Here is a 132,108-nt window from a genome sequence, read left to right on the forward strand (position 1 = left end):
ATACTGCAAACATCTTCACATAGTGAAAGGTGGTGCAAGGATGTCCTGCCAGGGAAGACCCAAGGCACTGTGCCCCTGCAGACTTCAAAGCTCTGGCCTTGATCCCATGAAGTCGTGGCACCTTTTTGGAGCCACTCACAAGGCAATAAGGGCAAGACTTGCTGCAGAGGCACACTGCTCAATGAGGGAGCAGGACTAGGACTGGAGCCAGGCCAGCTCCTGTCCCGTGAGCTCTGCTATGCCTGCATGCCCTGGCACAGATTTAGCAGCAGCAGAACCCTGTGCTCTGCACTGCACGGGTGTCAGGGCCACCAAGGTGGCAAACACAGGGCAGTGGCTGACCTGCCAGGTCATGAGGTGTTCCATAAGGGCAGCCTTGTTGCCAGGAGTCATCCCCATCACTGCAGAGGTGTATCCAACTGTGATTCCCAAGGACCTTCAGATCTGCCCCTGCTTTTGGCAACCCTACCTTGCTTCATAAGGATCACTGTGGTTATTGCTGTAGTTGGTAACTGTGAACCTGTAGAGAGCCCAAAGACAAATGAAAGTTATTGGAATGTTGGAAGTCTCCTCTTTGTAACTTCGTCCTGCAAGAATTCAAGGTTCTGTCAGAGCAGACGGTCAGATGTCAACTGTGAGGGCAGAGCCAGAGATGAGAAGATGTGAGGATTAACCTGGCAAAACCACTATCTGTGGTTCAAGACCTGTGCTTTCAAGTCCTGCCAGGCTACTAAGGCTGGAGGAGATGTCTGTCTGTGTACGTGGCTGGCACGAGACCTGGAGGCTGCTCTGCTCTGCACACAGGATCTGCCAGAGCTCTGGAGAGCCAGCCACGCTCTGCTCCTGCCCATGCCCACCCAGGCAAGCTCCTTCTCTTGTCCAGTGCTCAGAGCTGTGCATTGTGCCAGCCTGAGCTTGCCCAAAGCACCTGGGCAGTCACTCAGATGGTCTGGATAGAGCTCCTGCTCGGTCTGGAGCAGGGAGTTCAGAACACAACAGCACAGAGCCTTTACTGCACCAGAGGGTTTTTTTCCAGCAACTGCAGTTGTTATTTGCCTGATACTTGGGCAGGAAAAAATGAACAAACACCAATTAGCAGGAAAACCATAGATATAACCTTTTTGGACTTCAGCATGGCTTTTGATAGTGCTTCTCACAGCCTCCTTTGGGACAAAGTGTCTGGCACAGAGATGGATAACTGTGTTACACAGTGGGTGAGCAACTGGCTCACAGGTCAGGCACAAAGTCACAGTGAATGGGGGGACATCAGGCTGGTCCATCCTGGGACCAGTGATCTTCAGTATTGTCATTAACAGCTCGGACACAGAACTGGCAGGAATATTGAGTAAATTCACTGACGAGACTCAATTGGCAGGAGCTGTTGACTCCCTCAGTGTATGCAGGGCCTGCAGAGAGACCTTGAGAAATTAAGAGATGAGTGATCACCAACTGCATGAAGATTTACAAGGGCAGTGCCAGACTGTGCACCTGGGACAGGACAGCCCTCGTTGTGTGCATAGCCTGGGGAATGAGGGGCTGGAGAGCAGTGCCATGGAAAGGGCCCTGGGGGTCCTGGTTGATGCTAAACCTGAGCCAGCAGTGCCCCGGCAGCCAGGAGGGACATCCCTGTCCTGGGGGCACCACCATCACCAGCTGGGCAAGGGAGGGGATTGTCCCAATCTGCTCTGGGCTGGGGCAGCCTCACCTCCAGCCCCGGGGCAGCTTTGAGTGCCACAATATAAAAAAGACATGAAGCCATTGGAGAGTGTCCAAAGGAGGCCATGGGGATGGTGAAGGGACTGGAGGGGAAGCCTTATGAGGAATGGCTGAGCTCACTTGGTCTGTTCAGCCTGGAGGAGGCTGAGGGGAGACCTCACTGTGGTGTTCAACACCCTCATGACAGAAGAGGAGGGGCAGGCACCGCTCTCTTTACTTTGACAGGACCCAAGGGAATGGCAGGAAGATGAATCAGGGGAGGTTTAGGTGGGATATGAGGAAAATGTTTTTCACCCTGGTGGTTGGGCACTGAACAGGGCAGTGGTCACAGCACCAGCCTGACAGAGGTCAAAAAGTGTTTGGACACTGCTCTCAGGCACGTGGTGTGACTCCTGGGGTGTCCTGTGCAGGACCAGGAGTTGGACTTGGTGATGCTATGAAGTTTCAATTCCCACACTGTCCCCACTCGTGGCACCCAGCCTCTGTGCCCTCTGACTCTGGGTCCTATCTGAATGCCCCATCTTTGCTGGGTTTCTTTGGACCAGCACACACAGGTACATCCCATTCCCCTGCATGACCCAGTCCCTGATCTGTCCTGCTGGCTTGCTGTGTGCCCTTGCTGTGTGCCCTTGAGCCTGCCCTGCAGCACTGGAGCTTCTTGGGGGCTTCTGTGTGAGATGTGGGGCTGGGAGAGGGCACGAGGGACCCTCCTGCAGCACAAAGCATTCACCCACAGGTGACTTTGGGGCACTCTGAGAGTGACTGGCTCTCAGGGGTCTCTGTGGTCAGGATGACCCTGAGATGTGTTAGAGAGTCTCTCTTCCCAGCCCAGCAACCGAAGGAGGAGTCAGGAATCTTCTGTTCTGGTTTCCAAGGTTGTTTATTTGCTGTTATCTCTAACATTCTTTTCCTGGCCTGCTGAGGTCTGTTCAGCAGGTCAGTCAGTGGCACACTGACCACCTTCAGGGTGGTGCTGTCTTTTTATACTAAAAACTACGTGTACTTTATTTACAATTGTTTTCCAATACCTGTCACCTATGTTAGACAGTGAGTTTCTACCCAAAACCAATCCAGAAGTGTCACCATCACCCAGAAGATGGAGGCTAGGAAGAAGTAGAAAGAAGGACAGGGCACACCCAAATCTCTCCATCTTGGGACCCCAAGCCCCCATTCTAAAAACCCCAAATTTCTACTTTTCACCCTGTGATGAATTCACTATCATTCTACTTAAACTTTTGTGGCTTGTAAATGCTCATATAAAGTTTGTAATTTTTATCATAGGTCAAAATCAAAGGCACAGCGGTCTTGGGCTCTGTGCCAGGGTCTCTGATCCCCCTGGCAGGGCTGGAGCCATCCAGAGCAGCCAGAGGGATGTCCTGGGTTCCAACAACTGGCTGAGCATTTGAGCATCTCTCAGTCTTCTCCAGGCTGAACAGATTGCTGCAAAAAGCAGTCTGTCTGTCTTCTCACCAGGTGTAATCGAGGTTCATCCACCTGAACCCAAGGAAAAATCTGTGTCCAGGCAGGGAGGCTGTGTCCCTGGAGATGAGGGCTGGGAGCAGGAGCAGGGTCAGCTCCAGCCCCAGCTCCACGGGCAGCGAGAGGGGTGTGTGTGTGTGTGTGTGTGTGTGTGTGCAGCTGCAGCGTTGGGCAAGAGATGCTAATGGGAACCAGAAACAATCCCAACTGCCTGGTGGTGGGAGAAACACCAACAGCCTTATGGCTCGGAGCTTGTAACAGTCCTGCTGCTGAAACAACTGCCGGTGAAATTACGGGGTTTTTCCTTTTCTTTTTTTCATTAGGACACAGAACTTTTCCAGCTCTTTATACCAGGGCCAGCAATATTCTTCAGTGTCAACAGGGGCTCGGGTGAGCCAACATTTTTTTCTGCTAAGGAAGAGGAGCAGAATGCTGTATCCACTTCATGTCTCCTCGGGCCATGGGCAGGCAGAGGTGCAGGGGTCCCCCAGGGCTGTGCTGTCCCCCCTTCCCAGCAGATGCCTGCAAGGCAAGCACATTGCAAATGTCACCCTTTGGAGAGAGAGGCTGTCTGTGAGGGCTGGGGCGAGTCCTTCTTTTCCTCTGGGAGGTGGCAGAGCACATTCTGGATAATCATTTCATGCTGCTTGGGAGTGGTGCATAGTCTGGTTTCTCTTTGGTTGTGTTAATTGTGTGGTAAGGTGCCTAGAGCCTTCTATTGGCATCTTTATTTATTTAAATACAAATGAAGAAGGCATTAAATCAATTGTTCTTTTTTCTTCCCTCTCTCTTGCCTTATCATTGTTTCTATCACGTACTCTTAGCTGTACTGGGCTTTTGCTTTCTCAGCTGAATCAGTGAGATCATTAAGTGAGAGTCCCGGGCTGAATTCTCTGCAGACTCAGAGAGGCTGCCCTGAGGAAGCACACCTTACACCCCTGGCTTTCCCCTACTGCTGTTTCACCCACATTACAGGGCACTTCCTAACTTTACTTGCTGGCCAAAGCTTCATTCTGTGACCCCTTGCACGCCCTAACCATCCTGCAATGCAAAAATAAGGAAAAAAAGCTGCACAATGTGGCAACAATTGAGACCAGAATACATTTCTCTTACTCCTTCAGCTACTCTGCCTTTCATCTGGACGGGCCAAATTACATGACTGGATCGACCCCTTTACTGTTTTAACCTCTAGCTCCTACAGCTAGGAGCTGGATTTGATCATTCTCCTGCTATTTAGCAAGTAGTTTGTAACCAAATGGTAAACTATGAGTTGAGGCCCTCTCTTCTCGCCAAACTCCATAAAATTTAATTACTCCTGGAGTTCAAGTGGTGGCATGTTTTGTGAGAGATCTGGAGGCCTAGTATGCAGCTTTCAGATAGACATTGAAATTGAGCTTCTGATGTTTTCCCCTCCTTTTTTGTTCCCAACAATTTATTAAATTCACACATTGCAATCTTGCTGGAAAACTATTGTGTATGTCAGCAATCTGCTCATGATGGTCTGCCAGAGATCAAAATACCTGTGTGCTGATTTCAGGGCATTTGCTATGAGCATAGACTGGTAAAATCAGAAGTGTGGGGTCCTGAGGTGCCTGCCTCTCCTGGCAGGAGCAGGATGAAGGCAGCCTTGGTCCCTCCCAAAAATCCAATTCAGCCTGCACCATGCATAGGTCAGAGCAAGGGAGGCTCTTCGTTAAGGACTGAGCTCCCTGTGCTTGGAGTCTTGTTTGCTTTTAAACTTTGACTCTTCTTTGTCTCTGGCCAAATCTACTGCAGAGGGATGCTGGCCTCATTGCTTGCCCTAAATTCTGTTGTACTTACCTCATTACTCTCCTAATGACAAGCTGACAAATGCCTTTGCTTGATTTACTGGCAGTGTTACAGGTGTGTGGAACACTTGTCAGTACCTTGCTACTACATGCCTAATTTCCAAACGGCTGGGTGTGCTAGCTTCCTCTGCAAGCTGTCTCTGCACACTTACCTGCTCTAATTCCCCTGCCATGGCTTTGTCACATCCCTGCACCCAAAGCTCACAGAGCTGTGCCCATGGCTCTATCACATCCATGCACCCAAAGCTCACAGAGCTGTGCCCATGGCTTTGTCACATCCCTGCACCCAAAGCTCACAGAGCTGTGCCCATGGTTCTATCACATCCCTGCACCCAAAGCTCACAGAGCTGTGCCCATGGCTCTATCACATCCCTGCTCCCAAAGCTTACAGAGCTATGCCCTAAGATTTCACTGAATGGTTTGGGTTGGAAGAGAACTTAAAGATCATCTGTTTCCAAACTCTCCTGCCATGGCTCCAAACCCTCCTTTCCACTAGACCAGATTGCTCAAAGCCCCATCCAACCTGGCCTTGGACACTTCCAGGGATGAGATATCCACAGCTGCTCTGGACAATTTGTTTCAGCACCTCGCCAGCCTCGCTTCACACATCCAGGAAAATAAATCAGAGCCTACCTGCAGGTTTTGATGTAAGAAGTGAACAGTGAATGGCTCAGTGCAGCAGCCCTCCAGCTGTTTGTGGGTATTTATGGGTCAAGGAGGGTCCAGCACCCACCTTGATCCATAAATACAGGCAGCAGGGCAGAGGTGTCCCTGCTCAAGCCCTTCCCAGGAGCTCTCAGGTTTGGACTTTTCCACCCTCATCTCCTGCTCGTTTTAAACCAGGCAAAGACATTTTCACTGATGAAAACCCAGGGAACCGAGCTGGCCATCACCTGCAGGAGACCAAACTGAGATTTTTGGAGCGAGGGAGAGCAGCAGGTGAGAGGGCTCACAGCGATGGAAGGAAGGGAAGAACACCAACATTTCGCACACGCATTTCTCCACCAGCTGGGCAGAGCTCTCCTGCTCTTCTCCTGGCTGTGTTGCTAGGAGAGGAGCGCTCTGCCCTCCTCATGGCTATGAATAGCTCCGGCTTGTTTATCCAGCCCAGCTCCGCCTGCTGGTTACAACCACAGCCGGCACCAGCTCACGGCATGACAGCACCGGGAAACAATGCACGGCCGGGGAACGGCCCCCTCCGGCCCGGGACGCCTCGGGATCCCTCCGGGACAGCCGCCCTCTCCTCCTCGGAGCATCCTCTGCCTCCAGCAGAACGGGATAAACCCACACAGGGTCACCCCTCCTGAGAGCAGGACCTGAAAATCAGAGCATTACCTCAGAAACCTCAGAAATCACACACACACACCATCACTTCAAGGTCCTTTTCTGCTATTCCACCATCAGAGCCTCTCATGAGATGCAAAAGTTACTTTTCCTTTTTTTTAGTGAGGCTGATCTTGCATAAGTCCATGAATTGAAGACCAGGGACTTCAAGCAAAGTAACAGATGGCTTGAAAATTGGCAATAATGGGATTCCTGAGATTTTCTTGAGGATGTTTTGTCTGAGGTGCGACCAGGAATGAAGCATCTCTAGCAGTGATATTAAATGGTCTGTATTGACAAGGGGAAATACTGATGGGGTTGGGCAAAACACTCTCTGGAATGCTGCAAAATGTCACTTCAGGACATTTACTCCAAGGGACAGAGGGACAGGCAGCAAATATGAGCAGTCCACACATTATGAGACAGGATGTGCGTGCACAGGGAACCACAGAAAGCTGTGCAAGTTCAGGGCAGCAGAGCAGACACAAAACTGCAGCTTTTGGGAACTCAGTGAGAAGAAAAGTGCTGGGCAAGGCAGAGCAGCACAGACCAGAAGAGATATGGATGGCTGCTGCACAGGTACAGGTGAACCAGCCCTTCTTTTTCAGCATTGTGAGCTTCCACATGTGCCTGTTTCCTTGGACATCTTGTCTTTCTCCACCTGGGAATTTGCTTGGGATGAAATACTGCATATGCTCATCCAGAATTTCCACATGCCCATCAGGCCTTTCAGATAGTTGGGCTGCTGAACATCCAGAAATTCAGGATAGGTTGACTGCACACTGGGGAGGTGAAGTGTGTAGCATTCACACACTATGTCTAATGAATCCAAAAATTGTCAGACCTGCTGTGCAGATGATCTGCATATGTACAATTTGCCCAGCGTGCTCTGAAGGTGTCTGCTCTGCCCTGTACTCACAGAACATCTATACAGTGCAGGTGTATGTATTCCTGCTTGGAAAACAGGACAAACAGAGGGGTTTTTACTCATCCTTGATGTATTTGTAGGGGAGGGAACAGCTTCAGTGTAGCAGGCAAGGAAACTTAGGTATATTCTCTGTGTATGGGGGTCAGACTCTCCTATGCCATGCTGCTTGTTTTACAGCAGCTGGGACTGGGTCCTGTTATTTAAGACATTGCACATGCACATAGTGAAAAGGGGTTATTTTTTTCCCCATTTCTACCACCAAGATCTAAACCTACAGATGTGCAAGAAAGGGACATCACAATTCTTACTTGAGAGATGAGCCAAATAAAGGGAAGCTCCTAGTCTCCTAAAGCAGGACCCAGGTGGGGTTTAGACAGCTCAGTGCAAAATGTGATCCTGTAAATCCTTGTTTAGTTCATGCCACGTTCTGGAGATGCCCAGTCCCATCACACCCACCAGATTTGACTATGAGGCCTCATGGCACCTACCTGGGAAAGGCTCCCACCTGACAAGGCTAAGCACACAGCAGCAGTAGGAAAAGGCCAGACATGAAATTCCTCCTTACCTAGGGGACCACAACTCCAGGATGGGCTCTCTGTGAGCCCCCAGAAAGGCTGACCCTTCTTTTTAAGGTGTTGAAGCCCCCACAGAGGATATCTGGAATTCCCAGCCCTCTCTTCCTTCTGTCCTGCAGGGCTTTCCTGTCTGCATGTCCCACGGATGTGCTCCAGCTCCCAGGGTGCTGGCTGTTCTGGAGAAGGCATGCTCACCTCTTCTGCCACAGGCATTACGATTTTCTTGAAAGCACTGTGGCTTCCCTGGGCACACACACACAGCTGGGAGAGGAGGCACCCACAGGAATCAGCAGCCTGGCTGTTTGAGCTTTTGGCAGAGAGCAGGGGGAACCCCATGCTCCAGTCCACCACTTCTAACTTTCTACCTCATGTCTCTTTAACAAAAAGTTCATAAGCAGGAGCTGGGCAAAGGGACCCACGTTTTCCTTCATACATGGAGTGCCACAAGATCAATGAGATTAAACATGTGCTTACATGCTGTCCTGAACTGTGGCCATGAGGGGAGCAGTGGGAAAGTAAACACAAGGGAAACGTTATGGAAATGAAGGAAGAGGGAAAATCCACCCTGCCAAGAGCGCAGCAGCTCTCAGCAGTTGCTAGAAGATGTGGCCTCACCCAGAGCTGATTAGGCATTAGGAAGTCCAGGGACTGGAAAGGAAGACCAAGTCATCTTCATCAAGGTTGAAAAGCAACTCTAAAGAGTGAGATTTGGAGCAGAGGAGAAAAGCTATCCACTGGGTGAAAACACTCCCAGAGAAGGTAAACTTAGCTTGTTTCACCCCATTAGCAGAATGTGGACACTTGAAACCAACTGGCTTCAATCTGTGACAATACAGGGAGGCTTTTTTCTCTTTAAGGACTCCAAAACCTGGAGATGAACGTCAGGCTCTGCAGGACCCTGTGCACCAGCAGGCACAGCTGCTGCCCTGTGTCCTGCTGTGGAGACTGGAAAGTGAAGCTGGACATGATGACTGCTCTGTGCATGCCTTCTCTCCTGACTTTGCTCTTCCCCTTCTCCTTTCTCCTCAGTCAACCTTGGCTTTAGTCTTTCTTCACCACTTGACCTCTATTTCTCTTTCCTGGGAAGAACCTCTTCTGCATCTGCCCTAGCTACAGCATCTGCCCTATCCAAGCTACAAATTAGACCTGGTTAAAATTTCTTTCAGCAAAACTGAGACTTGAACAAAACTTTTTCTGAGTTTTGGGGGAATTGTAGGAGCTCTCTCTTTGGGAAGTGGCTTTCTGTTGAGCACTTGAGTTCAAAAATGTGCATTTTCCCTTCTGTTACAGGTTCAGATGACCTTGAGTAGGTCACTTCATCTGCCCAAATTTTTTACCACTTGTTAAATTTAGATAAAAATACTTGTCTGGGTTAGTAAAATGTCTTTGAGATCATTGGACAACAAAAACTATCCAACTGGTGATTATTATGATTATTATAATTACTTTTATTAAATGAAACCAGCTGATTCTTGTGCAACACTCTTATGGGCTCCACCAGACCTTTACTGGTGAGACTCGGAGAGGAAAAAAAAAAATCTTTTGTTATCCCTGGACAGGGATGTGTTTTTTGAGATTGAGTTTTGTGGTTTTGTTACGAAACTTATGACAGTCGGTCATGTGGTTTGCTTTCTGGTCTGACTGAACCCTGCTGAACCCGTACGCAAGGCAGCAGAGTTTAATGATTCACAGGGGCTATGTTTTGGGTTGGCTTCTGCTGGATGGGGGCCGTGCAAACCTGCACGGCCAGGGAACCCTCTTGGTGAAGAGGCTGAAAAAACTCAGCTCAAATCCCTGCAAGCCTGGACTCAATGTGGCCTCACTGTTGGGCCCGGCCTATTTTGGGTGTATTGAGTTCTAAGTGCTGGCCATGTCTTGTGACACCTAGACTTTCTTCCTGAACAACTGGGCTTTCCCTCTGTTTACAGTAATGGGCGCCTGTAAAAATTTTTGGGAGTGCACGAGGTCTTGTTTTTTGTGATTTCTCCCTCTTCTTTTCCCCTTGCCTCCCACACTGCCGCGGGATGAAACTGACCCCGAGGCGCTCGGCGCTGGGTCTCCGTGCCCGGTTATTTGCACGACCTTGGAAGGGGGAAGCGGGGCGAATTCCCGGCCGGCTCCTGGGCCGATCCTGGAGGAGCCGGAGCTCCGGAGCCATGGTTCGTGCCGAGGGCGGGACGCGGCGGACCCCCGCTCTTTACTCGGCGGCTTTGGTGCCGGAGGGAGCCGGGAATGCCCCGATCCCTCAGGGCCAGGGGGAAAAGCCCCTGCCATGTTCGCGGGGAGGCGGCGGGCGCCCTTCTCCCTGCCCCGCGCTGTCACCGGAGTTGGAGTTCGCATGGAGGAGGCCGGCGGAGGAGGAGGAGGGAGGCGGGAGGCGGGAGGCGGGAGGAGGAGGAGGGAGGGGGCCGCCTTGTTTGTGGCTTGTCAGCAGCCGCTGGAGACAAGCCTCCATGTGTGAAAGCCGCTTGGCATGAATGCCTGGGCCGTACCAAGCGCCGCGGCGCCCGCGGGGGGAGGCGGCCCCGCCGCCCCGCCGCCCCGCGCAGACAAAAGGCCCGGCACGGCTTCCCCGTGAGTTGCCCCGGTGCTGCCGTAGCGCCCGCCCGGCCCCGCTCCCCGCCGCCCCCGCCATGCCGCCCCGCGTCCTGGCCGCCTGAGACAGGTAAGCGCCGGCCGCGGGCGGGAGGGCGGACGGGCGGGGGTTCCGAGCCGGCGCCGCCGCCCCCGGGGCCGCTCCCCGCCCGCCGCCGCCGCTGCCCCGGCGGGGCCGCGTGTGCCGCAGTCAGCCCCGGGCAGCTCCGGCGGCCCCGGCTCGGCGCTGGAAAGTTTTGCGGCGGCCGCGGCGCCGTGCCTCAGTTTCCCCCCCGGGGAGGCACCGCGCCGGCCGGGGGGATCCCGGGACAAAAAGCGCCTTCCACCTGTTGGCTTCCGTCCCGGCGGCTTTCGAGGCGAGGAAGGGCCGGGGGGAGAGCCCGGGGCGGCCCGGAGAAGCCCCGCGGGGGAGGGTGGAATGCCGGGGTCTTTTGTCAACCCTCCATCCCGCTGCCTCCGGAGGCAGGCAGGGCGCCGCGGGGATGGGAGATGTTTTTTCCCCTCCTGGATGTCGGGAGATTAGATGAGATGTATTTACAGTTGCCGTTTATCAGCGAGTAAATATCGAGCTCGGCGTGAGAGCAGCAACGCGAAGCCTGCTTGCTTGCTCTCTTGCCGGAGGTTTTGTAGCTGTTATCCTACTGTTGGTGAGGTGATAATGTGCAAGAGCCAAAAAAAAAAAAAAAAAAAAAAAAAAAGCAAAGGGGAGACAATTCCTGCTCCTCACAATTCCTGCTCCTCACAATTCCTGCTCCTCACACCCGGGCTTACCACAGTATCGGTACTGGCTTTGGTTAAATTTGGAGGGATATTTTTTTCCTTGTGGCATGAGACACAGAAAGCCTCCAGAAATTCTAGGTGCATCTTCACGAGGTCTTTTAAGTTTGTCGTGTGCCATCATTCGGGTTTCATTGATTCTAGTTGTTTTGTTAAAAAATAACCTACAAGATTCTGAGCTGCACAAATGTTCGTCATCCTAATGTCCTGGCACAACCTATGCGAGGCAGGGGCTGGGAGAGGGGGAGAGAGTGAGGGATATGTGCTTTCCCAGTCAACGCTGGGAGGAGAGCATCATGTGTTGAAGAATATGAGCAGGAATGGGAGATGGGGGAGGGAGTCTAAATTGTCCTGAGACCCTATTCAATCCAGCAAGGAAGATGGAGGATCTTGCTGCTGCAAAAAAAATGTACGGCAGAAATCTCAGCCAGCTTCTCTCTGACTTGTTACCTCCCTTCAGAAAATAAATAAATAAGCAGGAAAAGAATCAAAGCAAAACCCTGTGATTTGCTGTAACGTTTTCCATGATACCTTTATCCCACATGCCTTACAGTCAGTCCAGTGATGGAGGTATGTGAGAAGCAGGGAGAGAGACTCTGAGGCTTATCGTCACAGGAGGGGGAGAAGTATCAGATCGTGTTTGAAAGGAGACTTGTCAGGCAATGAGGGAGGGAGGAAAAATGCCTGCTCCAGGCAGCTGGACCTGAGCAGAAGAAGGAGGAGGCTCCAGCACCTATGGTTCTAAAGCTGGGTGGAAAACCCGTGGAGAGGGGATGTAGACAGATGGGGGAGCGAGGAGGAAGGATGTCTAAGGAAGACCTTGGGCTGTCTCCTTGGAGGGCTTTAAAAAGGGGAAATTTTGAACTGAATCAGGGCATGGGCAAGGCTAAAGTGCAGCTAAGCTAAGTGTGATGTAGCAGGACTTTGCAGTATGGAAGAACACAGAGGTTGAGTTGTCTAACTTGGTGGAGTTTGGGGCATTTGGTGAGGGGAAGAGATTTTTGTAGCTGGAGTGATTGTGTCTTGGGCAAGAATTGCATTTGGGTGAATGAGGAGAGAGCATGTGGCTTGCTGCCTTTTCCATAGGTGGCTTCTCTGGTAGAGGGGCTTTCTGTTAAAATATCTTTGTAAATTTCTGTTTGTTTTGCTGGAAACTGAGAGTGGCAAGGAGAAAGTCACCTGTCCCTTGTGAAGCGTGGGGATGAAATAGACCTTTATTGCTTTATTGATGTTTCCACGCAGCCAGCGCCTCCACACACATGGAAACAGCAAGTTTGTGCAAACACACCTGCTTGAATCGCACATCCTTCCTCTTGAGGGGCAATGTGCACGTGTTGTGAGCGTGGCTCCTGCACAGACATGGCCCAACTCTCGTGTTTTCCTCAGTTTACAGGATAGTTGTTCCCTCAGCCTGGTAGCAGCAGTACATGGCAGCCAACTTTGTGATAGCACCAACTGCACGTGAGGTGGCTGAGACTTAAAGCCAGTATGTGACATGTTGAGCTTTTCCATTCATGGCAGCATTCCCATGATGGGGCAGGGACGTACCACAGGTGTCTGGCATGCCCAGATAAAATGTTACAGACGTGCAGAGGACAGATCTCAGGTCAGATTTACCCCAGGTCACTCTCTTTGAGAGGAAGCTGAAGCAGCCCCAGCTCCTTGCAGGCAGAGCTCACACGCTGCTCCCACACGCAGATCGCACGCGTGCACGCTCCACCTTTCCTCTCCAGGATCACCTGTTTGAATCCAGCTGGGCTGGCAGCACAGGGACGTTTTGCACCCTCCTGGATGGGGATTTGATGGCCTTTCTGTTCCAGCTTGGCGCTGGACGGGCTTGAGCCACAAAAGCTTAACAACAGGGAACACTAATGAGCCCCTGCTTGGCATGCTGAGAAGAAAGGCCGAGGGCTGAGTGGGCACAAAAACAGTGGCATGGAGCCCCTTGGCCAGAGTCTGAGCCTCGGCACGAAGGCTGGGGAGGGAGCAGAGGCTCTGGAGCCGGGAACAAGACGGCAGCGCTGCAGCAAAGGCAGGAGAGGAGACCATGTTGGGGGGAGGAGAGCAGGCTGCTGTTTCCACATCATCTGAAAACTCAACCTGCTGTCAGGACAGAAGGAAGGCTTGTGCATATTTTATGTCACTTTTCTCCTTCTAGGACAAGCTGCTGATCTGATCAGCTATGCACTTTAAAATCCTTGACGCGCCAATCAGCAAGTATGACTCGAGGCCAATAACCAGCCTTGGCCTCCTGCCTCGGCTCCTTTGTGGACATCCCATGCCGCCCTTCCCCGGAGAACGTGCGCACAATTAAACCCCGCACGGCGTTCCTCAACTGCGGCATGGGATGTGACGAGCTGCATGGAGACGGGGACAGAAAATGGCAACGTGTCAGGGCTGGGGGGGGTGGAGGCGGGGAGGGGAGTTGGCCATTTCTTGTGCTGTTTGCTGATGTCTGGAAGGAGACTAAATGGGTAAATCGGTTTTCCTTTGAACTGCTGGTGTGCTGTTCCAGTCAGCTGCTCTTGCTTCAGAGGTGTTCAGTGGCAGCTCAGGAGTTGGTGGGGCTGGTGGTAAACAAAATGTATTTCACTCCTTCAGCCTGAATTTTGTTGGGGGCTGTCAGATGAGGGATTTGTCCTCAGCAGTTAGTTATTCAGTGCTGCTTCTGCATAGCAGAGCCACTTGAGCCGCTGGAGATGGGAGTACCACTGGTGCCTAAGGGTGCAGGCGGCCCAAGCACCGTAGTTTTGACAACAGTGTCTCACACACAAAAGCGCAACTCCTGTGTCCCATGAGCCAACTCACTGCCCTAAACATCATCTTGGGATACATGAGGAAGCAAATATTTTTTCTGTGTGATGCAGAGTTGTGACCCTAACTGAGTTAACGTTGGCCCTGCTTTATCCTTCACTTGTCCCGTGTGAGAAATGGCCATCGTGTGTGGTGGTCTCACAGAACCTGAGGTTCTGGCACTGATCTGATGGGCAGCCTTAGGCAAATTGCCTTAAAGCTGGCGTGGAGCTTCCTGCTGCAGTCTGTGAGATGGGGTGGTGCTTGCCCAGCACCCCAAAGGGCTGTGTGTGTGTGTGTGTGTGCGCAGGGCTGGCACACCAGCCCATGGACAAAGCGTGTGGTTTTGCACTGAGCGTGACTCACGCGACAGCAACTTCTGCTCGAGGTATGCGCGCGCTCTGAGCTCTGTTGGACAGTGAATTCTGCTTTGTCCTCCCAGCAGAAAGCAGCACAACTTGCCAGTGACATGGACTGGACATGTATTCCCATAACAACAATATTATAAACATATGGTGAACCTGGTGGAACAACTGCTGTCCTTGTCTCCTCGCGAAACAAGGAGCCGGTTAACAGAATCTTGAGGCTGTCTGAGGCTGTATCTCCCCAGACTGTGATCTCATCAGCTTTCCCAAGCTAACCTCAACCTGGTCACTGCTTGGATTGTAAACTTGGGCTGGCTGGGAGGGGGTGGGAGCAGTTAGCAGGAATGGCTATTTGTGATTCAGTCCACTTCCCTGTGACTCAGAGCTGAACCATCCCTCGGTAGAGTATTTGGGGATAGTACTCTTCAGATGTTGAACATCAGTCTCGTTCTTAGAAGTTCTGCAGTACCCGGGCTTGCTTGCTTGCTTGCTTGCAACTGGGTTTTTCTCAGCATCTTTTGTGAAAACAAAACCCTAAAAACTACTTCTGACTATTAAAGACGCCATGGTAATTTTTGCCAAAAGAAGAAGGGGGAGTGGTCTTAGCCCTGGGCACTTTGCCAGATTCGAGCTCAGGAAATTGCAGTCTATCTAGGTAAAACTCCCTATAGTTTAAATGAAAAAAAGTATTCATCTCTTACTGTCTTAAAGGGTAAGCACTGTGTTCTCTGGAGCCTTAAACAGACAGTACATTCTGGTTGGAGAGGTGGTTACAGTTGCTTGCTGGGAGAAGAATTTTTTATGCAAAAACTGGGGCCTTTTTTGCATTTTTGGGATGCTTCTAATTGCAAAATGCTGTATGCATTTTAGGTTATTGCAAAGCTTGAATGAATATGTGGCTCAACATACAAATGCAGGGAAATATGCTGGTGTGCTGTTTGCACAGGGAGCAGGCACAGCCAGCACATACACATCTTTTCTGTGGCAGAAAAATAAGGACCAGTTTTGTAGTCCTGCGCGTGTGCATCTGGGGGCTGGATTTTTGTATGTTTAGCAGCAATTGCTTTTGTAAGCTGCTGCTAGGGCACGTAACTGGCTGTGTGCAATTGCAGTAATGGAATGTGAAAATGCAACTACACACAGACCTGTAATCTTGCATGCAAAATACTACTGGTCTAGTTCTCCAGGTACCAAAAAATGGTCTGAGATTGTACTTGCCTTTGCATTTAACTGTGTTCACCTGCATTTTTCAGGTGACAGCTGTGTGTATGGAGTGCTGAATGATGATCCTTTCTATTTTTGCTCCAAGAAGAAGGAAATTAAATCTTTTACTAGTGATGATGGCAGTGCACGTGTTGTGATAAGTCCAGGATGGAGGTGGCTGGGGAGTTGCAATGAAAATTCCATAACGCTTTGAAATCCTGGGGAAATGCATGGGTGAAGGAGAGCAGAGTGAGCTCCTGTTCCCCCTGCAGATGAGGAGTACTGAAATGATGTTTTTGTCAGTGCTGTCAGGATCTGACCTTACCTTCTGCCAAATCCAGTACTTTCAGGGCCCCCCAAGACAGAATGTGCAGTAGGGCACACATGCATGCAAGGCTAAATATCCATGCTGGGAAGGGTGTCCTTGGCTATTCCAGCCCAGGACTCCCAGAGTGCGAAGCAGATCTCCTCCTCCTCACGCAGTGATGTGCCTCAGCCCTGCCCCAGGGAGACACAGGAGAACAGCTCACTTTCTCTGCACTTCACTCTCCAGCTTCTCTGGTGACAGTGATAACAAAGGGCTGCTCTGCATTAGGTGATATGGATCTCTCTCAGCCCACTAAACTCGAGTCCTGCAGGCTTCTCACTAGTCCTCGGGGCTTGGGTGTCACTGTGGCCTCCCAGCCTGGGGTGGCCTGGGACAGTACCCGTGGGGACTGACAGCTGAACTTTCTCCACGAGTTCTGGAGGCATGGATTTCTCCTTACTGAAACCCGTGATTTTACTTTGAGGTTATTTCTTGCCATCCTGGGTCCTTGACTGCAATCACTTCCATTTTGCATGCTGCTCTTTGTAATTGAATCTATCGATGTATATTTAATCCACTTGGCACCGTGGTTGGTAACTAGGCACTGCTTCCCAGCCTTCTGTCACTTGTTTTCACAATTACTGTCTGAAGTTGGGGTGGGTGCCTGTCGCTCAGCTCCTTGCCCAATTGCTAGACTGCCTGGGAAGGCCTGTGCTTGACAGTCGTGTCCACAGCTGGTACAGCTCCTGTCCTTCCATCTGGACTTCAGCCAGGTGTGCAGGACTTGGGTCATGGAAGCTAAGCCTGTTGGGTTTAATTCTCTTTTCTGCCGCTGATTTGCTTTGTGTGATCATGGGCAAGTCCTTTAACCTCAGATGGCCTCCACTGGGTTATCTACTTCAGAAAGGTGTTGTAATGCTTAATTATTGCCAGCTCTTGAGAAACCCCTGGTGGGAAAAAAATGCATTTTATTCAGAAATATCGCTGACCTGCCTGGCCTTTCTAAGCCACCTTGGTGGTGCTAGGAGATATTATTTTTCCAACCTCAATAATGTTTCTTCAATTTTTCATCTGTACATTCACCCACTCTCTCAGCTGCATGTAAAAATGCCAAGCTGTCTGAAGCCATGGAAATATTTTTATAAACTTGACAGCCACGGCAAACATTCCTCCTTGGCAATAAACAAACAAGGTACACAACTTGCCATTAACATCAATTTATAGCAGAGAGACCTTCGTCACTCATTGATGAGGGAATCCTAGATAATTCTTCTGCTAGCAAGCCATAAAAAATAGTGTTGTCTGAGATAAGGAAAATGCTGGATCCTTTGGGTTCCTGTGTGCAGGGAGTAACTGGGAAGCTCTGTTTGCCCAAGTGCATGTGGGAGTTCAAGCAGGCACCAGGTATTTGGTTTATTCAAGGCTCTTACAAACTATGTTTGGCTCGGGTGTATGTGTGCTTGGGGGCTTGCTGTTTGTTTGTAGGCAAAAAAAGCCTGTTTTCCATAGTGGCACCTGAAACACAAAGGTGGTACAAATTAAACTGGATAAATTTTAGACACCTGAAAAAAAAAGCTGCAAACAAAAGACATCAGTCAGCATTGCAGGAGCAGAGCCCTTGTCGTGCAGCCTGCCGTGCACCCTCCTTCCATTTTCCTTGCAGCTGGCTATGGGCTGGGAGGGTTGGCAAGCACCTGAACCCACACTGCAACATCTCCCTGTGGGCAGCTCCCCACGTAAGCACTCAGACTGTGCTCATTTTGGTGTGTTCTAGGTTAATTTACCCTGAGTACATCTAAACACAGATCTTCAGAGACCTTGGTGGTGCTGGCAAAAAATAAAAAGCAGGTACCCCTCTTTTTCTCTCATTGCTTTGGGTTATCTCTTGCTTTTCCAGCAGGCTCTCTTCCTGCCATCTTTGAGTAGTGGATTCTCTGTGGTATGCTCAGGAGAAGAAAGTCTAGCCTGTTCTTCACCTGTGTCTTTGATGGAAGACTCAAAGTAGGGAGCCAAGCTTCTTTCCACCACCTCACTCATTCACTGCCTCTCTGTCTCTGTGCCGTAGTTCCTCCCTTCTTCAAATGGGGATGACAAGTCTTCTCTCTGCTTCCACAAAACCTTTGAAAACTAAGGAGAAAAACATGCAGGGCATTTGTCTTCCCTCTCCAGGAAATCATAAATCCCTCCCCTCTCCCCTCACCCCTCTCCCTTCTCCTCTCTACCTTTTTTCCTCTCTCCTCTCCTCTCTCCCCTTTTCCTCTCATTTTAAGAGTTGTTATTATTATATTCTGTCCCTTTAGGTCTCCTCTACTTCCACCGCTCTTGCAATCTGTCTCTCTCTGCTGTTTCCATATCCCCTTCTATTTGCAGCTCTCTTCCTTCTGTTCATGTCATTTTCTTCTCTCACCCTGTATCTCCTACCCTCCCCCACTATTCATGCGCCGCGCGCTCCTATCGCTTCCCTCTGGTTTATCCTCCAAATTCCTCCCTTATGTGTGTCTCCACCACGGACCCCTTTGTGTTGCTGCTGGCTGTGTGTCCCTGGGAGCTGCTGGCCAGGCCTGAGGGAGAAGGGCAGGGTGTGGGATCAGCTGGACAGCCCCTGCAGGGTGGGGGTTGCCCTCTGAGGAGCAAGGTGAGGCTCCCTCCTTGTGTGTGCTGCTGGCTCTGGATGGAGCTGCCTCGAGTCCCGTTCTGAGCTGCAGCACGGTTGTCACTTTAATGTCTGAGCACTTTGTTTCTGCCTGGAAGCTTGATGAGGTCTGTAGTCTCAAATGTTGTCTCGTGATGTCACTGTACCTCCTTGGACGTGACCTTGTGACTTTCTCTGGTCCCATTGTCCTATTCCCATTCCCCTTATGTCCCCCTGACTCCAGACACTCTGTTCTGAACACATGGGTTGTGTTGTGCCTGGCTGCCTGTTGACAGCTCTGGTTGTTGAGAGGATGACTGTCCCATGTGTCACTTGCAGCTGAGTTCAGGACCCTATGCTCTGCCAGGAAAAGCCATGATGGAGGAGGGAGAGGCTGGGCACCAGAGGTCTGGGAAGCCCTGTGCATCCTGTTGGAGAGTTGCACTGAGCACACAAGCCAGTGCCCAGCGGGTCAAGACAACTGTGCTGTGTTCCTGGGAGACCTGTGCTTAGTGTCCTGCTGTTGTGACAGGACAGGAGCCACAGGGTCACTGCCTTAGGGAGAACCCCTCTCCCATCTGCCTGAGAGAGCCACCTGATCCCAGGGGGAGGCTATCCCACTATCTCCTGTGGGATAGAGTTTCCTCCAAGTCAGCCAGGGTGGTTGTGGTGTATTTAGCCACCTCTCTTCAGGGACAGGATCTTGGCTGCAAGGATCAAGCCCAGTGGCAGCATGGTGGGTTCTTTATGTCCCTTCATGGACTCTGTTTTCTTCACACGTAGGGGACATATGACATGGAGAAGTCCCTTTCTCAGGGCAGGGAGAGGTGGCTGCATCTAGGCTGATGGGAGAGAAAGCCAAATCAGGGCTCATGAGATGTTCCTGACAGCAAGGCACAGAGAGGTCAAGGAGATGGCCACGTGCTGAACTTCATCCAGTGTCCTACAGAACAGGGCATGGTGACTTTTGGGCTCCAGTGGAGTTTAGCTCTACTCCTGGGTAGCACATTCCCCCTGCCAGGTGTCACTCAGTCCCAGACTGAATAATGTCATGAGCCTCAGTTCCCCTGACCAGACAGTTCCTGATTTCTGCCTTCTGTCTCTGTAACACTCAACCCTTCCTTAGCATGCTGGATGATCTCCCTTGTGCTGCATGTGAGTTGCTGTGCACCTTTTCCCGTTTTTCCCACAGCAGTTTTTCTCCCTCTCCGTACCTGCTTCACCTGTTTTACCTGCTTTCTCCCTCCTGCTCTGCCTCTGGGCTAGGTCTCTCTCCAGACTCTGTCTAAAACCCTCTGCCTCATTTGCCTTCCCATCTGGCTTCCTTGTCTCCCTGGTCATGCCCTGAGCTGTCAGAAGCCAGGGGAGGAGGACCATTGCAAGAGCAGGGCACAGACTGGAGGGTGTGAGGAAGAGCAGAGCAGGAAGGCAGATTCCTAAGGCAGGCTCCATTATTTGCTGGTCTCTGGCCTCTCCCAGGTATGTGCTCTTAGCCACACAGCAGAAGTCCCCTTTTCCCAGAAGTGTGATTTTCCCATTGCTTCTACTTCACTATTGGCAAGCTCCTGAAAGGTTAATGAAGTCATTCACTGCAAAAGGAAAAAGCACATCTTCCCATGTTTTGCATAAATTAATCTTGGAGATTATGGAGCACGGGGCACAGGATATGCAGCTATGTCCTTGAATCTTGTCACCCAAAGTGCAGCTCTGGGAGTATCACATAGGTGATACTGCGCTCTCCAGTCCTTGATATCAGCTGAGGCTAAAATGTAGGTAAAAAGCTGTGGCCTCCTCAGTCATCTTTATTCATGTTTCATTGTGTGTAACAGAGACTGGGGAGGAGGTACCCAGGAATGCCCACAAGCCCTTCCTCCCATTGCGGTGGATCCTTGTTTCCCACAGATCCTCTTTAGAAAATGCCCTGTATCAGGTTTCATTCCCCCTGGATTTTTTTTTTTTCTGCCTGAGAAGTATGCAGAAAATCATTCAATTGGTTTTGAACCACATGAGTGGGAGCAGGAACCAACCCCAGAAGATAAGTGTTCTGACCTTTACTGCACTCAGATAACTGAAAATAATAACAAATAAATGCATCTTGTTTCTAAACCTCAGACTTAGGTATGTGTCCCTGCCTTACTCAATGGGAGCCTGAGCTCCTGGGAGGGCTGAGGTTATGAACCTGGGAGCTGCCTGCAGTAAGCAGCAGCCCCTTTGCTTTCCTTTTGTAAAAGGAGCTGGAACCAGTCCAGATATTCAGGATGTGAGGGGACAGGGCCAAGATCCCCACACCCCTGCCATCTTGCTGCTGGGACCCTGCATGTTTTCCCATGGCTAGAGTGCTGGGAGAATGAGAATTTGTTTATTTCTTGCCTGTGTGTGTTTCTTTGTGCTTTTTGCCTCTTGTTTTCAAATATAGGGCTGACCATTTAGGGCCATGCCGGGCTGGCTACCAACTCTGCGTGTATGCAGACCCTGCATAAGATGATTTGCTCAGAAAAGGAAAGTGCTAAAACCTCCAAATCAGTGAGTGTTTGGGAAAAAAAAAAAAAAAAAAAAAAAGGGAACCTGTCTAGAAGGAGGACGTGCTGAACTGTTACTTGCAGCGAGCTCCCCAGGTCTGGGTCTTAGGTCACTGACTCAGACTTCCATCATCTCTGCAGATGCCCCTGGGGAGGTCCATCTGAGACAGCCTCTCTCTGCAGGCTGCTGGTGACAGTAAATATTTGTACACTGCATGCTGAAGTGCTGATATGGGGCTGGAGTCCCATTGTGCAGTGTGCTGTCCAGACCCTGGAAAGAGACAGTGCCTGTCCTGAAGGATTTACTGCAATCCCAAATGAGAGCTGGAAAACAGGCTTTTTGTGCCTACAGACAGGCACCAAGCACCAAATTCATGGTGCTCTCTGTCGTGGCTGTGGCTTGGTGTTCCTACACCTGGATGTTGCTTCCCTTCCCTCCTCTGTGTCCTGGGGAGATTGTTTGCTTGGTTTCTGCCATCCAAACCACCAGTGACTGTAGAGATGCCTGTATGCAGACCTTGGGGAGGATGTTGGGAGCTTTCTGGCACTCAGTCAGTGTAAAGCACCTTATTTATTAGAGTCTAATGCCCGTCTGGGATGTACTTCTGATCTAAAGCTCCTGATTCCTCCCTTTTAATGCTGAAGAAGCCGTTCAGAGGCCCCCTGGGCCCAATGTGTGCTTCTGCTGAAGGCTGCCCTGATCATATATCTACCACTGTCTTGCCCAGACTTCGGGTTCAGTGATTTTGTTTTCATTAGAAGATCTCCTCCAACTCACCTCTTCCTTCAGGGGTTCCAGCAGATACCCAAACAAATATGATATTCAGCTACTGCAGTGTATGGAAATGTGCATTTTCAGCGTGCAACCTGAGACGTGCCTGGATGTTTGCATTTGTGTTGTGTGGACGCTTGCATTCATGTCTGCCAGTGTGTTTGGGCTGGAGGAGGCAGCAGCAAAGCCTCTGGCAGCTGGGAAGAAAGGAATGACAGGCTTGCTAGGGGAGGGAGGAGAGAGTTTGGTAGCTGAGATGAGGATTGGGTAACAACTGGAGGGGGAGATCAGATTTAGGATCCATGTTGCTCACTTAAGAGAATAGGAGAAGAAGCAGTACATTGTTTATTGGGGATTGTGTTATTCCTGTGCATTATTTATTAGACTTCTGCTAATGGTGCTGCATAAAGAAGTGGCACTTCTACAGAAATTTCACAGACAGCTGGAGGATCAGTTCCAGGAGGTATTGTAACCAGGTCAGGTTGGTGTAGGGAATCCTGCTGGGCTCAGTTTTGACAGGCTTTGGAAAAGAGAAGATTGTTCAGGAGGCATTTGGAGGGGAGAAAGGGAGGGGGGATGTCTGTGACTCACCAGGGAACAATGATTGCTGTGAGGATAAAGGGGCAGGCTGGAAGAAGACCTGGAGACAATGGTGAATTCCTGGGTTCAGCAGCTTCAGGATTCCAGCCTGAGGTACAAGAAAGCGTGAGAAAATGATGTGTTTAGGAGGAAGCTTTAGGAGTAATAAAGGCAGCTGGTGAGAGAAAGCCAGAAGTGAAGAGGAAGCAATGCTGCACCTTGAAGTGGGTCCTTTAAGGCTTGATTTTGAGGCAGGAGTTGGAAGAATGGGTGTGCAGTGACTGTAACTGAGCCCTTCCTGAGTTACCTGTAGTGTCTGTGAGAACAGACCTGCTGGTTTGCAGCCTCTGCAGAGGTGTTGAGGTACCCAGGTGTAGTGAGAGTCCTATGGATTGCATAAGTGGGTCCCAGCTATTCTGAATGAGTCACAGCTGTGAAGTCCTTAGTTGGGCAGCAGCTGTAGCTCGTAAAGATAACTGGGATAAAAGGGGTGGGCTGAGAGCCCTGGAGGAGCCCCTGTGGAAGCCATGAGGAACTGTGTTACAGAGAAGAACTACATGGTAGAAGACCGGCTCGAGGGTGTGGACTTTAAGAATATAATAACAAGAGTATGGGACTCTAGAAATATGATAATAACAACAAGATAACGCCCAGGGACAGGAGACCAAGTAGGTTTGTGAAGTTCATAGTGCAGACAGATGGGTGCCAGGATGGGTGCCCCCAGCCAGTCCTTGGATACTGGTCTTTTCTTTCATTTGCAAGATGTCTGGTCACTTAGAGAGGTGGGACTGCTGTTCTGGTAGGTGGCATTCTTCTTTCCCTCAGCCATGAATCTGAAATCAGTCAATACTGGAGGAGGAAATCATGCCATTGGTGCAAACTGTCTTTGGGTGAGAAGCTAACTCATAGTCACCAAAATAACCAGAGAAAATGTAACGGTTTTATTTTTAAGGTTTGTTTTACCCCACCATGTTCAACCATTGGGCGGGGAACACCCTCCTTGCTGCTTGTGACTTGTTTCCATGAGCAGGTCTAAATGGAAGTTGCCTTGGTGACACTTCAACCTGAGAATCTTGGTGCTGAGCTGGTGCAGAATTTTGGGGCTGGAGGGGAGGAGGAGAAACTGCAACATAAACACAGCTTCATGGGATGTCCTTTATTTTTCTGACTGCAGTATGAAGCCTACTTTGGTGGATGGAGTCACACTGTGAACATGGGAAGTCCTGTAGCACAAACAGTAACTATTAGCCAGAGCCAGCCCCTGCCCTCAGCCATCAAGTACAGCACAGCTGAGCTACCATTACTGAGTGGTATTTTATTTATTTTTAACCAGGATTGATGCAAATCATTCAACAAGTACTTGTGACTGTTGGTGTGTTTAAGAGTTGTTTTGGGTTTTATTTTTCAGTTATTGTCTTAACACTGCACTACACCCTACAGCAAACCTCCTTGTTGTGTGCAGCTATCCTGGGAGTATGGGTAGTGCTAAGTGCACTGAGGACTGTAACAATAACTCTGTGAGAGTGGCCTGGAGGTTTGGAATTAACCAGGCCATGATGGGACATGATTCTGTTACTCCACTGTGTCGTTTGGAATAGAAGGTGGCTTGGGCCAACCAGCTGAAATGCCTTCAGAGTGTTTCTCCACCTTGGGAGAATGTGTGATCATCTGAGATCTGGGACTTGAGTTCTAGCAGGGATTATCCATTGGGAAAGGACAGTCCATTTTGAAAGTGAAGTGCTGATGGGTCCAGGAATGATAAGATCACCCTTGGACTTTTTTTTGTGCGTGTGTGAACTCCTAGAAGTCATCTATGTTGGTATAAATGAGATCATTTGGCCTAATTAGTTCCAAGCTTAATTAGCAGTAATTATCCCAACATGGGAGTAATACTCGAGTAGGAAGTACTGAGTCCTCGATTAGATAGATCTCTAATTGGTGTTACAATATTGTAATTAAAGCATGCTTGTACGCCTCTGCCTCTGCAAGTGATTTGTTTTATGTCTGATTAAGCAGGGAGTCCGGCAGCCTCAAGGAGGCCAGGACATCACCACTGATTGAAACACTGTATTATTCTTTGTTATAGGAAAGAAATGATGAATCACATGTACTAGGAAACACTGTGGGCCAAATTAGTCCTTTGAGTAATTGCTACTGGAGTTAGGGAAATTACAACAGGGGTAAATTTGGCCTCAAGTGTATCAGCTCTATCTGTGTATCACACAGTTAAACAAATACTCATTTGAATGTGCAGTCTGGCAATTACACCATCAGACAAATGCAAGTGAGTTAATCTGCATTTGCGATCGCTGGATTGCAGGGGTGAGTTTGGCTGCTGGGTGATGGTTATTAGGTTGCACATTCTGCTCAGGTTTTGTGGGAGGTGGTGCTGTATGTCCCAGGGTACAGCTGGCACAGCTTCAGATGGCCTCTGCTGGCTGCAGTGTGCTCTCCTTGGGGAGGTGGGACCTGGAAGGTACTGCTAGGGCCACCAGGAGCATCTGGCAACTGGAGGAGATGGACAGACAAAGTCTGGCTGGTCTGACCTTCCCTAGCAGAGGACCCTTCAGAAAATCAGGTAAACATGTTTTTTGAAGAAGTTTAAAATGAAGAGAGCGATAATGGGAACTTTCTGAAATTAGTCAGCATCAAAACACGAAAGCTTCCTATGTCTTTTTAAGAAACCACCTCCTTAGGAGTTGGCAAGTGTGCTGCTTTATTACTTATCTGTTCGCTACATGAGTGGGCGACTGTACTTCCTGATTTGGTTCTCCAACATAGAGAGATCATCAGCATAGGTCTGTAGAGGACAGTAACTCCTCGCCTACAGAAAGTAACAAATAGGAATGCGTGTATCCTCTGGCTGTCACAAAGGATTTCTAAGCACAGTAACACGTCATCTTGTTTCCATTCTACAGCTGCAGAAACTGAGGCACAGATCACTTACTTCTCTTGCTGCAGCTCATGGAGCTGCTGCATGTGGCAGTGCAGGTCTCATCACCTCCTGCTTCACCCACAAAAACATCTTTCTTTTCCAGGAGGGAGAGTCCTCCCAGAAGGAAGGAGATGACTTGAGCAAATAAAGTACACAGAATTCTGTTAAAGCGATATTAGGGATAAGAATTTAAACACCCCATGCACGGGAATTCAAAGCAAGGGTTTCCATAGCAGCGTTGCTTGGCCATATTGTATATACACTGTTTTGCATTGTGCTGGTGATGTCAAAGGCATATTCTAATATCTGTGTGTGCAATATGTCTGAATCAGAGTTGCTATGAAACTTAAGGGAGAATTACACCATGGAGGCATCTTCTTCTGTGGTGTTGGGAGGAAATAACAGAACTAGGTTTTGCTGGGATTTTTCTCCAGAGATAATTTTTCTTAGAAAATTGCTGATTTGCCAGAATTGTTGCTATTTTCAGGAAAAGTTGACTCCAGTTTTGTGTTTCATCTTGGAGAAAAAAATGGAGAAAAATTTTAAAGCTGTCAAAATGAAACATTTCAAGAAGGTAAAATGAAACCTTGCATTTAATTCATTTAGTCAGTTTCTAGGTAGAAATTGGGAAAACTATTTTTTCATGTTTTTTTTTCTTTAGCCTGATCAGATGTAGAACAGTTATTTGAAAATTCTGAAAATCTGGAAGGAATAAAAAGCTTGTTCTTTCTCACCACATAGTCCTGAACTGTCCTGGGAGCGGCAGGTGGCAAGGGAGTGACTGCATCACCCAGCACCATGTGTGCCTGCCCGGTTGTGTGTTGCAATGGGAGCTGTGGGAGAGTTTTCCCACTGAATACCTCTCTAACTACCTGGGAAAGGCACGTAGCAAAAAATGTCTGCTCCAAAAACCGCTCAAATCTTCCACAAAGCTCAGCTGCCTCTAAAAACCGCGGCATCACCTGGATATCATAAGGTTGAGCCTCTGGACCGGGAGTGTTTTGGGTGGGAGCCACTGTTTGTCACGTCGTTAAACCTGGATTCAGCAGATGCTGGGATCTCCGAGGGGGAGCTGCCTCCTCTCCCTGCCCCACACTGGGGATCGTGGGGCTTCTTCTCACCTCCCTATGCATGGACAAAGAGAGGGCCTCCCCAGTGTCACCGCAGCTCTTCCCTGTGCTCATCCCTCTGTGCCCTTCGCTTCCAGCACCTCATCCATGCTCTGAAGCTCTCCTGGGTAGCAGGAGGGAAGTTGCACCCTGGGCTGGGAAGGAGTGCTTGCACTCATGGAAAAGCCCTGTGAGTTATTTTGGCATCAGTCTTCCTGCTGGCAGCAATGTTTCCTCACTGCCAGCATTCCCAAATGTTGGTGTAGCCTGTATGCCAACGTCTCCTTTCTCCCTGCCCCCTCATGTTGCAATTGCTAATTTCTGTGCCTGTGCCTGAAGAGCTGTAGTTTAGACTTGCTTTCCCATGCATTGAAGCCTTTCTTGTTTAGGGAAGAAACTGTAAAAGGGGTGTGGGAGAGAGAAAAAAAGAAGAGAGCTGGGTTTTTTTTTCCCCTATGTGGCAGTGACGAATGCTGGGTATTAGAGAGACAAGCTGACAAACATCTGAATGAGTGGAAGAGACTTCTAACCCAAAGGGAGGAGTTGTGGTTTAGGTTAAAGCCACAAAGGAAGTGAAGGAGGTTACCACTTTCCTGTCTGTGGGCAGGAGGTTCTCCTTGTGCTCGTTTGAAGGCTTAGCTGTAGCTGGTTCTTCCCTAGGAACATGCTCATCTGTGTACTTCTTGAAAGGCATTCGAGCTGGCGTCTGATCTTGGGAGTGACAAACATCCCCTTTATACTCAGAAATCAGCAGGAGCTGGGAGCTAAAGATCTGGGAATCACAGTCTAATTTATGGAGCCAGATATTCTAAAGCATCTTGTTAGGCCATGTGTCTTGGTTGGTGCTAGTTCATGTAGTGTTTTTCTATGTGCTTCTTCCTCTTGCTGATTCCACTTGGATTTTTTGTTGTAAATATCTGTATGTAGCTCTGGGGCTTGTTGGCTCCCCACAGGCCTCACTTCTCTCATGTTCCTGAATGATTGGCAAATTGTGTCTCCATCCTGCCTGGATCCAGTAGTCTAGCATGCTGATACAGGACAGATTCTGAATGTCATTGGGTTCCTACCAGCGTGGCCTGTGATCAGGATTTTCCTTGATTTTCTGTGCTTGCTTTTCTTTTGACGGTGCAAAGGCTTTAGCTGTATGTGGTTGCAAAGTTTGTTGTCTCAGCTCTGCAGCTTCACTCTTCGTCTGAGAGAAGAGGGTGAGTGGTTAACCCTGGTGTGCTGCAGAAGGCATGCCAGGAGGGGGATGAAAGAATCCAGGATTGCTCTTACAAGAGCGTGAGCTTTCTCCTGAGTCAGAGGAGCATGGGCACGTGAGCTGGCTATCTTAATCCCAGCTATCAACTGGTGACTGCCCGCTTAGAGCCACTGTCAGTGACAGTGACTTCAGTGTGTGGTGCCACTGCCTTCTGATTACTGTGCACTGCTGTACATGAAAAGAGCATCTGAAAGGTGCTCCCTGAAGGGCCGTTTTGTGGGCTCTAACCTTCCATTAACAGCTCACCTTAGACCCTAACCCTGGCCTTGGGATGCAGCAGAGTTATTTCATTTACCAGGTGTGGAAATCATATTTTGCCTTGTGAGGATTTTTGCTCTCTCAGGTGTATTACAGCAACTGGGGTTTCTTTTATTTTTTTTTTTTTTGTTTGTTTGTTTGGGTTTTTAATGCTTTGTTAAAACTACAAGATAGCATTAAAGATTTATAAGTGGCAAATGTGTCCTTTTTTTGCAGAGTGTTTCCTTTTAGAGACCTTCACAGTATTGATTTCAAGTAGATTTTCCTCCTCCGTTTTAAAACGTTTCCTTTGCCTATGGATTTTCAGCATTACTCACTGGAGCTGTGTACAGTACATTCCCCAGACTGTCCTATCAAGCCAGAGTCCCTTACTGCTGCTCTTCAGGGACCACTTCTGAAGCTGGAAAGACCATTCATTTGCTGTGTTCACTCAGTCCTGCACAACTGTCCTGCATCACATCCTCATTACTCCAGGATGTGCATTGTCATCTAACTGAGCCATGGGTCTGCTTCCACCTTGTGCCAGTGGAGCCCACACCTAATCTGGCACCAGCCTTGAGCTGGCCCTTCCTTGGACTGAGTGGTGTTTGTTGGGATGTTTTAGATGTAAAGGGAAAACAAGCTGTATGATGGGGAGATGAGGAGATCGGAGTGATAAGCAGCTGATATTGTAAGGTCGTTTGGTTTTGGGGTCAGCATTTCATTTCTCAAACTCATCCTTGTGGCCACTAGAGTGGGGAACAGGGATTTCTTTTTAGAGAGAGCAGAGGACTCAGCAGGAAGGCTGAGAGTGCTGGCCCAGCACAGATCCTAGAGGAGTGAGGTACCACTGCCCTTTGAAGGAGCTGGGTGGTGTCCACCAGCCATTTCTGTGCCCCAGGATGGGCCCTGGGGTCCGTGTTCTGCTGGTGGCTGAAACATCTCAGTGACAGCCAGCTGATGGTGTGGGTTCAGCCATCTTTTGGTGGATCATATCTGTAAGATGCTGAAGACTTGGATTCAGACCTTAAAGCATCTGGCTTATGGAATTTGGCTTTGTTTACTGTAGTGTTATAGCCTTAGGGCCACAGAAAGTGCAGCTTTATTGAAATCATTGGAGTTGTGCTTGCTTATGGCAGCAGGGAGCTGGGGACATGGTTTTTTGGAACATGTTGCCAGGAACATAAACCCTTTTCTTTGGGAGATGCTTTGTAAGGATGACTCAAGTAAATGCCTGGGAAACATTGTCCTAATGGAAACAAGACATTGGAGTGATCAGGTCTCAGAACAACTCTTATTTCTTCCTCACATCTTTCAGAAGCCACCATCCTAAGGCTCAGTTCTTCTCTCCTTCCTCATTATCATCCTAGTTTTGAACATCATGTACACCATCAAGAGCAGGAGCACCCAGGGGACACTTCAGTCTCTGCACATGGGGGAAATAAGGCCTTGGAAGAGGAAGGGATCCAGGCAGGGGGAAGTTGTGTCACTGGACAGAGCAGCAGCAATCTGCTATAGGATTCTGAAGAGGAAGGTATCTGTGCTTCAGCATTTAAATATTTACAGGAGGTTCTTGCTACACTCCTTGATGCTGGATGCTCAAATAAAAGCAATTACCAAAAATACAAATGATTTCTAAGGACAGTGCATGCAGTATTACCTGCATTTCTTGCATGCTGGATGGACTGCTGACTTCAATTTTGTCTTGGTTTGACAGACAAAAAGGCAGGCAAAAAGATGCAGGTTGTGTGTAGGAACAGCCCGTGTTGTAAGCAAATCAAGGCACAGAGAGCATCCCATCAGAGCTCCATTACCCAGGCTGGTCCCTTGTGCAGCACCAGCTCACTTGTTAAATGGATGCTCTGAAATAAAAGGGTGTAGATGGAAAGAAGCTTGCTGTCCTAGGTGTCTCTGAGGACCTACAAGGCAGGTATTGTCAGCAGATGTATTCCTGCTGGGGAATAGCCCGGTATGATTTAAAATAAGCTGGCAGATTTTGTGCTCAGATGGACTGGGAACATTCATGCAGTCTGTTATTGCAGTTCAGCTGTGAGAGGCCAGCGCCACTAACAGAGAGGGACTAGCAAAATGTTTGGGCAGAAGTATGTCCAGTCATGACATCTGTTGCTAAAGTGGTCCGCAGTTTGCACCATAAAAGTGCATAAGTAAAAATGGAAAAGAAGAGTGAGGTGTTTATACAGCTAAGCCAAAACTCTTGAGTGCCCTCTAATAATGAAGAGTCCTGGGTTTGTTGGTGTTGTCCTCTATCATCTAAGACCTTGCAGATCTGAAAGCTGGTGATTACTGCAGGAGAAAGCATCATGCTGATGATAAGCCAATGTCTAATCTAAAGAGCAAGGGGGGAAATCTGCGTGTTTTCTTTGGAGGCATCTCTGTGTTTTATGTAATTTTGGTACAATACCTGAAAATCAGTGGCTGGTACTTTTGAAATGTGTTTCTTTCATCAAAAGCTGTTGGAAACAACAGGTTGCACCTATCCATTCAGTCTAAGCTCCCTTGACATTTTTAAATGACAGATAATGAAAACTGTCTTCATTATAACTCAAGCAATTTCATCAGACTGTCACCAGCAAACAATGGGAAACTAAAGACTGAACAACCCTCAACTCTACTCTCCCAGGTACCTGTGCTAGAGTACCTGGTGTCTTTTCAGCTTCTAGGAAATATAAGAGGTGATATGTCTGCTGGGGAGGGTTCTGTGCTGTGAGGCATTAGAGGTCAACAGGAACATGTTAAAATGTGTCTGGGAGCCAGCGGTCAGATGGCATTAAAATGGAGCACAAATGTGAGAATGATCGTGGGTGAGAGACATGGCTTATCTAACTGAGCGCTGAATTCTGCACTGCCTTCAGTTTATGAATGGATTTAAAGCATGGTGCCAAACAGACCATATTGCAGTTGTCTAATCCTTAGGTGACAGAGGCAGGCATGATTGTAGGCAGAGCTGCATCCAAGAGGGCTCATCAGAACAGCCCAGTCAGCCTGGCATTATTGCTACCTGATCTGTGGGAATCGGTCCAGGCCCTGGATCTGAGCTGCCGCAGGGAAACCTGGTTGAAGGAGCAGCTGTTGAGGTACAGGACTGGCTTATCTTCCCCTGCCTGTCTCTGCCCAGCCAGCATTGCTGCAGGCTTGCCTGTCTGAGCATCACCACCCAGGTCCTTCCCTCCTTGCCCAGCTCCCCACTCCCCAAATACATAGACTAAACCAAGCTACCCCCCACAGTTAGATTAGAGGGAGAGTGAGAGCAGAAGGGGCATTTCACAATAAAACTTCATTTCTACAAGATGGCCACAGTATGGGAGAGGCTAGCACCAGGGAGTGAATTATAGGGGTCCGGAGAAGAGACAGGCTGTAGCTGAAAGAGGGTTGTTATTGGAGGACACAGGGAGGAAAATGATGGAGATAGAGGGTGTAGATAAATAGTTAGAAATGGCTGCAGTGGTGTGATTTGGAAGGAAAATCAGTCACTACTTCAGTCACCAGTGGTGATCAGTTTAGGGAGCTGAGTGGTAAATTACAGGCAGGTTAGGACTCCAAGAACACCCGTGACCCTGTGAAATGCTGGAGAGAGAAAAGTTGCAGTTACAGTGAGTAAGACTCAGATCTCATCTAACTGAGCATGAGTATCTCAAGGTGAAATAGCAGAAGGAGAGGAGGCGGGAATATTGATTTCTGCCTCACAAAACAGACAACAACGCCTACTTTTTCATAGCAAGAATTTAACCGTTCGCTTTAATGGGCCAGTCTGCGGTACAGTGGGGGCTTGGTTTCTTTGTGCACAGTCTAGAGGGGAATTCATGCTGTAGTTGTTTTTATTTTTTCGTAACCTTGAAGGAGAGACGTGAGGGGAAATTTTACCCTCAAACAACTCCATGGTGCCTGTGAGGGCAGCATGAGTGGAGTCTGTCCGTGTTGCTGGCCTGTGGTGCAGCAGGCGGGTACCCTGAGCAGCTGGGTGCTGGAGGAGCAGTGCTGGGAGGCACAAACAGCCTGTTATGTCAGGAGAGCTGCTGTATGTGTTGGCGACAGATGACTTCTTCTGTCTGTCTGAGGGCAGACTTAGCCTCCTATTTATCCTGTGAGAAGGATGCTTCTAGTGAGAGGTGCTTTCTTCATCTGGTCGTGGCTTTCTCAGAAATGTTGCTTTGGGAATGAAAGTTTGTTTGCTCGGTTTTACACCATGGAGGTGCACATACTGCCCTGGTGCTGTGGGCAGGCAGCACAGAGAATGTGGCTGTGTGGCTCCGTAAGGGGGCTTGGTGGCTTGTACCAGGCTCAGCAGGTGGCTGAAAGGAAGAAGGAGGTGAGTTTGGCAATTTTGTGAGCTGCTGCCATGTCTGTTCTCCTTCATGTCAAAGATGGCTGTACACATACAAAGGGAGTGTAAAGACATGGCTGGGAATCTTGAAAGGCTCAAGGGTCAGGCAATTCCAAAGACAGATTCTCCTGGCAGGACCACAGCAGTGAGTGTGTGTTAGCAGTTCCCTGTAAATGGGGACTGTGTGGTGGAAGCAGTATTCCTGTGTAGTCATTGGTTCTCAAGTCATCTCTGTGCCAAAATTTCCCACCTTTGTTTGGTATGAATTCGTATTTTTCATGTGTTGCGTGAGCATATGCTTCCCCAGATTCTGTTTACCTGATTTCCCTTCTGAATCAGTATCTGTTCTCTCCCTCTTTTTCTCCTCCCTGTTTTTTTTAAATCATAGGAGATAGAGCTGAACATTTATCTCTGTGGCTGCATGATACTTGCCTCACACCTGCTTATTGACTTGAGAAAAGACTTTCTAAATAGGGCTAGAGCATCCTGCAACTGGAATCTTTTAATACATGGGATTTGTTTATCACAGCAAAGTTTTTGATGGGAGATAATGTCTTCAAGTGGGCAGATCAACTATAAGTCTGTGTGGATGTTGAGAAGAATATTTTAACCACAGGCACAGTCCCATGTTCCAGCCCAAACCTGATTAAGGCTCAGATTGTTTGGGTGCTCCTGTGAACAGGAAAACACGACATCCACTGTTTCTCTCTTTTCAGTGCAGACAGGGAAGCGAGAGCAGGGCCTTTCTTGCCCAGGTGAATTTGCCATCATGTGCACACTGTTGCCTTGGGGTGATGTGCAGCCAGTGCTGGTCAGATCCATCAGCCAGTCTCGTTCCCAGCACAGCTCCATGCCCTGTGCAGCCGCTGGAGAGCGGTCATTGCTCTAGGTGACTTACAGGGAGTTTTTTCACCGGCAGTGAGACAGAAGTGGGGTTTGTGTACATGTGTGTTTTGGGGGGATGTGTGTGACTGTATGTGGAAATTGACATTGGTGTGAGTAGAGAGGCATTTCCCTCCTCTGGGAGCCTGTGAAGTCCCACCCACGATGGGATGCAGAGGTACTGTTCACAAAAGTATGTTAAAAATATTCTCTGGTGGTTTGCAGGATGGAGGCTCAGCAAAACTGAGGAGACTTGGGTTAATGTCTAATACTAAAAGAAACTGAACAAGAAAGAAAGCCACAACAATCTCTCCCCCTCCCCCAGGCCTGATTTCCTAATCTTTTAGGAATGATTTACAATAAATAAAAGATTTTCTGAAAGAAGGTTTTTTTTTCCAAGTTAACAATAGATGTTAAAGTACCCCTCCCTGTGGTCCTTTCCCATTTCTTTCACACTGTCCAGCTTTAGACTTCATCCTGCAGCAGGATTCATGAAGGCAACTCCCCCGTGCCCATGCAGAGAGATCACGGCGGTATGCAAACCATAATCACCTGGATTCCTTACAGAAATGGGTTGTTTCCTTTCGAGAAGGCTCATTAGAGCATGCAGCAGGGTAAACCTGAAAGCTTGTAAGAAAATGGTTTCATAGAGACTGATCTCTCTTGTCCCACAGCTCCTCTGATCATTTACACGGGAGCACAAAAGAGGGCAAAAAACCGCCCGAACCTAAAGCAAACAAACAAAGCAAAACATCCTCCTAATGGTGTGTGCTCTTAATTTCCAACAGTGATGGTGTTTTACACCCCCTTTGTGCAGGTCTACACGAATGCGGGTCGGGAAGCAGTGTAGAGAGCAAAGCTCTTAAGGAGTTAGTGGAGCTTCCCTGCTGGAAGGTTATAATCGCACTGAAAGAGGGAAATCTTGCCTCGGTAGACAGGAAATATGTGATGTAATTTCAGCACAGAGTTGCTAGAGATAGAATAGTCCGTGAACTAAAAAAAATAAATTGTAGGGAACACTTTTCATGGCCCAAATGTGCCATGTCGAGGCTAATAGCGAGGGATCCCATGAGTGCAGAAGCAGCAGTGTGCTGGCTACATGGTGTGTGGTGTTGACATCCTTTACCTGCAAGGAGAACTGCCTGTCCATGATCCTGGGTATAGGGACTGTTGGCAAATTCTTATTGCTGACAGCTTTCCTTGAGGCAAGGATTTTTAAATATTATTGATTGAAAAAGCCCAATCTACTGTTGTATTTGAGGTGGAAGTGTTTCACTGGAATGATTGTGTGTGTGGTTGGAGAAGGCTCCACTTCAGACAGTCAATGGTTGGGAGCAGGACGTGACTTCAGAAAAGGGTAATGTCTCCAGCCTTCACACACTGAGGATCCATGTCTCCATTTCACCTTCCCTCAGTCCCATCTTCAAAAGTTCCTGTTTCTCAGATGTTTCCACCTCCTCCAGTTGTGCCAGTTCAGCTGCTTGTGGGGATGAAATCTACATCAGGGCTGCTCTGGTGTTAAGGTTTTGTTCTTGTTAGTAGGGCTTTTAAAATAAAAAGTTGGATCGTTTAAACAGCTCACCTATGCATGTAGCTACATAAATAGTTTAACTGGCACAAGTGAGCGGCAGTAACTGAGAGAGCATGGCAGGATCCTCTAAAACTGGGTCTGCTGCAGATGGAACAGTGAAACAGAGCCACAGCCCTACACGCTCTCAATGTTATTTGCATGAGTAGCTCCATTGTGCTTCAGTGGGACTCTACTTACACATGTAAAATTAAGTGTTTGCAGGGCCAGGCCCTTGAAGAGAATAAAAGCCGCGATCGGGGTGTGCCATGCTCTGAACCATGTACAAAAAGTGTCATGCAAATCTATTTTGCTGGCTGGGCTATCTTGTCTGATCTGTCTGCTCCCAAGAACCAGAGCTCCTGTGGCAACTTTCCTTAGGCTTGGGTTGCTCTAATGGAAGAGGGCCGTGCTTTTGAATAGACAGGCTGATCTCCTGCCCTCGCTGCAGCCGGGGAGTTGTGAGGAGAGCATACACAGTGTGGTGAGAGCTGTAATGCTTCCAAGATGTTCTTGGATTTGCCGGATTGCTCTAAAGAGTCGGGACAGCTGCTTTCTCCGGGGCAGCTTTTAGAGCTTGGCCAAGGGAGGGCAAGGCCCCAGTACAGGGGGCTGCTCTTGAGGCTGGTGGGGACAGTCCCAACATCTGTGGCTCTATCTGAAATCCCAGCTTACAACCAGTTAGGATCGTTTTGGAGCCTGTTGTTGTCAGTTCCCATGGTAAAACCCTTCAAGGACAGCCTTGGGAATTCACTGCTGTGGCAGATTCCCAAAGGTGGTGGGTGAAGCAGCAAGTTAACTCTTGAGAGTGAAGCAGAGCACCTTGATCGCTGCTCTCCGGAGCCCCAAAGAGAGGAAGGAAGAGACTTAAAGCCGTTGGAGGGGAGAGGCTTGGTGTGGTTATTTGAGACCGCTGCCTGCCGAGTTGCACAGTCATTTATAACTGTTTGAAATGTGGGGGGATGGGGTCGGGGGGATGGGAGGGGAGTCGGAGGAACCACAGCATCTGCAAACTAGTAGCATTTTGTGCTCGTTTTCCCCGGTCTAACTCCTAAAGGGACCAGGCAGCGAAGTACTGGGTCGGAGGAGGGAGGAGAGCAAAAAAGGCAGTTTGCTAACTCCATGTATTTTACCACTGCTGTTCCATGTGTCGGGATTGAGGCACAGGGTAGGATTTTCGAAGGTGCCTTTGGAAAACGGAAGCTGGGTGCCTGGCCTCCTTAGGCTCCTTAGAAAAATCCCAGCCTCTACTGCCCAGGGCAAACAACTTCCTTTTGAGCAAACCGCGATGGGTTCCTGGTGTCGGTGAGAGTGTGGACTGGATGTCCTGTGTGAGGTACATTCTCTTCCTTGCACCATCCTGGTGGGATGGTCAAGGGCGGGAGGAATTGCAGGTGTTGCATTAAAAGAGACCCGTATCAATATAAAAATGGGCAAGGATTAAGCATCATGTAGAGGAGAGTGTGGAACCGATGGCAGCAGAGGTGGTGGTTCCAGTTTCACCGCCACTTCAGCTGTGGAAGGTGCTGGCCGCGATCGCTGGAAAGATGCAGGTGGGGCTGGCGTCAGTGGGTGGAAAGACCTGTCAGAGACCAGATTTCCGCCTTCGGGTCGTGGATCCTGGGAACTTGTAGCCCCAGGGACTTGTCTAGAAAAGGTGTCAGTGGGCTGGAAGTCTGTCCGGCGGGAAATGCTTCAGGTCTCTGGTCTGCAAACCAGGAGGGAGTGAAACCCCACTGGTAAGAAGTGTGTCCCTGGAGGAAGAGTATCTATCTGGGGTAAGAGGTGATAATTAGCAACTGTTGCAGTGCTCAGGAAGCTGTAAAGAGTTCTTTAACAGTGTTTGCAAGTGAGCAAGGACAAGGGGTGGAGAAGAGAGGGACAAAAAGAGAAAAAGGGATTGAGGGCTGAGCAAAGAGAGGAGTTGGTTTTATCTGCCAAGAGCAACGCCCAGCGTGAATGTTGCGCTAAAAGGGTCTTCTTCCAAAGACTTGAGTTACTTAAAAGTGGGAGTTGGACAAAGAATGGGTCGTTTGAGGATAAAGGGGGAGGGAGGACACTGCATTTCTGTTCACTGATGTTGTATTGGCTAAACAGGTTATTCAGGCAGCGCGGATAAGCAAAACTGATCCGCTGACTTTCTCTGTTCGGCTGCATCGGTGTGCCACCGGTGGCTTGGAAACCTCTTCCTTACAGCCACGAGATCGCCCATTTTAAGAACATTTTGTGGAGGTGAAGGAGAAGGATTAGTGGATGTTGAAAGCCGTCTTTTCACAGAGTAAGTCTCAGACTGAAAAGGGCGGGGGATTGCTACAAATCTTCAAAACTCTTCACTGCCAGTTTGAAACCAAACTACATTGATGTCTAATCCCCCAAACACGGAGCATTTGTCCAGGATGGGGCCCTTGAGCATTTTTAGGAGTTGATAGGTTGTGTCTGTTTGCCATTACCGCCTGGTCCCTCCCTGTTCAGTTCCAAGCTGCTGCTTATCCTGGCGCTTTCTCTGCTCAGAAGAAAGCCCTCGGCTCTCTCGGCGGGTGGGCACTCGGGGTGCTCAGCCCCCGGGAGGAGGGACGCGCTTCTCCTCCGCTAACTCCCCCCTCCCGCTCTCACCCCGCGTTCCTCAGAACGTGCGGAAGGCAGGGACATGTGCCAGCGCCCGGGCCGCTACACGACGGTCCGGCGGCTCCCCCGGCCGTGCCACCGCCGGGTTGGCGGCGATTCCCGGGGGCCGCCTCGGCTCCCCAGGGCTGGGATGGGGGGCAGCGAGGCTGAGGCGGGGGTACCACGGCAGCGGCGTGGGCCTGGGCGGGCCGGTGCCGAGAAGGGCGGGCAGGGCACCAGCTTGGGGCCGGGCGGCGCCATGCCCCATCCCGCATCCCCGATCCCGCATCCCCTCAGGGGCCCCGCGCGCCGTTTCCGTTAAGGGGGTGCCGCTGTATGTGGGGGGGGGGGGGGTCGCAGGGTGGGGGCGGGACCCCCGAGCGCGCCGCCCCAGGGGGAGCGCCAGGGCCCCTCCCCGGCCTCACCGGGGGCGCCTCCCCTGCGGTACCTGGCGGGCACCGGGAGCGCGGGGAGCGCCCTTCCCGCCGCCCGGGGAAGCGGGGCGCTGAGGGCGACTCTCAGCGCCCGACTCGGCCGAGGGGAGTTTGGGGTGGAGGGGGAAGCGGGGGAGTGGCGGGGGAAGCGGCCCCTTTAAGAAGAGCCCCGGGCGCGCGGTCTCTTTAAAAGGGGGGGAGGGGGCGTGGCCGTCGCTGGGCGGGGGCCGGGCTATGCTAATGAAGGGGCGGGCCCGCAGGGCCGAGGGGAGCCTGTCTCTTTAAGAGCCCGGCTGGTACCACCGTGCGGAGAAGGGGGAAGGGCCGCAGTCCCCGCCCTCTGGCCGGGGAGAGGCGGGGCGGGGAGGTCGGGCGAGACCACTGCGCGGCGCGGGGAGCGAGAGGCGGTCCCGCCGCCGGCCGAGTGAGTAGCGGACGGTACCATTGCCGGGGCGGGGCGCGCGCGACGGGCGGTACCATTCCTCTCTCCGCGGGTTGCGGGACGCGGCGGGAGGGGGGTGCGGGGTGGGGGGGGGATAGAACCGGTGTGGGGGGAAGCGGGGGGGGGGGAGCGGGCGGGGGGAGCGGGCGCGAGGGGCTGCGCTGGGCGGTACCATGTGCGCGGGGAGCGGGGGGGGGAGGCGCCGGCGGACAATGGAGCCTGTGTGTGTGTGCGGGAGGGGGACGGAGCCGCCGCGCCGCCCCCGCCGGCCCCGGGCTGAGCGCGGTGAGTGCGGGGCGGGCACCGGGCACCGGCATCCGCACCAAGTTCGGGAGTTCGGGGGGGTCCCGGGGGTGCCCCAAAGGAGGCGGCGAGGGGGAGCCCAGGGGTTGCATGGGGTGCCTGAGGGGCTGTGATCCATGGAGGGATGTGTGGGGAGCAGGGGATGCTGCGGGAACCGTGCCCCGTGGAGGGGTGTGTGGGGCATGGGGGATATTCTGGAAGCCATGCTCCGTGGGGAGCAGGGGATGCCTGGAGGATGTACTCCATGGAGGGACGTGTTGGGAGCAGGGGATGCTCCAGGAGCTGTGCATCGTGGAAGGAGGTGCGGGGGGCATAAGGGCTCTTTGGGATGTGTGGGGTGCTTTGGGGTGCACTGGGAGCCTTGGAGGTTGTGCTGTGTGGAGCGGCACATGGAATGCTGTGCCCGGCGTGGTGCTGCAGGGGATGCCCCGGGGGCTGTGCTATATGGAGGAATGTATGGGATGCCATAGGGGATGTGCTGGGAGGAGGCATGTGTGGGCTGTCCCGGGTCGCGGTGTGGTGCATGGGATGCTCCAAGAGTTGAGGGATGTGTGGGATGCTCGGTGGTGCGGGGGATGCGCTGGGGCTCTCTGCTGTGTGGAGAGGTGTGTGGGGCACTGGGGCTGTGCTCTGTGGGGCTGTGGGTGCAGTATTGGGGTGTTCTGTGCTGCCCCGAGGTGTGTGGGGCACTGGGGCTGTGGGAGCAGCATTGGAGTGTTCTGTGCTGCCCCGAGGTGTGTGGGGCACTGGGGCTGTGCTCTCTGGGGCTGTGGGTGCAGCACTGGGGTTTGTGGGGCACTGGGGCTGTGCTCTGTGGGGCTGTGGGTGCAGTATTGGGGTGATCTGCGCTGCCCTGAGGTGTGTGGGGAGCTCTGGGTGTGCCCTGTGGGGCTGTGGGTGCAGCACTGGGGTGATCTGCGCTGCCCCGAGGTGTGTGGGGCACAGGGGCTGTGCTCTGTGGGGCTGTGGGCGCTGCCCCGAGGTGTGTGGAAGTGCCAGGATAATGTTGGGTGGACCAGAGGTGGCTGTGAGATTCCAGTCTCAGTGAGGGGCTGGAACATGGGATGGGAGGGGCTGTTGGATTGGGAGTGAAGATTGTCCCGGGGGAAAGCTCCCGCCCCACTTTTACACCACCTTGTGTGTGTGTGAGCTCTGTGGTTGGGCTGGAGTGAGGGGCTGGGGCACAGCGGTGTGGGGAGTGGGACACAAGGTGAAACACGCAGTGAGATGGTGGGAGATGGTGTGTGGGACATTACAACACCTGGGACATGCCTGAGGAAGGCAGAAGTACTGAACTATGGGTGTCTGCAGGAAAAAATGTGGAGAGCATGGTGAAGAAATGAGTATGAGGTTGGCTGGGGAGAGTGGGGAAGCAAGTGAGGAGTCGGGACTTGAGTCATGGTAAGAAAGAGATATGGGAGTGGGATTGGGGCAGCACTGGGTGCGGGAATATGAGGTGGGAAGTGCTTTCAGCAGGAGGGAGGTGGTGCACATGGTCATGAGGGAAATTGTGGGGCTCCAGAGCTGGGGAGCAGTGTAGATAGATCAGAGGAGCAGGAATCCAGGAAAACTGAGCCTGTAGTATCAAACTAGTAGGTGGGATACTAAGTGTGGGAGGGGATCTTGTGTATGGGGATTGTGGGGAAGAGCAGTATCTGTCAAGGCAGGGGAAATGTGTTTATTTGGAAGGATTCCTGCTAGGTAGAGGAGAGGCTCTGTGTGTTTATGCCTGAGAGGGAGTCTGTGCTCTGGCTGGCTGCCAAGGGGGAAGGGAGGCTAAATCTGAAGTTTCATGAGGTTAAGGGTTAGATGATGAGTCAAAAAATGAATAGTAGAGGCCGCAAATGCTTAGGGAAATGGTGGGACTGGTGGATGCATGCAGGCAGCAAGGCTCCACTTGTAGGATGAGAGAGAAGATTGTATTTCTGTGCTGTCCAGCTCCCTGTCCCCAGGTTCTCTGGGTCTAAAAAGGCCTCTGAAGATGGAATGTCTGGGATATGGAAGGTGGATTTGACTCAGGGAGGATAGACAAAGCATGAGGAGACAGATGGGAAGGATCTGATGTGACAGCCATTGGTGGGTTGCTATTTGGGTGTAAAATATTAAGGTGGGATGATTACATGATTAGTGCTTTAATAGTAAACTGCATGAGAAATCAGAAGATTGTCATGCAGCAAAGAAAGAATGAAATAAGTGTCAGATGGGAGCTGGTTGTGGAGTGATTCAAAGCCCACCAGGGTGAAAGGAAAGATTATTTTATTCTTCAGATGCCAGACCTAACATGGACTCTGAGGCTGCTCTGGAAATAACCACGAACTCACTTTTGGGACAGAAACATCAAGTCTGATAGCCCTTACCTGGTAAAGCAGCACCTTCTCCTTGGTCTGGGCAGAGAAGAAAGGCTGTGCCAAGTGAAGTTTGTCTCCTTAAGCCTCCGTGTTGGTGACTGGATGATTTTCTGTCAAAACACAGTTGGAGGAAGCGGGGGAGACAGCTCTCTCTGTTTTTAGGGGTTCCAGTAACATTTTTATTTTCCTTGCAAGTATTTTGTCCTTGGTTTCTCTGTGAAAAGCCCACACAGACATTGGATGCTCGGAGGGATCCTTAAATGTATCAGTCTTTAAAAGCATGAGGAAAAAAAGTGATGCAGATTATTTTTCTGTTTTGTTGGATTATTTGGTCGGCGATTGCTCAAGATATTACAACAACCACCATTGGAAAGCTAGGCAAGGCAGCATATGAAGTAAAATGGAAGAATTAACATACTTAGACAGTTTTATCCTCATTTATTTTCGTTTCCCTCTCTGCTGCTTTCTCTGAGGTGTGTCCTGGCCGGTGTGGCTGCAGTGGGGTGTTCCAGGTGTGGGGCTGGGAGGCTGATCAGGGCACACACACACACACAGAGGGGTTTTGTGTCCATCCTGGGCACAGGAGCTGTGCTTGCAGGAGAGCACAGCCTGCAGATCCCATGGCACAGGGATCTGCTTTCCTGCCTCAACTCCAGGGCTTGTTTTCCCCAGCTTTTAGAGCCATTTTGGACAGGCTGGCATGATGGCTCTGTTACGCGGTGTGGATTTTTTTTTCTTTTAACAGTGATCTCTAAAGAGATTATTTTTAATGAATGTGTCCTTTTTTTCTTACTCAGTGCATAAAAATGGCTCAAGGGCTCATATTCTTTGCCTGTCTCCCTTGTTGGCCTCTCCTCAAACAACAAAAGAAAGGCATCTTTCTTTTTTTGACTTGGAGTTAGCAACGATGTTAGTTTTGGGATTTTGGAATTTTCTCAGTGGGGCAAGTGCGTTTTTGTTTTGTTTTGTTTTTTTAATCTGTTTTTTTTGGGTCGGGATTTTATTGTGGAGAGGGGTCTGGGGATCTTGGGTCTCACTGCACTTGTGTGAACTCTTAACACCTTAATTGAAGGGGTGGAGATGCTGAATCACTAACAAAGACCTCCTTTATCCAAAATGTTAATCAATCATTGACGTTAAATAAGTGTGAACAAAACCAAGCAAAAAAACCCCCCACCCTAAACAAGTTTTTGTGTAAGTCCCCCTCCCATTCAGCTGCTCATCTTTGGTCAGGTTAACGTGATAAATTCTTTTGGGAATGGATTCTGCCCGTGCACTTGATTTTTGCACTGTTTGGTAAAAGTTCTGTTTACGACTTCCCAGTGTAGTTTTCCCAGTACAGATTATTTAGCTCCTAGATGTCTAAAGAGGTTCTGGGAAAAATTGTGATTTGCTCTGGTGTGGGGGAGTAGCTGGACTATGATAGCAGTGTTGTGACCATCTTTTTGTACGCTAGTTTTTTTTTTTTTCCCCTTGTTTGTTTTGGGGAGTTATTTTGCTTTTCTGTCTTGTGATGAGTTAATTTGTTTATTGGTCAACACCATCTTCTAAGCTAGGCAGGACCTGAATTTTAATGTGAAGGAAAATGAATAGGTTTCTGGTCATACAACCAGAAACTTTGTAGGTCCCTTTTGGGTATTATGGATACAAAGGGTGTGGACTCTTTCTTCCCTGTGCTTTCCCCCTCCTTCCCCCCCAGCTTACATTTCATCTTTACAGTTCATGTGCTTGGATTGTTTTCAGTCAGGGTTAGTCCACAGCCAAACTGCATTTGTCACCAAATACCCAAATATAGAAACTGAGGCCACTGCAAGCCACAAGGCTAAAATATTCATCTACTACAGCTTTTCTGAGCAGTTTGTATGTTTGATGTGGATAAGAATGGAGTACCTTTGATCCATATTTCCCAGCTATTCAAAGGCTTGCTACTCTGCAGCACATTCACTTCCCATACCTATTTCTACGTGTTTCTTCCTAGATGTTGTTTTTTCCTCTGAATTCTTGACATGCTGTGTCAGTTCTCTTGCCTCACAAACTGTGCCTATGGCTTAGGAGTTTTGCTGGTCTTTTATAAATTCAATAGGAAAAAAACCCCAACCCCAAACAGCAACAACAACTTTATCCTGTGAAGCAATTACACTCAAGTGAGTATTCAAACTAATTTTATCTTAAATGTGAGCTGTGCTACCTTGCAGGGCTTCTTCTCTTCTGCTTTGTAGAAGTTTGTCAGAATTTCTTCATAGCAATGCAGGCAGCCTTCATAAAATCCTTCTAACTCGTTTGTGTGGCCTTGGACTTGACAGAAATCTCTGTGCCTCCCTAAGGTCTGTGGTCTGTTTACACAGATATGAAGTCCTTTAACCCAGCAAGCTTTGCTGTGGGCTTGGATTTCCTGCTTACAAGCTCTGCTGGAGTCCCTCTACATCTTCCTGCTGGCAAAATAAAGGTGTTAACTCAGTTTTTCAGAGCAATTTGTGAATGGAAGGAGATTTCATTGCCGAATTTTTGTTCAAGCACTGCTCTGCCTATTGAATTTAAAAGAGCTTTCCCCTACCTACCCTTACTTGTCTGTTAGGTTTTTTTTTTTTTTTTTTTTTTACTGCTTTAAAAGTTTAATTGTTTTGGAGCTTGACCTCCTTTGTAGTGGGGACTACACAAGTCCAGAAGAACAGGAACTTTATTCATAATTAGGAATCCCAGATAATCTTGAAGAACTTGAACAAAAAAAAAAAATCAATCTGTTGGGAAATTTCCAAAGGGCTGCCTTTAAGAACATGCAGGCTCCTAAACCCTGGTTAGCAACAGTAGGTGACATTTAATGTGCTGAATCCAAGTGAACTGTTGCAGTGTTCACTGCTGATTTATATTTTTGAAGAAGCAGGGCTGTGCTTTGTGAGTGCACCCTTACCTGTGGGCTGAGCTGCCCCCTGTTCTGTTGCTGTGAGCTCTTCCCTCAGTGCTGGGATTTGAGGAGTCCTTGGTGCTCATCTGTTCTGACTGCACCACCCTGCTGTGTGTGTGCTGGTGCTGCTGTTTTGGAGCAGCTGGATGCTGGGAGGGATCAGGGAGCTGATCTGGATCAGAAGTAGCCTGGCAGAGGAATGATGATGCTCAGCCTGCTTCACTTTGCCAGGCTGGTTTGCCACGGGCACATCAGACAGTGTGGTGCAGGGGTGGCAGTAAATATTGGTACCAGCAGTTCTCTGCCAGAAGGAATGCTCATCTAACTGCATTGCTAAGAGTCTGCTAAACTTGCTAAATGTTTTTTACACCTGTTTGTTACAGCTTCCCTTGCCTGAGAACAGCTCCTCCAGCTTACCTTGTTCTTTTTGACAAAAATCATCTCTGAACGTACATGCAAGGTATCAAAAGAGGAGCCCTCTTGGAGAAGCTTTAGGCAGGGCCAGCAGAAGAGTGTTGGGGCTTTGCTGTGGAAGAGTTTCTGCTGCCTCAAGACTTTCTGTTGATCCAGAACATGTACTGTAAATTGATGATGCACTGTTTAGTATGGTTGCAATTAAGCAGTGAAACTCATGCTGTGAGAATCTTGCTGAGGAGCAAGAATTCAACAAGAGTTAAAAAGCATCAGATGTCTTTAAGAATATGAAGAATATTCAATTATCATAATCAGTGGCAGTAGAAATTTTGGAAGAGGTATTAAGCCTGTGGTCTAAGCCTTCTTTTTTATTCTGCTCTAGCAGTTGTGCTTCTATATTGGGAAAGGGAGGGATGGAGTAGCTTGTTGTGCCTGGGTTTGCAGCAGGGTTCTCACCCTCCTCTCTGATTGAGAACCAGCATATGAGATGTGCCATAGGCTTTGGTTGGATCTTGGTGAACCATCCTGAAATCTGGTAAACTGTGGCTATTGTGAAGTGATCTCCTGCCCTCACAACTTTTTACATTTTCTTTATTCCTGCTTCTTTGGGTTGTTCTTACATATTCTTTTGCAGAGTTGAATCTGAGCACTCTGATTTTGATGTACTTTGACAACACTAATTGAATTTATTTTAAATACTGTTATGAAATTGCAGTTAACTATATCTGAAGAATGAATGTTATCTCTTTAGAGAGATCCCTTTCTTTTCAGACAGACTTAAAAGCAGAAGTGGGATTTTCCTTGTTAGGCCTCCAAGAAGATGCTTGTGGAATAGGGAAGGGAGATGAACAGTGGAGCTAGAAGGTGTTTGGCCTGTTTGTTTTTTAAAGCCTAGGCAGAATCAATGAAATCCTTTTGAAGGAAGGAAGAAGTGCCTTTTACCACTGACATGATTTCTTTCAACAAAGAAGGATGGAGCAATGTCCTCTGAGGTTTCACTGAAAATTGGGTGCTGCAGTGTTGAAAACAGTGCTGGTTTTAGGTGCTCCTTAGTGGTACAGACAGTGGCATAAAGAGTGGATGGTACACACAATAATTCAGCTGCATATGGAATGGAGAGGGAGCTTGCTGTTTTCTGTATTGGGTTCAGAGCAGTTGTTCAGGCACAGACAGCACACAGCTGCCTGGTCAGCTCCCAGCACTGGCAATTACTCTGAGCTGGCTGTCCTGTTTTCATGGCTGTTTGGCCTCTAAAGAAAGCAGTGCTGCTGTGTTTTTCCTCCTGGTGAGCCTCTGTCTGCATAGTAGCAGAGCAAGAGAGCTTCAAATCTCTGACCCACCTTGTCACTGATGGTCTCTGTGTGCCTGTGGTTGTCCCCTGTGCCTTCTGAACAAAGGGTGCAGAATCTGTTTTACCTTATCAGCGGGGTGGTGGGGCCCATGGGCTCTTTTAAAGCCAGGGTTGCCTGGATTTGGTGACAAACTTGGGAACAGAGCTCGGCTCTGAACGTGCCCGTGATTTATCTACTCGACCATGTTACTCACGCTCTACAAATTGCTTTAAGTCTCTGAGTCTGCCTGTGTATGTTGTGTCAAGCTATCTTTGCCACCTTTGCAGTGTGTACAGAGTTGTGAAGACCTGAACAAAAATTCTGGTTTAGTGGCTCACTGATAAAAACACTGGGTGAGATCAAGCAGTGCAGAGCATTTTTCAGGTTGCTCAGAGCTCTGCTTTCTGCATTTTACTAAACTGACTTCTTCAGGTGTCTTGATATCACTGTTCCACTGCCTGAGAAATGGCAGTGTTCTATCTATGTACCAATCTGGATTTGTTTGAGGATTGATTAGAAATGTATTTGCAGTGTAATATAAAACCAAGTTGTAGCCTGTTGAGGTGAGCAGCCCCAGCCTCAGCAGAGACAGCTGGCACACTGGACAGTATGTATGGAGAAATTCTTTTCAGAACTTCTGATGGTGGAAGTTTTCCACCACATTTTCTATGTATGTATTAGAAAAAAAGTAAAAAAACTTCAGGTCAAAATGATTTGACAGCTCGTTAGCAAGAAAACACTTTCTTCTGCCTCTTGAAAATAATAATTTTTTATATATATGCATATATAAAAAAAATATTTAACCTTCTTGAGGTTGGGGGATAGAAGGTTGAAACTGTCAGGCAAATAGCCACCATGCAGCAGAAATGCTGCTGAATGCTTTAGTGAAAGGCAGCTTTGATTTGACAGCTCTGAGGCTTTGAAAGTAGCGCTGTGTTTACAGAGCACAGTAAATACTTTGAAGTGCGTTAGGCTGTGCTGTACATGCGTGGCTAACTAGAGGAATATTAAATGCCTACATCTTGTGTGGAGTGAGGGAGGATCCTGCAGCAATTGGAGTTGCTTGCTCCTCGTACTTTTAGAAGATCGTGTCAAAGCAGTAGATTTGATAATAGAACTGATTATACAATTGCTTAATTTCTTGTCAAAATAACATTTTTACGTGCAGTGTTCTGTGATCTTTGAGGTGACCTCATGTTATTTATCAAATGTCAGTTTTTCATCCCAGCAGCTTTGATATAATCATGTAGCATGGTGGAGTACTGTGTGCATGCAGTTTTTGCTTGCTGGAGTTCTTTGAAGTGCCTTACTCCTTAGAAGAGTCATTGCTGTGTGGAGGATCCTGCATTTAATAGCTGGGGAGCCAGTGTGGAATCGCTGCACCGTGTCACTGAGGGTCTGCAGCCTCTCACATGCCTAATGTGGGTCTCAAAGCCAGGGAATGAGGGGTTCAGTGCTGCAGGGACAAGCGCACCCTGGCACACATTTCACCCAGCAGTGAGCTGCAGGGATGTGGTAGCTCTTCAGCTCTGCTCCCATGGGCATGCCGGGGTTGTGGTGTTGAGCTCCCCAGGTGCCTGAGAACAGCAGGGAGGGCTCATGCAGAGGAGCAGAGCTGCTGGTGACAATCCTGAATGAAAACTGGTCTGGCAGGCACTGCTGGAAGGTGGTGATGCTCAGGGGGGCTTTGGAGAAGAGCTCATTTGGGAGGAGAGAGAGCAGAGCTGTAAAGGTGAAGGTTCCCGTGAAGGAAGGTGTTTGGCTCGCCCCCAGCAATTCCGGCTGGTGTCTGTGTCGTGTCCCCTTGCAGCACAGTGGGGAATTACTGCCTGCTGTAGCACTGGGCTTTTCTCACAGGAGCTGTCCTGTACTGACCCATCCCAGCCCCACTTAGCTTATGAGAACTGACAAGATTGCAGCCCAAGGAGCTGTGCCTGAGGATTGCTTCTTATCTTTCGTTCTGGGAGCCTGTCGAAGGGATGCTGAAAGGGAAGGAAAAAGCACTTGGGTTTTTTCTGTGCTGAACTGATTAGGGACTTGTTTCTCCCAAGCCTTTTGTTTAAGCAGTGTGGTGTTAATACTTGTAGAAGAGCAAACTGCTCTCTCCTTTGTCCTGTCTCCCCATCCAGTATTTCAGCATATTTTCCCCCAGCCCCTTTCAACAGATGAGTTTCTAGAGAATGGCCTGCTGGCAAGTTTGACGCAGGTGTCTTTTACCTGTGGTTGTTCATGCTGATGTCCCTATTTAAGTTTTTCAAAAAACAAACCCAGAGAAGTAAGAGGAAGGAGATGGCCTGTAGCTTCTCCTAACTCCTGAAAAGTAAATGAAGTTTTGACAGAAGCCAAAGCTATGAAAGCAGGACATAGAGAACTTTCATTACCCACTGGACTCCTGCATGCAATGCTGGCTGATGCTAAGGCTGTTAACTGCTAACATGACCTGGAAAGCTGCAGAAGCCTGTCATATATTAGGGAAATACTGTTAAAATGTTTCTTGAAAAATCCCTTATTGCTGGAGCTTTTGATCTTTATCGGTGTTTACAGTAGCTGGCACTCCATGGCAGCCGGGCTGCTGCTCAGGTGAGCCACGCTCCGTGCAGGGAGCTCCAAACTGCACTTGTAAAGCACAGGGGCTGCTCCCAGCCCTGCTGACAGAGGTGGAGCTGCAGTGATGTTGGCAGCTGTGCCAGGCTGAGCTGAGGTCAGCGCCATGTCGTGACAGGGAGCGCGACGGCGGCCGCGACGCCCCGGCCGACCCGCACCTGCCAGTGCCACTGCTGAGGCTGAAATGGCAGGAACGCTGAGGGGAGGTGCTCATCATGTTCCTGTGCAGAAGCAGATAGCTGGAGCTTAGGCTTGGAGGGGTTTTTTTAAAGAATTTTTCTTTTGGCTTTTTCCCCAGACTGATTTCTGGAACTGTGTCAGAATCTGCCAAGAGCTTGTTCCAGTCCCAAGTGAACCAAGTAGTTCAAGTGTTTTTTACATAATAGCAGATGGGAAATTGAAAAGCTCTCAGTGTTTGTCTGTGTACACCTTGAATTTGGTCACCAGCATCCCTTAGTGTCCTTGGAGAAGGAGTTTTACAGAGTCAGAAGCTGTCTAGGACAGCCATGCATCCTTGTTGATTAATAATGCGCTGCAATGTCGTTAAATACATTAAAAATAAAGTTTAATGGACATACAGTTGTCTGTTTGACAAGAAGTGTTAGTGTTATTCACAACTCTTGAAAGTTACGCTTGTGAGAGTAGCGGGCAACATGTCTGTTGCAAAAGACTGTTTTAGAATGATTTTTTAAAAGTACCTAAAAAGAGTGATTACTTATACAGCCTCTATATCATGGCTACTGTTGGTTACCCATGCACTTGTCAGAAGGAAGAGAATAGTTGCTAGAGATACCATTTTCTCAGAAAAGGGGATAGTGACATGAGAAACTCATAAAACACTTAATTCTCTGAGCCTCTGAGTTTGTACTGTGCTCTGTCAGTGATTATCTTCACTGCACGTTTTAAGGATGTAGAGCAAAAGGTTGGATTTTCTGTGGCCTTTGTTGTTTTGAATGGACTTGAGGAGAGATTTGCTCTTTGGGAAAGGTCCCCATCTGTGGTGATAGGGGCTGGGAGGCAGTATGGGAGGAAGGGTGTCTGTGCTGTCTTATTTGAGAGGTGTGGATGGGCAGGCACAGGTAGGCTCAGCAGAGCTGCTCTGTGTGACCACACTGTACTGCATTTGCATGGGCCTGGTTAAATATTCTTACAGTTTCTGGGATGTTTATCCTGTGGTCCTAAATTCTTACACCAAATGAAACACCTCAAGGGAACTTCTCTCCATGTAATGGCATAGATTCTTGCATGCCCTGTTGTCTGTTGGTCTTCAAGGTGCTAATTTTAGGTGAATCTGTCTTTCTTTGTGCTTCAGGGCTGGATCTAGTTGTGGGCAATAACCCACTCATTTAGAGATGCTTACACACCACCACAGGAGAAGGTATTTTCCCTGTGGATGTTCCAATGCTGCCTGGTGGAGATTGTGTAGCCCCCACATTTGTGTCACCTCAGCTTATTTTAATACAAGTTCTTGATTATTCTGTTTATTGATAGAGTAATTTCTGCTATAAAACTGTGAGCACAGAGAGAATCCTGTGTAGACTTTGGAATAGCAATGATTTCTCTGATGTGGTAAGATGGAATCCTCTGGGAGACTGTGAAAATTTTGTGTATCATTTTTTATTGTTATGACATGAGCATAAGAAGGTCCATACTGTTTCAGGGTAAGTGAGGACCATCTAGAAACTGATGACTGGCTGTGAGTTGCTATCTAATCACCTTAGATGAACAACTTATCTCTACCTACCCTTAGGTATCCAGGTTGTCTATCTGAAGGTACCTGAGGTGTTTTCTGCCCTTGTTTATGAAAAGGGGCAGAGGGACCTGGCAGAAGATGGGCACAAAGGCATTTCAATAAGCATAAATCTATCCATGCCTTTGCCATCAGTCAGCACTGCCTCCTTTGTGCCAGTGAGCACATGGACACCTTGTGGGAGGAAACAGGAAATTTGCCTCCTAAATATTATTTATAACTTCACAAGTGCTGGAAGGGATAGAGTTGGATTGGCTTAGGCTGGTTGAAGTTGCTTTCCTGGCTCCAGTACAGAGCTGGTGTGCAGAAGGCAAGGTTGCATTTTTGACAGACCTATTTGAATGATGATGGGTTCAATCCCAGTAGTGTGACAGGCTTTATCCATTCCTGGGAAAGGATGAGGAGGACAGCTTTTGCTAGGAGGCAGAGACAGATTTAAAGGTGTATTTAATAGCCCCTGTCTAAAAATTTGGACTGCTTCAAGGGATTGAAGTGTCCTGTGTCCCTCTATCCTCAAGTGTCAGAGGGAGATGTATGGGGTGTAGAACATTGATGTCATTTTATCAGTTTGCTTTTACATGATCTTAAGGAAGTTGGACAGCTCAATAAAAGCTTTGAATAACACTGCCCGTGTCCTCCTTGTTTGCCAGTCGCTCTCCTTATCAATGAGGTGTGTAATCAAGCACTTTATTAAACAGCAGCTTATTAAAAAGTAATGTGCAGCTCAGCTGCAAGTGTGTGAAATAAGCAAATGCTCCACAAAACTGCTAAGTGCAGCACGTGCTGAACACCAGTGGTAGCTCTTGGGTGTAGCGGAGTCACCTCTTGCCAGTGCAGCTCTTCTCCCTCTCATGTGGTTGAACGAGGGTCAGAGGAGGTGGAGGTGCCCTTCCCAGTGGAAATGTGCTGAAGGAGCGCGTTGGCTGATTCACTGCCTTGCCCCGCCTCTCAGGGCACACAGGGAATCCACTGGTGGATGCACTTGCACAAGTTTGCTTCCTGGTGGCTCTCAGGATCGGTGGTTGCTCAAATTCCTCCTGCTGCTGCTATTCTTGGTTCCTTCTAAAGCTTCTGTTCTTCACTGAGCATTCCCTTATCCCGCTCTCTCTCCTTCCTTACCCACTCCACTGTCACAGACACAATTCAGGGTGCAGGCTCAGCTGGCATTCAGAGTTATCATTTGTTTTCTGCAGCAGCAGGTCTCCAGCCTTTTTTCTTTTTCCATGCTGATTTTGAGCTCTCACCACCCTCAGTCCAGCACAGACTGACAGTCTCAGAAAGGCCATGGGGAAAATAGCAGTGTGCTCTTTCTTGTATGCAGAGAAAGGTTTCTTGCCTTTAATGCTTCATGTCACAGTCAGGCCACAAGTCTGATACTTTTATCTACTTGGTATGCTTTTATTTCATCTCTCCACATTCTCCTCCTCAAAGAGGGAGAAAAGACTGAAGTGAATCAGTGATAACTGCAGCTGTTCCTGCTGAAACAGCCATAATGCTGTATACCTCCATGTACTTGACCACTTGTCACTATCAAGCTTCGTCAGCTTAAGGCCATAAAATAGGAATTAGCTAGTTTGAATTTTTTTAAGCCTTCTATTTGCTGTGCAGTAAATATGGTTTGTAGAAGTACAGGGGTGGTCAAAATATTTAACTGAAAGGTAAACTGAGATGTGCATTTGCATCTCATTAGTTACTGTGTGGTAGCTGCTTTGTGTGCATGCTGTCAGCCTTTTGCCCTTAAATTCACTGTGCAGCAAACTGCCTTGTGCTGACGGGGCTCAGGCCGTGCAGGTGAGCAGCAGAGATGGGACACAAGGGAATGGAATTACAGTGCAGTAACTGGGTAGCTAAAAGATGGATGGTGCCCCTCTTGCAGTCCTGAGCTGTGGTCTGCAAGGCTGGGATTGAATGTTTCAAGGAACAGAGCTCTGAGCAATGTCTGTGATAGATTCTCTCCATCCTGGTGTGTGCTGGTGTTCACATGCTTTCGCCTTCAAGGGAAATGTGATTCCTGTCCCTGCTCTGGTAGAGGTGTGTCAGTATTGGCATGGCTTAGCCTGTGTTGTTTCGTTGGGTGGGGTGGGGGAAAGGGGAGAGGAGATAGAACAGGGTAATTGGATTCAGGGATGATTGTGCTGCTGTGCTGAGTTTTACTGGATGAAGCAGCTTGTTGCGATAGGTGTTTGTTTCAGCTGCTGTCTGCAGGTGTGACTTGGCTAGATAAGGATGGTCTATCACCTTGATGATTTCATTGTTTGATTTGGCTGGACTGGGTGGAGAATGTAGCTGCATTGTTTGGGACTAGCTTTGTAGTTTGGTTTTGTGAAGTGGATTTCATGGCAGCACATTGCTACATTATTAAGGTGAAGCTGCAGGAGATAATAGTTGGAGAATGTTGGAGGGAAGAGAATCTGCACAGGCTTTCACAATGCATGACTAGTTGAGCCTCCAGCTCCTGGGTTTCTGTCAGGAGATGTGGTCAGCAGAATGCATTGGGATTACACAGAAGAATTTTGGTAGTGATTTCAGTTTGCAGTTGTACTTTAACTGCAAGGCTGTCCATGCTGTGTAAATAGCTGAGAGTGCTCTGAGGTAGCACGCTGGCCCTGACAGTGTGAGTGTTGTCTGGATTCATACTGTCTTGCAGCCTCTACAGTTTTCACAGCAGGTGAGGGAGAAGCTGGCAGGTCACTGCTGGTTTTTTTGCTAACCTCAAATTTAGCAGTAAGCTGCCCTTCAGAGCCTGTTTCCTTGTATTGCTGAACGTTCAGGCACTTAAACTTGCTTTGGATTCCCTTCCTCCTGTAGGGTGTGCAGTGATGTGAAGTAGGAGCTGCCGGAGCAGTAGATAGTGCTTCCTCCTTCTAAAACCTGCCTGGTTTTCCCCTAGATGCGATTGCCTGGCTTTTCCTGATATTTGATGTTTCTGTTTATACATTGTCTGGCTGTGGAGGAGGTTGCATATATGAAGCACGAGGGTTTGGCAGGAGTTGCTGGGCACATTGTGAGGGGAAGGTGAGCCTTTGAAGAGAGGTGGGTGCAGAGAAGGGAAGATGACATGCCCAAGGTTTGTGCCAGCTTCTCTAAGCACAGATGAGCTCATGGGAATCCAGCTGGCTAAACTTGGGAGTTTATTTCCCTATTTCCCCTCCATGGGCAGCATGGATCTTCAGAGTCTTCCAGTCTGATGGTGGCTTCTTGGGTGCTGATAAATCTTTCCAGGCTGAGCAGAGGCTTCCCCTTGGTGGTTCAGAGCAGCTTTTGATTTCTCTGCTCCTGTGGTTGCATGCGTGGAAGGGGTGTACAGCCTAGCTGTGAGTTCTTTTTGGTGAAACCTTTTCTCTCCTTTTTCCAGGTGACTGTTTTTTGTGAGACAAGTGGTTTGCAACTCATGGCCTCCACGATGAGTACTGCAGTGTCGTGACACCAGGGGTCTTGGTAAGCTGCTTGTTGGAAAAACACAGATCTACAATATCTCCACGAATGCAGATCCATCTCTTTCGTCTATGCAGTTAAAGTTTGAGTTAATTTAAAGCCATCCAAATTGTAGGCTGCAAACAAGTGGGGTGGGGCTACATTTTCACCTGTTCTCACCTCCTCTTCTGAGCTTGTAATGATAGTGATGTGGTTACATGATCAGCCAGGTCAGGGGGAAAATCCAGCTGAATAGAAATTTTTGTTGTTCTCCTTGGGTTAGTTCCCATTCAGATCTTTGCCTGTTATGGTGAGAATGAGTAGCCAGCTGAACCATCCCATTTCTCTGCGACCTTTGCCTGCCATACCTTAAAGCCATCCTGAAAATACAGCCTTGGATGTAGCTTTCCAAAATGTCTTGAAAAGTGGTTTGACCATTCACTGTCACTGACCCTACCTCTGATTTTAAAGCAATGATACAGGCTTTGCTATGGTAGGCAGACTCCAGCTGCAGAAATACATTTCTCTAGAGCTTTTCCATTATTGAACTCTAGATTCCCAGGCATATATGTGTTAGAAGTGCATTGAGAAAAATCATGAGACATTCCATTTCACATTATAAAAGATGGTACATTTCCTGTGTGCAGAAATAAGAAGCTGAGGAAGTTGAGTTGCTGTTGTTCCTCCAATGAATATATTGATGTATCCTTTATAGCTCTCTCTGGTAAGAATAAATTTAAACTGAGATTGGAAAGCACAGTTCCCTTGCACAGCACATCACTTCTAATATATATGGAAGATGTGTGTATAGAATAATAAAAAATGTTAAAAAATTGGAGGATTCTCCTCCCACCCCTGGGTGAAGTACTTGAAAGTTTGGTGGGATCCTATGATCCCATGTAGCCAGTTGATTGTGATTCTTATCTTCATGTTTTCTCATTGCACTGTGCAAGACTGGGACCCTTGAGATAATCTTGTAATGAAAGGTAACATAATGCATAAATATCCAAATGGAAAAGCTGAGGATTAAGCAACAGAATACTTAAGTTCATCATGCAGGCATCTACGTCCTGCTGTAAGCATCAAGCTCTGCTCACTATTGTGCTGTTACTCCTGTTCTCATTTCTTTTAACCTGGAATTCACTGTATTTTCAGTCACACCTTCACCTTTAGTGAGGGTGCAGAAGTTTCACAGAGTTCCACTGGCTTTTACAGATGTGTCAATCTCTTGGAAAGCAGAGTTGGGTGCTGTTGATAATGTTACAGTTTTCTTTAACGAAACAGACATAGGAGCCAAATTTGCATGCAAAGATGATACAATTTAGATATGTGTGAAGAGATTCTGTCTCCTCTTTAATGTATCTGTATAGAACCAGCTGTAATTGCAACATGATAGTAGGAGCAATAGGGATAGGGTAACTCCAACATTGTTGCCAAAATCAGTGGGATAACCAGCTAATAGCCCCAGAGAGGGATGTGGGTGCTCTGGAGTGTGTGGCTCAGGCTGGATTTCATCTGATTATGCCTGATAAGAGGCCTTTAAAATGAGACATTTGCTGCAGAAACGTTCCCCACATGAATAGGTTCATGCAGCACAGTGGAGGTGAGAACAGGCAGTAGGATGACTTCTCTGACTCATAAGGAGATGTGGGATAGGGAGGAGAATTTTTGTAGGTGATGCAGAACTTCACACAACTACTGCAGTGTGGATCATGATAAAGTAGAGCAGCACAAAGTCACTAAGGTGTGCAACAGCACAACCTCACTACTGTACAAATTTGGGGAACTGAAAAACTGTGGTGCTTAGTACTACAAGTTGCTGGTAACTCTGTTTGGCCAGAGGTGATCGTTGAGTGCCCATGTCTTTTAATCCTCTGGTGTCATCAGCACATGAGCCAGTTTTTTGTTTTGAAATGCAGTTTGAACAGTAGTTTCTTCATAAAATTAAAGACACTCCCATCCTAATAAGATTTATATTGTTTCATTTGGTATATGTGGGAAGAAACTACTTCTTTGGTGCTGAGAAGGAATATTGGGAATATTTACATTTGAATAATATTTAACTAGCAATGCTTAATACATTAACAATAAATCTTGGTTAGATTCTAAATTAAGTGGATTTGCATCTGAGTAGGTGAGATGAACAGGAGAGATTTTGTTGAAACATAAACAAGACAGAAATTTGTTCCAAAATAATTTAGCCCAGAGCACGTAAACAGTAATGTTCAATAGTTTCCACCTCCAGAAACAGCTTTATGTGCCTTAGTGCCTACGTCATGCATATTGTTTCTTAGAAAGAAGCTGAAAAAGCACCTGCTTTTTTTGTGCCCTTTTTTTTAAAGCCTCAATAATGTGTGGTGTGTTGCTGAGCAAATTTAGCTGGGTACTACTCCAGTGCTTTTTTGACCTTTCTAATAGATATGATGAGTGACTAACCCCTCATGCTTTCAGAGTAATCGCACAGAGCAGTAACTTACAGGTGGTCAGGAAGGCATTTTATTTTATTTTTCTCCCTTTGTGTAACCCTTAGCACACGTCATTGAACATGTGTCTGGGTAGATTGGACCAAAGAGACAAAAGATTTAAGCAGAGTTTATGTTCTTAAGAAATATCAGATTACGGCCATTCACAGGGGAATTTTGGATAGCTCAGTCATGTTGGGGATTTGTACTTTTGGCTTCCTGCTGACTTTTGAAGTGTCTTTAATGTAAGTGTTCAGATCCAAGGTGCTTCCCTGTTTTGTTGACTCCAGAATGATTTGCTTTGGACAAAGGGAAGATGGCCTCACTGCCTGTAAACTCGATGGCCAGCCGGGGCTGCCTCTGGTCTGAAATACACACCTGTCTTCTTGGGAATGGGGGAAGAACTGCCATGCATTGCTTCACAGCAGACACATCTGCTTGGGAAGTTCCTCATCGGTTTTCTGTTCTCCCCTTGTGGGGTGCTTTGCAGTGTGCCCTGGAGATGCGAGACTTCCCCTGGGCAGCAGGAGGCACGCATCTAGAGAATGCTGGAGCTGCAGGAGGGAAGTGCCCAGTGCAAAAGCAGCGAGGAGCAAAGAGGAAAAAGGCAAGCAGGCAGCCAACACTGAGAGGAGCGGGTGGCAGGAAGCGCTTCGACGCTGCCTCTGGCGGCACACGCTCCCCAGAGGAACTTGACGAGAGCCCATCTGCGTGTGTGTGAGACTGTGAGCTCAGGATTTCTGTCAATGCATTCCAGTAACCCCAAAGTGAGGAACTCCCCGTCAGGCAACACACAGAGGTAAGAAGAGCCTGCAGTCAGCTGCTGTGGGTTGGTGCACGTTGCCATCGCTGCTCTGCTGCTGGATTAGCCCAGGGACTGTGGCAGTGTGGCTTCCTGGTCCCTCTGTGCTCCCATCAGCTGCATCCCAGTGGCTGCACAGTGCTGGTGGTCTCCATGTTTGCAAGGCTCAGGATGAGCTAAAAGCTGTAGACCCATGAGGCATGGATTTTCTGTTCCTTGTGCTCTCCTCCCTTTCACCAGGTGCCTGGATAGGCTATAGGAGAGTAAACCTACTGTTTCCATCTTGGTTTTTTTCCCTTTCCTCCTCTTCTAATTATCTATTTCCTGAGAGAGCTGGGCATCAGAAGGTCTCTCTGTACTTTCACACAAAATGCTTTCTCCATATTATTGGCTTGAACAGCCTGGAGAACTGATCAGCTGAGCACTGAGATCCTCTGCATCAGTCACCTGCCAGTGCAGCTGGGCAGCATTTCTTCTCCACTAATTTGGAAAGGGAAAAATATGAAAACAAAGCAGTGTCCAGGGACTTAAGGTGGTTCTGATTGACAGCATTCTCGAGTTTGAGTTTTTACTCCTAGAGGTCATGTGGAGCTTAACAGTGTTTCAGAGGGAATGCTTGAGTCAGATGTGTGTCCAGAGGAGGGAACAGCTTGTGTGAGTCCCACAGTGAGGATGCCTGTTGTAAGTGATAGTGATGATGCTAAAACACAATGCAGAAGATCCAGTAGCAATGGAGGGTGAGGAGGGAAGGGGTGCCTATTACCTGCAGAGGAGCAAAATAGTTTTAGGATGCAATTTGCTGGATGGAAGAGGAACGAAGGACTCTGAGTCTCCTTTGGCAAACTGAGGAGGATTCATCTGCCCCATTTTACAGGAGTGTGCTTGGAGATGGCATCCTTCACTTTCCTGATTCAGGGGCAGGTTGTAGCTGGTTTAATTGTTTTCACGGTCAGAGGTTTGTGTTTCTCTGGCAGCTCGCCCCGGTTGATGACGAATGCTGCAGCAATGCTGGGTTTTCCTTGTGCTCCCTGTAGAACTGGATAGGGAGGTGCAAGGGAGGGGTTGGGGGGGGTCTGCTGATCAGAGCTGCAGTGTAGCTGGGGTCCAGGAGAATGGTGAGGGGAACTTTATAGTGCCTTCTTTGTTTACTCTGAGCTGGTCTTGGTGTGAGGTGCTTCTCTGTGCACATAGAAACCGTTGTCTTTATTGACAGAAGCGCCAGAGGTGGGTCCTCATGTGACAGCAGTTTCTGGGATCTGGCAGGTCTGTGGTTTGCCCTGGTGCCTTCTTGAGCAATGAGATTCCATCTTGGATAATAACCCTTTCAGGGCATGTTCAAAAAAGCACCTGCATGACTCTAAGCTTGCAGGCATTTTTTATTTGTCAGCAATTGTCTTAGCTTGTAAAGGTGACAGTGGTTGTTTCTGCTTCACTCTTAATCTGTTCCTACAGGGCTGAATGAATCAATGGTGTGATTTGTCACTTTTCCCTTTTCTTTCTTTTTTTTCTCTCTCTCCCCAGTAGCCCCAAATCAAAGCAGGAGGTGATGGTCCGTCCCCCTACAGTGATGTCCCCGTCTGGCAACCCTCAGCTGGATTCCAAATTTTCCAACCAAGGCAAACAAGGGGGCTCCACCAGCCAATCCCAGCCCTCTCCTTGTGACCCCAAAAGTGGAGGTCACACCCCCAAAGTGCTCCCGGGCCCGGGTGGGAGTATGGGGCTGAAGAATGGGGCTGGAAATGGTGCCAAGGGGAAGGGGAAGAGAGAGAGGAGCATTTCAGCAGACTCCTTTGAACAGAGGGAAGCTGGGACTCCTAATGATGACCCAGAAATCAAAGGTACGTGTGCTAGGGTTCATGGGCAAGTGCAGACACTTAGTCTGAATCTTCTGTAAGATGGAGAATTGCTCTGCAAGTATTAGTGAGACATTTTGTTTGTCTGGGGCTCTCAAAGTTCCATCCAATGAGGTCTAAAGGTCTTGAAAGCAGGCAAAGAGGAGAGGTTGTCATAGCTGGCATTGGTAAATGTCTTGTTCACGCTCGGTTAGAGCCCAGACCTGACTCTGGTGGGAAAGTTCCTTTGTAACTCTTAAAATCCCCCAGAGGATTTATAAGTACAAATGCAACCTGTGGGTCCCCTTCTGGCCTTTGGCCTTTCAGGAACTGTTCTGTTGTAACTGGGGTTTTAACAATATGCAGGTCTGTTTTGTCAACATAGATACATAACCCATAGCACCCTGACTGGTAACACAAGCCAGAGAGCTGGGATTTCTGTTCCTGGCTCCAGCATTGCCTCTGTGAGGCAGTGCAAAACCTGACCACATGTTCACTTGTCCATCTTTGCCAGGTCACCTAGCTAAGGTGGATGAGCCAAAGAAAAATTGAAGTTTTGCAGGAGTGTTTTCCTGAGGCAGACATATTTATCTTTGTTCCTACATAAAAGTGTAGTTTTCCTGCTTTTTTATGTGGTCATTAGAGAATTCAAAGAGATCGGTTGTGGGAACTGCCACTTTCCTTGGAAAGGGACACAAGAGGAGCTTTCTCCCAGTGTTGCTTGAAGTCACCAAGGCTTTAGAGGAAAGACATGTGGTGTAATAGAAGAATTGCCTTCAGTGATGCTTGAGGAAGAAGCAGGAAATTTCAGAGGAGAAAAAGCTCTGATCAGTTTCCAGAATTGATTTGCAAAGAGATCCCAAGATAGTGATTCCCTTCTTTTCCCCTTTGTCCCTTTCCAGACTGCAATTCTGCTGATCATGTGAAGTCCCAGGAGTCTCAGCACACACCACACTCCATGACTCCTTCAAATGCTTCAGCCCCAAGGTCTTCCACACCTTCCCATGGTCTGACTGCCACTTTGGAGCCAGCAAGTGGGCAGAAGACTCCATCCAAAGTGGTTTACGTCTTTTCTACTGAGATGGCCAACAAGTAAGTAGGTAGCTGCTTGAATGTCTTCTGAGAGCAGGAATTGCACTTGTGCTCATCTTTTAAGAGATTATCAAGGGCACTTTCTGCATCAAGTAGCAAAAAGTCATTACTTGTTTTGGGGATGCTGAAGAGGTTGGAGTGGACCATATCCCTGCCTTCTTTGCTCTGAGAAGTAATTGTTTCATTCTCTGAGGTATGGGTATATAATTTTTTTGGCAAATACTGGTGGATATTGTTTTGCAATCCATGCAATGAATAGAAGCCAGGATCAGGATGGCTTAAACTGAGACATGAACCCTGAATGCTGATGAGTTTGTAGACATAAGCATTTTTTTTTTTGCTACTCATCTAGAGTGAAATATGTGGGGCTAAATCTTTCTCCCTTTTGCCAGCTGAAAGATAGAAAGGAGGCCAGTTAAGAAAAATTGATTCTTGGTTTCAGCTGGATGTGTGCATCTGCCTGTCTGTCTTTGCAGGGCTGCAGAAGCTGTGCTGAAGGGACAGGTGGAAACCATTGTGTCCTTTCATATCCAGAACATCTCAAACAGCAAGGCGGAACGAAACACTGTACCCTTGGTAGGGAATACCTGCATGGGGGTGAGGAGGGGAAATTGTAAATGTGCCTGTGTGTGGTTCAGAGAGATGGATGATTATTTACACTCTGAAATAAGTTTTAGGAAGACAGACAGTTGTCATTCAGACTGTCTGCAAATAAATGTCTTGGGTCATCCAAAGAAGAGTTAGAGTCTTGCAGTATTTTGGTAGTGTATTTCCAACGTGTAGGTCATGCAGAACTAGCACACACAAAAGGGGTCCCTGCAGTAATGCCTTGAGCAAAGTAGGTTTGTGCATTGCCAAGAGGCTGCTGTGTAATTGCTGCATGAAGGCAAATTTTGGGCTGGTGGGATCGAGGTTGGGTGTTTTGTTTGCACTGCTGCTTATGTGGCATGGCTGGAAGAAGAGCAAGTGACTGAGTGTGGCTTTCTCTTGCAGAATCCTCAGATCACTGCACTTCGGACTGAACCCAAGGCCCTGCCACAGCCCCAGCCCCCCGCTGCCCAGGACCAGAACCCTCCCCAGAACGCCAAAATGCAGCCGACCCCGCCCGTGTCAGCGCCAGTATCCAAACCCACCGGCCCCCCATGTCCCATAGATCAGGACAGTCCCAGTGTGGAAAGCAAAGTGATGTCTGTGGGCAGCCCTGCCAACTCTACCCCGTTGCAGACAGAAGGATTTGGGCAGAGCTCAACCCCCAATAATCGAGCAGTTAGCCCAGTTTCCCAAGGTAGCAATAGCTCTGCTGCAGACCCCAAAGGCCCTCCCCAGCAGGGGTCTGGTGGGGACCCATCCAGTTTGGGTGAGAACCCCGATGGACTGTCCCAGGAGCAGCTGGAGCACCGGGAGCGCTCGCTGCAGACCCTGCGGGACATCCAGCGCATGCTCTTCCCTGATGAGAAGGAGTTTGCGGGAGGGCAGAGTGGGGGGCCACCCCCAAATGCTGGGGTGCTGGATGGTCCCCAAAAGAAACCCGAAGGGCCGATACAGGCTATGATGGCTCAATCCCAAAGTTTAGGCAAAGGGTCGGGGTCTCGGACAGATGGAGGGGCTCCGTTTGGCCCTCAAGGACACAGGGACATGCCTTTTTCCCCAGATGAAATGGGGCCACCACCAATGAACTCCCAGTCAGGAGCCATAGGCCCAGACCACCTGGACCACATGACTCCTGAGCAGGTGGCCTGGCTCAAGCTGCAGCAGGAGTTTTACGAGGAGAAGAGAAGGAAGCAAGAGCAGGTGGTTGTGCAGCAGTGTTCCCTGCAGGACATGATGGTCCACCAGCACGGGCCTCGTGGGGTGGTCCGAGGTCCTCCCCCTCCCTACCAGATGACCCCTGGTGAGGGCTGGGGACCTGGGGGTCCGGAGCCCTTCCCTGAAGGCATGAACATGTCCCACTCTCTGCCCCCCAGGGGCATGGCCCCTCATCCCAACGTGCCCGGGAGCCAGATGCGCCTGCCTGGTTTTGCAGGAATGATGAACCCTGACATGGAAGGCCCCAATGTCCCGAATCCAGCCTCACGGCCCGGGCTTTCGGGAGTTAGTTGGCCAGATGATGTGCCAAAAATCCCAGACGGGCGAAACTTCCCTCCTGGTCAGGGTGTCTTCAGTGGCCCTGGCCGAGGGGAGCGGTTCCCCAATCCGCAGGGGCTGCCTGAAGAGCTCTACCAGCAGCAGCTGGCTGAGAAACAGATGGGCCTCCCTCCTGGTCTGAACATGGAAGGCATCAGGCCCGGCATGGAGATCAACAGAATGATGCCCTCCCAGAGACACATGGAGCCTGGGAACAACCCCATCTTCCCTCGCATGCCGGTAGAAGGACCGATGAGCCCGTCTAGGGGGGACTTCCCAAAAGGAATGCCCCCACAAATGGCTTCTAGCAGGGAGCTGGAGTTTGGCATGGGCCCTGGCAGCATGAAGGGGGACATGGGCATGAATGTCAGCATGGGCTCCAACCCACCCCTGGTCCCTCAGAAGCTGAGGGAGGCAGGAGTCGGGCCGGAAGAGATGATGAAGCTGCGCCCCGGCGTGTCGGAGATGCTCTCCTCTCAGCAGAAGATGGTGCCGCTGCCGTTTGGGGAGCACCCGCAGCAGGAGTACGGCATGGGTCCCAGGCCTTTCCTTCCCATGTCTCAGGGCCCGGGAGTCGGTCTGCGGAATCTCAGAGAACAGATGGGGCCTGACCAAAGGACTAACAACCGGCTCAGCCACATGCCGCCACTACCTCTCAATCCCACCAGTAACCCGAATAGCCTCAACACTGCTCCCCCTGCACAGCGCAGCCTCGGCCGCAAGCCCTTGGATATCTCTGCGGCCGGCCAGGTGCATTCGCCAGGAATCAACCCCCTCAAGTCCCCCACCATGCGCCAGGTCCAGTCTCCCATGATGGGGTCTCCCTCGGGGAACCTCAAGTCCCCTCAGACGCCCTCCCAGCTGGCAGGAATGCTCGCGGGCCCCACTGCCGCAGCTGCTGCTGCCTCCATTAAATCCCCCCCTGTCTTGGGGTCTGCTGCTGCTTCTCCTGTCCACCTCAAGTCTCCGTCTCTCCCCGCACCTTCTCCTGGATGGACTTCATCTCCAAAGCCTCCTTTGCAGAGCCCTGGGATTCCCCCGAACCACAAGGCGTCTCTAACCATGTCTTCTCCAGCCATGCTGGGGAACGTGGAGTCGGGTGAGTGCAGCCTCTGCTAGCCAGATTTGGTGCTTTGGTTCATGTTGGGTCATCCAAGATGTGCAGCACAGGGAGGGAGGAGGGCTCCTGCAGCAGGATAAGAGCTGGATGGTCCTTTCCCTATTTGAGGGGGGCTGTGCCGAGGGTTTGGTGGGTGGCCATGCAAGTGGAGGGCGAGGGCTTCTCCTCCTGTTGTATTTTTGGGTTTGCATCCTGCCTCCCATGTGTTGAGCTCAGGGCTGATCACTCTGAGAATGTGAAAGCAAAAGGATGGGGTTAAGAGGTGTGAAAAGATATGGAGAATTGATGGGGGAAATCTCTCCTTGGAAGGGTCTTGTGCTGTTCTTCCATAGCTCATAGTCATTGTATCTCAATGGAGAAGATCCTCTTGATGTTATTAAAGCACTTTGGTATAAAAGGTTCCTACAAAAACATGCAGAGCACTTAACCAGCTGTGTATCTAGACACAGTCAGGAATGGTTGGTCATTTGTAGGTTTACATTGCAGACAGGAAGTTGTGATTCAGTTATTCAGGCTTGTAGCATTTTGGAGCGATCTAACCACCGCTGTACATGACATTTGGTTACATGCTGAGCCGTGCTGTGCCTGGGACCTCGGGGTCCCGCTGCTGGCACACCTCTGCACTCACCTTCTCAAAGCTCACCAGCCCTTCAGTCCAGGCTTCCAGAGCTCTGGGCAGCCTTCCCGCCCGGGAAATTCTCCTGGCTGGTAGAGTGGAGCCCTTTGCCCACGTTGCCCTCTAGTGCTGCCGCGGGTAACGGCGGGGACCGGGACCGGGATGTGCCTGTGGGGTCGGCGGCTCGGGAGGGCACCAAAGTGCTTCAGTCTGTGCCTTACTTAGTGCTTAATGAATGCTTTGACATGCAGCTCTTCCAAACCATGGATCTTTTGGCATTGCAGTTTTTTTGTATTCTCCATTCTCATTTCCTCTTTTGGCTGGGAGGGGCTGAGGAACGTGCAGTGAATTTTCAGTGAGAGTACAGCTTCAGTTTAGCGTCTGCACATTGGTCTGGGTGGCATAAAATTCATCAGTGAAGAACAAAGGAGATTGGAAGTGCAGCTAAGTTACTTCTAGTTTTGTGAGAGGAAAGGATGACATTAAGCTAATAGGTGCAGAGAATCTTTCTTTCACTGGAATAAGCAGCTAATATCTCTATATGAAACAAGAAATGCAATGTAAACAGGGAGTTTTACTTGTAGCTCCTGATGCAACTTGTCACAAATGTGCTTGCATGTCTCAGCATAATATCTGCTACAGCTTGCCTTGTGCTGCCTGTGTCTTTTTTCATTTTAGATTTTGATTTTTATGGCTAGCTCTGGTACCTAAAACTGTCTTCAGTGTATGAAAACTGAGAAGTAAGATTTTCAGACTAAACTGATAATTCTTCATGTGGATTTGTGGAGGCTCAAGATAGTTCTAGTTAGAAATGTTATGCAGTAGAAAAACAGATATTAATCAACTTGACCAATAGGCTTATTTTTCTGGTTACCTTTCATAATCGTTGACCGCATTAGTCATGTAAAGTCTTGCAATAGGAAAGATTTCTAGTTTTTGAGATTTCTAGGGGAAAAGAGTTTGATTTAAGGAAAACAGTAAGAAGGAGAAAAATTTAAATTCATTCTCTTTTTCTTTTCTTTTTTTTCCTAAGGTGGTCCACCTCCTTCCACAGTCAGCCAGTCTGCTCCTGCAACTCTGCCTGGAAATCTTCCCTCTAGCAGTCCTTACACAATGCCTCCAGAGCCAACCCTGTCCCAGAATCCCCTCTCCATTATGATGTCCAGGATGTCCAAATTTGCCATGCCCAGCTCTACACCGCTCTATCACGATGCCATCAAAACTGTGGCCAGCTCGGATGACGACTCCCCTCCAGCGCGCTCCCCAAACTTGCCACCTATGAACAGCGTACCAGGTAAGAAAATCAAAGGCACATTAGCACAAGGCATCAGGGTGATTTCGTGGAAACCTCATCAAATGAAGACAGTGAGATGGGAAAAAACTTGAGGAATATGTAGCCACGGGTTGTTTTTGGGGAAACATTTGCAATTCTCTGAGATGGAAATTCTCCTTGCAACTGTTTTTTTCTGTCCAGAAAGTGTGCCTTCTTCAGAAGGTGTCTAACATGGAAAGCACTTTTGTGTGGGAGAGATTGTCCCTCAGGCAGACTGGAATTGTTTGTGTGAATGAAGGCTGCTGATGGGATTAAGGGTCGAACCTACAATGTGTTATCCAGAGCAAACTTTACCTCTCCTGTCTTAAGGCAGTGCCATAGAAGCTTCACTGTTTTTGGGGGGTTTGTTTGGACACTGAATCATCAAAAACATAAAAGTAGGCTGTAGCATCTCCACCCTATTGAATTAATAGTTGAAAAAGGGAATGAGCGGATGTTTCAAGAGAGTGGCAATTGGTAATGATTTCTTGATGAGTTTACCTGTAGCTTTGCAGCGTGTTTCACACAGTAATGGCAGAATATATCTGGGGAAAGCTGGCTAATTGCATAAGTTCATGATGGTAACTCATTAACCTCATTGATCAGTGCCTCTTAGTCTTATGAAGGTTACCTGATTTATCACTGCTGAGTTTTGAAAGGAGTTCCGGTCGCTTCCCAGTGGACAAGTGTCCATATGCTGATAATCTGTCTCAGACATGTTTGCTACTGCCTGTGTCATCCAGACTGCCAGGGAGGTAGTAAAAGTATGGTTTGGATTGAAATCCTACTTATGGAGCAGGCTTTTGTCACTGATGGGGCAGTGACAAGATTAGGGAGGTGGCTGTTTGACTGGCATCGAATTTCTGGTCAAACTAACACTTTTCAAAGCCACTGCTGATGGTTTTTTACTAGCACTGTTTTTTTTGTGTGTGTGCAGACTTGGTAACCTTGCAGAAAGCTCTCTGATGGCTTTATTGATTATTGCTGGTTGTTGTCTAAATGTGATTCCTTGTTTCTTCCCTAGGAATGGGCATTAATTCTCAGAATCCTCGAATTTCAGGTCCAAACCCAGTGGGTCCAATGCCAACCCTTAGCCCAATGGGAATGACCCAGCCTCTTTCCCATAACAACCAGATGCCCTCTCCAAATGCGATGGGACCCAATATACCTCCTCACGGGGTCCCCGTGGGACCCGGCCTGATGTCACACAACCCAATGATGGGGCACGGTTCCCAGGAGTCTCCAATGGTACCTCAAGGACGCCTGGGCTTCCCGCAGGGGTTCCCTCCCGTACAGTCCCCTCCACAGCAGGTGCCATTTCCACACAACGGGCCCAGCGGCGGACAAGGCAACTTCCCAGCAGGAATGGGCTTCCACGGAGAAGGACCTCTGGGGCGTCCTACCAACCTGCCCCAAAGTTCGACAGATCCAGCACTTTGCAAGACTGGAGGCCCTGGCGGTCCAGACTCCTTCGCTGTTCTCGGAAACAACATGCCTTCGGTTTTCACCGATCCAGAGCTGCAGGAGGTGATCCGTCCCGGAGCCACGGGAATACCCGAGTTCGACCTGTCCAGGATTATCCCGTCGGAGAAGCCCAGCCAGACGCTACAGTATTTCCCTCGTGGGGAGGTGCCGGGCCGCAAGCAGCCGCAGGGTCCCGGGCCTGGCTTCTCCCACATGCAGGGGATGATAGGAGAGCAGACGCCGAGGATGGGACTAACATTGCCCGGCATGGGGGGCCCCGGGCCGGTGGGAACGCCGGATATCCCCCTGGGCACGGCTCCGTCCATGCCCGGTCACAACCCGATGAGGCCGCCGGCCTTCCTGCAGCAGGGCATGATGGGGCCGCACCACCGCATGATGTCACCAGCACAGCCCGCCATGCCCGGCCAGCCCGCGCTCATGAGCAACCCCGTGGCCGCCGTGGGCATGATCCCGGGCAAGGACCGCGCCCCCGCCGGGCTCTACAGCCACCCGGGCCCCGTGGGCTCGCCCGGCATGATGATGTCGATGCAGGGCATGATGGGACCCCAACAAAACATCATGATTCCCCCCCAGATGAGGCCCCGAGGTATGGCTGCTGATGTTGGCATGGGAGGATTTAGCCAAGGCCCTGGAAACCCAGGGAACATGATGTTTTAAGCTGCTACCATAAGACTGGATGTTCTGATCCTTGTCAAGATGAGATTCCGAGTCCTGAGGGCTTTTTTGGGAGCTTCAGGAGTACAGTTTGGCCATGCAATAGGTGAAAAGAGACCAGAGGATGCTTTGGGAAATCTCGAATGTATGGAATTACCTGAAAAAAAAAAAAATATTCATTTTAACAGGTTGTTTTTTTTTTAAGATTTATTTTTTAAAAATTATTTTTGTGGACTTGGGTATCCCGTGACGGCACCTGCTTTGAGAATCTGTAGCTGTATTTTGAGAATTGCCATTTGTCACAAGTTGCACCATTCTCTGTATGTTTACGTCCTTCGGACTGGCTTCTCCCAGGACTCTCGGTTATTTTTGGGGTTTTTTGTGTACTGTACTATATTGTAAAAGGGATTTTAGCAGAGACTTTAGTCTTTGGGGTGAGAGGAGAATGGGATTCTAGGCTGTTTACTTTAGGTGGAGAATCCATCTTCAGAACTTTGGACTATTTTCCTTCAACTCCAATGTATAGAAAAACCAAACTACGACCTCAGAGCAGAGTATTAATGAAAAGCACAAAAAGGAACTTAAGTTCAGTGAGGGGAATCTTTTAAAAGAAATAAATAATAAGTTAAGGACATATTTTTCAAATTATGGCGTGCTGTCCAGCACCTTCTGTCTCTCCCTCCCACTCTTTATTAAATAGGCTTCTCTCTCTCTCCGTCCCCTTCTGTCTCCTCCTATGGCAGCTGCAATACATTGTGTTATTTTGGGGAGTAAATCTAGGAGAGCCTCTCCTCACGTGGGGACTCTTCCCACTTTTAGGAAGGGGCTGGACTTGGACACTGTTACATCCTACAGTAGTCTCTCTCACTGTTTCCTATTCTCCTTTTCTTAGAAACCCCAAGTGAATTTTATTAATGTGGGAGTGGAACAGACACTAAAAGTTATCCAGGATTTTTTTTTGTGGTTATTTTTTTTTCCTCCCCAGCGTAAAACGTTCTGTGTAACCTCCATTAAATTTGGTACAAAACCACTCGCCAGGGCTGTGGTGTCAGAAAAATAAAATATATTGTTTCTTACAAAAATGAACTGTCTCCTTTATCCAGTCCAGTTGTTTCTGTCCAGATCAATCAGCTGGCCAGATGACTGTTTGCTCTTCCATTTGATCACAGCCAGTCTAGAGGCCAGGTGGGCTAAACTTTGACAGCTCCTAAGAGTCTGGTCAATAGGCAGCTGTGTTCTCCTTTTGAGGCAATTCTGTTAACTTAATCCTGACCTGAGCTTGTTTTCCCTTGGAGTGAGGTCTTATTTCAGAGCACCCCAGGAACTATACTTACAGACTTCCTCAATTTGTTGAGGGTCAAGGAACAGATGAAACTTGTCTCCATCACTTCCTCCTGGAGAGTGTTTGCAGCACTGCAAGGTGCACGGGTTTGAGCTCCCCCTGAGCAGCAGCGTCAGTCTGCCCAGGCACTGGCATTGTGTCCCTCTCTGGGGACTCTGGCTTGGGTCAGGTCTCTGACTGCCAGCACTGAGAGCCTGAGATGCTGGGGAAGGATGAACTTTAATAACAAAGGTGAGAGAGAAATTGTCAGTGAGCAGATTTTTATCAAGACAGCCCTGCTGAGTAAATTGTTGCTTTGCCACAGTTCTCATCGATTGCTTCCTAATCCCCTGTCTTTTCAAACTTGCCTTTTGAGAGGATTTCAGCAAGGAGGTTTTATGGTCCTGCTTATGAGGAGTGAAAGGATGGATGACAAAACATGGATTGGGAGTTGAGCCCTGCTCCTGGAGAATACCAGCATGAGCCAGATATGGATCTGTAGGCCAGGGTGTGGGCTCTGTGGCTGGCTGTTCTCTGGTCCCCCAGCACTGTATATGGCGTGGGTAATCTGTTCTTCCTTCCACTTACTGCTACTTAAAACTATTTCAATGAGTAGTTTCTTCAGAGGGCTGGCCATTAGTGTGAATATTCATGTGGAGAATCAGAATTTTTAACATGCTTGTGTGTGAGAATTTTTTAGAGTTAACTGATCCTTAACAGGTGGAAAAAGAATTCCTCTTGGTGGCTGATTTACTAAACTTTTGTTGCTGGTGTTACAAAATGAGTGAAGCCAGGCAGTGTTGGAGGCACGCAAGCCTCAGAGCCTTCTGTTGTCTGCTTCCAAATTCACCTTTGTGCTGTCATGCAAATATACGATGATTTTGGGTGAGAATTACTTTTTTGACAAAGTGTAGGATGTCTGTTGTGGTGCTTCCCTCTGACAAGACAGGCAGCGTGAAGCACGGGCTTGTCAAGATTTTGGAAGGAGATGACAATGACACAGTAAGTGTTATTTCTGTAGAGTGGAATTACCTCTTTAAGTGGTTGCACAGCTCCCTTTTGAGGACCTTGCATGGGAATTGTTACAATGCAACCTTTTCAAGTGTTGCCACTTCTGCCATCACTCCTGACTGTTTTTACCATGTTGAACAAAGCAAAGTTTTTGATCGACATAGAAATGAGCAGAAGGTTTTGGGATTTTTTTAAACTGTCGTAGGGCTTCCTATGCCTGTTAAGATTTTGAATAGCAAAGGATTTGAGGTGGCTGTGACTTATTCTAGGAAAATTAGCATAGGAAATTCACTGTTTCAAAGCCACTGAACAGTGAGAGGATACATTGAAAACATACTGTATAATTAAAGTTCCTTCTGTGTCTAATTTATGATGCTGCCATTTGGCATCTTAATGAGATTTTTCCTACAGAAAGTGCAGAAGATGTGGATTCTCCTGAGTCCACATAGGTGCACCAGCAGATGAACAAGAGTTGGTAAGGTCTTAACTGGCTCCAGTTGTGAAAATGACTGTGTACGTGTATGTAGATGAACTTCTTTGTTTTGCTCTGATTCCATTTCTTCCCTTTTTGCTTTGCAAATGGAAAAGCTTTCTAGCTGTCAGCCTTGTGGATTCACCTGAGGATCTGTAAGTCAGGATCTGTTCCCTCCTGCTTATCAATAGTAATTGTGACTCAGCTTTGGTAGTCATGGTACAGTTGAAGATGGAAAGTGGGTTGCCATTTTTAGTTTTCTTCCCTCCCCCTCCCATTTTTTTTTTTTTAAGCTTTCAAATCATCCTCCTCCACCTTTGTTTGAAAGAATGAAATAGACTTTATTCATACATGCTTGGCTGCTCTTCCTCTCTAGTAACATGGGAGGAAACAGTCTGCTGTTCAAATTATCTCATCCCAGATGGCTGCGCAGCCGGAGTGTGGAGAGACTTAAAAGGTAAACCCAGCAGATGGTGAACTTCTGAAACGCCAAGTAATGTGCCTGCTAAATCAAAAGTTTGAAATATTTGAAATCTGCTTGTTTTAAATTAGTAGACTTGCACTCAGGTCATCTGTGAAGTACACGGGCAGTTTTAAGCACCATCCAAATAAACTGGAGGTTTGTACCTGTATCATGGACCAGCCAATCTGCCAAAGAAGATGACAGCAAGGAGCCAGCCTTAGGAGTTTAGTCCTGACATCCTTGGGGTGTCTAATGGGTCACATTTTGGAAGACAGACCTGTGTGTGGAGATCTGGTCTGCATCAGTCTTGGTTGGGATTTGAATGCTGGCAGTGCTTCTGGTACCATACATGTGTCCTGATCGAGAGTAGATGTGGGTGCCCAAATCTTTCTGAGGGTAAGTTGAAATGCCCCATTTTTTGTTCCCCCATTGTTGGGACTGTTATAAATAGGGTATATGCAGGGCTTAATTTTGAGGTGCTTTGTGTGCTCTCTGCTGTGCTGGTTTTCACTTGGGTGGCAGGACAGGCTACATTTTATTGGTGGTGTGTGGTGGTGTTCACAGGGGTCCCAGGATGAGGGAAGAGATGAGAATCTTGACTCCATGTTTCAGAAGGCTGATATATTATTTTATTATATATTATATTAAAAGAAAATTATATATTAAAACTATAGTAAAAGAATAGAAGAAAGGATTTCATCAGAAAGCAAGGAAAGGAAAGGAAAAAGAATAATAAAATCTTGTGACTGCTCCCAGCCTCGACACAGGTGGCTGTCATTGGTCATCAAGTAAAAACAATTTCACATGCTGGGTAAACAATTCTCCAAATCACATTCCAAAGTAGCAAAACATGGAGAAGCTGAAGCTTCCCAGATTCTCAGGAGAAAAGATCCTAATGAAAGGGTTTTTCAGAAAATATGTCTGACAGTGGTGTCCTTTTTTAGTCATGATGGTGAATGGTTTCCTTGTGCAGCCTTACCAGGCTGCTGGCTGAAACATGTTCCTTAATGTGACACTTCTCGAGGAAAAATGATCCATGTTTGATATAGGCCTGTATTTACTAAAATGTACTTTACTTTGTTAGTTGGTAGTCATTTTCAACCTAAAATAGTTAATGACCCACAAAAAAAAGTGATGCTGTTTTGTTTGGGATACTGGGGAATTGTTGATTTCTGAGAATTTTTATTCCACATTCTCAGGAATGCCTCAGCTCTTCCATGCTGTGTTTGCAATACAGTAGCTCCCACTTAGTTGTGTCTTTTGGTATTAAAACTCTTCCACTGTCCACCCAATCCTCTTCTGAAATGATCATTTACACTAGTTGTGGTCAGAAATAACTCCTCCTTCATCCTGTGGGCCACAACTACCATGGAAGTGCTCAGTGGGATGGACCATTGCATGGCCCAACCACTTTGGCACTGAGGGCAAAGGTAAGGCTAGAACAGGGCAGAGGGGGCACTGCAGAAACCCTGCAAGAGACAGGGAAGAAAGCTGTTCCCAGTGGTGCCTTCCTCCAAGCCACTGGCCTGCTTTTCTCAGGTCTTCTGCTGTTACTGAAATTAGTGTTACCCTGCCTAGAGTGATAGGAGGATCTTAATTGTGTAAAAGCAGTGCCCTCTTAAGCAACTTGTGCTTCTGAGTGCTCTGGCTTGTGGCTGTGCTGCAACTTTTTACCTTCCTTACTGCTGGTCAGTTTTGTTAGGGATGCTCCTAGTTATTATTTAAGAATAGGTATGTGAATTCCCCTTTGGTATGGCCAAAGTTCCTGATGCCTTTTTCCAAGCAGTTCATGCCTCACAAGTAACTTGTAATTGTAGACCTAGTATTTTCATCACTGTTCCCCAAATACTTGAAACTGTGTATAAGAGGGAGCTTGATTAGAGCAGAACACACTGTTCTTAAGAAGGGGTAGGCATTGATTTTTATGTAGTGGCATTATGGTTTCAGGCTGTACAAAAACTTGATGGAAAATAACAATGTTGTGTTTGCTTTTTTTGACAGCTTCTAATAGCAGTTCAGTGAGACCTCCAGCAATGTATTTAGCATTCAAATTATTCTGTTCTCTGTGCGTGGTGTCAACATGCAATTGTGGTGGGGGCAGGCTAATGAAAGGGTAGGGGTAAATCCAGCCCATTCTTCTTAGGGAAAAGGTGCTCTAGTGCCTCCATCACATACCTGTCAATGGCTTACATTAAGTGATTTTTTCACTAAGTGAGAAGGGGTAACACAGAACCTAAATTGCAGGGCCATTTTAATAAATGGTCCCTCTATTTTAACCTCTGCCAATCCCAAGGGATGTAGGGACCACGTTTTATTTACTTATATAAAAGTGGAGATCTTTTTCAATGAAATAGTCAGTGAGATGGAGTGCACCCTCAGCAGGTTGGCAGAGGACACAAAGTCAAGTGGTGCCGTTGACGCAAGAGAAGGACCTGGACAAACTTGAGAAGTGACACTGTGAGAACCTAGTGAGGTTCAACAAGTCCCAGTACCTGGTGCTGCACCTGGCTCAGGGCAATCCCAGACCTGAGACCAGCCTAGGAGAAGTCATTGAGAGCAGCCCTGTGGAGAAGCACTTGGGAATTGTGGTGGATGAAAAGCTGGACATGAGCCAGCACCGTGTGCTCGCAGCCCAAAAACCCAACCATGTTCTGGGCTGCATGCAGAGCCCTGTGGGCAGCAATCAAGGAGGGGATTCTGCCCCCCCTCCTCTGCTCTGCTCTGGTGAGACCCCACTGCAGTGCTGCATCCAGCTCTGGGGCACCCAGCACAAGAAAGATTTGGACCTGTACAGATAGTTGAGAGGAGGCCACAAAGATTATCAGAGAATTAGATAACTTCTGTTATGAGAACAGGCTGGGAGAGTTGGGGCTGCTAAGCCTGGAAAAGAGAAGGCTCCAGAAGGACTTTAGAGCAGCCTAATGGGGGGGCTTGTAAGAAATAGAGAGTGACTTTTTGCATGGGCAGACAGTGATAGGAGAAGGGAGAACAGTTTTAAACTAAAGAGGAGAGTTTTAGGTTAAATTCTTTATTGTGAGAGTGGTAAGGCACTGGCACAGATTGCTCAGAGAAGCTATGGATGCTCCATCCCTGAAAGTGTTAAGGCCAGGTAGGATGGAGCTTTGAGCTGCTCAAGTGGATGGCATCCCTGCCCATGGCAGGGGCTTGGGACTATGTGATCTTTAAGGTGCCTTCCAACCCAAACCATTCTGGTTCTATGACTTTGGCAACATTGATTCTTACAGGAAAAGCTGTCATCTCAGCCAGAAGTAGTGCTGTTGGTTAGTGCTGTCTGCCTATTTCAGCAAGAGCAAAATAGGTCACTGCTGCCCAAAGCTGAAGTTGATAGCAGCTCCCCAGACTTCCTTGTTTAAAGCACATTAAGCAGAGTTCACCAAGATTGTGTGTTCTTGTACTTGGCCCACTGTGGTTGTTCTGCATGTTCATGGCAGAATTTCCATAATTAGAGGAGTGCAGGGAAGAGGTTTGGAGGCTTGCTGTCCCCTTGGAGATGTTTCCTGTGCGTGAAAATGCCCTCAAGAAGATGGGGTAGCTCAATGCTGTGCAATTAGGGAGGCTCATCTGGCTGCAGAAAGCAACCCTCCAAAATGCCAAAAGAAAGGGAAAGGCACAATGGCTTCTGCAGTTTACCAAACATAAAATCAATGTTATGTCAAAGCTTTCAAGGCTGGTAGCATAGAGTAAGCTGGGCTTCATCCCACAGTCCCAGCAAATGAGGAAGAGGCATGTTTTGTCAATATTCCTGATACAGATGGGCAATTTTAAATGGTCTCCTCTCACCCTCGTTGTTTTCAGCCTCTCCCTGCTTTTGTGTGGTCACCTCAGAAGAAAACTTGAGCCATTCTGTCACGTGGCTTCTTTCAGCCTGCTGCTAACAGTGTAAAGTGACACTGTGCCACCCTGTGTCTGGTAGGAAAATGTCCCCTCATCTAAAATACATTTGCAATAGAGAAGGCTAGCAAGGACATAAAGAAAAACAGTCGAAGATTGTGACAATAAATTGTGACTAACTTTAATTTATAACTAATTATGAGTTAGTTTTTCAACTCCTGTCCACTTTGCAGCACAGGCTGCTGTACTTCTCCGGAGTGAGCGAGTACCGTGAAATAACGTCCAGAAATTCTTCGAGTGGGCAGAGTCCTGTTTTACAGCCTTTCACCACTTTCTCCTGCAAGGCAAAGAGACAGAATCACAGATATTGTGCACTGCCAAAGCCCTTTTTTGCTGCATGGTGGAACCACAAGCCCAAGATTTGCAGGAGGGACTTGCCACGGGATCTCACCTCTCCCTGGTAGGTCATGCGCACAAACCACTCCTTGGTGCGCCGGTGCTGGTACAGTTCCAGGGCCACATCAGCAGCATAAGGTGGCCACTTGTTATCAAAGGTGCCCAGTGCCAGCAGGAGAGGAATAAGAGTGGAGTCATGAGAAGCGTAGAGGAAGAGCTTTCTGGAAAAAAAACCAGGAAAAGACAGAGTTGGAATGTCAGCTGTGTTCCTCCATGGATAGGCAGCAGCACTCATGCTTTTTTTAGCAGGTGAGCACTCCTTTTAATCCCACAAATTCGATGTCTTTCTGAACCAGTTTTTCACAGTGCCATCAAGTTAGAATTTATAATGATTAGAGGAGAAGTTCTGTGCTGTACCTGGCCTTTTCAGCTGGATTTGAGGGATTTACTGCTGCTTTAATGTTCTTCTCCAAAGTATTGAGCAGGAGGCCAATACTCATCTGAAGCATTTCTCTAGAAAAGAAGCAGAAATAAATTTACTAGTTTTAAAACTTTCACACAATTATACATGGAAACTTGAGAACCTGCTTTTCTCTTATGATTTGATCACCTGCACTGAGTGTAGCTAAGAACTATTAAATGCAATTAATATGGCCAGTTTTTAGTTCATCTGTTGTGCAGTCACCACTCTAATGTGACTGCAGAATGGGAGAAGAGATGTCTTAACAATAGTTTCATGAGGTGTGGCCATGTAAATGACAATCTAGAAACTCTTTGATTGTTCTCTAGGCTGTTTTGTTTCCCTGGTATGGTTTTTGAGTAATCTAGGGAAGATTACTGCTGCAAAACAGCAGCTGAAGTGGTTGGGGTCTTTGGTGAGGAGGGGCAGGATTCAAGAAAGTGGCTGTTACATTTAAAAAGTAGTTTTTATTCTCTTATTAAAGAAAAGAGATTATCTTTATGCAATATCTGGTGAGAAGAAACTCCCTCTACCTAATGAATACATCAGTGGAAATGGAAGATGTGTGTGACAAACTCTCCTGGGTGTTGTGGGAATTGGGTAAATCAGTCTTTCATTACCTGAGATCTCTAATACATGGTAAAGAAAAGACAGTCCTGTACTACCACCTGAGAAGAGCTGGTGAATGTGGCAGCTGCAAATGAATCTGAAAGGAAAATGACTGCTAGGCTCAGCCAGCCTTTACAAACAACTGTGGAGGAGGTAATTAGCTGCACGTAGCAGCAGTCTCTCTGCATGTAGTTACATGTGTGCAGGGCCTGGCATCACTTTTTCCGCTAGCGCCAGCGCTTCTCAGCCGAGCTGTGCAGGTGCCATCCCTGGGAAAAGTTTCCCAGGCTGGAATTTGGACTGTACTTGTGCAACTGCAAGGGCAGCCTCAGGGCATGGGCTGGAAGCATCTCCTCTTTGCTTCTGCTTTTGCCACTGGTTCACTTAAACCTCTGTGGCAACTGAGGCCTTCGCTGCCTACCTCAGTGTGCAATCCTTTTTCCTAGGGCTCAAGGTGCTGAACTTTACCTTGAGATGCCTGAGGCACAAAACTCATGAGTGGGCTCTCGTGGGGGAATGCAGCAGATGGGAAAGCATTTCTGTCTGCTGAAGTAAGCTGGTTTAGCATATCCACCCTAGGTAAGACAGCCACTGAGGCCAGAGGCATGGACACAGGCAATCACCTGGAACAAGTGTCTCCCAGAACGAAAAGCATGGAGTCAACACATCGGCGTTCCACCGTCGGCTGGAAGTTCTTCAGCGCAGGGAAGCTTGGCATATTGTGTGCCTGGAAGGAGGAATGCAGCACAGTGGTAGGGTTTGACCCTTTCTGAACCCAGCCTGAGGACACATGGAGGGCTGCCCACAGAAAACAGCTGCCTGTGTCACACCATTTGTACTACAGGATTGTACTACGATACTCGTGAGGGTTTTTAGGATGGTTTTAAACATACAGACTTGCTCTGTGCACCAAAAGGATGGATGTTTGTTCTTTAGGATCCAGTTCCATGGGGAGTGTAACACACTGAGCCATTCAGCTGGCAGACCAGTTATCATTAGCTCCAGCAAAAAAGAGGCACTAAGGAGGGGTAGAAATGTGCCCAGCTTCCTTCCAGCAGCAGAAGCAGTCTGGCTCACAGGCAGTGTGCTGGAACTGGCATTAAGATGACTGTTAGGTGCTGAGTGCCAAAAAAGGGGAAGCACTTGATAATGGCGAAGCAAGGCCCAATGTCTCTATTAGCTCTACATTACACTTGAAAGAAATACTTAGAGGAGTGCAGGGAAGAGGTTTGGAGGCTTGCTGTCCCTGCATTTCAAGGTAAGAACAAAAATACTGGAGACAAGTCTTCATCCATCCCACAGCACGGGTGACCCCACAAACCCTTTTTCCAAAGGCCATGCTATTTCTAGAAGCATTCTGGGTTGCATAGAAAGCTGCTGGAGTGCACATTAGTATCTGTGGGTGCTGGCACTGTGATTTCTTCCATGTACATGCTAAGGGGATGTTTCTTTCTGTGATAGTGCAACAGAAAGGCTCAGCTCACCTGCTCAGCAGAAATGTTATCGAGGAGGACAAAAAAATCCAGAGATTCATCATCATTAATGCACATACTCTTCTTAATTTTTGCCAAGTCATCACAGATGCCTGGCTGGTGCATAGCATTCTCTGACTTACTCCTGTAAAGGAATTAAGAAAACCAAAAATTTTTCACACACCAGGCTATCTTTTGTTTTTCTCATCACCCAGCCCAGTGGAGTTCTCCCACATCAGTGAGGGGTAGAAGAGAAGCACTGCAGCATATTGAGGGATTTCTGATGTTGGGATTCTGAGCCGCAGAAAGAACAGATGCTGTATCCAGATTTCAAGGATCAGAGCTGGCTCTCTGCTCTCCCAAAGGCAGGGGGAAAAATTAAGATGAGATGTGAACACCCCAGAAGTGCCACCCCCTAAGCAAGGGCTGTGTATCAGCTAACAGATCTGGTCATACTGCAACAGTTCAGGTCTGTGTCTTCTTTCAGGAGGCCTTTAACTGCCTCATGAAAGAAGCAGCTTTAAACTGATTGCTGTATGGTGTGGGAAATGGGAAACACCTAGATACTCGCTTGTAGCTTAAATCCAACTTTTGCTTTGTTGGAAGCCATTTGCATCTTTATGCTGCTTTAAATTCTATTTTAAAAAATTTAGCTGAGAATATCCGTGCTGGCCATTGTAGTCCCTAGGTAGCTTGCAAGCTGAGGCAGTGCTTAGTGCAGCTCAAAACATCTACTTTGATATGGTCACAAAAGGTGCAGTTTGGTGGGCAGAGGGGGGCAGGGAGCAGCAGACCCTGCAGTTTACTCCTTTTTTTACAGGACAGGTGGTTTACTCAAGGAGGCTGAATATGCTGCTTCTAGGGACTGTCACCTCACCACTGTCTAGACCAATCCTTTGCTGCAGAGTCAAACACTGCACAGTGAGCTCTTGCAAGTGAATTCTGACAGCTCTTGAATTTTGGGCAAAAACATGCTAATGTACAATCCAGCCAAAGTGTAATATATCTGCCTCTCTTTTTCATTTTCTGCCCTGTGCCCAAGCCTGGCACAGGCATTTCAAAGAACTTGACTCCACAAACATGAGTGTTCTATGTAGGATCTTCCTTATTTCACTTCATTAGCCTTCATTAAATGTGTCAAGGCTGAGAATATTTCAGTTTCTTCAAGGTATGAATGCAACGGGAGTGCTGAAATAACCCCCAAACCAGAAGCTGAATATAAAAAGGAGGCCCAGTATGTTCACACTTGAAAGGCTTGTTAAGACATGTAGATGACATTAATTCTGCCCTGCAGCAATGCTACAGACTAGCTGTACATTAGCTAGTAATGAATGTTTGCTAGACACAGACTAAATTAAACTGGTCTTTCAAGGAAAAGTCCCTGTTTTATCTTCTTCTGCTGCCACTGCCTGGTGTATCATTCCGCTTACCAAGTATTTTATACAACTAGCTAACCATTCCCAAAGAACAGTAAGTGGTAGGGAAAGAAATTGGGAAATGGGAAAAAAATGTGCTGTTGTAAATGACTACTGGTGAAACCAAACAGCAGTGAAATCATACGGGGAGATATTGCTGGCAATTACCTGGTCATGTCTTTCAGGCGCCGGCAGTTCTGGTAATTGGGGTAGAGTATTTCAGTGCATGCTTCATCAGTGACAATGACTGGAACTTCAAGAGAAACTTTGGAACAAGGATCTGTGGAACAAGAAGGAAGTTTCTGTGATCAGTAGTGCAGCTGTGTTTCTTTAGACTGCTTTATAATCACTCCCGCAGTCTTTGTGCTCAAGTCCAGTGTTATCAACTAGCAATTTCCCTCGAGCTATCTATCACCTGCAACACAAGCCACTGTACTTGTTTCTGTGCATTTATTTCCACAGGGATGCCTGCTGTGCACTTTGTAAAGCTTCCCAGTTCTGTGTTCATTTTTCTTAGTGCCAAAGATTAGTCTCTGTGTCATGAAGTGTAAGGAGCTCTGGCAAGTCACTTCTACTTGTTAGTGGAACTGAATGTGGAAGGAGCAGATGTGAGATCTTTAAAATGCAGAGCGTATTTTTAGAACAAGTAGTTACCAACTGCAGGATACAGGTGAAAGTTACTCCAGACACTGAACTTGTATCCAAGACACTTGGGTTTCCCTGAGAAACCTTTTTCTGATGTGTGAACTTTTAGCCTTCTTGATTTTGAAGAGGGTTAACACTAACCTCCTCAGCAGGTCTGAAAGAGCGGCAGAAAGATACGCAAGGAGAGGGAACAAGTGACAAAGTGGTAAAGAACTACAGGACCAGGAGAACTGAGGAAGGGAGCCAAGTGCAAAGAACCGAGGAAGAAGTAACAGCTAGGAGCCAGAGAGAGTTAGGATGCAGAAGGTGTGAGCATCTAGGGAAGACCAAGCAAGGAAAGGCACTATTCAGAAGTCTCCCCAACCTTCTTTCTGCTCTTGGTACAGCCCAGCTAGCACGCAGCGTGTGGACTCCAGATTCCGGACAATATTAGTGGAACGGATGCTGAAAGAGAGAAAGCAGTTTGTGAGGCAGCACTTTCTCCTTCATGTTAACATGGCTGCAGCGGGGAGGTTTTGCTGGAACTGAGGATTCCACCATGGCTTTGGAAATCTGTGGTAGGACACATCTTTTGTCACTATAGATATCTTAGGTAGACACTTATAATCTGCACTGCCCTTTAACTGCTTGTCAGAGATAGTGGAGATAAACTGGCACTTCTCTGGTGTGATTTTTTTTTATCCCATCCTAAGCCAGATGCTCTCAGCATTACTGATGTGAGCAGCAGGGCTTGCTTCATCTCACTGAACTTCAGCTGTTTGCAGTGAGTTAAAGAGTGCTCCAGAAATGCCTGTTTCTCTTTGTGGTGTTATGCTCACCACGAAAGTGCATAACAGCACTGCCAGTGGCTCAGCCTAGGTGAGATGAATCTGTCCCTGGCATCACTCTCAGGACTGCTGGGCAATTGAATGCTTTGTGTCATGAGTGATTTCTGGTGCCAGGCTCTGCAGGCTAAGCAAAGATGAAGGCCCAGGGGGGCCAGACAGTTTGCTGTGGGGTGAAGAAGGATATGCTATCAAGTGTTCCCTAGCACAAGGCTACTGGTTAAGAGGCAGGAAGATAGGAAGGTCCAGGAGGGAACTGACAGACTCACAAGACTTCAGCAGACTTAAATATTGGTGAAAGAAACTGGACTTCTTCCATATAGTTTCTCCTCAGCCGCTGCCCCAGGGTGTACATCTGCTTCATCCCCACACAGGTCAGCTGTCCTGCGGCTGCACCACCCTAAGAGCAAAGAGAAGGAGAGGTCTCCAGTGGACCATAGAAATAAAAAAGTCTACAGAGGAAAGAGGAATCCACCAGCAAATACACTCTTACCTTAAAAACAGTCTTACAGTATTCCTCATCCAAGAGCGAGGGAGGTTGAGGTCCTCCCTTTAGGTCTGTCACCATGTATTCAAACTTAGTCCTAGGAGGTACATCCAAAAGAGTGGGTTGCCATTCCACCCGCTTCAAAACAAACAAACAAACAAACAAACTGCTTCAGTGGAAAAGTTTCAAGGGCATTAAACCAAGGACTTTTAAGAGCATTAAACTAAAACTGGAGTATTACAGTGTGCTGGCTTGCCAACAACACAACACGGAGACAAAGGGATCTCTTTACACAGCTCATAGAGAAATGAGAGCAGTGCTACTCTCTGGATTTGCAGATGTGATGTGCAGGAAATGCAGCACTTGCTTTACTTCCCTTACAGGAGAAGAATCTGTAGGAAATCACAATTGCTGCTCTTTGTTACACATCTAAAAGCTGCTATAGGAAACTACCTGAGCTAACCCCTGCTGCCTCCCCAGGCCACCTCAGTGGAAGCTGGGGAAACCAGATCCCTTGTGCTAACACTGAGGCAGGAGCCACACCTTTGCTGAGCACCTGAGGTGCACAACTTGGCCTTGGAGTAAAGTCCCGGGATGCCCATCCCTGTATCCTGCCCCTGAGGGCTTCCTGTAGTTGCAGCAATTGTTCCCTCTGCTGTCTTCTGTCCCACCAATGTGCTATTGCTGTTCCACTTTAAAGAATCACAGAATTAATTAGGTTGGATGAGACCTCTGAGAACATCAAGCCCAAACTGTGACTGAATACCATTGTGTCAACCAGGCCACAGTGCCACTTCCAGTCTTTCCTTAAACACCTCCAGGGACAGGCACCTCCTACACCTCCCTGGGCAGCCCATTCCAATGTCTAATCCCCCTCTTGGTAAAGAAATTCCTCCTAATGTCCAACCTGAACCTCCTGGGGCACAGATTAAAGACTGTCTCCTCTCATCCTGCTGGGAGAAAAGACTGACCCATAACTGGCTACAACCTCTTTTCAAGAAGTTGTAGAGAGTGATAAAGTCACCCCTAAGCTTCCTCTTTTCCAGACCAAGCACCCCCAGCTCCCTCGGTGGCTTCTCCTAACATTTGTGCTCCAGACCCTTCCCAGGTCCGTGGCCTTTCTCTGGCATCACTCCAGCACCCCTCAATGTCCTTCCTGAACTGAGGCACCCACAACTGGACAGGGACGATCCCTGCCCTGCTCCTGCTGCTCCAGGCCAGGATGGCACTGGTCTCCTCGGCGAACATCGGGCTCACTTCAGTCGCTGTCAAGCAGCACCCCCAGGCCTTTTTCCACTGGGCAGCTGTCCAGCCACTCGCGGCATGCGGTGCAAGCTCCCAATTCCCATTCTTTCCCCTCGGAAATCACTCTCGGTATCTCTTTCGGAAGGGGAATAAACGGCAAACCAGCAGGCTGCCGGCAGCGAGGCAGGAGCTCAGCGGCGGGCACGCCGCCGGCTCGGGCTCGGGGCACCTCCGCACCGCCCGCGCCCCGACCCGTCCCGTCCCGAGCTCACCGGCTCTATCCCCGGGATCGGCCGCAGCGGGGTGCGCGCCCCGTGCCGGAACAGGACCTGCACCAGCCTCAGCTCCAGATACCGCCGCCGCCCGGCCTCGCTGTCGCTCCACTCGGCGGCCGCCGCCGCCGCCCGGCGCCGCTGCGTCCAGGCAGCCAGGCCGCCCAGCACGCACAGCCGGAGCCCCCAGCCCATGGCGGCCCCGCCGGCCCGGCCGGCCGCACCGCGGGGAACAGTGGGAAGGGCAGTCCCCGGCCGAGCCCCGCCTGGAAACGGCCGCGGACGAGGACCAGGCGGGGACTGCGGCTCCCGGCGGGCGCCGCGCAGGGGAACGTTGTGGCGCTGGGCGGCACGGCCGGCGCCCGCGGCAGCCGGTGTTCGCGTGCCCGCTTTTCGTTACCTTCCCTGGGGACTCGCGCGGTGCCCGTGTGCCCAGTAACCCCGCGTAGCGTTCCAGGCGCGGGGAACAGTGGCTGGAAGGTGGCCCACTGTGAAAGGACCTGGGGCGCCGGTGTGAAAAACGCCAGTCGCTTGTTTTTAAAATTTTTGAAAGTTTAATAGTAATAAAATGGCTAAAAAATAGTAACACAATTAGAGTAATAACCATCTGGGTAAACTCAATTAGGACAATATGAGACAATAAAAACAAAGAGTGAAGGATGTCCGAGTACCTTTTTCTGGGCATCACGAGCCCGAAAAAGGACACATGTTAACAAAGGATTAACCCTTAAAAACAATAGCCTGTTGCATATTCATACACTTCATACATGATGCATAAATTCCATTTAAATACAGGATTCTGTCTGGTCATCGTCAACTTCTTCTTCCAAATCCTAACAGCGCCTTCGAGGCGGAAAGAAGTTCGTTTCTTCTGATAAGAGGGCAATAAATTCCTTTTCTCTGAAAGATTTAGGTGTCTTGTGGCTGCTATCTCGCTGCAAGTCCTTTCTTTTAAACAAAGCATCTTACATAGCATAGTTCCTATTTTAACAATTTTTATAACCTAAAACGATATTTAACACAGTACTTAAGAGATTTAATACAGCATTACTTTCTAACACGACACATATAATATTCATTTTAATATTTGCGAAAAGCCAATCATAAAATACACGCATTTTTCACAGAGGGATTGAACTGAACCAGGTGTGCCCAGGTGGCCAAGGAGGCCAATGGCACCCTGGCCTGAAGCAGGAATTGTCCCTCTGTACTCGAATGCTGTGTCCAGTTCTGGGCTCTCACTTTGGAAAAGGCCTTGATGGGCTGGAGCGAGTCAGGGGAAGGGTGTGGAGCGCGAGTGCTGTGAGTGAGGGAGCTGGGGGTGTTGAGTCTGGAGAGAAGGAGGCTCGGGGGGACCTCACTGCACTACAGCCACCCGAAAGGACGGTGTGCCCAGGGAGGTTTGGCCTCTGCCTCAAGCTGTGCCGGGGAGGTTCAGGTTGGACATTCAGAGGAATTTCTTGACACAAAAGGTGATTAGATGTCGTAGACTTCTTTTATGAAAAATCCTTTCTTTAGGATTTTTCCTCCTGAGAAGCTGAGAGGCTTCAAGAACAAAATGTAAACATTGATTATCTGCTGCTGTGGGATGGAACAGGTGGATCTGTGATTGGCCCATGTTAGATGTTTGTAATTAATGGCCAACCACAGTGAGCTGGCTTGGACACAGATTCTGAGACAGACCCTTTGTTATCATTCTTTCTTTTTCTATTCTTAGCTAGACTTCTGAGGAAATCCTTTCTTCTATTCTTTTAGTGTAGTTTTAATGCAATAGATATCATAAAATAATAAATCAGCCTTCTGAAACATAGGGTCAGATCCTCATCTCTTCCCTCACCCAAAAACCCCTGTGAACACCGTCACAATTAGATATTGGAATGGGGTGCCCAGGAGGTGCTGGAGTCATAATCCCTGGAGGTGTTTGAGGTAGCAGGGCAAGGGTGAAGGAGAAAGAGGAGGGAGAGGCTGGTGGCCTGCACAAAGGCCAGAGGGAGGAGCCGCTGCAGGTGGTGTGAGGCTGGCACAGACACCGCGACGTGCAGAGCAGGGCTTTTGGTCATCGCGTGTCTCTCAAAGCCCTGCAGTCCTGAAAGGGTTGCCTGAGTTTTCTGAGCTTGAGAGTACGTGAAACACAGAGGCACAACAAAAGCAGAGAGAGAAGGGGAAAAAATATTTCAGAAGCCAAGGAAATAACAAATGAAGGAATCAAGCCTGAATTTTGTGTTGCAAGAGGGTGAGGGGTCAGGAATGCTGAAGGGAGAGGGAACAGGAAAAATTAGTTAAGAGGGAGAGGGAGGGAGGGTGGAAGAGAGATAGAGGTGATGTGATAGAATTGAGCAGGGAGAGGGGCTCACACTGAATTTATTTGTATTTCCACTCAAATGTTACCCGGGAAGAAAACCCCAGTTCCTGTGAAGCTGTGAAGCCTGGGACTGCAGGGTCCCGCCTGGGTGGCCCTGGCTGCTGCCAAGCAGCATTACTGGTGAGATATATTTTAGAGTACACCACGCCACAGCAGGTGCCTGCAATTAGAGGAGAGATCTCCAAAATAGCAGGCGGCTGTCAATTTTTTAGCAAATGGTGTTGCCCTGATTTTTTTCCCTTTGTCCAACTATGTAGAAATTTATTCTAAGATGCACCATCTTTACAGAAACATTTTCAAAGGACCTGTTATTTTTACCCTTCTGTTGCTTTTTGTGACCAGACGAGGAGCAGAAGGCTAATCCAATGGCCACCAGGGGTGAAATTTTTTTCACTGAAGGAAAGTAATGAGCTCTAATGAACAAACAAGTTTCAGGAAACTTTCCACTCTGAAAGCAGAGGGCAAATTTCCTCCTGGTTGGAATTTAACCAAAATGCAATGATTGCTGTCATTGCAAAATATTAGATTGCTATCATTTGCCTTTTACCGTGCTGCAAAAATGTTTCACGCCTCAGAACACTCTGGTTTTATAGGTTTGCGTTTACATCTTCTTTTTTTTGAAGAGGAAACTGAGTCACAGTGAGCTTTGTAGTTTGACCAAGTCACACAGTCATTGTGTGACTGATGAATTGATAAGGTGTGAGGCCTGAGTTTTGTAGTTTGACCAAGTCTCACAGTCACTGTGTGGCTGACATATTGATAAGGTGTGAGGCCAATTAGCATGATTAGGTTTTTTTGTTCCACATGTGGATTGAAATTAAATAATGCTTAAAAAAAGAAATAATTTAACCTAATGAGTTGGTGTGGTTTATGGTTTTTCAGACTAAGTGAACACCTTGTCCCTGAACAAAGGTAAAGGATGGTCAGGTTGGATGGGGCTCTGAGATACCTGGTCTAGTTGGAGGTGTCCCTGCCCATGGGGGGTTTGGAAATGGATGATTTTCAAGGTCCCCTTCCAACCCAAACCATTCTATCATTCCATGAAAGATCTTTAACTCCTTATGGTGTAAATCAGAGATTTACCATACAATGTTTGTATGGTAGAGGCACTAATAGCATTTGAATGCCCCTTAGGGGGTTGGGTTTATTTCCCCCTGATTTATAGGGGTCAGAAAATAGACATATTGCCCTGACCTCTTTGGTTCCTTTCCCAAGTGCATTTTGCTCCGCGAGGAGAGTGAACTGGAAATGTTCTCCCACTGCTCTTCACCACACAGGCTGCAGCTGGGCTGGGAGCCTGCCTGCTGGAGAAGGGTGCCTTAACCAGCCTGGTGTGAGTGCCCAAAGTGGGCCACAAGCAGCTCCTGCCAAGCTCGATATCTCTGTGTGCCAGCCTTGCTTTGGGGCAGCTCCACCTCTGGGTGGAGGACGGGCTGCTCTGCTGTAGCACAAAGTGTTTTCCTGCCCTTCCAAAAAACTTCTTCCACTCCAAAATGTTCCCATGGCTGGTTTTTTGAGTGCAGTGAAGGTGCTTTCACTCAGGTCCCTTGAAGGGATCACTGAAATCTCAAATGCAATATGGGCAGGAGTTTGTGCAGGATCCATGTTCAGGATCACAGGCTGCAGCATCCTGCAGCCAAAAGAGCTTTCTCCATGCCCAACTCTGGAGCTAATGGTGGTGTCTCTGTGTCCTGCAAGGACTGCTGACCACAGTGGCTATTATAAACCAGTCAGTCTGGGCATGGAAGCTGTATTGCCTTCACAAAGGGCTGAACTTTATAAAGAAATTGTTTGAGTGTGCTGTGCAGCTTCCTGTGGAGCCGTATCTCTCTTGTCTTCTCCAGTCTGTCTCTTGTGGTGAACCTTGTAGGCAGCTGCTTTGTGAGCAAGGCGCCCGGGGAAATGGAAGGAATGTTTCCACTCCTAAAGTCTGTGATCCTTTGGGGTGGATTTGGCAAAAATAAACCCCTAAATGCCACCACAGACCGAGCCCTCCCTGCAAGGCACCATTCATGGTACACTGTACAGATCTGAAGCATCTTGTCTCATTTTCTGCATGCTTTCACATCAGTGCTTTACCTTCCAGCAGTGAAATTATGTGTGTCGATACACAGAGGTCATAATTCAATTTCTGAATTCCTGCAGGTTTTGTGGGAGAGTCCTGGAAGTCAGACTTGTCATATTTAGGGCTGGCATTGTGAGGGGATTTTTGGAGATTTTCTTTTATGGGGTTTTAGAAACAGGTCAACAGACAGCTGGTAGTTTCCTGCCTCTTTTACCTGGGAAGATGTGGCTTTCCCTCACTTTTGTTTGTCATTTCCAGGCTTGGGCATTTGGTCATTGTCCGTGCGGCAGTGGCAGAGCTGGAAGCTGGCTGTGTGCTGGCGATGGCCCGGCTGTGCCAAGGTTCAGCCCCTGCCCAGTAACCCAGAGCAGAAGATGCATTCCCTGCCTTCTGTTTTTCTTTTGTTCCAACTTTGTCATCCTAAACTGGATGATGCCTGCAGCCATCTGCTGCATTTGGTAGTGCGCGGCATCACGCCGACTCAATTATGCGCCGCTCTGGGAGAACAGCAGGCTGGTTTTCTCTTCAGCTTTGAGAGAGTGTTTTTCCCTTGCACAGGAAGGCTGGGGGGAGTAGGAGCCTCCAGAAGCAAGCTGGATAAGCTGTTCCCAGCCATGTCAGGTGGACTCTCCGTGCCTGTGCAGTCCAGGTGTGGTGGGAGAGCTGCCAGTCTGTCACCGTGCCCGAGATGCTGCAACCTGGGACTCGGTGCTCTGATGCCGTGGCAGATGTACTCCCCTGTGGCAGCACTTAACCATTTGGCACTTCTAAGCTTTATCACCTCCTTTACTTTTCGTGGATATATATTAAACCAAGGGTATTTCTATTAGACCAAATGTTTTGGGATGAGGTGAAATTAAAAAGGAGACGGTGCAAGTGTAAATTACATTTGCTGCTTTTCAAAACAGCCAGGAGAGAAGGGCTGCCAAGAGATGATGTTGAGCCTTACAGACTCCTAGCAAAGTTGTTTTGTCATGCTTTCATACTCAGAGAGAAGTGACCATGCAGGAGGATTTATATGTGTGATTCAGCCTATGACATCAGTCTTCTTCCTGGGTGGGAAGAGGAGACATAACCGAAATCTGGGTAGAAATGTTTCTGGTTTTAGGTTTTTTCCTTCTTTTTTTCTTTTTCTTCCTTTTTTTTCCTGCAGGTATAGAATAAATTTTGAGACTGCAGGACTGCTTCACGTTTTCTTCTTCACTTTCCCTGCAGGTAGTGGACTTGATGGGTTTCAACATGCAGCCACTCACATTTGCTGTTTGAGTCCTTCTGGGCTGTCCATAGTGCCCTGATCCTTTTTCCCCTTCAGGGAATTCTCCTCTTCATTACATGAGGATAGGGGTCAGATCAAGTGGTAGGGAGCTAGAAAACAGGGACTTGTGCTATTTACATTTAAGACATTTCTGGCCCCACCAGCTGTTCCATGCGTGTTATTTTCAGAAGGGCAATAATCCACAGGAGGTCAAGAGGGTGGAATTGTGTGAATATATTGGGTGGAGGAAATCAAGACACTTGGGAGTACCCAGGCCTTGTCATCACAGACAGTCTGGATCCCAGATGATTCTGGCTGGGGGAACTCAAGGAGAGCTCTCAAAGTGCTGCTTGCATGGCTAGAAAGGCTGCTCAGCTGGGTATTTGTTAGCTGTTTTCAAGAGTCATCTGTGTTTACACTGCTGGCAGGACCACCTGTTCTTTTTTTTGAACAATAATATGTGTGTGTGTAAATATATATTGCTGCATTTCTGCATTTATTTTTAGCCCTTTCTAAAAACCCCCGACAGGTTTGAAAGATGCTATGGATTGTGAATGGTGCCTGGCGGCATTGCTCACATTGATGGTTGTCAGAATTCCCATGCTAAATCTCTGCTTTGAAAGGTTTATAACTCATCATCTATTCTTGATCCTGCAGCTCTCATACCCTGGAAAAAATAAAGTAAAATAAAATAGAATAACAAAAAAAAAGGAACTTTTTAAAAATAACATTTTCCTCTACAGGTTTGTGGAAATCAGACTTGTTGGTTTAACCAAGAGCTTTTTCAAAGCAGACATTGAGCCTTGTCACTTTATTTTTCAGCACCTAATTGCAAATGTGTGGCAAGTCTCTTTAACGTGTTTCATGTGGTCAAATGGAGAAGCTGTTTTGCATATCAGGCTGATACAGATACTGGATGGTGTAAAATTTCAGGGAGCCAACAGTGGTTAGCTCCCCACCACCAGCTCTGAGGAAGCATAAACCCAACTGAATTATGGCAGAGTTTGGGCAATCTCCACATCTGGGGTGACACCAGTTGCAGAATCACAGGGTGAATGCTCCTCTTATCAAGAACTAGCAGAGACATGAGACATACTGTGGTTTTTTTACATTCATAACTAAAGGACATGTATTTTGCTATTTTGTGCAATCAGCCAGAGAAATCCAGCACAAAGCAGAAGTTGATAATTTTAAGAAATACATGGTTATCACTTATTAATTTCATGGTCCATAGTTTGGAAGTGTCTCCCATCCAGGCAGTGCACAGCAGGTTGCAGTTGTTAATCTGCACCACTCCCAGGTGAAATCCCACACACATCCTGATGATTCCTGGTCCCCACCCAGAAGAGAGGATGTTGGGAGGGGATTTAACAGAGTGCCCTGGTGCTGCTGAAATCCATGGCAGAACAGGCAACAGCACACAGGAACCTGACTCGTGCAACACTGCTAGAAGGAGGGAACTGCATCTCTTCTGAGGATTTTCCCAGGTTTGGAAAGCTGTTGGAATGTTGGCTGCAGACAGTACATTTGCATGCAGGCAGTAGGCACTAATTCAAAACACAAAGGTAACGAACTTGAAACTGGGTCCTGACACACAGTGAGGAGCGTGGAGGGAGCACTGGGAACTTGAGCTGAATCAAAGTCAGGCTAATTTCTCATGCAGCATTCAGCAGGCCGTTCAAACTCAGATTATCTTTTGGCAGATGGGAATTACACTTATTCCCTGTCTCTGCAGGAAGGCTGTGCGGTAGCAAAAGTACTTGCAGAAGGCTTTGTATGTGCAAGAGCTCAGCTGTTTTTTCACACTGTATTAGTAGCTGTTTGAGTGACAGGTACAACCTTTCCTCCAGGTATTTTCTGACAGCTCTGGACCCTGATGGTTATGAAAACACTGCTATTGCAAAATGGAAATAGTTGGGTTGCTTTTGTGCATGTTGCATGGGTATACACACAGTGTTGCTGAAGACGCAGAGTTTAAACTCATCCTGATTTGTCTTTTCCAACAACTGATTTTTCTGAAGACACAAAGGTTTTTTATTCTGGCCCCCCTGTACATTTATTGCCTATCTCAGGTCATGGCACTCCTGTGGGCTCTCACCACCTCCTTAGTGGGAGGCAGGGTTCACTATATTTTTTCAGGTGGGAATTTCAGGCAGGCAAAGCCAAAGATGACTGGCCTGTTGTCAGACATAAAACTTGTGGGAGTAGGAACCTGAGGGCACTCTCCAAATTTCCAGGCTGGTGCCTGAGCTGCTTGTGCAGGCTCAGTGTTATCTTTTGCTGCTGTTCTGATCCCATCTGTCTGTCAGCTGTACCAGCCAGCGCTCCGTGGGTATTTATGCTGCTGCCAGTTCTCATGTCTCAATTGGGAGTCATTTAATGTGGGTGACTGACATTCCTGGAGAGGAAGAATTTGAACTATCCCAGACAATGGTATGGCTGACATAGTTTTTGTCATAAGATTATGTTTTAGTATTAAGTTTAAGGATTGTTGACACGCATGAGTTTTTCTTGGGCTTCAGGGTCTGTGGTTTTCATAAAATAGCCATAAAATAGGATCAGAGGCACAACAGCCTTGGTGTTGGAGTTTAATATCCTTCTCTTGTAAAATAATGTAATACATGGGAGGAGAAACATGTTTTAAAATTTCCAGTGATGGTGAGATTTCAAGAAAGAGGCAGCACCACATTTTTCATGATACATTTGGCATTTTTGAAGAAAGATTCCTGGTAAAGCCTGACTGCAAGTCAACAGAGTCAACACCTGAGTCAGAGAAGGGAAAGGGGCACGTCTCCCTCAGTAAAAACCTTGATTGCATGTTCTCTTACTCTCAATTACCCTAATTTGAAGTGGGGAGCTAATGAATATTGCTAAATGGCTTGAAACAAACAGCAGCACTGTGGACAAAAAATAGTCATTATGAGCTGCAGTGTATCAACCACAGTGAATTTTTCACAGGTTTGTAGGTTTTAATGCTGGGGTGACTGCTCTGGCTGTTTGCTTAGTGTAGGGGAGAGGACCTTACCCAATAATTTACAACAGGGCCAGTAACTTCTTGGTACCACTGCACACCTTTTCAAATCCCATCACAATAATTAGAAATTACCTCATCCCTAGACTGTGCTTTCCAACTGTTAATTAAAATATTACTTCTCATTGTAAGAGTGCTTCTGTTGGAAGAGCAGTGAGCTATCAGAGATGTTGTTCTTTTTTGCTTTGGAGTGTGCCATGTGTGCACTAGGGCAGGAAAAGGGATAAAGTATCTCATGTTTTTTCCTCTGATGATCTGGACCCCTCAGGTACCTCACTGTGATGTGCTTGAGTGGTCAGAGATATCCATCAGGAATCAGTGAGGATTATTCAAAGTTCTCTTTCATTTAATGAATGCCTTTGTTGTTGATTTAGGACTGAGTACTTTAATGAACTTTTCAGAAAGTCCTCAAATTTGGCATTTCTCTGGAAATGTCAGAGATTAATCTCGTGAAGCTAGAAATAGGGAGAGCAAAGTGTAATTATATCCTAAGAAAATACAAGGCCACAGAGGGAAAAAATAATCCAAAACTTCATTTCAGAGGAAAAAAAAACAGGTGAGAAAAGAGTTCTCATGATCTGCAAGGGTGGAAAAAAAATGAATTGAACTGAATGTGAAAAACTAATGTGAATTGGAAAAAATGCATTTTTCTGTGAATATGGAGCAAAGATTGTGGTAATTTGTGCTATGTATGTGTACCTAAGTGTTTTTTTGAGTCTGGGCTGAAGTGGAAGAAAAGCAAGGTGGGAAAGAAAACGTGATTTCACTGGACTACATGATTTTGCAATATCTAATTTTGGACACTTGTTTCTGAAAAGCCTTGCCCGTAGCCTGGCACACATCAAGCTGGTTTTGTCAGAAGCACTTTTCAACCTCAAACTTTGTTCCCAGGCTGAAGAGCTGGCACGGCATTTACTCCAAAACCCAAACAAATAGCAGCAAGTTTGTGACCTCAGGCTTGCCTCTTGCTGCTAATCTGATTCCTTTTAAGGGTAGCTGGTGGTTAACATGATTTCTAGTGGAACCCTGCTTGCAGCTGAATGTCAGAGTGCTGGGTTTTGCTGGAGCTGTTGATAAAAATGTCATGGCCACACACCCATATCCAGTTTCTAGGAAAATCTTCCAATGTGTCTTTTGCATTCTTTATATTGTCATATGGCTGACCATCACTGACATGCCTTCCTAAGATTATGTTCGTGTCCAATAAGAGCATGAAATTTAACTCTCTCATGGGTCCCTACCAGCTCATTTTGACCCCTAATTTGGCCCCATCTGCTTTACCCCTTCCTGTCTGAAACAACTTTAGCATAAAGAGGAGGAGGAGCTCTTGCACATGAATAGTGAGTCACAAACCACGATTCTGAGTAATCCCTGAGCAGCTCCCCACTGTGATCCAGCCCCAAGAGGTGGAGATGTCCTCTCAAAAAATAGCAGGGATCTGCAACAGACTCGGTCTGGCTCCTGCAAATGCTGCAGTGAGGTTGTTTTCCTTGCCTGTCATGTGGCAGCCAAACAGAGTTTGTAATACAGAAATGAAAAGAGAAAAAACTGCCTAATCTTCTAATAAAATGGAGCCACCTCGAGGGAGGAGAGTGGCTTAATGTAGCAGTCCTACAGGCCTCAGTCAGGGAATGATTTTAAAGGAATATGTAAATATTGCAGCTTTTTTGCATTTTGCTTCCTGACTTGCTCTGGGGGAATAGTTTCTTCCAATGTGTGTGGAATGATTGCTTTTATTCCCCAGAGAGCAGTGGGTTTGTGTTAATGGGTTGGCTGTGAAGCCTGGCAGGTTAGAGGGCAGGGGGGGAGGTTTTCTGCTGGTGCTGCAGTGTGTTCATGGAATCATAGAACCACGGAATCATAGAATATGTTGGGTTGTTAGGGACCCATCAGGCTCATCAAATCCAACTCCTGGCCCTGAGCAGGATACCCAAAGAATCACATCATTGTCCAAACACTTCTTGAACTCTTGGCTTGGTGTTGTAAGCACCATTTCCACCAGGCAGTACGTCACAGTTCTCTTAGGTGTTTGCTGTTACTAATCTAAATGCATTTAATTGTCCTTAAAATGTCTTTTGGTGAGTATTTGTTGCATAAAATCTCCAGTGGAAGTGTGTTGGTTGGTTTGTGATTGGCTGCACAGCACTGGATTGGTTACACAATATTGTTTGTGCTTCCTGAGGGCTGAAGGAACACGGAGCTGCCTCTGGGGTGGATATTGGCCCATATGAATTTAAAATTTGGTTTCCTTGACTGACATTTACTTTCTGAGAACTCTGTTGCCCGTCAAACTCAATTGCTCAAAGGTCTGTGGGAAACCAGTGGTGGTATGTGAATGTGGCCTCAGCAAATTCATTTTTAAAAATGTGAACCAATGTTCACTGCAGGAAAAATGAAGCATTTCTGCATTATTTGGCTGCAGTGAGTCTTACAAGCTCATTTGATCCTCCTTCTTTTTCTGTCATCAGATTTTCATGACAAAGTTATATGTGTATGGTATTAGAATTCCCAAGCTCCCCAGAAAGATCTTTAATCATCTAGACCATATAAGCAACGAACACTTCAGGCAAAAGCAAAGCTATTAATTTTGCACTTCAAAGTCAGAGCTTTTCCCCCCACAAAGTGTATCTTATAGAGCTGCCACTCTCCATCCCCATTCTCAGTCTATGCATAGCTCTGGTGCCCCGCTAACCCGAACCACTGAAATGTTCTGTATTCACCAATGTGTGCAGAACCTGCCATCAGCCCTGTACAGGATCCCCTGCTGCCAGCCCTGCTGGGAGGAGCTGCTGGATTCCCTCAGGGGCCCTCACTCTGCTGAGAGCATCCCCAGGGAGCTCCCCTGGGAGCAGCAGATCCCCTTGTGCCCATGTGAGCCCCAGGCTTCCCGGGAGGCAGCGATGCCAGCAGGGAGGCTGCTCTGGAGAACCTGCCCTTGCTGTGTGCCAGGCTCCCTGCTCTGCTACGCCGCCTTCCTGAGCTCTGAATTTCTGCCTTCCTTGTACTTTGGCCATTTGCAGTCCAGTCAAGCATGGCTCATTGCTCTGAACACACAGTGCTTTTGTTCTTTGGGGTTTGGGTCTTCCTAATTCCTTGGCCTCAGTGATGTTTCATGGAAAAGTGTTGGAAGGGGGATTGTGCCAGCTGTCATCTCCTTACCTATTCCCCTCTAACAGCCTGAAACTTATCAGCGCTGAATTTGCTTGAGTTTTGTCTTGCCCACATATTCTGGAAGAGGAAACAACTTGCTTGACCCATGTCCTCTAGATCAGCCATTACTTTTATTCCTCTCCCTCAGTTTCTCCTTCAAATTTCCCTTAGCCTGCTCTGATGTCTCACTGTGCTGTTCATGGAGAAGAACTCAAAGGCATGACCTTGTCTCAGTTCAATACTTTATTAGTTTTGGCATTCTATGTATTTTTAAATATAGGTTTTCCTTTTATAGGATTAAGTATTTCTGCTTTAAAGGCTAGTTGAAACACGTTCCTCTGTCTTCCTATCTCAGGCTCAGCAGCTGATCAGCACAAGACTGTAGATCAGAACTGACTTCTGGCTCCTTCAGACATCAGCTAGAGGAGGAAATGGTTTGAGGTGTGCTGACCAAGGAGGTAACTGGGGTTGGCATTTCTGTCAAATGTTGGTTCCAGCTGTTGCTGGGGAATTCACAGTTCTGAGAGTCTGAGCAGTCCCAGCAGGTAGAATTGGAGAAAAGAGGGGCAAGAACAGAATGGAAAGCTCTTGTGTTTCTTTTCTCTCTCTCAGGGCATTGTCTTTGTAATGCTGCCATTTAAAGATTGAGTACCTATCCAAGGACTGAATTTAATATGTAATGTTGATTCAAGTTGCTACTATAAAATTGTCTATCCATCCATCTGGTCCAAAGCAATATTACTAAGTCTGTCTGAAAGGACAGGTCAGCCTGTAGTAAATGTGCTGCTGCCATGGTGTGACAGCCTGGCCAGCCTTGACAGCGGGTTCCAAGAATCACAAGTTCATGGTTTGTCAGCTAGTGCAAATATGGATGGATGTTTGCATCTCCCCCACTTGTTATACCCAGAAGACAGAACTGTGGAGGCATTAAGAACTGGGTGACAGAGGGAAATTATTTGCATTGATACATTCAATCTCTAAGATGAGAGAGAGCTGGGGTGGTTGTACTTCCCTGGTCTCAAAGATCACCAAAACCCCACCCGTGAACATGGGTCTGAGACAGCACAGAGGAGATCCTTGTCCTCTTTTTTCAGCTCTGCCTTGCCCTCCAGCAGACACCACAGCTCAGAGTTTTTGAAGTTTGGGCTATTGCTTGTTTTAAACCACAAACAGTTTATTAAACAAGGTCTGTGTTCACGCTTGAGTGGCTTTACTGAATTTAATGTCACTCAGTAGCCAAGTGTTCCACGGTGAGTGCTCCTGCCGTCCCCACTGCCTGTCTCTGGCAGCAAGGTGGCACCCTAGGGGACAGGCGTGCTCGGGGCTGTACCCATGCCGGCTAAAAACCCAGGCTCTGCAGGACCAACCCTGCCTTCTTGCTGCACTGTGGCTGCTCAGCTGGCATCCTCACCCCTGAGCTGGAAACCCCCAAACCACAGCTCCTTAATCTTAAAGGGTGCCTGTAGTTTCTAATGCAGTTAAAGGTCCTTGTCCCAGTGTCCTCATTGAATTCTGGATTCATTCTTTATGTCCCCTCTCAGGCTCCTTGCTGGGACCCAGCACTTTGCTGGTCTGCAGCTTCCCAGCCTGCAGAGTCCCACGGGATGGGAGGTTGTGTGGAGAAAGTGAGAAAGGGCATTTCCTTTGAGTGAACAGGGGGATCCAAGGCCAGAAGGAGAGAGCCTGTGAAAGTTGGAAAGTGGGAGAGCAAAGGATAAATTTCAGAGGAAGGACATAACTGAGTGAAGAAAAGGAATTCCTTTGGGCTGGGCAAATACATCTTGAGAGATCTGATACCCAAAGGGTCGCTGCAGAGGTGGTTAGCAGTGGGTTTTTTCAAGGCCTGGTCTCTTACAAAGACTTCAGGGCTTGGTCTCTGCATGGACAAGCAATCAGATGCAGGGGGTACAGGTTTTGCTTCCCTCTTCCTGCCTAGCTGGCTTCACATCACAGGTGTCCTCTCTGGGAACAGAGGTGTGCTGGGATATGCAAGGAGATGCAGGGAGCAAGCCTTTGCAGGAGGATGGAAGCTCTGCTCGCTGACCAGCTCCTCCTTCCTTGGTAATGCAGAGGCAGGCAGGGGAGCTGGGGGGTTCCTGTTAGCCAGTCAATCAATCATTTCCTGATGTTTATTATTTATCCCCCTGGCAAACCCTCTCCTCATTCCTGCCACTCTGGGCAATGGGAATTCTTGTGATCTCTGAGCAGCAGAGGCTGGTGGGCAGCCTGAGCCCTGCTAGCAGCTCATTCTCAGCCATGTGAGAGGAGAGACATCCACAAGGAGAGATGCAGTTAGAACTTTATTAGGAGAAACCTAGACATGACTAAGATCTCATGTTAAGGAAAACACACACGGTCTTTTCAGGATTAAAAAATACAAACATATAAAAACTTACAAACAAAAACATGGTTTCCCCCATCTGAGTGTGAACGTGTATTTGAATGTACAGGGAGCTGTACCAAAGCTGTGTATCAGGAGCAGGGATTCACTCTCAGTGGCCCTGAGAGAGGGAATGGCTCAGTCCCCTCATCAGCTGGTCCCAGGCCATGTGCTTGTGCAGTCCAGTGTTGGGAAGCTGTGGCCTGTGTCTGAAAGGGCAGTGCAGGGTAAACAACAGGGAGCAGCCTGGCTCTGTTCAGCAGATCTCTAACAGAGGGGTGTCAGCTCTGCACTGAGGAAATGTCTCTGGAGAGGGAGCTGCCTGCAGACCTCACCCACCAGACTCACAGTGCAGCCTTTGCCCCCAGGGGCTGCTCTGAGGGGCTGCAGTGGTGGAAAGACTTGGTCCATGGGTGATTTCTAGCACTGTGTGTGCCAGGGATGGATGGGGTGGAGAGGATGGCCTGGGGGCAGAGCAGACCTTGCTGTGGGGACAAATAGCTTGACCTGTGCAGGCTGGCAAGCTTGAGAGAGCAGGCAGGAGCTGAATGATATGCAGGACCTGAGCAGGACTCTCTGTTGCAGAGGATGCTGAAGTGTTTTGGTGGGTTGGTGAGAAGACACAGGCCGTACCTCTTCTGCAGATAAACAGAGGATGCTGTTTTCTCAAGTGGGCAGCTGGCAGCACCCTTTCAGCAGAATTCAGATTGCTTGAAAGATGAGTTTCAAAAAGGGGAAAACCACTTTGTTTCTACATGATACTTGTGAGATATCTGTTCTCACAGGAGAGTCTCTATTTCTGGTGATGGATGTCTTGCTTAGGATTGATGACATAAGTATCTTGGGAAAATTACCCAGTCTTCATCAACTGGTCATCTAAGTGATTTCCCTGGGGCCAGTCTGCTCTGCTGACTTAGGAATGAGGAAGGGATTCCAATGTTAGACATGAGGCAGCTGTGCACTGGGGACCACAGATGTCCTTATTTATGGGGAAGAGTTGTTATATACACAGTGTCAAAATTCAAGTAGGATTTATTGTGTAGGTAAACTCGTATAAAATATCTGGGCTCAGGTAGAGGAAGGAAGGGTTAGAAAGAGCCAAAATGAAGCAGATGAGAAAATCTCTCTTTCAGAAAGCCGACTGGTGTGTTTCTGCTCCCTGCAGGTGAGAGAAGCTTCAGCTCAGTGTAACTGCCAGGCTGATGTTGCAAGTGTTGGATAGAGACCACAAAGATGTAGAGGCCCAGTCAGTGTGTTGAATACAGTGTCTCAGTGGATACCCAGTGGGCAGGAGTCTGCTGGCCCCTGCTCTACCAGGCTAAGGGTGGGGAGTCTCTAATCCCTGTGGGTCCCATGGTCAAAATACAGCTGAGGGCTTCATAGCACAAGGCTGGTGTCTCTCTTCAGTGCCTGTGGCTGCCCCTGCCTTGAGCTGTGAGAGGTGCTGTCTGGACAGGATAGAGAGAGGATATTGAAACAGGGAGGTTAGGGGTAAGAGTTTGGAGCCCACTTTGCAGAAGTTGAGTGCTGGGACAGCTCCTTCTCCTCATCCCTGCTGGAGACAGGTCACACAGACAAATCATCCGACCTCGCCTTGCTGCTGGCACGGCTGGCCTTGCTGAGCCGGCGTTTCTCGTTGAAGTAGCTCTCGGGGAAGGCAGGGGCTGCACATTCACTGGCCACCTCCGGACTCTCCACGTAGCTGGCCTTGATGAAGGGCCCTTCCCCAGCAGCATCCTCCTGGCCGTGGACCCTCTCGGTGGCGAAGTTGGCGGTGTTCTGCTGGGAGGCCATCTTGTTGCTGAAGGGGCTGATGAACTTCCCGTTGGGACTGGACAGGCACTGGTTAAAATCCGGGGGCGGGGTGTACATCTGTGGCCTGTCCGCCTGCGGGGCAGACTCCAGCCTGCCTGGGGCCGTGCTGGGGCTGGCTTTGTACGACCTGGAGCACCTTTCCTTGGCTTTCTTCCAGCCCAGGTGGTAGAGCTCGGCCAGGCTGAGGAAGAGGGAGAGCACTGCCACGGCCAGCATGAAGACGATGAAGACGTTTTTCTCCGTGGGGCGGGACACGTAGCAGTTGACAGGGTGGGGGCACGGTGCCCGCTGGCAGATGTACAGGGTCTCCAGGAAGATCCCGTACAGCACGTACTGCCCCACGATGAAGGCCACCTCCATGGCGGTCCGGATCAAAATGCTGTACACGTAGGTGTTCAGCAGGCTGCCCCTCAGTATGATTTGGCCTCCTGCTTCATCCCAGCCAGACAGCTTAGTCTCCTTCTCTGCCACGGAGCACTTCTGCTGGTAGTAGGTGTCACCACCATTTTTATTCTCTCGGGCCTCAATTTCTGCCTCCTTCATCTTCCTCTTCTCCTCCATGCGCACCGTGTGCATGGCGTGGCCCATGTACACCAGGGACGGCGTGGAGACGAAGATGATCTGCAGGACCCAGAAGCGCACGTGGGAGATGGGGAAGGCCTTGTCGTAGCAGACGTTCTCGCAGCCGGGCTGCTGCGTGTCGCACATGAAGTCGGACTGCTCGTCCCCCCACGAGGACTCGGCCGCCGTCCCCAGCACCAGCATGCGGAAGATGAAGAGCACGGTCAGCCAGACCTTCCCCACCACCGTGGAGTGCTTGTGCACCTTCTCGAGGAAGTCGCCCAGGAAGCTCCACTCCCCCATTGCTGCTCACCAGGAGGGGTGAGGAGTCTTGAGAGCTGAGCACAAGCCTCTGTTGGGAGAGAGCAGAGAGTGGTTCTAAGGAGGGTTAGGAAATGCCCAGCTGGTAATGGATGGAGTGAAATGGAGTTTTTTGCTTTGTGTCAGAGGAAATGTTTTCATGTGCCCTGAAATGAATGAGGTCTGTTTTGCTGAAAACTATTTCACATCCGCGGGAAACCTTGTGTTGTTCTTGGGAGTTCTTTTTCTTTTTAAATTCAGCTACTGAAACAAAAAGTGGTCTTGTTTTTTATATAACTCATCCACAGCTTGCTAAATGAGTTCCCAAAACCTTGAGGGTGAGCCAGATTTATTTTTGATTCAGAAAGTCCTTTCACTGTGATCTGCATATTGCATCCTCTGTGGACTGGCACGTTAAAGCAGCATTCAGCTGTCTCTAGACTGCACTCTGGGAAGTCCTTAGTGGGCTGATCCCCTGGGAAATAAGACTGGAATCTACAGCCTGGCCTGAGCAGTGGCACTGTCAGATGTGGCCTTTGTGTAATACCTGCACCAACTGTAATGTGAAGTGTGTGCAGCTCTGGGTTTCCTTTATGGGCTCAGTGCCACCACTGAAGCACAGAGAAAACCCCTCTGTTGCCCACCTGCTCCCTGTCTGTAGGTTTTGCTTTGGTTTTGCAGTGTTTTCAGCTGTAAGTGTTTCATTTACAAGCTGCAAATGTTTAGGGGAGTGTAAAGACTTTGGTGGGCTGTGCCAGTTCTGGAAACCTAATCTGCTGCCACCTTGTTGTGCCTCTCTGAGAGGGAACTGCTGTGAAATCTAAATGGTGGGTCTTGCTCCTTCTGCTTTTCTTAAATTATGAGGGAAAAATTCACAGTTCAAATGAAAGAGACAAAGAAAAAAGCCTCCTTTGAAGTGCCTCCCAAGGAGCAGCACTCCTGGGAAGTGCTGATGGTAGGTGGTTGGATGACAGGAAAGGTTTGCTGGACTGGGAGTAGGATTGCAAAATGGAAATGGAGAGGAGGGCCTGTTTCAGTTTTGTTCCTGACTCTGACAGACTGTTTCTGGCCAAGTCACTTAACCTGATGGATAAAAAGAGAGCTGTGGGTTTAGTGCATCTTTTGTGGGGCTCTGTGGGAGTGCTTGAGCAATCATTTGATCCAGTTATGCTCACCATACTCACCTTGCCAGGGCACTGTAAAGCTCTCCCTGGTGAGAGTTAAGGGCTGGGTGCTATAAAGTGTGCTCTATTACCTCGGAGCTAATGTCCTCCCACAGTCATTCTTTTGGAAAATAGCATTTTAATAAGTTAATGTAGAAATAATCATCATAATGAAATATTAAAAGCACTAGTCAAGGTAAATCCCAAAGCCCCAGGGACCAAATTGTTAACTCTCCTTTATTGTTCCTTGTCCTGTCTTTAGGAGCCAATTATTTTTATAGTGCAAAGAACATTTGTGGAGAGCAGACACTGTTAAAAGCTGAAAATTTACTGTAGCAATATTGTGTAGACTTCCTGTGAGCAAAAGCTGGAGAACAGATATACTTGTTGAGGGAAAAATATCCCCTCCTCTAGTTATGTGAGTGATATAATTTAATGTAGCAGCACACGCCATAATTCATCCCATGCTTTGTTCCTGTGCTGTGTCCAGCTGCAAGGATGGATGGGACAAAGATCCAAAGGTGAATCTTCAGTTCCTGGTGCTGCTGAGGGCTGCCCTGGGGAAGGTGGGGATTGCTCAGGAAGGGAGACAGGGCAGTGGCCACTTGCTGTCCCACTACCTGTCAGAAGCCATGGGAGCAGGGAGAAGGGACACGCAGGAAGCAAAGGATGGGCCTTGGCTCCTTCCTGCCCTGGCAGGCGTGCTGCAATCATGCTGATGGATGGAGATCCTGGTGGCTGCTTGGCATATGCAGAGGCTTTGGTCTGCTGCCAGCCCAGAGCTGGAGGAGCAGTAACACAGAAAATCAGCTGCTCTTTCTGGCTCCTCTCGCCTGCGTTGGTGGAAGCTGTTGAATGTGTGGGTCTGTCTTACCTTCTGAGATGGCTTTGGTGCAGTTCCTGCATTCTGGAGAGATTAGCATATGGATTCATTCCAGGAGCACCAGGGGATTAAACACAGGCAGATAAATCAGTGATGGGAAATATTTACAGACTGTGGCACTGAGATCAGCGTGTTTGCTTTTTTCCCCCAGAGTGCAGAGAAGGCAACCAGCTGCCTACAACTCAGTGTTACGTGTGTCCAACATCGCTGTGCTGCAGCACAGCTGTATGTGGGGAATATTCCTTACAAGGCAGCACTTTTCCAGGTGAGTTTATGTTGTTTACACATACCTTTTCTTGTTTCACCTTGCTTGGCTGTGTAACTATGAACACAGCTCTCTCTGGCTGTGCAAAGGCTGTTGCTACTTACTGCCACAGGGAAGTACAGTCACAAACTGAGCCCCTCTTCCCATCCATTCCACTGTGTGCAGGTTATTGGGGGTTTTGTAACAGCTTGCTTTCCCCAGGGATGGCTACTAAGCCTAGACACTTGTAAATTGTAAAAATCAGGATATGCAGCACACAAAGTAAAGCAAACAGAAGTGCAAGAGGAATCCAGAAATAAAAAATGTTAAGGGATGCAAGAAGGACAGCAATTTACCTGTCTCACACATGCACAGAATATTTCAGGAGGCTGTAAATCAGAAGGATCTGAGGTTGGTAGTCATGAGGCTTGGGCTAGATAATAGGGACATTTCCTCTGCCCTCCCCTGCACAGACTGTCCAAAGAAGGGACGGCCCAGAGGTGCCTCCTGATCATCCTGCTACAGCCCCGTAGAGAGCTGAGGTGGCTGCTGCAAGGGCGTACGTGGCCACAGGGGAACAGATTTTGGAAACCAAGAGAAGGAGTTTCCCTCCTAGAGCAGCATTTTTGGCTTAGACATTTGATACTTACAGCGAGCTATTTTTGCAGCGCCAGACCAAGGGTCTTTGAGAGCATCTAGTTCTCTGCTGCCAGCAAGAAAAGAAGGATTGTCACCTTCCGACAGCTTTTCCTGGCTATGCAGAGCTGCCCCTGACCTAGCCTTTCTCCTCATAGCTTTACTATTCTTGGGAATTTTCCATATAGCTCTTTTTCCTCAGTCCCAGACTACTGTTGCCCTCACATGCTTTGACCTCTCTCAGCGTCTGAGCATCCACAGCCTTTTATATTCCTAGTTTGGGCTCAGTTGGACAAATCCCATCTCACTCTGGTGTGACTGGGCAAAGAACACCTCTGGGTATTTTTGTGGGGTCTCAGCACCTGGTAGAAGATAGTCTTGGCAGTAGGGTCATGCATATTCAGGAGCAGTTGTGGGCTGTGCCACTGCCCTTCCATGGTTTTTGCTGGCAGCTTTTTGCTGGATCCCACGGGAGCTGGGCGCCGTCACGGGACCCTGGCGCTGGGAGAAGCGTGTGTGACACAGAGCAGGGCAGCTTGGCACTGACCCAGCACCATGGCCAGCCCAGCTCAGTCATCACCTGCAGCGCCCCTGAAGCTGAGGAAAACTGAGCATCACCCCACGGGCCGAGCATGGAGTCTGCTCAGCTCCGGGCTGCCTTGTGACTGCCAAATTCCGCGATAAAAATACCCCGGCGGGGACGGCACCTGCTAGCACACCCAGCCACGGGCTGCTCTCCGCCATTCCTTTTTTGCACCACCTTTATCTGCAGGAGGGAAAGTATCTGCTGCCCTCTGAGCAGCTTTGCCCATCCTCTTGGCCATGCCACGTGCTCTGAAGGACACAAGAGCATTTCACATCACTGGGGCTCTGATGAACAGCCTGCAAATCCACACCAGAGAGCCAGGGGGGCTGTTCCTGTGCAATCAACTTTATATGAGTTTATTTCCCTGGAGGTGGCTAGGAAGAAAGTTTTCTCCTCTTCAGGAGACAAGCAAGACTATCAGCAGGGATATAAATAGCTGAGCTCAACACTTCAAGCTAGCTTTTCCCACAAGGGAGGTGACAGGAGGTCGCCATCTCTGCGGGATGTTTCTAAATAAAGTGGAGAGTCTGATTATGACACTGTTTCTGCTCGCCCTTGCTGGGCTCACCTCTCCCCGTGGCAGATCCCAGGGGCACGTGGAGAGGCTCTCCAAGGAAGGCTCCTTTGTGTGAGGCAAGCACAGTTCCCAGGGAGGGGGAAAGGATCTGATTCAAAGCCATTGCATTTTTGCCCAGTCTCTATGATTTGCTCAATCAGGTACAAATGTGTGTCTCTGGGAATTAATGAGATTTCACAACGAGGTGGAGGGCCCAGGATGTTTTAAGAAGCTCTCATTCCAGACACGTGGCTGTTTGTGGATGCCATGCAAGAAGTGCATCCCCTCCAAGCTGCTGGATGAGGAGGCAGCTGTCCCCTCTGGGTGCTGGGCACGTGAGCAGTGACATTGCAGTGGGGCATCCAGGCTGGCTGGGGCATGGACAGTACCTAGGAAATGCTCGTGGCTTTCCTGCCTCCAGCTGTGTTATCTCATACAGGTCCAGGCCAGCACGTGGCACAACAGATCATGGTGGGTGAGTGGGCAGAGATCTTTGCCCTGTGCTGACCCTTGTTAGGCTGAACCCAGACAGGAGTGGGGCCCACAGTGCCAAACTGTGCACTCAGAGCTGTAGGCACTTGGGAAGGATGCTTCAGGCTCTGCACTGGAGGCTGGTTAATGCTGCTTTACTCTAGGAGCTCCAACCCCTTGTTAGCAGCCTCAGCATCCCATCCAGTGCAGATGTTGTCACTTCTCTCTTGCAGATGGTGATCACTGTGGTACAGAGGGGACAAACTGCTTGTTTGAGGTCACTGTGTCAGAGACAGTTTGGGGACAGAGCTCAAAGGTTGGGACTTGCAAGATTGTGTCCTTTTTTCTACACAGCACTGCCTTTGAAACCTCATGACAGCAACACAATGCTGCTTCTACTGCACATCTGCTTCTACAGACCACAGCCCTTCTCTCCAGTGCCCTCAGACAACACTGACTTGGCTACCTGAAAGAAAACCCTGTCCTGCTGCCCTTCTATAGTGAGTACACCTGGCAGAACCAGAGGCATTTTGTTGGTTATTTTTTGGGGTTTTTTTTGTTTTGTTTTGCATTGTGGGGACATGAGGCTTACAGTATTAAATGATGAACAGAGTTAGAAATGCACTATGCAGTGCTTTGAATTACAGAGGATTTGTGATGCTAAAGCCCACCCCAGCAGGTATCTTTTTGTTCAGAGTTTACTGGCATTGGCTCCTTCCTGTGGATATACAATGGACAAGCAACAACCTGTAAGGCATTTCTGTCCAAACACCATCTCTCTGGCTTCATATATGCGCACATATGCTTATGATAAGTTTCTGCCTGAACCAGGCCAGTTCTTTAGCCAAATTTGTAACTCTGATCTGCACATGAACCTGGAATAAGTAGCTTTGTACTTATGCTTTTAAAGAAAAATAATTGACATGTTTGCATAGGTTCCATCCTGGTTCCTTGGGTCCAAAGTCCTGTGTTGAGCCAGTATCAGAGTGACTCTGACTCCAGAGCTGAAATCTCATGGGAGAAGAAGAGCTCTGTGTTAACAGCTCTTGTCCTACAACACAGACATCCAATGTTTCTTATCTTTCTGCTCCTCCCAAGTTCACTGTGAATTCTGGAAGGGTCACACTGGTATCCAGAGCACAGGCCCTACTTGTAGCTGCAGACAGCTTGTTATTCTTGACGAGGTGTGCTTTCCCCCTCCTCTCCAAATGTGGAAAATCTCAGAGTTCATGAAAAAGAGAGTGGGTGAGAAGATAAGGGAGCTGAATGACCTGTCACCTCCTGCACACACAGGGACACAGACAGAGGGGAATCACTCAGCACCTTCAAGTGTGTACATCAGGGATGTGTTACACGCACAGATGATAATAATATGTAGAATATTTTCATCTGAAGTGATAATGGAAGGTGCAGACTCCCAGTCAGCTGACTTTTTATTAGTTGCCTGTCCAGAACATGTAATGCTATTCCTCCCCATGTGCTTTCATATATCCAAATATTAGGGCCAAGCTCTACCTGATGTAGTCTCAGGAGACCAAGAACAGAAGAGACCTTGAACTCAGATAAGTCAAGCTGAGGGATGGATTTATCCCACTATCTTTGAAAAGCTGGCAGAAAATAGTTACATGATAGTGGTATCCAGGCTTACATTTAAAAAGCAGGGAGCATCTTCTAATTCTCTTGGGATTCTGAATTTGCAGAAGACACTAAATTGGGCAAAATAGAGGTGAGGAGACAGGCAGAGAGGGCACAGGGAGCTCTGGAAAACAAAAACAAGCTGAGAAATTTGGGGGCTGCCGTAGCATGAAAAATCTTTGAAAAATCTCTGCTGAGAGAAGCTGATCTCAAGCACTGCTCAGTCTGTGGGGAAGGCTGGTGTAAGGAGGTGTGCAGGGATGGCAGGCCTCACACTGGGCACAATGCAGCAGCAATTAAACCTGCCCATGGGATTTTAGGCTCATTCACAGACTGCATGGGATGCAACTCGTTATAGTGTGGAAATAAAACAGACTGGAGAGGTAATGGGAGAAGGAGAGAGCTCTCATTCAGACTTTTCCCATCCTTTTTCCTTCCTCTCACCCCAGGATCTCCCTGCCTATCAGTTCCCTGTGGTTTCCCTACAGTCAAGCCCCCCCAGAGAGCATTGCCTCAGTTTTTGGGCAGTTTTGACCATCTGACTCTATACAGCACCCAAGCTGCTAATTCTGTCAGCCTTAGAAAGGGGCCATTTTCAGCCACTATCTATTTCCCACTTATTACTACCTTGTCTAATCTCATTTCTTCCTTCTTTCCAAAAATCTGTGGGATTCTTTTCGCACTCCAGCCTCATTGCTGTATCCTTGCCTCAGTCTGGCTGTGTGAGTGGATTATTTTTTGTACTCAGTGTATGCACCATATATATATATATATATATATATATATATATATATATGCTTGCAGAAAAATACATCCCCCTTTGAAACCAACTAATACTAAATTGGCAAAGCCCAGCAGTAGGGAGTTAGGAAATGCTGGGGTTACTGTTCTCAGTAATCTTAATTCAATCTCTTTGTGCCTGTGCCTCTTGGAGTCCTCAACCACACCCTCACATTGTCACCTCATTCTTTGCACAGGATGCCTGCCTTGTTCAGTGCCAGCCTGGCAGGGGCTTTCTTCAACAGCAGCTATTCAACGTTTTGTTTTCTCCTCATTGTTCAGTGGGTGGCCTGTGCCTCATTTACTGTACATTATTCAAGTCCAGCTCTAAAGGCAGAATTATTAGTTTCCTCGTGGGTTTTCCTATGGCTTTCATCACAACAGTATCTGATCGCCTCACAATTATAAATCTGCTTACTTTGATTACCACCCAGAGGTGAGGAGATGGTGTTAGATCAGCTGTGCAGCTGAGGGACTAAGGCAGTGAGAGAGTAAGATAAAAACTGTTCATTAATTTTGGAAGCTCTTTGGTGGTGTGGTTAATCTGTTGGTGCTTTTTTCCCCAGTGTACTTAGCAGTGTATAATGTGTATTCAGAGCAGAGCTCTGTCTGGCTTGTGCTGGAGTGGGAGAGTTTATCACTCCCACCAGTTGCACCACATGTAGAAGTCAGATACCCAAAAGACAGGAAATGGGCATTTGTGGGGAAATGTAGTTTAAGTGATCTGTCTCATCATGACAGAGGAAATTGGACTAAGAAGCAAGAATTAACCCCAGTCCTCTTGGTTAGCTTTATCTGATTACAAACTGGAGGCAGTTTTTCTCCATCCCACTGTTCCCTCCTTTCTTCACCAGACAGCTGAGTGCAGCAGGAGACCCTGGAGCTCTGCAGGGGTCACCCTTGCCAGGCTGCTTCACTTCCCAAGCCACCCTGAGCCCTGACCGAGGCATCTGTCAGCCTTTCTGCTTCTGAGGGAGAGCAGTTTCATATGGAAATTCTCAGCCATTCTCAGAGCATGTCCATAATGACATAAAAAATGGAGAAAGGCAGAAATATAAGTGTGAACCCTGTGGTTCTTTCATTAAAACCCCCTGACCCCTCTTCAAAGATACACTAGAGAGACTTAAAAGCGTGCATCTCTCTGCTCATTGCCTGCTGTGTGGCATGAATATTTCTTTGTTTCAGGGAACAGCTAGCATGCTGAGTATTGCTCACAGAGATCTCTCAGTTGCTTATCAATAGCAATAAAATTGATCCCCCCCAATATTGAAGTCTCTCTCTTGTCTTCTGGGAATTATTTCTAATTTTAAGCCTTTGTCCTTGTGCCTCATACAACGGCACCCAAAGTGTGGAGCAGTCTCCAAACTGTGCTCCCTAATGGCATGGGGTAGTGCTGAATTACTCATTCCTCCTTGTTTAATTTCAGTGCTGCAAGATAAGTCAGAAAGTGGGCAAATGTCTGCAGAATGTGTGAAATCTGTCTGAAGGTCAAGAAGAGAAGAGAAGCTAAGGTATGAAGTTCTGTATTTTCTGTCAGACCTTAATTTTTTTAATGCACATATAATACTAAAAATATTGTGATAATATATACTGTTGAGTGGAAAAAAAAAACAAACCAACAACCATCCCCAAATACTTATAGTAACGGGAATACTTAACATAGTTCCCAAGCGACAAGAGCCTGACGAGTATTTTAAACCCTGAAGCCTCAGGAATTCTCCTAAAGTATTGCTCTGCTCCCAAGGAAAAGGGGAACAAAGTTAGAAATGTGTGCTTTTCTCAGAGTAGGTTTTGAAAATAGCAGCAAATGCAGGATTTTTTGGTTCCTGATACAAATGCTGAGTACTGTGAGGCTTCTGAATAACAGTTTAAGCCGCTCCTAACTGCACACACATAAGCACACACATGTTACATGCATGAAGTTCTTTAAAGAGAGAAACACATAGGCAGCAGTAGGGGAAAGAAAGAGAAATTCATCCACACTGCTTCACCAAGGAATTTGGATAGGTTTATTATAATGGAGGGAGAGTTCAGTGCTTAAGGCTCATTCAGCACAGGACTTTTTTAGCTGAGTTTTGTCCAGAAAAAAAAAAAAACCACTTAAATGATCATCTAAAGGTTGTTATGGCACTTGAGGGACAGGGGTTCTGCCTCAGTTTACCCAAGTTGTTAAAACCAGAATGCCACAAAGCACCTTAGACAGGACAAATGGGCAGCCTTCAGGAAATCAGAGGAGCCACCACAGATCTGAGGTGTCAATTAGTCAGCAACCTTTACATTGAACTGAGATTGCCTCTTTCCAGGTGGGTATGTTCCAGGGCTACCGTATTCCCAAGGTGGCTATTCTTTGAAAAAGCAGTGTTCAAGTACAGAAATATAATGGCATAAGTATTCCAAGTACAAAAAGCGGGGAGGAAAGTTAGGAAGGCAAATAAAAAGAGCAGCAGCTGCTGGTGTGGGAGAGGACATTTGTCCCTCCAGGTCTGTGTGGCTCCTTGCTGAGGCTGCCACGGGCAGGATGGAGGAGAGAGGCATTCATTCCCTGGCGGCGCGCACAGAACGTGTGACTGCGAGATAGCAGCCAGGCACTGCTCTGCTCTGGAGCTACATTCCCAGGCTCCGTGTCACACACCAGCCAGGACACAGAACTCTCAGGGAAAAGAAACTGCAGTATTTTGAAAGCATCCTGCGCACTTCAGAACACAGGCAGTTTATGCAGACACTTGATAAAGTGTTTATACCCCGAGAGCCTCTCCTAGGTAAGAGTTCCCTTCACCACTGTCCCCCAGCATGTTGAAATGGGATCTGACAGAAATGGCAATTTGCACTTTATACTGTCTGAGGGAGGATGTTTGGGGCTCTTATCGTGCTTTCCTATACATTGGAATCTGTTGGTATCTATGTTCATAGCAAGGAAGTTACTTCTTAATTCTCTAGCTGCCCATGGTAAAACAATTTAATTTTTAAAATGTCCCAAGCCCACCATGTTACTAGCGGGAATGTTTTGAAGAGAAAATGAAAAAAAAAGTAAATTTTTTAAAGTTATTTTTTGGCCACCCTTCTTTTCCTGCCTCTTCAAATCCCTTTCCCCCCTCATGCTGTTGTAATAACTTGATCTACCATCGGCACTTCTGCAGTTCTATTATTTCTCCCTCTTGGTTGCTTACCTGATTTCCAGTGTCTTGTCTTCAGTCTCCTTTCCCTGCTTTAGCACTTTCCCTTTTTGTAGTGAAGTTGAACTCCTTGTTCTCCTCAGTTGCTTCGTTTTATTCCTTTAATATGGTTCTCTCTCTCTCTCTCTCTCTTCCTCTCTTTTTCTCCACCCCCTTTCTGTGTCACTTTCTGTCTTCCCCACTGCCTGTCCGCCTTTCCCCCTCTTCTTTCTTCACCTACTTTTCTTGTCTCTCCCACCCCCTCCAGACTAATCTTTCTATTTTCAAACCTGGTTTCCTGTTGTTTTTCCTTTAAAGACCATGGATCTCATTCCTCCCTCTCCATTCTCAGCCTCTCCCTGTGCCACCCTCCTCATGCCGGCAGGATGCACTCGCTGCTGGCTTCGCGCAGTCCCAGCCACTGCTGCTCCTGCTCCCTTGCACATCTTCCCACAGATAACACTCTCAGCCTTCCCCAAATGGAAGGAGACAGCCTTGCCCCACAGTTACACCAGATAGACCCTGGAAAGCTTTTACCACACAAGACAAAAGACAATTCAACCGACTAAGGACATATTTCTGACTCGTTCAAGCTTAATTTGGCAAAGCAGAACGGGGTCTTCCACCTCTTCAAATCACACAGAACTTGCTCTGCTGGCTTGGACCAGGGGCCCAGCACAGCTGCAGCCTTGTCCTAAAGGGCACCAAATGCCTCCCAGAGACTTTTTACATGCCCCCTTGCTGATAAGTAGAGACTAATCTGCCTGTCAAGAGAGGTGTTTTTTGTCACACCACGCTACCACCACCTCCCTGCACACACAGTCAGACTCACGAGCGTTTGGGCCTCTCGTAGAAATGTTTTTGACATATCAAGTGTCTGAAGGTCTTGTATTTCATGTGTGTGTCAAGCTGAGCCTCTGATTCCTGCACAACAGGAACGGCCCAGTGAGGAGGCAGAATCAGAGCTGCCTTCTGGCTTTGATAAAGGTCTCAAAGAATCAGTGGCAGGACAGTGAAATTTGCACAGAAGACTCTGCTGACCTGAGAACCAACTTGCTGCACACAAGCTTTGGTGGTCATCCCTCCAGCAATCCTTCTCAGGCTAGATGTCTCCCACCCAGAGCATTGCCTGGCGGTTTCTATGATCAGTGAGTGCAGATCATGAAAGAAAAGCAGCCCAGGACTAAGACACAATGCTGGCAACTCTTCTAATAATTTTTTTCTAATTTAGCACCTCCTTTAGTCTTGATTGAAAACCAATCTACAGAGGGACAGTTGTGTGCAGAGGCTATCTCTGGAAGCATGAAGTTAGGAGTGCAACTCTTTTCCAGAAGGGCTGTATCCTCACTGATGGTTAGTGCAGGATGCAGGACAAGTAAATTCCCACAGCAGCTCAGTGACCTCCTGGTATGGAGACTTGCAGAGTCACCTGCTGCTTCATTTCTAACTTTATTGAAAGCCATTCTGTGGCTTTTAAGAAAATGGAAATGTTTCTGGAGTTGTTTCTCCCTCTCCTGTGTGGCAGTTTTGTATCTGCAATGGAAATTCATGGGAAGGAGAATATCATTCCAGCTTTTTGTCTTTGTAGAGTAATTTACATGAAGCATTATTATGTAAACTCATGTTGATTTCATGCCAGTGAGATTGTCAAGGAACTCATCATAGAAGTGTCCAAAAAAAAGGTGTTAATAATACAGGTCCAGCTCACAGATGGCTTTGGGATAGGCTAGGGAGAAGGCTTGTCAAGTGTTTTTCGCATGCTGTAGAGAGACAGGTCCTGTGAGAGAGAGAGAGCTGTCTGAAATGCACTCACTTCCCTGCTGACACTTTGCTGTGCACTCAGGGTCATCAGGTCTGGTTCTCCCTGCTCACTCCTCTGTGTTTCCTGCCCAAGGGCTGTTCCTGAGTGGCACACAGAGGTAATCCTGAATCCTGAAGCAGATACAGTCTGGTTCTGCTGATTGTCAGAGGGAGGGGAGAAGGTTTCTGTCCAACTCGTGCGTGATGCACAGGAGGTACCTCTTGAGAGCCCTTTCTGTTTTGGTGCTAGTGCTAACTATTTGGATTTTGATGCATGTAAAGGAAATGGTAGAAGGCAGACAGGAAGGCAAAAGACAGAAAGAGGAGCAGAGATGTTGTATGGATACTTCAGCCAGTCCCTCAATGTGTGATCCCTTCTCTACTGCACCCTCTTCAAGGGAAAACAGAGGAGTCCTGGCAGCTTCTCCAGCCCATCAGCTAGAAAAATAGCTGGTTTGCTCAATCTTTAGCAGGGAAAAAGAATTTTGACTCCCCTCCCTAAGACCCTGTTATGCAAAACTTGTGTGACTTAAGTGAGGAGAGCAAGTGGAGGAGAATGCTGTCCCCAACAGTGGGAATGAGGAGAACAGCTGACAGCTTGCCATGTGCAGCCTGCAGATCACAGCAGTTTGTGGTGCTGTGCAATGCATTCTGAAGGAAAGCAGAAATAAAACTGGGAGGGAAAGGGAAAATAAAACAACATGTGCTATCTTTTGATCAAAACTTAAGAGCTTTCTTGGATGAGGATTCCTGACCCCCTAGGTACAAGGAACAGAGCAGCTCTTATCTACCTGGAGTTCAGCAAACCGTATGATATGGTGTCCCAGAAGAAGCAAATTAGTGTAGAAGATTCAGATGAAGAAGACAGGGATTATTAAATAAATCCTCAAGTGAGTAAGAGACTGACAGAATTGATACACCAGTTCCTTAATAGGTTGAAGGGAAATTATCTGTGAGGCTGCTTAAAGATTGCTCTTAGGACCGATCTTTTTTTATATATTTTTGTTAATTACCTTGGCACAGAATGTAGAAACACTAAGGAAATCTGCTGGTGAGACCAAGCTGGGAGGTATCAGGAGGGCAGAGGTGGATCCCAGCCCTGCCAGAGCTGAAGGCTCTTTGTGACTGGAGGGATCAAGGTGAGGTTAAGTGGGAGAGTGCAAAGTCACACACTAGGAACCTGTTTGAAGAGTAACAGGAATCTCCATCTCCCAGGAGAAAGAGATAGAGAAAGATGGAGAAAGTTCATGGTTCAAGGGAGGTGTCTCAGCCAACACTGTGTTTACTTATCAGTCACAGCAGGGACTGCACAGAGATATTTGAGCTGATTTGGAAATAGATGTGCTACCAGTCTGAGCTTTTCAGCATTAATTATTTTGCACTGAATTTCATGCTAGTGCAGCTACACAAAGTAATTAAACCACGGTGTGATGTGCCTGCAGGGTGAATACTGTAAGGGAGCTTAGTTACTTAGTCTGGCAGAACAAAGGTTAAGAGAGGAGAGATTTGCTGCCTATAAATACTTTTAGGGACTGGGGGTTGGGAAAGTAAGTGCTCAGGAGAGAGCAGAGCTACATGAGCTAAAGGACAATGTGGCACAAGAATAAATAGATATAAATTGGCCATGAATGAATTTAGGTTGGAAATCAGAAGGTTTCTAAGCAACAGAGTAGGCAAGGAGGTGCTGGAACAGCATTTTAGCAGCACAAGTTAGGGTGGGAGCCTAATGAGATTTAGGACAGAGTTTAGTAAGTTTAGAAAAGGCCATTTGGTTTGTACTTGCCCGTTATTCAAAGGGATTGAACCTGATAAGCCAAGAGGTGCCTTTTTCATTCTATTTCCTGTACTGGCCTCTGTGCCTTAGCAGATCTGCACCCTTGCATACAAAAGCCAGGTAAATCTGGAGCAGAGTTTGTGTGATGAGTTTTTCAGCACTGATCCCATGGATATTTAATGGAGGGATTCACTCTGTGCCTGAGATTTAAACAAACAAAAAAAGCAAGGCAAGAGGATGCATGGAGAAGGTCTGCAGATATGCAGTAGTACAGATAAGAGCTCACATATGAAAGAGTTTCTGCACAAAAAACAGGTGTTCCCAGAGCATCTGGCTTTGCTGGAAGGCTGTTTGTTTCACATGCAGCTCTTGAGATGTGAAAACTGAAAGAGATTGTCTGAAGGGAAAATGTGTTGTACATTCCTGCCATTACCAAGAACTTCTGTCCTTGAGGAGAATGTCAGGTTTGCTGCATTGGGAAATTTCAGAAAAAACGCCACCCAACAGTGGCTGAGCTCATCTCTGCTGCCTGGCCACAGCACTGCACTCATTCTGGTTCTTAAAAATGTTCCATGCTGGACAGGCACCTCTCTGAAGCACCTCAGTACCTTCTCCAAAGCACAAAGGATGGTGCCTTCCTGATGGAACATTTGTCTCAAATCCCCATGCACGGATATGATTGAAAGAGAAGGCCAGAGAGGGAAGTTCTCTGTTTTACATTAGACTCTGGAGACAGTTTGAAGGCATCCTCCAGCAGGAGGCAAATTCCCAAGGACAGGCTGGGCCCAAGGGAAGAGGAGTAGCAAAGGCCCCTGAATAAGAACAGTTTTATAGTTACAGTTCCTCATTTAGTAAAAATCCCAAATTATTCCATAAGGATGGATGTTTCCATCTTCCCAACCCAGAATACCATACCAGCACAGAGTGAGAAAAGAGGAAACAAGAAACAGCCAGTTGTGAAACATCACTCTGTGTCAGACTCTTTTTCCAGTAAAGTTTTCAGCAAGAAAAACTGGAAGAGGTTTTCATCTCAGTGAGGAGAAATTGCCATCTATCCCGAAGTAAATGCTCAGCTGTCAGCTTTATGTTACTGGAAACAAAGTACTGCCCTCTCACCCCTCCTGCCTCCACTTCTCAACTCTGCAGCATCTCTGAGTAGTTGAGAAGTGCTTTGCAGATGATAATGAAATTGCAGCTCCTATAAACACCCTCCTTGTTTTACAGGTGGAGGAACTAGGCTGTGGAGAGCATAAAGGATTTGTCCAAAGGATCAGCAAGTCATTTTAGAGCAAGGAGTCCTCATCTACCTAGCCACCAGACATTCATCTTGTCCTGCAAACTTCCAGCTGGATGAATTGCTGCCTGACAGAAATATGTGTGTATACAAATATTCACAGATATGTTTCCAAAAGAAGAAAAGAAAGAACAGACCTTTACCTCTTTTTGCTGAGCCTGCACAGGTAGGGAGAGGAGCAGGTAGAGTTGACTGAAGGGTGGGTGAGCTTTAGCAGAGCCCAGCTCTGTGCCAGTCTTGGGCTCCCAGAAGAGATCCTGAAGGGTCTGAGGGATCAGGCAGGAGCTCAGCCTGTGCTCTGACACTGCCTCACTGCCTGGACATCCCTCCAGCCTGGAGGGGACCAGTGCTGGGGGAGACTCACCCCGAGCTGTTCCTGACATGCACTGGCAGCTGTCTGCCTGCTATTCTTTTAAAGGGTCTTCGTGGATCAGGATAAAATGTGATCTTACGCAGGCGGCATTGTGAGCACGGCTTGGCTCGCGTTCAGCTCTTCCTCTGGCTCCCAGCTACTCTATTTTTATTGAAGGAATTCGAGGCTATCAGAAAGGAAGTCAAATTGTTTTAGGAAAACAATAGAAAAGCAACTTGAAGTTTATTAGCTTCCTGCCCAGGGCCTGTGACCAACTTGTCAAACTTATTAGAGTGATGGCAGGACTATTTATTTAAAAGGGCTAGCTACAGGACCCACAATTTCATTCCTGTTTGGGCCTTCGTGAAAACAAAGGAAAGCCATAAAATAATATCTGAAGGGAGCAGATGGCTAACTGGTAAATGGTGTAAGGCTGGCCTGTGAGCCATTTGTGGTGTTCACCAGTGCAATGGCTTTTGTGGGATTTTATCAAATGAATGGATCAAATTCACAGGCCAGTCCCATCACGCCAAATTCCTTACTGTGGCTCAAGTTTTCAAGTGGAAGCCTCACACCTAAGAAAACAAATTTGGCAGGAAAAGGGCTTCATTTAGAGCCACTGAAAGGAGTGAAACAATGCAGCAGGTCTGCAGGAGAGCCAGGAATAGAGCCCAGGTGTCCCTGACCCTGCTGGACTGCTGGAGCCCCTCGAGTGCAAAAAATATTTATATCCTCCAGAAGCAGCTGCAGTCTGCTTCCCCATGCAGCTCCCCAAAGCAGCCACACCATGAAGTCATGCTGGCATGTGGCTGGTGAGAAGAACAGGCAGCCAAACCATCAGAGGCACAAAGTGTCTGTGAGCATGAACCTTCCCGAGGAGCCTCATGGCTTGCAGTGGAACAAGAGGAGAATAAAACAGGTAACTGAGAAGCACTTGCCAACTCTCCCCAGTGCAAAGCCACATCCCTTGTTCAGAGGGCCCTCTGCTAGGTGAGTGTTTAACCAGCTTCAGGGAGGATATAGGCAGAACTCACCTCTCCTTTCAGCAGTGCAGTCTCTGGGAACTCAGGCGCTGCGGTACTGAGCTCGCAGAGCTTTGCTCAGCTCAGTAACCACTTCTCAGATGAAAGGAAGAGGAGCCCACCTCAAAAATTCTCTTCCTTCTCCTCCTCATTAGCCTAACTAAAAGTGGGAATGCAAAGCTGCAGTTCTCTCTGAGGCCTGGGGCAATAATGCCTCTTGTATTGGCAAGTGATAGAAGATCTTGGTATATATGTTCCTTTTAATTCATCCAGGTTAGGTGTTTATAAAAGAGTCACTTTGAGTGCATTATCTCTGAGTGCCTTATCTCTTTTAAGACCCTAAGAAGCTGGGTCTTAAAAACTTGGTAATTTTAATCTAAATGCAACAGTCTTCCCTTTATTTAAGGTATCCTTGCAGCTTTCAGAAGGTTTCTGTGATTTCTGTCCCTCTGAGGTACTGCCTTGGTGAACAAATCAGCCAAAGAAATGCTCTGAGCAATGCAGCATCCTAGTTCATCACAGTCTGTAGGTGTTTACTTACAATTAAGTACATTCTTGAGTTGCATTGATTGCAGTGTAATTTAATAGTCTGGAAGTTAGGCACCCCACACTGCCAGCCAGGCCAGCTTTCTTGGGGGAATTCCAAGGCAGACAGTGGAATCACTTCTCCATAGCCTCTGCAGGAAGAGATGCCACGTGCAGATCCCATGATGGTGTTCTGGCAGCAGGGAAACATTTTATTTGCACTGATTTGGTGTCTGTCTCATTGGGCTGCTATCACTTAATCCATGCTTTGTTCTAGTAAGTGGTGTTTTGATCCTGAGAGCCTTTTTGTCAGTCCCTCAGGCCTGCTGGGCTCTCGGTAGCCCCTGAGGCTGAGATCCTGCAAAGTCTTGCTCACGTGAGTGGCTTGATGTAGTTACAGCTTGGGGCCAGCTCTGTGGCTGAGGTCCCTCCATGTACAAATGTCACAGACTGGAAAATGCTGGAGATTGTTGAAACTCCTGGGGTTTTTTTCTTCCAACATGGTTTCTCAGAAACTTCTGGAATGACAGCAGCTCCTAGCCTGCTGCTGGGGGACTTCTCACCCCAGAAAGCTGTGACAGGTGGTGCCAGTGCCTGCACCAAGTTCCGGGGGTGAAATATATAGTATAAAAAAAGGCTGGGGAAAATATAAAGTATGACCACAGGACACCAAAGAGAAAACTATCCCTAGAATTGCTACCTGTACAGAAATGTTTCATTTGTGAGTTAATGTCTTTTATCTCTCTGATCAACTCTCCCATCCTGCAGTTGTGCTGCTGCAAGATCCCAGCTCCAAATCCTGGGGCTTTAGGAAAAGTTTGCAGAGGTGGAAAGAATCACAGGCACGTGTCTCTTCCTAAAGCCAGCTGTGGGGTAGAAGGAGCTCAGCCTGCTCCATTCTTTGTCCACAGAGGGAAGAGGAATCAGGATGTGAATCTGCTCTGAAGGATCTCCAGAGCTTTCCCTGGAAGTCAGCTTCAGAGGAAGAAACAGCTGAATGGACTTGAGGGAAAAAGAGACATGTGCTTGGATGATGGTGAGTGAAACTGAAAAGTAAACAGCCTGAGCTATGGGAGGATCCTCAGATGGTGCTTATTGCTCCCAGCCAGCTCGCTCTCTTTTGTGATGGTCTGAAAGAATCTCAAGGCATGACCTCCTGGGTAAAATTAAGAACTTGATTAATTGAAAAAATTCATGAATCATGATTTTCCCCACCAATTTTGTGATGTGTGCTGGCTGGATTCTGAAGCCTTCTGTAAAGTAAATCACAGCAAATGGGGGGGAAGGGGCAGGAGGACGCTGCTGGCCCAAGCAGATTACAAGACTGCATTTTGTACTAGAAGACCAAATATCTATGTGTGTACGAGAGCTCACACGCCCAGCAGTGATGTGGGGCAGGGAAAATGCCTTTTAAGGGGCTTTGTTATCCCAAGTGTGCCATGAGCTCAGTGAGAGAAGCAGGCAGCCCCTGCTCCTTCATGCTGCACTTCTGTGTGGCTGCATGAAGGCCAATCATACATCAGGCATGTGGTGTCCTGAGGACTTATCACAGGAAAGCTTGGAAAAGGTTTGTACCCAGTTTTGCTTTCTGGAAGGGTGAAGGATTTGGTCAATTCAAATGTCTTGAATTGTTTTTCTGGACACCTGGGTTTCCTGGTGGAACCCTGTCTGTCTGTCTGTCTGGCAGAGAGGTGGGGGGCTGCAGAGGAAACAGGTGTGTGTGCAGGAGCCAGCTGCAGCACAAAGCCAAGGAAGTGGTGCCTGCCTTCTCCCCACAGCCACACAGAGCCCTGCTGGCTCTCCAGGTGGCCACAAACTCATGTTCAAAGCTACAAGGAGTGGGGAGCAGGCTAGGGAGTTCCCTGAGCACTGAAGTCCTGCCGAACACAGGGCTTTCCCCACTTAGCTTCCCATTTAATTTAATTTGAGTTCTCTTTTGGTGTTCGTACATAGTGTGATGCCCTGCTCCATATAAATCCAGGCACTGCATTTTCACTGGGCCCTTTGCATGCTGGAGCTTCTTGTTTCTCATGCTAAGTGAAGTAAAAGATGAAGTATGACCACAGGACACCTAAGAGAAAATTATCCCCAAAATTGCTGCCTCTACAGAAATGTTTTATTTGTGGGCTAATGTCTTTTATCTCTCTGATTTAGTGATGAACAGATGTTGTTAAAATGGGCTTGCACTGTGGAAAAAACCCCTGTATGAGCTCATGCAGAAACCTGGGGATAAAATCTGACCAGTAAGTGATGTCAGACAGGATTCTGTTTGCTTGCTGATGTTTATTGCTTTCCTTGAAATGGTGGAAAAGAAAGAAATATTTAAACTTGATTGAAACAAGCTGAAGTACCTATAAATTCATTGGTTTTGTTCTGAATCTTGCAGTTCTGTTTGGCTTCTTGGTGAGAAGTGTGAAATTTATTTTCCTTAAAAACTACCCCTCAGGTTCAATTGGGATATGAAAAAATAGCTATCAAAATAATAAGTAATTTTTTTCCTGGTTGGGGGTGTTCATCATCTTTCTGTGTGTGAGAAACAGAGGTGCCTAAGCAGTGCACATCAGTAGGATATATGGTTTTTGCATGTGATACCCATGTGATGTGGCATAGGGACTCCCTATAATTATCCTCTGCCTGTTGAAGGAGAGCAGTAAATTGGTTCTTTCAGCCCAAGAGGAACCCAAGGCTGGTTTTCCTGACAGTGCTCTCAGTGTTTAGGAGTGCTGTCACCACACCAGAGGCAGCACAGGATGTGGCCACTGAAAGAGCACTTCAGAAAATGAGTGGCAGTGGTTACAGGCAAGGCTGCAAACAACAGGGAAATGGGAATCCTTGATGTTGTCTGCTATTCCCACACTCATTCCCCACTTTCCTCTCAGGCCAGATTTGTGAAGAGCCATGTTTTTCCCTCAGGGAAAGTAACAATTTAACACAGCAGGGAAGAAAGAGGTTTTGTGATGTGCTGCATGAAATGATGCAGTATCGCTCAGCCAGCATCTGGCAAAACGTTCCTAAATAGGCTCATCTTCCTGCATCAGCATTTCCAACATCAATAACTTTATTGGTAATAATCAGTAAGGGCTGGGATTTCATGGAGGAGGATGGATGGCTGCATTTGGGGAGAGAATCTAAAGGGCTTTGAAGAATCTTGATAGAAAAATGCTGAGGCAACACCACAATTACTGAGCTGAGAAATCTGCGTCGATTTGCAGTTCCCAAATTGTTTGGAAAACATGAGAAATGCTGCCTGGAGAGTAGAGGCTGATGCCTTAATGCCATCAGATTCCTCAGAGCTGGAGAACTCTCAGAGTACCACAGTCTAGAGTGAATCTAAACCTGACTTCAGTGTTTCTCCTGAAGCTCCTGTGGCTGCCCATGAGGTCCAGAACTCCCCACAACCCTCTCCCAAATACTTGTGAGAGAAGCTCTTCTCTCATTTCTGTCTGGTAGGTCTGGAGAAATCCAAGCCAGTCTTCCAGTCAAATTCCTTCTAATCCAAGTCACACAACTTTTCCTTCCACCTGAGCAATCCTTTCAATTTCTCCTCCTCCTCCTCTCAGAACTCTGATCATTCTTGCACTAGAAAAGCTACTTTGATGGTCTTCTTCACATACTCAAAAAGAATCATTCTCCACCCTGAAAAGTGGGCCCACGTGAAAACTCCAGCACAGGAACGATGCAAAATTATCTTTCAGCTACCCAAGTGATGTGAACTAGGAGCCTGCAGCTGTGTAAGCAAATAGACCAGCCTGAGAGGAATCCATGCAGGGTTCAGTAGTGATCTGTGCACTGGTGTCTGCCCTGCTTTGTGCAGCAATCTGCTCTGTGCTGGCCTGCATGGGAACTCACACTTGGTTTCCAAGCACAACAAAGCTGTGGGATGGTTCAGCTGTGAAAAAAAAGATGATGGAGATGAAGAAACTTCATGTGATGCCAACATTAATATTATCTGGCCTTGGTAATGGTCAGAGTTCTCCAAAGATGGAAACTTCTGGGCCTTCTGCTTCCTTTAGTCTTCTGCTGTTTCCTCCTGTCCAAGTGGCTGAACTGGGCTGGTGATGGTCAGAAATGCCCTGCAGTATGTCCAGGTGCTGGAGCAGAACTGGGGTGACTGTGGTGACCTGGTCAGTGTGGGTAACATGGAGAAATTCATTCTGGGCTGGGTTGTGAGGTGCAGTGAAGGAGAATGGACACACAGCAGAGAAAACCCATCACTTCTCTACCTTGAGCCATCTCAAAGCCCTCAGAGTTCTGGACCTGTTTGAGGCTTCTTGTACGACCCAGAGCAGCCTCCAAGCAGCTCCATCTGATAACAGATTGTGCTCTGAGCTACACCCCTCCTGAGCTTTGCCACCATCAGGCTAGACTCCTAGTCTGTCTGGAAATAAAGGTGGGCTGCTGGAAGAACTGCTGTCAAAAAGGGAGGCTGATAAAATTAAAGAACAACAAGTTCAAGTCTCTTGATGTCCCTTCCCACCTGAATGATGCTGTGATTGTAAATTGTTGGGAGCAGATGGTCTGGTCAATGTCAATGCAGCATCTCTTATACTGGTAAATTATATCAATGTACAGAATTTCTTCATCATTTCAAGAAAAGTTGGAAAAGGAGAAATTATTTGTGTTATTTTTTTTTAAATCCTCAGATTAGGCTGTTCAGTGGCCTTGGTTTGAGAAGGAAACTTTGCTACAGATCATGAATAAGTAAAAAGAAGGAAATTAATGAAGTAGTTTGCCAGTGTTAACAGAGAAAAAAAATAATAAAGGGACATATCCCAAAGCACAGATACTGTTTAGAATATATGGTAGTGACCTGAAAAGGAGCAAGAACATGACCAAAATTGTAACTAGTGCAAATGTATCTACCTACCCATATACGTATCTGGTAAGCAGTGTTATACATAGGCACATATGTCCCATGGCATCAGTAACATTTCTTATTTGGGAGGTTAAATTACTCATTGAGGATGTCTCTTCTATTTTTTAGCACATATTTTGTTTACTTTTCTAGGTGCATATCTGTCAGAGTAGCCTTTTTTGTTTTGGTTGCTTGGGTTTTCCTGGTTAGAAATAAATGTATCAACTTTTATTCATGGCTGGCTTTTCTCAGTAAGAAGGAGTCCTGAAAAACGGATACAGGCGTTCTGGATTTGTTTGCTTTCCCTGGAGCATTGTTTTGTGGCTGAGGCTCCTTTGGCAGAGGCTGCTTTGTCCCCAGGTTCCACAGGGACAATTCCTGCCTCTGAGTTCCCGTTCCATTTAGGGAACAATTGCTGAAGTGCCTTGCAGATTGACATCTTTCTTTTCATGTGCCAGGGGGTTTCTGAGGCTGTCCCAAAATCTCTCCTGCTCTGAGACACCATGGCGCAAGTCCTGTAGCCTGGGTTCCTGTGATGGGGTAACCTAAAATGGCCAGGAGACAGCAGCGAGGTAGCAGTGGAAACCCTGGCAGGAAAATGAGCTACTGATCTGGCAGAGGAAGTGTAATGATCTTTAAATACTCCAGGCTCCAGAATAATCTTAAATCCTCACAGAAAGGGTTGTAGGAAGCATTCTTGTGAGCAGCTCCATGACAAGAGAGGCACGATTGCCCAAACATGGGGCTTATTGCTGGAGCTGAAAAGACGATGTCTTAATATTGATGAGAGCCTGCTCTGCTTACCTTGAGAGCAACTGATGTGGCACAGCTCATGTCCATTTGGCTTTCCTCTGCCTCTCTTCCTCAGACCCCATGATGGGTGTTTCTGTCCAGGCTGTCTTGTGGGGGCTGTTATTCATCCAGCCAAGCTCCTGAATCATCCTGGGAGAGCACAGTTGAACTGTGAATTAATGGTGAGGGAACACACTGACTGTTCAACACTCCTGGTGACAGTGGGATCAGACTGCAACCTGTGCCTTGGTCCCTTCAGTTTGTGAGTTTTAGCTGGATTGAGAGCACACTGGGTTTGGAAGAGGAGGAAGGTCACAAAGTCAACAAGGAAAGTGTCACCGTGCCACTGAGCTCAGGGAGAGAGGAAAAATTAAATCCCTTAAATTGTAACCTGCTGCAGTTATTGGACTGCTTTTTGGTAGTGGATAAGGTGATGGATTCCTCAACTTCTGGCTGCCCAAATAAGTGGATAAGGACACAATCAACACCTCTGCTAAACTGATGAGCTGATGCAGTGGCTACTTTGTGTAGCTCTGGACTGATGTGCAGGTCAGTGCTGGAGCAGGGCTGGCTTTTGCAGAGCCAAGTGGCTCCAGCCTTTTGTGTCTGTGGCGTCTCCATGAGCAGAGTGAGCCAAGCTCTGGGGCCCAGAATTCCCAAGCTTGCTCTGTGCTGGGCACTGAGTACAAGCTGGCAGGGAGGCAGTCAGTCCTGAGACACCATGTTCACAAGCTTTGAAAAACAGAATTTGTGCACTCAATCTGCTTTTTGTAGAAGGGAACCATCAGCTATTCAACATCTAAGTTTAGCTTGGTTGTCCACTCGTCACAGATTGGAGGAGGAGAATCTTGGCGGATTCCTGACTGCTTTTCAACTTTGGGAAGGTGAAAAATTTGTGGAAAGAATGAAACTGGAGCAGGAAAGCCTGCAGAAAAAGTTGGTGCAGTCACACTATTACCAAAGTGTACATCCTTACACAGACAATGTTCCAGAGTATTTCTAGATGCTGGAATTAATATCTTGTGTGTGCAGAGAGCACAGGCTGTGTCTGGAGATCCACTCCCTAGTGCACTGTGCCCTTTCAGCTGGGGTGTCTTTGAAGTGAATTTGTATATTGATGTTTGTCCAGGCAGCACCTGAAGGACTTCCATTTTTTAATTTTATTTTAAGGGTGAAAATAAGGACCACCATGTGTATATATAAGGTGGTTACAGATGAAATTTTTTTTTGCAAATGAAGAACAAGCCTACAAAGAATATAAAATCAGGAGCTAACTGTATGGCTCTCTGGACAGCCAGAAATATTTTGGCTCACTGAAAACCTGGTTCTTGGTCACTGCTTGTCCTCTGCTCAGCCAAATCAGAAGTGTTCAAGTACTGAACTGCATCGCTTTTTAATGCACTGAGAATTCCCAAGAAACCAAAGATTTTGTTTATTCCTGTGTGGAGCTCCCAGGAAGCTGTGTAAGTGTCTGTCAGCTCACTTGGTCAGGACTTGTGTTGGCTTGTTGGTGGGCTGCAGGCAGCTGGGAAGTTGAAGTGGCAGTGCTGTGTAACACCCCACAGTTGTTTGGTCTGTTGGACAAGGAGGAGATGCCCTCACCTACTGACATCACTGTGGTGGCTACTGCAGGCTGGAGCCCATCCTGAAAAGAAATCCCTGCAAAAAACTGGCAAGAAACCTGCTGAGGAGGAGGGATAAGGACATTGGTGGTGGGCCTGTTGTCTGTGCTGTGCCACACGAGTTACAGGACTCAACCTGGCTTGTTTAAAAGCAAAGTCTGGTAGGAACAGCCATCACAGCAGCCACTGCAGCTCAAGGAGAAATCCAAGAATTTTTAGCAGGCACAGGTGCTTCCTCTGAACTCAGCAGAACCTGAACACAGCTCAGTGGAAATGGTGGATGGGGGATGTGCTGCACAGTGTTGGAGTGCCCCAGGACCTCAGAAATCCCAGAATAAGGTTCTTGGTGTGAATGCATTCCCCTGGCTATCAGACACAACCATCTCTGGTTCCCAGAGACCCCTGTCCTCAGCTCAGTGATAAAAGCACTTTTTAGCACCAAAACTGCTGTGTTCCCACGCCTGTTGCTGTCATGGGGGAGGCTGGTCTGGAACAATAGCAGAGGAATAAAGAATGGCCTTGCTAATCAATATCCTGCCCAGACGCTGAGTCAGGTGGCAGCTCGGGCCTCTTTAAAATTCCTACATTGTTCCTGATTTCTCATTTGACTGGGGGTAAGGTTTTATCTTTAAGGAAAGAAAACACACAGGACCGAGTGTCTCTGCCTGCTCCACCATTCCCTTCCCACACCACCCCCAGTCAGTTTTGCTGCCTTTGTCCTGTGGAGCCTCCAGCAGCGAGGGATATGGGTAGGATTTGCCATTTGGACTTGGAGCTGAGTGTGCTGTGGTCAGGACAAGGTGACTGTGGTCTGAGCAGGGCACCCTGAGTCGCACACACCTGCAAGGCTTTAGATAATGCACTCTTTCACATTTCCATGCGGGCTCATATTTATGTGTTTGGTTTTTAAATGGTCGGAAGGCAAGGCAGGGATGCAGGCACAGGTTTCCAGAAAATTTCTCCACAGATGAATGTTTAGAGCCCTGGCAGGATGCTAAGACAGTCTGTGTGTGAACAGACATTTGGAAATTTGACAGAAGTGATATTTGCTTAAACAAACTGCAAGATCCAGTAGCTCAAGCTCTTGAATCCACCTCAGATGCACTAAAAACAGTTTCCAGAAGGAGAAGGAGGCCAGCGAGGCTTTTTGAAATCTCTGAATCTCACAGGACCTTGCAGGATCCTCTTTGGGGGTTTCACCCAGCTCCTGCCATCCCTGAGCATCACCCCAGAGCTCCTCTCACCAGCCTGGAATGGAACAGGGGGAACTGTGGCTCTGCTCCTTCACCCGCACCAAAGGCTGCAAAGGAGGAGGCTCAGAGACCTTCAGGATTTTCCTCAGGGCTGGTAGGGGGTCCCTAGGACATCTTTGTGGCTCTTTGGCCCTGCTTGCCTCCCACTGGAAGGCCTCAGCAGAGGGGGAGAGCATGGTCCTGGCTGTGCTGCCGGGCAGGAACTGCTGGAGCTGCAGAGGGAACCGGCAAGGGTTGCATTCGCGTGTGTAGATAGGAGATAAGAGCTGACCTACCCTTCACCCCAAGCTGAACTCTCTCAAGCTCAAACAAGGTAAGCAAGTGCTTGTGAAAATGCTGGGGGGAAGCCTGCCAGACTGGCAAACCTGCTGCTCCTGTCTGGGGCTGGGAGCAGACCTTCAGCTGCTATCCATGGGGTCCATGAGGAGCTTGCTGGGCTCTCAAGTAGAATGCTCAAGGACTGGTTCCTGCCAGGAACCAGAGACAGGGGCAGCAGTGGAGAGAGAAAGAGAAATTACAGACAATGGTGAAATTATTTCAAATTAAGCTGAAATAGCATCTCCAAGATGTTTGAGCAGGGCCTTTCCTGCATGTAGTCACTGAGTGTTGCTCAAAGACATCCCTACAGCAATACATGTTTAGACACAGCCTCTTCCCCCTGTGTGAATACAAACAAGTCAGCATCCACATCTCAGTGTGTGACACAGTTCCCACGTAGGAAATCTGTTTCTTCTGGGAAAGAAACATCTCCCTTCAGTGACATCCCTGTGTGTTTAGGTCTCCTGGGAGCCTTGGATGTGTTTTTCACAGCATGGGAAGTGGAGCCTGCCAACACAAGCATGGTATGGCATGGGGAGGGCTGGCCTGGCCCAACAGCAAGCTCTCACCCCAAACCCTACGTGCCTGCTGTCCCAGGAGCAACAGGAGGATCTGCCTGTCCTGCTACTGCCTGTGGGGTGCATTGGTGAGATGTGCTTTGTTTTGGATCTCAGGGAGCAGGGAGAGACTCTTTTTGCCCATGGTGTGTTTATGGAAACCAGGAAACAGAAGGTATGGATATCTCAGGAGTGTTTTCCAAAAAGGACACGTGAAGAAAAAGTGACTCTCTCTGCTCTCTATGAATGTCAGTTGAGGTGTCAGAGGATCTCACAGCTGGGCTGGTTAAACACTCAGTGCAGCTCACCCGGCACAGGTGGGGAATCCCTGGTGGTGAACTCACCATTTCTTTTCACACCTGGCTGTCTGTGCTGAGGCTGCTTCATTGGCACCAGCTGGGAAAGGGAGCTGCTGAGCCAACCACACCCTTCCTGGGAATAAAAGGGAGTCCTTTAGCCTCTTGCAGAGGTTGTGGGGCCTTGCTGTGTGTCAGAGCCTGGTAGCAGCGCTGTGGTGAGTTGTTTGCCCTCCAAAGTAGTGTTGTTTGAGCCACTGTGGTTGCTCAGGTAGAGGGGGCATCTTGGGTACGTGTCTGGATCCAGATTCCTGAGTTTTGAAACACTCCAGTCAGTCTGTGGCCATTGGGCTGTCTCTGCTCTTGCCGTGTGGAGTTAATGGTCACTGTGGCAAGGATGGAGCCAGGATGTTTTTGCTCTAGCAGCATATGTTGCCCTGTGAGCTGGTTAAACCTCCTGTTCTTTTGTGGCACAGAGCATAAGGGCCTCTGTGGGGGCAAGCTCCCAAATGATGGAGCCCCAAGCCCTGCTGCTCTCTCAATGAGAGTAGGCTTTATCACCTATATAATGATCCTGACTTCATCTGGGGGGAGCTGCTGTGGCTCCAGCATGGTCTGGCCCCTCTGTGTCAGATTTCTGAGTAAGCCTGTATTCCCCAAAGTAAAGTGTAGGTTGGTATGAGCAAGGGAATGCATTTGGTATTTTACTTTGTGGATCACAGGACTGTGGGTGCACAACAGAAATAAATTTCTCATGAGCTTGTTCACCTTCCCCTGAAAATGTGGTGGAAAAAGACTTGGGTCCTAATGAAGCTGCTAGTCACAGGAGGTTTGCCAGGCCTTGGGGCTTGCCTGAGCAGGGACTGATCTCTGTGGGGTGTATGCCAGGCATGCTGCTGGGGGCTCTGCTCCAGGCATATGGGAGTGCTTGCCTGGGAAAGAAGTCACTTCAGGCAGCAAATCCTTCCTCCCTGGGAGGGAATGGTGGGCAGGCATGAAGCAACCAGGAGACACATCCATCAGCGTGTTTGAGCAAGGAAAAATCTCTTAAATGCTCACCAAGGAATCTTCAGCTATTTCATACGAAAAAATTTGTTCAGTGCAGGGCTGGAGTTGTGACAGCTTCCAATGGAGATGGGATGGATGGACGGGAGGAGAGGGTGAGAGGTGCCTCCTCCCAAGGCAGCAGCTGGTGAGAAGGAGCCTGGGCTGCTCAGTGTCAGCACACACGTGGGCCTGGGGAAGCGTGAGCCCAGCTCCAGGCCTTGTCAGCGGCACCTCGTTGACTTTTAGCGCTTCCTTATCGTGTCCGTGCTCACCTCGTGCCGCGCCGATAAAATGCCGCGGCCGGCCAGGGATCTGTGAGCAGCAAACCCTGCAGAAACCCTGCAGAGCATGGGAGAAAACCTCAGAGCATGGGAGCCTGAGCTGCTAGAGACCAGCCGGGGCTCCAGGGCACAGCCAGGTAACCAAGGAACGCTCCCAACCCGGGCAGGGTGAGGGTGGGATGATCTCCAAGGGGAACACCACGGGATGGGCACAGCAGAAAGTGCATTTTGGGGCAGAATGGGGGTTTGTGAAAGTTTGGCTCACTGGGACTTTGCCACACCTGGCAGAGCTGGAAGTGTGAGCTATGTGAAGTGGTTGCAGGGTGTTAGTTCTCAGAGCTGTAAACAATAGAGCTGGGACGGAATGCCCAGGGTTTGGGATTTTTTTGTATTTTCTTTTTTTTCTTCTTTCTTCTCCAGTAATAACAATTCTTTCTCTTCTAATATTAAGCACCTAAGTAGTTCTGGTACTTTTTTATTTATCACTAAAAAAGGGTATAATTTTCCCACATGTTACTGCCATCTTACCTCTAGGCCTACCTGTGGGCTCACAGCAATTTAGAAGTGGATTTAATTAATTAATATTTTTTTACAGGTGAGCAGCTTGCAGTGATACCCTTGGGAGCGTCCTCTTGATGGTTTGAACTGAGGCTCCCTGAATATAAAACCCTGAGCATCTACTCAGCAGGTATGTAATTTTTGAAACTGCTGGCAAACTGGTGAACAGTATCGTACCACTGCAGGAGAACAATGAGATCTGACTGTTTGGAAAGAATAATTTTCCTTCTGAGTGTGAAATTTAGATGTTCTTTTCCTTTATTTTAATTTTAATTTCATTTTGTTAAAAAATATTAAAGGATCTTAAACTTAGTGTCCTTCTTCCTGAACTGGAGAGAAAATCTAGGATGCCAGAGTTCCTTGCTGAGAAAAAACTCTAAAGCTTTTACCACAGAACATGGAGTCCAAGTCCTTTACTTTTTTTCATGGTTAAAGTTTTGACTTCATCTTTACTGATCCAAATATTCTAAGTGATTAAAGGTGAAACAAGGGACTACTTTAGAGAAAGGAATTGTAGTTAACAACAGAAACTTGCAGTGTGATCAATGAAAGGTTTCACTTTGACTTGCTGTTCTTCTTTTATGTCTTATTCAGAAAATAGACTTATGCAGCTCTTGGCATATTTTTTTTTGTCTTTGGCTACAGTTCTACTCTGTACTATGTTATTCATTGAATGTTATTAACCCAGATCTCTTATATAGCATTGCTCTTGGAATCATCCCTGTAATCACTTCCACATGCTGCAAACTTGCAGAGTGGAGCAAACTCCTTCCATATTCCCTGTATTGACATGAGCTTTGCCAAGTTCTTGTTCTCCAGTACTTGCTGGGATACCTCAAAGTTTATTTTCAAAATCATAGTCCCAAAGCTCTTCTCACAGGAATATCTAGTGTTGCCCCAGTCACCTTTAGGAGTCTCTCACTTTTTTTCCCACCAACTTTGATATTTTCTGTACTTTTGAAGTGTTCTCCTCTTCTGCTTTCCTTTGTTTCTGCCCAACATCTTGTGCTAGCATCTCTTTATTTCAGAGCCTCCCCATTTCTCCAGTCTTCTGTCATCCCCCACCAACATCTGAAACTGTGTGTGGGAAACCTGGGCCTTTTCCCAAGAGCAGCACTCTCATCACCCCAGCCCTTCTGCTCTTCTCCCTGACAGTGACACTCAGATCCCCACACCTGTTACTGCATCTAAGCCCTATGAAATCCCATCATTTTCTCCTCTGACACCTGACTTTGTCTATACTGTCTGATTGAAAAGCTCCTCTATGCCCCTTTTCCAAGCCTTCAAAATTTATTATACTGCATGTCAATATTGTTGGTCTTTTTGGTTTTTGTTTTTTTTTTTGGACTCTGTTCATACTAGGCAGGATTGAGACCACATCACCTTGAAAACAGTGAATAACTAATTCCTCTTGACATGGATACTGATTGTCTGCTCAGCTAGGAGCTGGGCAAGGGAATATAAGGTGTTTGTTGCCAGTGTGCCTCCTGGCACCCACTGTTAACCCTTTGAGAGCAATAATTGGGTTCCCAGTGCTGCTGGTGCCACCTTGTCTCTGGTTTCTGCCAGTAATGCCCTCAAAGTCTGAATTTTGTAACAGCCTAGGGATGGTATTTAGTTCTTGCTTCTCTCCACTGGGATCCCTCTGTCAGGGCTAGACATCATGCAGGTTTTTCTTTGACATTTTATGGAGCTTCCACTTCAGATTTGAGTCAATTTCATTCTAGAATGTGCTCCAGCCTGAAGGGCAGAGCCTTTTGTCCAAGGCACTTGAGGTCAAATGGAGCAAGTGTTGATCTCGACTTTTTTCTTCTTTTTTCCCATATTCTAATGAAGCATCCTAATTAGTGACCTATGGGATCACATCACCACCAGCCTGACTTGCTATAATTTTATCAATTTTTTTTTTCTTGAGTGCTTTGCAACACCCATTTTGTACATAGACCAGGAAAGACAGCAAGGTGGTGAGTCCCATTTTCAGATGGATCCACATGCTACAGGTGGATGTGTGATATCCATGTCCTTAAGAAACCATGCTCTCAGCAGCTGTTTTTCCATGGATATCTGATGTGGCATCCCCCAGGGGTGCTGGTATTTGCTGGTGCTCCTCTGAGGCACCCAGAGCCACTGTTTGTGCAGCAGTGAGGGGGTGTGAGCTGCCAGCTGAGCTGCTCCTGCTTGCTGCTGACCCGGTGAAAAAGTTCACAGTGCCAGCAAAAAAAGGTAGGAGGAGGAGAAGAAAAAGGGACTAGAGAAGATAAAAAGCAGAAAATGAAGTTAATGAAAGTGGGGGAGTGCTTCTGGTATTATAATGTTGCCAGAATTAGGTTTCTTTAGCTCCTGCTGTGCTTTGCTAAAAACGAGTCTAGTTAGCAGCAGCAGATGTAACAGCTGTACAACTGTCAGGGGAACGAGAGAAGCTATGAGAACTCCAGGAATTAAGCAGATTCGCTTACTTTCTTCATGTGGAGGTCTTAGAAGTGGAAGTTTTCAAAGTGTGTCCTGCTGGCTGCTCATGTGAAGTGATTGGGATGTTGTAGAAGGTGAGAGAAGGGTGCAGCAGGCAAGATGCAGGGTATGTTTCCAGTCAGGAAAGGGAGAGCATTTGGGGAATGGGTTATTAGAGATGATGGGGGAGCTGGGAGGAAAGATGTGCCTTGGGAATAGACACTAATGTTGCAGAAGTGGGGATGGGAATTCATGCAGCTAAGAATAAATGCGTTTGTGGAAAGGATACTGGTGGTTATTTGGTAACCAGAAACTTGAATGATCAAAGAGTTTAGTAAGACCTTATGACTTTGCCTTGCCCTTCCCAAAAATATATCATTGCTGTGTGGAAGGTCACCTCCCATCCCTTCTTAGATGTTAATCACCCCCTTCAGTATAGGTGGCCTATCAGATGGCACAGGCATCTGATAGCATATTTGCTGGGCTGCAGGATCTAAAGGTAAGGCTGATCTCTGGAATGCCCAGATAGTTGTGAGGGGAGGCAGGATTCCTGCTCTCTTCAGCTGCTTCCTTGCCCTCCATGTGGAAGGAGAAGGCATTTCAAATTCCTTGCAGGCTCCAGGCTATAAACAGGCTCTTCCTGTGTGAAACAATAAGTACTAACAGTACTCAGGAGCTGTCTGCTTTTCTGAACAAATCTAATACTGCTGAGATATGCTTTTGTGGGGAGGAGGAAGCCCATCACTTGTGGGGACAGAAGTGCCCAGTGCTACTGGTGTAGCTCATCCAAGAAGATGGCATTGAAGACAGAGGAAATCAAAGCCCCATCACGCTGAAGCAGACAGACAGAAAGGGGAAGGAGTCAAAACAAAAAGAAAGCAGGAAAGAGGAAGAAAACAATTATGCCAAGGTGGGAGAGTATTAGCATTGTTTTGTACAATGGAGAAGGGGCTCAGCCATTAAATACACCCCATAAACACTGTATTTTTTCTGCTAGCTAGCCAAAGGGCTTCTGTGGGGGCAAGTACACAAAGGATGGGTCCCCAAGCCCTGCTGCTCTCCCAATGAGAGTAGAATTTATCACCTGTAGAATGATCCTGAATTCATCTGGGGGCGCTGCTGTGGCTCCAGCATGGTTTGGCTCCTCTGTATCAGATTTCTGAGTAAGCCTGTATTCCCCAAAGTAAAGTGAGGGTTGATATGAGCAAGGGAATGCATTTGGTATTTTACTTTGTGGATCACAGGGCGAGTGCCACATGCAGTAGTCATGGATGCTGTGTTTATCCTTGCCCCTCTTGCTAGCTTGAAGGCAGTGGTGCTGCAGCTTGAGTCTCTGAAGCTGTTCTTGGCTTTTGGCATAAAAATCTCCATGGGTCTGTCACCACAGGCATTCCTTGGGGTGCAGAGTATGCTGGATGTTGGTGCTTTGGAATTATTTGTAAGGCATTGCTAGTCAGGGGACTGAAGTGGAGGTTACTAAAATACTGAAAAATCTCCCACTTAGGTGATGCAGGAACAGAAGTGTCCCTTATAGCTACACTAAAATCTTCTAGCAGGTAGGTTGTTCTCACACTTATCAGCTATGAGAGTGGGGAGAAAAGTGCCAGTCCAGGTAGGACCTGTTCACCTGGACCCTTTGTTTACACAGAGCAAAACCATGGGGTTTCTTGTACAGTGATCCTACAGGGAAATGTGAAACTTCAGATATTCCTTTTTCCCAGATGGGAAATCTGCACAGTAAGACTGCCAGATCCATGAGCCCTTTTCCCCCATGGGTGAAATTCCTTTTTTCCCATGGTGAAACTTACTAGCCAAGGATGTTCCTTTTCATTAGCCAGCTAGTGTTGGTGTAATCAGGGTTTAATTAGTTAATCTCAAAAAATCCCTTGGAAGTCAAGGAATCCATGTATTTGCTTGTTTGTAATTTGTGTACTGCCCCTGAGGCAACCAGGCAGGGAAATGTAATCCCATATTTGTGTATTTAACAGCTGAAAAGATGAGGTGAGAAGAGGTTTGGGTCTACAACATTATAAAGAAAACTGTGACTGTCTAACCTCCTGATTCACCTCCCCTGTGGCAGGTCATGCATCACCCCGGTGCCCAGTCCTGTGGAAATCCTGTATTTCAGTGTGCATTGAGGCTGTTTTTTCTGACACAGGATGGAGCTGAGAGTGTGCTTAAGCTTGTTTTTTGTCCCAGCCAGAGAAGGGAAAACTTTGTTCTTTAGGCTCCTGTTTGTGGTAGGCTCTACAGATACACTCATCAAATGTTGACTTTACTTAGAGCTCGGAGAGTCAAATTACATGGGGTGGGCTGAGGCAGAATAGGTGCTGCTGCTGCAGTGCTTCTAGAGAGCTTTGTTGTTGCTGTTTTCTGCAGTGCAGATGTTAGGACTTTACAGGAAACCCATCAGTGCTCCAAATGGGTGGAGATGTGCAGTTGTAAGGAGGAGTAAACATTGGAAAGTTGGTCATTTGTGGCTCAATGCTGTTGAGCATGACAGTACTGATCAGTGGGAATGACTCAAAAATCAGTGATCTGCAAAAAAAAAAAAAAAAATAAATCTGAACCA

General features: G+C 47.7%; 3 protein-coding genes across 6 annotated transcripts; 1 reads left to right on the forward strand and 2 right to left on the reverse strand.

Moving 5' to 3' along the window:
* Positions 1-10,462: 10,462 nt before the first annotated feature.
* On the forward strand, positions 10,463-67,830 carry BCL9 (BCL9 transcription coactivator). 4 transcript variants are annotated; one of them, XM_054270415.1, is made up of 9 exons: positions 10,463-10,515; positions 53,216-53,298; positions 56,227-56,535; positions 58,060-58,376; positions 59,273-59,462; positions 59,939-60,038; positions 60,456-62,685; positions 64,356-64,616; positions 65,659-67,830. In XM_054270415.1, the coding sequence occupies exons 3-9, from the start codon at positions 56,483-56,485 to the stop codon at positions 66,774-66,776; spliced, it is 4,269 nt and encodes a 1,422-aa protein (XP_054126390.1). In that variant the 5' UTR covers positions 10,463-10,515; positions 53,216-53,298; positions 56,227-56,482; the 3' UTR covers positions 66,777-67,830. The 4 variants fall into 4 exon arrangements, with proteins under 4 accessions (XP_054126390.1, XP_054126389.1, XP_054126392.1 ...); XM_054270414.1 differs by lacking the exon at positions 10,463-10,515 and adding an exon at positions 38,400-38,493; XM_054270417.1 differs by lacking the exon at positions 10,463-10,515 and adding an exon at positions 38,400-38,493 and having other exon boundaries at positions 65,695-67,830.
* A 5,665-nt stretch (positions 67,831-73,495) lies between these two features.
* Positions 73,496-81,912, reverse strand: ACP6 (acid phosphatase 6, lysophosphatidic). The gene is made up of 10 exons (XM_054270359.1): positions 81,718-81,912; positions 80,207-80,338; positions 79,983-80,113; positions 79,254-79,333; positions 78,413-78,524; positions 76,842-76,974; positions 75,981-76,084; positions 74,706-74,801; positions 74,344-74,509; positions 73,496-74,229 (listed from the first exon to the last, which is right to left on the reverse strand). The coding sequence occupies exons 1-10, from the start codon at positions 81,910-81,912 to the stop codon at positions 74,104-74,106; spliced, it is 1,275 nt and encodes a 424-aa protein (XP_054126334.1). The 3' UTR covers positions 73,496-74,103.
* A 15,614-nt stretch (positions 81,913-97,526) lies between these two features.
* On the reverse strand, positions 97,527-98,639 carry GJA5 (gap junction protein alpha 5). The gene has a single exon (XM_054270413.1). The coding sequence runs from the start codon at positions 98,637-98,639 to the stop codon at positions 97,527-97,529; it is 1,113 nt and encodes a 370-aa protein (XP_054126388.1).
* Positions 98,640-132,108: the final 33,469 nt, after the last annotated feature.

Source organism: Melozone crissalis, unplaced genomic scaffold (genome assembly GCF_028551555.1).
Source record: "Melozone crissalis strain CALT ecotype California unplaced genomic scaffold, PUWL_Pcris_2 ptg000009l_1, whole genome shotgun sequence".
NCBI lineage: Eukaryota > Metazoa > Chordata > Aves > Passeriformes > Passerellidae > Melozone > Melozone crissalis.

What these genes read in the sequence shown, in the direction of transcription:
- BCL9 (XM_054270415.1), top strand. Translation starts at nt 56,483, where the DNA reads ATGCATTCCAGTAACCCCAAAGTGAGGAACTCCCCGTCAGGCAACACA. An exon ending in CCGTCAGGCAACACACAGAG is followed by an intron (nt 56,536 to 58,059) that starts GTAAGAAGAGCC and finishes CTCTCTCCCCAG; the next exon opens with TAGCCCCAAATCAAAGCAGG. An exon ending in GCTGGGGAACGTGGAGTCGG is followed by an intron (nt 62,686 to 64,355) that starts GTGAGTGCAGCC and finishes TTTTTTCCTAAG; the next exon opens with GTGGTCCACCTCCTTCCACA.
- ACP6 (XM_054270359.1), bottom strand. Translation starts at nt 81,912, where the DNA reads ATGGGCTGGGGGCTCCGGCTGTGCGTGCTGGGCGGCCTGGCTGCCTGG. An exon ending in TTTAAGTCTGCTGAAGTCTT is followed by an intron (nt 79,334 to 79,982) that starts GTGAGTCTGTCA and finishes TCTCTCTTTCAG; the next exon opens with CATCCGTTCCACTAATATTG. An exon ending in GCATGACCTACCAGGGAGAG is followed by an intron (nt 74,230 to 74,343) that starts GTGAGATCCCGT and finishes TTTGCCTTGCAG; the next exon opens with GAGAAAGTGGTGAAAGGCTG.
- GJA5 (XM_054270413.1), bottom strand. Translation starts at nt 98,639, where the DNA reads ATGGGGGAGTGGAGCTTCCTGGGCGACTTCCTCGAGAAGGTGCACAAG.